The following is a 144,179-nucleotide window of genomic DNA, read 5'->3' as shown; positions in this document are numbered from 1 at the left end:
TATTCCGTTTATCTCATGACGGCCCTTATGGCCGACTTACCCATAACAGTATGATGAGAAAGATATGTTACGTTGGTACTCGGTTGTGTAAGGCACCGGGTGCCCATCGCGGCCCTGCAGTTTGGTCCGTGACAACATAACCACTAACTGAAATAGAGGGAGCAATAAATAGGGGTTCATGACTAATTCTCTCAAAACGACCGGTCGGGTCATTACAAGGTCTTAGTCTGGTCGTTTATAATTCATCACAACATGGAGCTTAAACTCATTACCAAGAGTTGACAAATTCCATCTTGATCAATCACTAATTCTACATGCATTTAATCATACCCAATATCCTTTCAACTATTGCCCTAGGGCCATAGGTGTTTAGTATCAAAGTACAATAAATAACTTGTCAATTATTATGACGATCTCAGGTCAAAGGAAACTCTTACATCACATTCTTCAAGAGAATATCCTATTGACAGTTTATGGTAATTCTAACCATTAGGAATTATCCAATGAATTAGTTCAATGATCATATCTCTATATGTATCATCTATTTATGTAGTTTAGTTAATGAGATCAACTAATTTTTATCCCATAAAGACGATCACATAAATATTGATCTAACCGGATTACTAATGTCTCAATTAATAATCCTACGATTAAGAACAAAATTTATATTAAATTGTAAGAGACTTTACTCTCATTATCATGATCTCTATCACGATGAGAAGTCTCAAAATTTAATCAAGGACCTTATTCAATTTAATCAAGCAATTAATAATAATGATAAAAGAATATCAAATTCCATATATATTTTATATGAAATAACGTTCACAAGAATATGTTCAAATCATCAAATATGAGATTGAATCTAGGGCATAACTACTATATCCCTAACAATCTCCCACTTGCACTAGAGTCAATCGCTCTTGTACTTCATTCCCAATTTTCACTTGTGCTTGTCAAACTCCTTTGCGCCTAGAGCTTTAGTGAATAGGTCTGTAGCATTTTCCTTTCCATCAACCTTTTTAATCTCGACGTCTCCATGTTCAATGTTCTCTCTTATCAAGTGATACCTTCACAGAACGTGTTTGGATTTTTGGTGTGATCTTGGTTCTTTTGCTTGAGCAATGGCTCTAGTATTGTCACACAACAATGGAACTGCACCTTCTGTTGAAGGAACCACACCAAGTTCAGTTAAGAACGTTTTCATCCATACAACTTCCTTAGCAGCTTCACTAGCTGCTATATATTCTGCTTCAGTCACTGAATCAGCTACTGTAGCTTGTTTGGAACTTTTCCAACTCACTGCACCACCATTTAAGGTGAATACATAACCAGAAATAGATTTGCTATCATCCCTATCTGAAGAGAAACTTGCATTAGTATAACCTTCAAGTTTCAACTCAAAATCTCCAAGCAACTTCTTAGATCTATCTCTATAGATCTTTATTCTTAATATATAAGCTGCTTCTCCCAAGTCTTTCATGGAGAACTGTTCAGATAGCTAAATCTCCGTACTTTGCAATGCTGGTACATCATTTCCGATGAGTAATATCTCATTAACATACAGTATTAAGGTTATAATTGTGCTCCCACTTACCTTTTTGTACGCACAAGGCTCTTCTTCGCATCTAATAAAATTGAACTTTTCAATTGTCTTGTTAAAGCAAATATTCCAACTTCGAGAAGTTTGCTTTAGTCCATAAATGGATCTATGTAACTTGCAAATTTTATTATGATCAGGCAGAGATGTGAAACCTTCTGGTTGTGTCATGTATACATCCTCTTCTAGCTCACCATCAAGGAAAGATGTTATTATATCCATTTACCATATTTCATAATCATAGTATGCTGCTATAGCGAGCAAGATCCGAATTGATTTGAGCATTTCTACGAGAGAGAAAGTCTCATCATAGTTGACTCCTTCTTTCTGACGATACCCCTTGGTAACAAGACGGGCTTTGTAGGTCTCTACCTTTCCGTCTGCTCCAATCTTTTTCTTAAAAACCCATTTATAACCTATAGGTTTTATATCCTTTGAAGGTTCAACTAAAGTCCATACTTTATTTTCCTTCATGGATTCCATTTCGGATTTCATAGCCTTTTGCCATCTCTCATGGTCAGAACTTTGTATAGCCTCTTCATAGGTCTTAGGGTCATCTTCATTATGATCAACCTCATTTGATACATCATCTTGTACCATTAGATTTAATCTAGTTGGTACATGACGTTCTCGTGTAGACCTTCTAAGAGGTGCTTGTACAACTTGCTCACCTTGTGTTGGATTTGGTTGTTGTTCAACTTGGTTTGGAACTGGTTCATTAACCTTTTCTTGAACTACATTTATTTCTTGAACTTCAACCGTTGAAGATGGCAACTTCCTTGTCAACTTCTAAACATCCAATAAAGGTTCTTCAACTTGTGTCTCATGATCTTGATATTGTGTTGATTCATTGGCTTCTTGAACTTCATAAAGTTATATTTCTCCACTATAATTTCCTTCTAAAAGAAATTCCCTTTCCAAAAAGGCTGCTCTTCTAGCCACAAACACTTTATGGTCAGAATGGTGATAGAAATAATATCCCATTATTTCTTTGGGATACCCAATGAACCTACACTTATCAGATCTTGAGTCAAGTTTATCAAGTTACAGTTTTTTAACATAAGCTGGACAACCTCAAATTTTAATATACTTAAGATTAGGCTTACGTCATTTTCCATATCTCATATGGTGCTGTAGAGACTGACTTAGTGGGAATTTTATTAAGTAAGTATGTTGCTGCTTCCAAAGCATATTCCTATAAATTTATTGGAAGATCAGTGAACCCCATCATAGAACTCACCATATCTAATAAGGTTCGATTTCTTCTTTCAGACACACCATTATGTTGTGGTATTCCTGGAGGTGTCCACTGTGAGAGAATCTCATTCTCTTTGAGATACCTAGTAAAATCTTCACTAATATACTCTCCACCTCTATCAGACCTTAGTACCTTGATACTTTTACCCGTCTATTTCTCAACTTTACTACGAAACTTTTTGAACATTTCAAAAGATTCAGATTTGTGTTTCATAAGATACACAAATCCATATCTTGACATATCATCAGTGAAAGTGATGAAGTAAGAATATCCACCTCTAGCTTGAATTTTTATGGGCCCACAAATATCTTTATGAATTAATCCCAATAATTCAGAAGCTCTTTCTCCACTTCCAGTAAATGAAGATTTGGTCCTTTTTCCTTTGAGACAAGATTCATAAGTTGGATATGATTCAAAATCATACTTGTCAAGGTACCCTTCCTTGTACAACTTGTTAATTCTTTTCTCTCCAATATGATCAAGCCTACAATGCCAAAGGTATGTATGATTTACTTGATCATCTCTTTTCCTCTTAAGACTTGGGGTGTGTTTGGTATAACAGAAAATATTTTCCGTAGATTTTCTTGGAAAACAAGTCGTAGAAGTATTGAAAATTAAAATTTAAAATTACAAAAAAAAGTAAAAATATAAAAAACTTTTTTTTTGTGCGAGGTAAACTTCAAAACACATAAATCTCCGAACTCATAACTTTAAAACTTGTAAAATTTTATACATGTAAACCGAAAGATGAAAAATATTTTTTTGTGCGAGGTGGGGCCGTAGGGTGGGGCGTGGGTGATGCGGAAAAATAAAAAAATAAAAATTTAAAATTACAAATTTTTCTTTTGCGGAGGGAGTTATAGGGTGGGTGGTGACGGAAAAAAACTGAAATTTGAAAAATAAAAGCCTTTTTGGAGAGAGGGGGTGGGGTTAGGTGGGTGGGTGTGGGATGGTTGGGTGGGTGGGTGAGGGTGGGGAAGGTTGAGAAGGAGTTTTGGAAAATATTTTCCCTTCTCTTGAGAAGAAAAATATTTTTCTCCAATTGGAGGAAAATAAGTTCATAAGGAAAATGTTTTCCAAAACATTTAAGCCAACCAAACATGGAAAAATTAGAAAATATTTTTCTTCATACCAAACACACCCTATGATCAAGCCTACAATGCCAAAGGTATGTATGATTTACTTGATCATCTCTTTTCCTCTTAAGACTTGAAACATGCATAATCAAATTAACATTCACATTAGGTAAGACATAAACATCATGTTGGAGATAGCCATTCACATATAAATTATCACCATAATAAATAGAGAAAATACCTTACCTATAATAATGTGAAAACCATGTTTGTCTAACATAGAAGCTGAAATTATATTCGAAACAAATTTAGGAACGTAATAACAATCATCCAACATAAGTACTTTGCCCGTATGCATTATTAAAGAAATTGATCCTATAGCTACGGCCGCAACTTTTGCACTATTTTCAACTTGTAGATTAACTTCTCCTTTGTTCAACCTTCAACTTATCTGGAACCCCTGCAACATATTGCAGATGTTATAACCACTGCCAGTATCTAATACCCACAATGAAGTATCAGTAGTAGTTAAAGAAATCTTGAAAAGATTTTTTATTAGAGTCTTACCTTGTTTCTTGTCCTTTAGAGTTGCAAGATACTCCTTGCAGTTTCTCTTCCAATGTCATATCTTCTTACAGTGGAAACATTCAGCATCAACTTTGTAACACCCCAAATTTTTACTAATATTTGCATTTTTGATTGAGCATCTTTATAATGAGGAGATATTTTTTACTTCGCACTTCCTAAACGTGAAATTGACAATACATGAAAATTCCTTACTTTAAGTTGTGTTAATATTGACAAAGAAGTTCCATGGTGTTACTATGTGTAACACTTAATATTATTTTGATGAATTGTTGTTAAATACATCATAATTAAGGTTTTGGGCTACCACCCTTTTGTATTTATCTAAAGATATTTAGTAGGTTGGGCAACCACATTTTTCATATTTATCCAAAGTTTTTATATTACTTTTGTGACATATTTTTCATAATCTCATCTCATTTTCAGTCCTTAATGCCAAAGAAAACCCCATCTCTCTCTCTCCTTCTTATCACCCGAAAAACTCCATGAAAACCATTATAAATTTTCAGTAAACCAACCAGCAAAACTCGTTCTTGGTGAAGCTTAAGTTGCTCCTCTCTTTTGTGGTAAGTTACTAAACCCGTTTTTACACTAGACAGTTATTAGTATTTTCTTCATATATTTTTGTATAGAGCTCCATTTTAAGTGATCTTAGACTTTCTGGAAAATTATTTTATAGATCTATAACTCTTATTCAGGAATCAAAATTTAGTTTTGCTAGTATTTACCCAAAAAGGGATCATAAAGTACAAGGCAGGTGCTGCCCAGATTTTCAGTTTAAAAAATACTTCCTGTACTACTGTTAGTAATTTTAGCATAACTTTTTGTACGAAACTGGTATTGGGGTGATTCAAGATGTTCTAAAACGATAATACATATATATATATATAACTGTAATCAAGACCATACGGTCTAGTTAGTTTTTTTTCATCTTCAAAACTGAGTCATAACACAAGACAGTGATACTGTCCAGAATTTCTGTTTCAAACATTTTGGATAATTTTCACCAATATCATGTTTATTTTGACATGTTAAATCACTGAAATTATATAGATATTTGATTATGTATTTAAGGTATATATACCCTTGTAAAATCTAAGGGGAAGTGTTTGAGAAAATGGACGGATTTGGTTTGTCTATGGCATAGACGATTCGAACGTCCTCAAGTTGTGGTTGAACTGTTTTGTGGTAAAACACCAAGGTTTGTGTATAAACTTTGTACTCTTTTTACTTGCTGAAATATTTTGAAATAACCTGATATTTTTTTTTCTTGTCTTCAATTTATATCGTTATATTCGTGTTATATCAAGTATTGTAAGATATTCGCTAAATCGCCCACTCGTACGAATTGCTTGATCGTTTTGCATTCTTGTTGGGACTTTATCCTTCTTGTGGTAGTGACTTTATCACTCATCTTGGCATGCCTCTTGATTCGGATGATTTGCCATCTTGACTTTGAATTTGTAGTTCGTCTTAAATTATGGGACTTGTCCATGTTAAGTACGAACTAGAAAGCCATTTTTAATATTGTTCTTGATTCTTTTGACTATTGGGTTTTGACCCTACTTGATTTGGGGATTCGGTCCATCTTGATATCTGATTATGCTTAGTATGATGGCATGACATACATATTGGGTGAAAAATAGATATTTGGCAAGCTCTCTTGGATTGATAGTATACGCTTTCTCGACTCTTGAACATTGTTATTGATATTTGGAAACACTTCAAAGTTTGATATTTGATTTTTTTGATATATTTATTCACTTGTTTTAAATTATATTAAATTTGAGCTACCTATGACTGAAAAGGAGAAATGGAGAATTTAGTGGCTCCAAGCCCCAAGTTTATACGCCACTAAGATTTTATGCTTAGCGATAGTTATTTTCTATCGTAGGTAATGTACGGGATGAAATTTGAAGACGGCCTTATGAAGTAGTCTTTTTGGGAGCACTTGTTTTAAATTATATTAAATTTGAGCTACCTATGACTGAAAAGGAGAAATGGAGAATTTAGTGGCTCCAAGCCCCAAGTTTATACGCCACTAAGATTTTATGCTTAGCGATAGTTATTTTCTATCGTAGGTAATGTACGGGATGAAATTTGAAGACGGCCTTATGAAGTAGTCTTTTTGGGAGCACTTATGGAGATCACATTTGCATATGCACCATGATTTTGTATAGTTTTGGGATATGTACATGATATATATGTCATACTTATGTATGTTATTTGGAGGCTTGTTGGATGTTAAGACCAAAATCTTGTAACTTGAATTTGGTAACTTATTTTGCTATTTTAGGGTGTGTTAATAACTCAAGTCTTGTAATATGTTGAATTTATACTTTGTCTTATAAATATGTACAAAGGAGAAAACTAATTTTTCTTTTTATACCCGATAGTTTGAAATTTATGTACAATACAAATTTTCAGTGATGTTGATTATTCAAGAAGGGGTATATCACCTTATGTTGATATTTTGACATTGTATTCATTTTTTAAAAATAAAATAAAATTATGAAAAGTATTTTCAAAAAATAAAAATATTGCACTTTGGACCTCATCGTATGGGCCTATTTTCACTACTAAATTATTCTGAATATTTTTTTTAATTAATATCTTCTTAATGTTGTAAGTAGTAAATTAGATTTGTTTCGTAAGTAGCACCCTCCCAAAGGGGTTGCTACAAGTTTTGGTATCAGAGCCTAGGTTTGTGATTCTAGGATTTTTGTTGTGATCGTACCTAATATCTTTTGTTATTTTCTTTCTTGAAAATGACTTGGAGATTATAAATTTTTGCATACTTGTTTGATGTAATTTGATGTATTCCTTATGCATATGCATCATGTACATGTCCCTAATGCAATGTGATATTATCTTTTCTAGGAATTTTAATATGACCTCTTTTTCGAATAGAGCTATTGAATCCGTTGATGAAAGTCAGACGCATTATAATGCTCCACCTCATCTCCAAGAAGGAGATGAGGTACCCTTGCCAAACCTAAATCATCATCGTGTTAGTGAAAATGAAGTGGACAATAATCCAAGAGCAATGGGTCATAATACTCCTATTATGACTCCTCCATTTCAGCAGATGGCTGAGTTATTTCGTCACTTGGCTAGGACAATGTCAGAACCAAGTGAAATAAATTTTGAGAAGATGAGAAAAATGGGTGGAGTTGAATATGAAGTAACTACTGATCCCACGGTAGCTGAACAATGGCTCGAGCGCATGGAGAGAGTCTATGAACAACTAGAGTGTACTAATGCTGCCAAATTTAAGTATGTTATCTCTCTTTTACTAAAAAATGCCTATGATTGGTGGGTAAGTGTGCCAAATGCAAAAGCAAAACCTCCGGTACTGACTTGGGATGACTTTGTGAAAGTATTTCGTGCGAAATATGTCCTCCCTGTCTATTGTGATGCAAAGAAAAAAGTATTTCTGAATTTAAAACAAGGGAGTATGTCTATTGCAGAGTATCAACAAAAATTTCTCAGGCTTTCTCGCTATGCTGGAGGCATTATTGATGGTGAAAGAGACAAGTTCAGAAGATTTGAAAAAGGTTTGAATGATTACATTCGAAAGTCTGTGGCAATCTTGCAACTTGAGGATTTTTCCAAGCTAATTTCAGTTGCTCTTACTTGGGAAAGAATTGACAAGGAAGAAGCTAGTAGGAGAGAAAACAGGTTTAGGAAGGGTAATGCAGATTATGACGGTCCATCTAAGAAGGGAAAGTTTGACTATTCTAAGACTGAAAGTGCACATAAGTCATCATATCATAAGCAGAATAAGCCAAATTTCTCTACTGCTAGTACTCCAAGTTATGTCCAAGGCAAAACTTATACACCTACTTGTGCACAGTGTGAGAAGAATCACTATGGTGCCTGTAGAAGAGCTTCTGGTGCTTGTTTTAATTGTGGAAGTCTAGATCATAAAATGAAGGATTGTCCTAATCTTAATCCTCTTTCTTATACACTTACAGAGGGCTCAGTTCAAAAGCCTGTCACTACTCATTCTCAAGCTAATAGCGGTGCAAGACCTATAAATGTGCAAGCAACGAGTTTGGGTAGAGCTAATTAGGCTAGTGGGTCGAGATCTACTGAACGAGTCTATGCTATGAGACAGAGGAATGACCAAGATGGCCCGGACGTGGTTGTTGGTAAATTTCACTTATTTGGCATATCTGTTGTTACATTATTTGATCCTAGATCTTCGCACTCTTATGTTTGCTCATCACTTGCATTTCCTGATACTGTTAAATTTGTGAAACTTGACTTTGATGTGCTGGTCACGAATCCATTAGGTCATCAGGCTGTATTAACAAGATTTACCGAGATTGTCCATTCATGATTCAAAATCTGGTCTTCCTTGCAGACTTGCTTAAAATGCCCTTCCAAGACTATGATGTTATTGTTGGTATGGATTGGCTCCATAGGTACCATGCATTGGTTGATTTTAGGTGGAAGCAAGTGATTTTTGAAAAATCCTTCATATTCACACATAGTAGTTCAAGGAGAAAGATCATTGGCATCTAATGTTATTTCTGCAGTCTTGGCATGATTTGTCAAGGTTGTGATGCCTATCTTGCTCATATTGACCATGCATTGGTTGATTTTAGGTACCATGCATTGGTTGAATTTAGGTGGAAGCAAGTGATTTTTGAAAAATCCTTCATATTCACACATAGTAGTTCAAGGAGAAAGATCATTGGCATCTAATGTTATTTCTGCAGTCTTGGCAAGGAAGATGATTTGTCAAGGTTGTGATGCCTATCTTGCTCATATAGTCGATACACGATTGGGGAGTCCAAGTCTTAAGGACATACCCACCGTGTGCGAATTTCCTGATGATCTTCCTGGGTTAACTCCAGAAAGGGAGATTGAATTTCCTATAGAGCTTGTCTCTGGAACTACTCCTATTTCTATCGCTTCTTATAGAATGGCTCCAGCTGAATTAAAAGAGTTGAAGGCTCAATTGCAAGAACTTGTTGAGAAATATTTTATCCGTTCCAGTATATCGCCTTGGGGAGCTCCTGTTTTATTTGTGAAAAAGAAAGGTGGCACTCTTAGGCTTTGCATTGATTACAGACAGCTAAACAAGGTAACAATCAAGAACAAATACCCACTGCCTAGAATCGATGACTTGTTTGACCAGCTGAAGGGTGCCAGCTTGTTCTCAAAAATTGACTTGAGGTCTGGATATTATTAGTTACGTGTGAGGGAGCAAGATGTTCCTAAAACTGCTTTTAGGACCAGGTATGACCATTATGAATTTTTGGTATTTCCATTTGGTTTGACAAATGCCCCTGTTGCATTTATGGATCTAATGAACCGTGTATTCAAGCCTTATCTTGATCAATTTATGGTGGTGTTTATTGATGACATTTTAGTCTATTCCAAGAATAGAGATGATCATGATAAGGATCTCCGGATTGTCATACAAATTCTGAAAGGGAGGCAACTCTATGCAAAGCTTTCCAAATGTGAATTTTGGCTAAGTGAAGTGGTGTTTTTGGGGCATATTGTATCAGCTAAAGTTGAGAAGGTTGATCCTAGTAAGATTCAAACTATTGTTGATTGGAAACCTCCTAAAACTTCAACTGAGATAAGAAGTTTCTTGTGTTTAGCAGGATACTATAGGAGGTTCATGAAGGGCTTCTCTATTGTAGCTTCTCCTTTGACCAAACTTTTGGGTAAAGACACCAAGTTTGTGTGGGATGACATGTGTCAAGAGAGCTTTGAAAAGCTCAAATCCTTGTTGACACAAGCTCCAATACTTTCTTTGCCAACTAAAGGGAAAGATTATGATATACAGTTATGCATCTCACCGTGGCTTGGGCTTGTGTTTTGATGCAAGAAGGGAAAGTAATTGCTTACTCCTCTCGAAAGTTGAAATCACATTGTTACAACCCAAATTCGCATACCATAGATCACGCCGTAAGTTAGTCGACGTAAATCCAAGAAGAGATTATCTTTGAGATGATAAGAAGTTAATCCTATTGGTCTTAAACGATACAAGGGTGTATAAGAGTGGTTAACAAGTATTTGAAGTTAAACGAATCAAGGATGTTGTAACCCGTATTTTCGGGTAACACTAGAGGTGATTAATTGTCCCAAGAGGTCTTGTTTTAATGTATTTGAATCATATAATATCCGCATCATAAGTCTTGAAGTCAAGCGAGTTATGAAACAAAAGTCGATAAAAGTTGTCGCAACTTAGGTTTATAATTTTACTTAAACTTTAGGTCAAATGTTACTGCATTTTTCTCCCAATGTGCTTGGAATTATGGGGTGATATACCTATCAAATTGAAGATCTATGAGTCTAGTTTCCATCGCATTAAACCGTTTGTCGATACGATCTCGGAATAGAGAGATATTCGCGTCTTCGCGAGAGTGCGCCAAGCTGCTCTCTATGGGGCCCACAAAGGCGGTTTAAGACATATGGACATATATAAGATACCTCAACCCCGTTTTAAGTCATTATTTTTCAGTATATTCAGACCTTATAACCCTAAAAACAGTCTCTCAAGGTTCTCTCATGATCCAAGACCCAAACAAAGGGCAAACAACACAAATCAAATGTCGGGAATCCCGTGGCGCTAGTAAGTTTCTTGTTCTTCTTGTTGTTGCTGATTTTTGTGTTGTTCCAGCTCGTGTGGGAGGTTGTTTTAAGTGTTTTATGTCCTGTAAATACACCTTCAAGTTTTTAATATCAACCCTAGGTGATTTCAAGTCTTCTAAAGTAATTCTAGTGCCGAAAAACCCGAATTAATTGCTAGTTTCGCTTCCTTGTTCTTGTGGCAGAATTGAAGGGATATTTCGTGGAAAATTAAGGTCAAATTGGAGTTGTTCTTTCTGTTTAAAGGTAAGGAACCTCTTACTCTATATATATTTAAGATTATCCAAGTTGCAGCTAAGTCGTTGAAGCTAGAACTTGTGAAATATATATCGAAAGGCTTGGTAGTAATGTTGTTGGTTGGTGGACTGTTTTGGAGGCTCAATATGATTATTAATGATGTTGTTTGGGCTGTTTGGTGATTGTATTGACTTGTGGGAAGTCATATAAATAGGGGAGGTGCTGTCCGTTTCATCGTAAAATAGGTTGTGGTCGATACATAATAGTTACGACGCTTAAACGATAATGATAGTGTCATTTGTCTTATTGTAGACTAAGGAGTCGTGACATTTGCATAGCTTGAGGTTGGGCAGTATATACAAGGTATGTGAGGCTATCCCCTTCATTCTTTTGCACGACTCCGATTGTACATAATGTAATGAACGAGCTCCCAAAGATACTCTACTCTTAGAAGCTAGCAGTACTTACATTGCTGCCCTTCTTATGAAACGATTGATATTGATGTTACTTCTCTTATTCTTATATTATCAATGTTGTTGGTAGTTCCTGATTCTTATAAGATTCTTGATGAAGAGTTAATCCTAATAACATGTACGAAGGATACCGACCTTACGTCACTCCGAAAGGTTCAAAATGTGATTCCAATGAGTCCAGCATGCATCATATATATGTATCTATTTTACTCTACCGAGCCGCGCTATAGTCGGCCGGGTATGGCACCTATTGTGCAACCACTGATCAGTTGGGTTTTACCGAGCTCCACGTGGCCGGGTACGATTCTACCGAGCCCTATGATGGCCGGGTACGTTTTACCGAGCCTATTATGGCCGGGTACGATATGATGATGGTGATGCCCACAAAGGCGTATGTTTTAAAAGTTTATGTATATATATGTATGTATCATGTATTTCATGTCAGTAGCCCTCAGAGGTACCCAGATGTCACAGGTTGTATATTCTCTATCCCTGTTTACATTACTGTTCTTACTTATGCTTTCTTGCCTCACATACTCAGTACTTTATTCGTACTGACGTCCTTTTTATTTGTGGACGCTGCATGTCGTGCTGCAGGTCCTGATAGACAGGTAGACGTAGCTCCCCCACCACAGTAGGCTGTCCAGTTCAGCGGTTATTGGCGAGATCCCTTCTCCGGACTTGCCGTGGTCTTGGTATGCATTTTTGTTATAGACATTATGGGTATGTCGGGGCCCTGTTCCGGCAATGTTGTAGCACTTATGTTCCTTTAGAGGCTCATAGACAGGTGTCGACTTATGTATGGTTTAGAATGCCTTTTCGGCTGATTTTTGTTGTATAGTCTTTCATGGCATCATGATAGCTCGTACCTTATATATAGTTTCTTGACAGTCTTGTCGTCCCATGTTATGTATGTTCATGACATTATCTTTCATTGTTGGATGTTCATGATCCATGTCTACTATTTATATTGATCTTGTCGGCCCTTAAAGATAATAAGGAAGGTTAGATAAAATGTACGTTGGTGCTCGGCAAGTATGGCCCGGGTGCTAGTCATGACCCTCCAGTTGGGTCGTGACAAACTTGGTATCAGAGCAAGTCTGTCCTAGGGGATGTCTATGAGCCGTGTCTAGTAGAGTTTTGATTATGGATGTGTAGCGCGCCACATTTATAATCAGGAGGCTACGTGACATCTAGGGTTGTTACCTTCTTCCTGAATCTAGATCGTGCGTAGAGTTGAGTAGTAAGTGTTCATATCTAATATTCACCTTGTTTTCTTTCAGCGATGCCTTCGACTAGGAAGCAAGCAATTAGTAAACGGCTTGATACAGCTGTGGGAGAGGGTAACATTCAGGTGCCTCCAGCCAGAGTAGGCCAAAGTAAGGCTCAGAGTGAGATGCCGTCTCATACCTCTCCGTCTCCTCCAGAGGATATTAGGAGGCACCCAGTATATCCAGTTCCTCCATCTAGAACTACATACCACGATATGCGCAGTGCGGTGCAATTGTTGACTAGCTTGGTAGCTGCTCAGGCTCAGAGGCAGAATACCGGTGCTGCTGATAAACCGGTTAGTGCGAGAGTTCGTGATTTTATTAATCTAGACCCTCCAGTGTTTACCGGATCAGACCCCAAGGAGGACCCACAAACATTTATTGATCAGATTCATCGTACATTGCGGGTTATGCATGCTAGTGATACGGAGGCAGTAGAGTTGGCTTCTTATCGGTTACAGGATTTAGCGGTTTTCTGGTATGATAGTTGGGAGAGATCTAGGGGTCCGAACGCTCCTCCAGCCGTGTGGAAGGAATTTTCTGAGGCCTTTCTTCGTCACTACTTGCCAGTTGAGATACGACGAGCTAGAGCTGATAAGTTCTTGAACCTTCGACAGGGTAATATGAGTGTACGAGAGTACAGTATACAGTTTGATTCTTTAGCAAGGTATGCTCCCCATATGGTGGCCGAGATTAGTGATAGGGTGCATCTGTTCGTGAACGGGTTGGGACTACATCTGATAAATGAGTGCACAATAGCCTCCTTGGTAGAGGGCATGGATATTTCCCGTATTCAGGCTTATGCCCAGAACCTAGAGGATCGTAAGCGCCAGCAAAGGGCAGATAGGGAGCAGGATAGGGGCCAGCATAAGAGGGCGAGATTTGCAGGGTATTCTGATGAGTTCAGAGGCAGTATCAGGCCCCAATCTTCGAGGAGTTCGGCGCCACCTGTAGCTAGTGCTCCTCCAAAGTTTCAGAGGCCTCGGTATGATCGATTTACCTATTCTGGTTCAGGTCAGAGTTTGAGGGCATCAGGCTCACAATTTCATAGAGATACTAGTCAGACGAGACCCCCAACACCTCGTTGTGATCAGTGTGGCAAGGCCCACTTTGGACTGTGCCGTCGAGGTTCCGATGCGTGCTATTCTTGCGGACAGCGTGGCCATATGATGCGGGATTGTCCTAACAGAGGAGGTGGTGGTATGGCTCAACCGACTGGATCTGTGTCTGGTTCTTCCTCATCAGTTCGACCTCCAGCACAAGGTTTTCAACAGTCGACAGGTCGTGGTAGAGGTAGAGGTTCAGTGCCGAGTTCGAGTGGTGCTCAAAATCGAACCTATGCTCTAGTAGGTCGACAAGATCTCGAGTCATCTCCGGATGTTGTTACAGGTATATTGTCTGTATTTTCTTATGATGTATATGCGCTAATTGATCCAGGATCTACCTTATCATATGTTACACCCTTTGTGGTTAATAAGTTTGGCATTGAACCTGAATTGATAAGTAAACCACTTGCGGTATCCACTCCGATAGGAGATTCTGTGATTGCTAGAAGGGTATATAAAGGTTGCACTGTGATGATTTGTAGTCGTCAAACCTCGGCAAATTTATTTGAGTTAGAAATGGTTGATTTCGATGTGATAATGGGAATGGACTGGTTGGCCTCATGCTATGCAAATGTTGACTATCGTACGAAGATGGTTAGGTTTCAGTTTCCTTGTGAACCCGCCATTGAATGGAAGGGGAACATTGCTACGCCGAAAGGTAGGTTTATTTCCTATCTTAAGGCAAGGAAGATGATCTCAAAAGGTTACATTTATCATTCTTGTTCGCGTTAGGGATGCGGAGGCGAAGCCGCCTACTCTACAATTAATCCCCGTGGTCAATGAATTTCCAGATGTTTTCCCAGATGAACTCCCAGGCCTTCCTCCTGAAAGGGAGATTGAGTTTAGCATTGATGCATTGCCTGACACTCAACCGATCTCTATCCCTCCATATAGGATGGCCCCGGCAGAGTTGCGAGAGTTGAAGGCACAGTTGAAGGACTTGCTGGATAAGGGTTTCATTAGGCCTAGCACTTCACCTTGGGGTGCGCCAGTCTTGTTCGTGCGGAAGAAAGATGGGTCGTTAAGGATGTGTATCGATTATCGACAGTTGAATAAGTTTACAATAAAGAACAAGTATCCACTTCCAAGAATTGATGACCTGTTTGACCAACTCCAGGGTGCCAAGTATTTCTCCAAGATTGACTTGCGTTCAGGGTATCATCAGGTGAGGGTTAAGGAGAAGGATATTCCAAAGACGGCCTTCCGGACAAGATATGGGCATTTTGAGTTCTTGGTGATGTCGTTCGGGCTAACAAATGCCCCAGCAGCTTTTATGGATCTCATGAATAGTGTATTCAGGCCCTATCTTGATGTGTTCGTGATCGTATTCATTGATGACATTCTGGTGTATTCTCGTTCGGAGGCGGAACATGCGGGCCACTTGCGGATAGTATTACAGACCCTTCAGGATCATAAGTTATATGCTAAGCTCTCTAAATGTGAATTCTGGCTGAACTCAGTAGCATTCCTTGGCCATGTGATATCTGATGAGGGTATTAGTGTCGACACTCAGAAGATCGATGCAGTGAAGAATTGGCCGAGACCTACAACACCGTCAGAAGTCCGCAGCTTCCTGGGGCTAGCAGGATATTATAGGCGGTTTGTAGAAGGGTTTTCCTCTATATCAGCACCATTGACTAAGTTAACACAGAAAGCTACCAAGTTCCAGTGGTCTGATGCTTGTGAACATAGTTTTCAGGAGCTAAAGAATCGATTGACATCCGCGCCAGTGCTCACTCTCCCAGAAGGAACAGAAGGTTATGTGGTATATTGTGATGCCTCAGGTATAGGTTTGGGGTGCGTATTGATGCAACGTGGGAAGGTGATTGCTTATGCATCAAGACAATTGAAGAAGCATGAAAAGAATTACCCGACTCATGATTTGGAATTGGCTGCAGTAATATATGCTTTGAAGATATGGCGGCACTACTTATACGGCGTCCATGTTGACATCTACACAGATCACAAGAGTTTACAATACATCTTCAAGCAGAAGGAGTTGAATTTGAGGCAGCGTAGGTGGCTTGAATTACTGAAAGACTACGATGTCGAGATATTGTACCATCCCGGTAAAGCTAATGTTGTGGCAGACGCTCTCAGCCGTAAGTCAATGGGAAGCTTAATACATATTGAGGCAGGTAGACAAGGGTTGACCAAAGAGCTTCACCAGCTGGCCAATATGAGAATCAGATTGTTGGACTCTGATGACGGAGGTGTTACTGTACAGAATACAGCAGAATCATCTTTGGTAGCCGAGGTAAAAGCACGGCAATATGAAGATCCTACCTTAGTAAGATTGAGAGAGGGAATTCAGCAGTGTAAGATTACAGCTTTCAAGATCGGAGGAGATGGGACACTGAGATACCAGGGCCGATTATGTGTACCTAGTGTGGCAGGGTTGCGAGAGAAGATTATGATTGAGATTCACCAGTCCCGATATTCTATCCATCCTGGCTCGACAAAGATGTATCATGACGTTAAGGAGCAGTATTGGTGGGATAACATGAAGAAGTCTATTGCAGAATTTGTAGCCCAGTGTCCTAATTGTCAACAAGTAAAGATCGAGCATCAGAAACCTAGTGGATTGATTCAGAATATAGAGATTCCGACCTGGAAATGGGAGGTGATTAATATGGACTTCATTATTGGATTACCTCGCTCTTATCATAAGTTTGACTCCATCTGGGTGATAGTTGATCGACTTACAAAATCTGCCCATTTTCTGCCAGTTAAGACAACTTACACGGCTGAAGATTATGCGAAGTTGTATATCAAGGAGATTGTTAGGCTTCATGGTGTGCCGGTATCTATTATATCAGACCGAGGAGCTCAATTTACGGCTAACTTTTGGAGGTCTTTTCAGAAGGGTTTAGGCACACAAGTAAATCTCAGCACTGCATTCCATCCGCAGACTGACGGACAGGCTGAACGTACCATCCAGACGCTTGAAGATATGCTACGAGCATGTGTTCTAGATTTCAAGGGGAATTGGGATGACCATCTGGCACTTATAGAATTTGCCTACAATAATAGCTACCATTCCAGTATTAAAATGGCCCCGTATGAGGCACTGTACGGGAGGAGATGTAGATCACCAGTTGGATGGTTCGAAGTCGGTGAGACAGAATTATATGGGCCAGATTTGATTCACCAAGCCATTGAGAAGGTGAAAGTGATACAAGAGCGACTGAGGACGGCACAAAGCAGGCAAAAGTCTTATTCCGACGTCCGACGTCGTGATCTGGAATTTGAGGTTGGTGATTGGGTTTTCCTGAAGATCTCGCCGATGAAGGGTGTTATGCGTTTTGGGAAGAAGGGTAAGTTGAGTCCGCGGTATATTGGGCCGTACAAAATTCTTCGACGAATTGGACAGGTTGCTTACGAGTTAGAATTGCCATCTGAATTGGAATTTGTCCACCCGGTATTCCATGTATCTATGTTGAGGAAATGTATTGGAGACCCTTCTCGGGTCGTCCCTATCAAAGATGTACAAGTTACAAAGGATCTATCATATGATGAAGTGCCAGTGGCTATATTAGATCGACAAGTCCGCAAGCTGAGAACAAAGGATGTAGCTTCCGTGAAAGTATTATGGAGGAACAAGAATATAGAAGAAATGACATGGGAAGCAGAAGAGGAGATGAAGTCTAAATACCCTTACCTATTCCAGAGTGAAGATAACGAGGATGCCGGGGGAAAGAAGGACGCATTATAAGGTGAAACGGCTCTATGAGGTAAGCAATAGCTTGTGAATACTCTTTTTTTTAATACAAAATGGTAATATGCAGATAATGTACATATCCATAATGCTTTGTATAGTCTTGTAAGGCCATAGGTAAGGTTTAACTGCTTGCAAGTTTGGCTAGTGTCCATTTTATAGGGGAAACTCAGCCGAAAATCTCCGTCGGAATCCACAATGAGTTAGACACCCCATAAACCCTTACATTTGAGGACGAATGTTCCTAAGGGGGAGAGGGTGTTACAACCAAAATTCGCATACCATAGATCACGCCGTAAGTTAGTCGACGTAAATCCAAGAAAAGATTATCTTTGAGATGATAAGAAGTTAATCCTATTGGTCTTAAACGATACAAGGGTGTATAAGAGTGGTTAACAAGTATTTGAAGTTAAACGAATCAAGGATGTTGTAACCCGTATTTTCGGGTAACACTAGAGGTGATTAATTGTCCCAAGAGGTCTTGTTTTAATGTATTTGAATCATATAATATCCGCATCATAAGTCTTGAAGTCAAGCGAGTTATGAAACAAAAGTCGATAAAAGTTGTCGCAACTTAGGTTTATAATTTTACTTAAACTTTAGGTCAAATGTTACTGCATTTTTCTCCCAATGTGCTTGGAATTATGGGGTGATCTACCTATCAAATTGAAGATCTATGAGTCTAGTTTCCAACGCATTAAACCGTTCGTCGATACGATCTCGGAATAGAGAGATATTCACATTTTCGCGAGAGTGCGCCAAGCTGCTCTCTATGGGGCCCACAAAGGCGGTTTAAGACATATGGACATATATAAGATACCTCAACCCCGTTTTAAGTCATTATTTTTCAGTATATTCAGACCTTATAACCCTAAAAACAGTCTCTCAAGGTTCTCTCATGATCCAAGACCCAAACAAAGGGCAAACAACACAAATCAAATGTCGGGAATCCCGTGGCGCTAGTAAGTTTCTTGTTCTTCTTGTTGTTGCTGATTTTTGTGTTGTTCCAGCTCGTGTGGGAGGTTGTTTTAAGTGTTTTATGTCCTGTAAATACACCTTCAAGTTTTTAATATCAACCCTAGGTGATTTCAAGTCTTCTAAAGTAATTCTAGTGCCGAAAAACCCGAATTAATTGCTAGTTTTGCTTCCTTGTTCTTGTGGCAGAATTGAAGGGATATTTCGTGGAAAATTAAGGTCAAATTGGAGTTGTTCTTTCTGTTTAAAGGTAAGGAACCTCTTACTCTATATATATTTAAGATTATCCAAGTTGCAGCTAAGTCGTTGAAGCTAGAACTTGTGAAATATATATCGAAAGGCTTGGTAGTAATGTTGTTGGTTGGTGGACTGTTTTGGAGGCTCAATATGATTATTAATGATGTTGTTTGGGCTGTTTGGTGATTGTATTTACTTGTGGGAAGTCATATAAATAGGGGAGGTGCTGTCCGTTTCATCGTAAAATAGGTTGTGGTCGATACATAATAGTTACGACGCTTAAACAATAATCATAGTGTCATTTGTCTTATTGTAGACTAAGGAGTCTTGACATTTGCATAGCTTGAGGTTGGGCAGTATATACAAGGTATGTGAGGCTATCCCCTTCATTCTTTTGCACGACTCCGATTGTACATAATGTAATGAACGAGCTCCCAAAGATACTCTACTCTTAGAAGCTAGCAGTACTTACATTGCTGCCCTTCTTATGAAACGATTGATATTGATGTTACTTCTCTTATTCTTATATTATCAATGTTGTTGGTAGTTCCTGATTCTTATAAGATTCTTGATGAAGAGTTAATCCTAATAACATGTACGAAGGATACCGACCTTACGTCACTCCGAAAGGTTCAAAATGTGATTCCAATGAGTCCAGCATGCATCATATATATGTATCTATTTTACTCTACCGAGCCGCGCTATAGTCGGCCGGGTATGGCACCTATTGTGCAACCACTGATCAGTTGGGTTTTACCGAGCTCCACGTGGCCGGGTACGATTCTACCGAGCCCTATGATGGCCGGGTACGTTTTACCGAGCCTATTATGGCCGGGTACGATATGATGATGGTGATGCCCACAAAGGCGTATGTTTTAAAAGTTTATGTATATATATGTATGTATCATGTATTTCATGTCAGTAGCCCTCAGAGGTACCCAGATGTCACAGGTTGTATATTCTCTATCCCTGTTTACATTACTGTTCTTACTTATGCTTTCTTGCCTCACATACTCAGTACTTTATTCGTACTGACGTCCTTTTTATTTGTGGACGCTGCATGTCATGCTGCAGGTCCTGATAGACAGGTAGACGTAGCTCCTCCACCACAGTAGGCTGTCCAGTTCAGCGGTTATTGGCGAGATCCCTTCTCCGGACTTGCCGTGGTCTTGGTATGCATTTTTGTTATAGACATTATGGGTATGTCGGGGCCCTGTTCCGGCAATGTTGTAGCACTTATGTTCCTTTAGAGGCTCATAGACAGGTGTCGACTTATGTATGGTTTAGAATGCCTTTTCGGCTGATTTTTGTTGTATAGTCTTTCATGGCATCATGATAGCTCGTACCTTATATATAGTTTCTTGACAGTCTTGTTCGTCCCATGTTATGTATGTTCATGACATTATCTTTCATTGTTGGATGTTCATGATCCATGTCTACTATTTATATTGATCTTGTCTGCCCTTAAAGATAATAAGGAAGGTTAGATAAAATGTACGTTGGTGCTCGGCAAGTATGGCCCGGGTGCTAGTCATGACCCTCCAGTTGGGTCGTGACACACATGAGTTGAATTATCCCACTCACGATCTTGAACTTGCTGCCATTGTTTTTGCCTTAAAGATTTGGAGGCATTACTTATACGGGGAGAAGTGTCACATATTTACTGATCACAAGAGTTTGAAGTACTTGGGTACATAAAATGAGTTAAACTTGAGACAACATAGATGGCTTGAACTCATCAAAGATTATGATTGCACGATTTATTATCATCTTGGTATGGACTTTAAACGTAAAAATCCATTCTAAATTAGATTTGATTTATAAGTCTTTCATCAATATTTTACATACATACCTTATATACGTAAATATATATATATATATATATATATATATATATATATATATATATATATTTTTTTTTTTCAATCAAGAGATATATTTTAATTTTCCATTTCAATAGAAAACTTCAATTTGTCCACAATATTAATTATATTCCTTGTGCTAGTAGAGAATATAATAATATTTCATTTAGACTAATAACTAATTTATTTGACTAATTAAATTCTTTAATTTAATTATCAAATAATAAAGTAATTAATCCTTTAGCAAAAACTAGAACACTCGTTAGTGTGCGACCCCATAGGTTCAATACTAAACCGGTAGTAAATTGATCACATCAATATACTAATCAAGGGTGGCGTCTAGCAACACTCCTTAACGACCGGATAGAATGAAGTATACAATTTATTCTCAAGAACTAGTAGAGGAATAAAGTAATATTTTCTTCTATCCTTATAGCTCTGAGTCACCCTAGGATATGGTTCAACCGTTAAATCCTAATAGGCGACCAACTATGTGTTTATGTAAAATATAATCGACCATTGAATGACCTAAGAAACTCTTTTCTTCTTTCATTCAATCGCCCTCGCCAAGGTGTTAGTCTGGTTGTTTATAATTCATGACAACATGGAGCTTAAACTCATTACCTAATGTGTTGACAAATTCCATCTTGATCAATCACTAGTTCTACAAGTATTTAATCATACCCAATTTCCTTTCAACTATCGCCCTAGGGCCACAGGTGTCTAGTATCAAATCACAATAAATAACTTATCAATTACTATCACGATCTCAGGTCAAAGGAAACTTTTATCACATTCTTCACGAGAATATCCTATTGACAGTTTATGGTAATTCTAACCGTTAGGAATTATCCAATGAGTCGGTTCAATGATCATATCTCTATATACATCATTTATCTATGTAATTTAGTTAATGAGATCAACTAATCTTTATCTCATAAAGACGATCACATAAATATTGATCTAACCGGATTACTAATGTCCAAATTAATAACCCTACGATCAAGAACAAAATTTAGATTAAATTGTAAGAAACTTTACCCTTATTATCATGATCTATGAGAAGTCTCCAAATTTAATTAAGGACCTTATTCAAATTAATTAAGTAATTAATATTAATAATAATAATAAAAGAATAATAAATTCCATATATATTTTATATGAAATAACGTTGAGATCGGATATAGGGCATATTTAACTATCCCTAACGACGAGGTACTTTCAGCATTACGACGCAGATGTCATTCACAGTTCAGATTCCTATGGCGTTGGGTTTACTGGCGATTCCATATTGCCAGTGACTGCGAGTGGAGACGACATGCTCAAGATTAGTGATGAAGACTTAGAAACTGAGGTGTTTGAGGAATATCCTCTAAATGACATCAGTGGATCGATAGAAGATTCAAATTCCTTAACCGTCGATAACTCTGAAATCATATCAGCACATTCCGAAGTGCAAAACGGCGTGGAGGAAGGTGAAATCATCGTTCCTCATTCTCTATATACTTTCTTCTGAATCTGAAACCTTCTCGATCATAGAGCATGAGCATTACGAAGTCAAGGTGGTCAATGAGTGCTCTACGCAGAATTGTGTGATTTGCTTTCTCTTTTGACAGCTACTGGCTATTCGGAATATTTGGGCAGTAGTGCAGGCCAAGTGTTCGATAATTGTTCTCACCGAGTTATGCCCACTTCTCAAGATATAGATGGTAGGGACAGTACAACTTTCTTTGCTCTTGATTGTCGAGGATGCCTTGTGCCATCAGAGAATAATTACATAGCTTTCAATAGCAAGCCAAAGAAAGAATTAAAAGAGGATGGTTACTTGAAGAAGCAAAGTGAGGATAGTTCCAGATTCATCCAACTTCAGGTAAAGGTATCTTCCTTAGACTTCACTGAGAATGTTGGGTTTACCATCAGACCTCACTCATTCAATATTACTCTATTTTACACTCACGTGTGCGATTGGTTAGACACAGGGCAGAGATTAGAAGGTGAATTTAGTTATGTCTCTTCTTCTCATGGAACCTCATTACATCCAATTAGTTTGGATATTTTTAATGAAAGAGGATATAGCTGGACTTCTGCGGAAAGTGAGCACCCACATCTTGGTCAAGAACTTTCATCCTCAGGCTTTTTGCTGCTCACATTAGATGCATATATACTGTTGGAGAAAATTGCTACAATTTCAAATTTATATGTCAGTGATAGAGTGGGAATTTGTGTTAGAAGCAAGGGTAATTTCGGGTTGGTTCTGTCAAATCTGATAAGAAATGTGGTTAAGTTGGGTATGCATGTAATGGCAGTTTTACGTGGTATGGATACACTATGCGAGATGACTGATAATTTTTACCTGGTTTTGGATGAAATACCAATAAGATATACCGTATGTTGGATTGGAAGGATAAAGACGTTCGAATGGGCCGGAAACACCGAAGGAGCACTTAGTTTTTTCTACAATATACAACTTGGATTTGTTATTTTTGATGGACTTCCTATTGACATTTACAGTGCTAAATTATTCATTAATATGAATTCCATTTATGATAGTAGTTCTGCTATGGTCAACTTAGTCAAATTTATTCTCATGCTGTAGTTTGCTCTCGATAGCAAGTCTTTTTTGTTTGGAGGTGTGTGTCGTTCGGTTGAGGTGATTATTAGAAGATTTGATGGTCTTAAGGTTCTCAAAGTGTTTTATAGAGTAGAAGGTGTCACAAAGGGAACCAAATTGTTTAGTACTGTAATTTTGAAGATGTTTATCACCTTAAATGCAGCATATCAAGGTCATAACCACATTGTGACATCATTGTTAGGTGATTGCAGCAATGGTTCCCTGCAGGTTAATGCTTTATGAGTTCTTTGGCAACTTGTATATCAACCTCCTAATATCCCATCTGCCCTAAATCATCTTGTGGCTTTATCATGGGAGAATGTCAACTATTCTCTCCAGCTCCATCGTCTCTTAAGTTCTAGTATGGTGGGATTTGTCCAATTGCTCTTAATTTTTAACACAATAGGATACTTGGTTGAGGATTTTGCTTCGTACCTAGAGGGGCGAATTGTTGGACAAACAGAGCAAAATCTTGTTCTATCACTTAAACAAGTGGATAGACCTTCAACCTCGGAAGATGTTCCATGGTGGTGTTGCTTGCAGTGCTACTGGTTGGTGTGGCTGCTGGCCACTCTAAGATAGCAGACGAGACCCTGAAAAAATAATCACTCCTCGTGCTCTAGTAAACTTCATAGTAGGTGGATTTCTCTTTCTGACTCTTGAGATGAAATTGAATGGTGGCATTGTTGCTAGATCATTTCATGGGTTTGGTAATGGGGTTGATGTGCTGGTGTTTACTTCTGCTAATGCTTATCTTGGTAGTGATGGTTTTGATAAAAATATTCTGCTAGAGTATTGTCCAAGCGTATTGCAAAGGCAATATGGTATTAGTATCACTGGTTGTTGCTGGAATATGTTAGATTATGGCTTTAAAGGAAAAATATCTACTTCCAGATGGATAGGCTCAGTTTATGGTGCCGCAGCAGCATTAGACAAGAAAGATGGTAAGGGGTATACTTTTACTACTTTTGATCCTGGAGGTGTTTCTTTTGTGGCATCAGTGTGGGAAAGGAGAGGAACATTCTCAACTTTGACCGTGAAGGAGGAACCTTAAGAACAATGAAGCATCTGCAAATTTGTTATCACTGGTTTGATCCCTTTAAAACCTTGACGACAAGGTTATTTAAAAGGGGATGGAATGTAGCATTTGGTGGTAGAAGCAGCTTTTCATATTTTATGCTTTTGGGTCCTAAGTTTAGTTATTATTGATTGAGGCCTTTTTATTTATTTTTCAGTCCCTAAAGGTGTCACTACTGTTGGTCGACACGTGTCTAGTTTGTTATGCTGCTTTCTAGTTAAATATCGTGTAGTTCTCTTTTGTAGTCTATGTTTAATGAAAACTGAATCTTTTTTTGCTGTATTTTTCTTTCTTCTTCTTTATTATTTTTCTTAGCTTCTTCAATGGCTTTTCCCACTGGGGAATCGCTACAAATTCTTACTGCAACAATTTTTCGCTTACTTTTTTTTTTTTGAGTAATAACTGTGAATATTACCATTAACAACAAACTTTTTACACCTAGAGAGCACCTAGTATCTGCTAGACCTCAAGAGATCTCTTCTAATTACATATCCGAGCTCTACCTGAATTTCTCATGCTATGTAGTCTAATCTTAACTTCTTGTTGTATCTTTGCTATTGTAAACTTTTGTATTTACAGTTATATTCGTAAAGATTCTCTAATTCCTAGCTTGCCATGTATGGTATATCATAGCACCCCACACGGCTGCGACCATCTCTCTTTGAGCTTGTTTCCAATTCCTTCTTTGTATCCAATGTAGGCTCTCTCAGATGCCCTTTTCCTGGAGCTGTATTCCTAGCCATATAGACACTCCATTCCTGACTGCTGTAATCCATGCTTATTCAGCAAATATATGTGCCTGAGTTTCTAGTCTTCCTTGATCACATAAGCTGCATGATCCATTTGCCACTGGGATTTACATCCTGAGAAGCCTTTCCTTTCTTAGCAGCCTATCTTGATTGGCTAACCAGATGATAAACCTTTGCTTGGGTTGCATCATTGTTGTCCTTACTAAGCTGGATTCTTGCATTCTCACCTGCTCCCCTAGTAGCATGTTGTAGCTCTTTGTCATTGAATAAGCACCATTAGGAGTTCGTGTGTATACCCCATTCTGATACCAACTCTCCATAAGGCCTTTGAGAGAATTTAGCTTCTTCCAATACCAACTGCAGTCAGCTGGAGCTTTATGTTGCCAAATATTACTTCCAGTCCTCATATATACTCCATGGACCCACCTAGCCCATAAAATGTCCTCCTTCTTTGCTAGCTGCCATAGTAGTTTCCCTACTGCAGCAATATTCCACAGCCTACAGTTCTTTATGTTGAGACCTCCATACTTTTTTGGAACACACATTTTCTCCCCTGCAACTAGAGCCAACTTCCTATGTTCTTCTGAACCCCCCCAGAGATAATTCCTACACTTTTGATCCACCTCTTTAAGCACACTCCGAGGTAAAATGAAAACAGCCCCCCAAAAGTTATATAAAGAGAACAACACAACATTTATAATCTGTAATCTCCCCGCATAGGACATCTTCCTTGAGTATGCATTTGTTATCCTATGTGTGATTTTACCAATTAGTTGATGGCAATGCATTTTGCTCCATTTCTTTGATGACAGTGGCAAGCCAAGGTACCTGATAGGTAAAGTACCTACAGAGAATCCTGTACTTTCTAGTATAAGTTCCTGAGTTGCTTCATCTATTCCAGCCAAGAAAATATTAGATTTGTCCACATTGGCCACTAGTCCAGTAACTCTACTGAAATGCTCTAGTGTTTCCATTACCCTTGCTATTGATCTAGTGTCACCTTTGCGGAAGATCATTAAGTCGTCCGCAAATATTAGGTGAGTGAGCTTAAGGGACTTGCACATAGGGTGGTATTTGAAATCTGGGAGTTTACTCATCTTATTTAATGCCCTTGAGAGGTACTCCATTACGAGCACAAACAGAAGAGGTGACATGGGGTCTCCCTGCCTCAGTCCTCTTTTACTTTCAAAGTATCCATAACCTTGTCCATTGATTTTCACATAGAATTTTGTTGAGGTAATAGATGCCATAACCAATTGAGTGTGAGTGATTGGAAACCCATAGCTTGTTAGTGCTTCTTCTATGAACTCCCAGCTCACCATATCATATGCTTTCCTCAAATCTATTTTCATTAGACATCTAGGTGTCGTTTTCCTGTTATAATGTCTCATGAGATCATGACAAATTAGCACATTGTGTACTGGAGATCTACCGGTCACAAAGGCTGCCTAATTTTCTGCCACCAAGTGAGTCAGAGCTTGTTTCAATCTTTCACATAGGACTTTAGGGATGCATTTGTACAGGGTATTACAACAGGATATTGGTCTGAATTGGCTTGCATATTTAGGATTAGAAACTTTTGGAACCAGAGTGATATTTGTTGCATTGATCTGCTTCAACATCCTTCCGTTGTTTAAGAATTGCAGAACAACAATAGTGACATCTCTCCCTACAATGCTCCAAGACTTCTTGAAAAAATCACTCCCATATCCATCTGGCCCAGGGCTCTTTTTGCTATCTATGCTAAACATAGCCTTCTTCACATCCTTGTCAGAGTATGGTTGAAGTACCTCCATCTTCTGTTCAAATGTCAATACATGCCCATTGCTCAAAAAACTCTTAAAAGCTTTAGTTCTAGTTGCTCCTTTGTTGCCCAGTAATTCTTGATAAAACTCCACAAACAGTCTAGCTATGTCTTCTGGCTCTGTGTGTATTACATCTGAAGTATCTTTCAGTTGTGTAATACACTGTTGTAATCTCCTATGTTTAATAACAGAGAAGTACTTAGAATTATCATCTCCAAGCTGAATCCATGTTGCTTTGCTTCTCTGTTGCAAGAAGCCTTCTGCTAGATATGATGATCTTTTAAACTTCTGATATTGTTCCTTCTCCTGAACTTGCAAATTTTGATCCCTGGGAGTAGACTGCAGTGCTTTATGTATTCGCTCTAGTTTCGTTCTATCCTCCTCAGCTTCAGTTAGAATGTTTCTGAAATACTGCTTGTTGAGCTCCTTCAGATTCCTCTTTAATGATTTCAGCTTCTTAACTACTTGTAGCATAGCACATCCTGCCTCTATATTCTGCCAAGTTGTTGTCACTACCTCCAAAAACTTAGGGTGAGTTACCCAGATATTACAATACTTGAAAGGTTTGCTAATCCTTCCAGGTGCATTAAGTAGTTCCACCTTGATTGGAGAGTGGTCACTAATGCATGCTGGCATGTAGTTGGCTATATATGCAGGCATCTGGAGCAGCCATTCATTATTGATAAAGGCCCAATCTATCTTAGAGATCACCCTTTGTCCCTCATGCCTGTCACTCCATGTGTATCCGCTTCCTTTGGGAGGCAATTCCAACAATCCACAAGACTGTGACTGGGTTGCCCCCAATCCTGTCATCCATATTAAGCACTGCATTAAAATCTCCCATAGTGATCCATGGTCCATTGCAGGTTCTACTTATATCATTAAGATAGTGCCACAATACTCTCCTATCCTCTTTGGCATCATGTGCATATACCACTGTTAGTGTAACAGTTATATTCCTGCTTGTCACCCTACAAATTATTGCTTGTGCATTACTTGAGATTTGGTTAACCTGAAAGAGATCTGGCCTCCAAGTTAACCAAATCCTTCCATTATAATGATGCTCAAGATTGGTGATATACTTCCAACCTCCAAACAGTTTGCCTGCCACCTGCTCAATCCTATTTTTTTTATTTTTGGTTCTACCAAACCTACCAGTCCTACTTCCTCTTTCCTGCAAAGGAGTTGTACATCTCTTTGCTTATTTGGGCCATTTATGCCCCTTACATTCCAACATAACACGCTATACATGTCCTGAGAGAGGTATAGAACTCCCTCCCTCATTTCTAACTTTACTGGCTCCATGTCTTCTATTGCTGTTTTCTGCACATTCCAGTACTTGGAATGCATTTTTGTTCTGATCTTTTGCTCCATGATTTGATTGTTGCTTGCTTGGGTTCAGGGGAGTAATCCATGCACCTTTACCAGGTTGTGGATTGATTCCTTGAGTTTTATCAACCCCTTTACTTGTTCCAGTTTCCTTTGAAACCTCAGTTGCTTTCAAGTTCTCATTTACTGCTAGTGTTCATCCTTGTGTCTTTGGTTCTTCTGCTACATTGTGCCTCTCTTCTTCTAGCTTCTTTGGAGACTCTTGCTGTGATTTTTTCTTCTTCCTACAGTTTTCGTCCACATGTCCAAACTTCTAGCAATATTTGCATATAGTAGGTTTCCAATCATAGTGTACTCTCTGTTCTACCAGGCTTCCCTTCTCATTCCTGAATTACACCTTCTCAGGTAGGTTCGTATCAATATCTACTTCAATTAGTAATATAGCAAAGTTGAGGCCCATCTTTTTCTCAGTGTTTTGGTCCACCATCAGCGGCTTCCCAATCAAATTCCCAATTTTGCTCAATCCCTTAGGGCTCCAATATTTGAAGTCCAAACCTGGCAATTTCACCCATATTGGTACTGTGCATAGCTCTTCTCTAATGAATTTCATATCCGGACTCCAAGCCTTCACAATGAATGTCTTGTTGTCAAAATGATATATACCTCCTTGGATTACCTCATTTTTACCCAATTCTGTGTCAAATCGTACTAATACAATACCATTTTTCAGCATCACTACTTTATTAATGCCATACTTTGCCCACTGCCTTTGTATATATCCATTCAATACCGTGAATGGAGGATGTGCCCCCAATACATAGCATACCACTGCATTTTTTCAGCATGTTATTTCAGTGCTTATGTCCTCTATGTCAATTTCACAAACAGGTAACTCACCATGCTTTTCTGGTTCAATAAAATCAAGTTTGAACCCTGCGTTTGAGACCTTGGTAATGTCGAAATTATCCCAAATTGAGCTCTTCGTTGCCATCTCAACTGATGCTTCCACCTCTTCTGCCCATGTCATCCTTCGATTACTACTCACACTTTGATTTGGGGTTAATTTCTCAGCACTCTGTAATCTACTTTTCCATTGCTTTGGTCCGTGATTCCTTCAATTACTGCTTCGCTCGACACTTGCATGTTGTCCTTTGTTCCTTTTGGCTGAGATCCTTTCTTCCTTTGGTGATTTCCTCCATATGATGTAGCTTCCCGGGCCATTAATGCCTTTTGCGAGGGAATTCACACTCTCTTTTCCATTGATGGCACAGGTTAAGCTAACATGCGCCGAGAGAGAAATATATCCCGCCCGCCCTTACTTTATTTTGTATAATCAATATTAGACTTTTTAAAACCATGTTAATCATCTCAATTTTTCTTGGATATCAGTACGGTTCGGTTAATTTTCAACATAACTGATTAAGATGATTTCTTGCCTCCATTAAATGGTGTCAATTCCCAACAGAAGTTTGATTCTGAAATTGATTGTGCAATTCTTTCAACCTAACAATTTGAGTAACACTTCTTTATTATTTTACTAATGAACCAATCGGGTGCACTCTTTTAGTTACTCTATGCACGTGCATCAGATTAAGTAAAACCCCTGTATATTAATCCTACCCTATAAATTAAAGTAATCGTATATCTTGCTGCCTCCTAAGGTTTCACATCATATACATTAGGGTTTTCACATTATATCCACTTCTCCATAGCTGAGGGTGCATTAATACACGTTGGCGTGGTAACACAAAGTCCGGTAAGTGGAGAAAAACCAATTTGCTACAAGATTTCTTTCTAAATAATGTCTTTCTATTGTTTTTTGTGACCCTTTTAAGTGAGATTTTCATGTTTAAGATTCCATAATTTTTTTCTTTGTTTTTCTTTTTACGGATAAGGGTCTGATTCGCCCTTCTACTATCATAAATATGCCTTATTTATCCTCGATTTAATTTTTTTTATCAAATATGTCCCTACCGCTATACATTAGGTGCATATATATCCCTTACACGTTAAAAACATCCTCTCAACTTTTAAAAGCCATGTGACATCTCCTTATTGGACCAACTGATGGACTGCTAGATGCAAAATTATAACCCCTTAAAACTTACAGACCCTTGGTCATAATACGACCTCCAATTTACCATCAAATTAAACAAAAAAGAAACAGTTTAATTATACTGTCATAATGCAGTAACTACAAGCCCAAAACAAACAACAAAAAAACTTCAACTACCACACATCATTTGTTTCTCTTCCTTGGCATCAACTTCTCAATTCTTTGCCTACTTTGCATTTCCAATTGTCTTCCAGTAATAGCAACTTTTCCCTTCCATGCGAGGCTGCCTAGTGAGTAAGGAAGATTTGATGGAATACTTAAACCATTATGATCACCTTTGAATGCAATTATCCTTGATCCTGAAGGTTGTGATGGCTGTTGTCTCTGTTGAAGCCTTATTTTTTCCTCTGATACAACCATAGGCCTTATAGCTGGTTTTATTTCGGGTTCTGGATGCTCAAAAGAAGGAAATGAACTGCTTGAAGTCTCACTATAGACGCTCGGTGTAAGCATGAAAACAAACTCTGGGCCTTGACTTGCTTGACTATATTGTGCAGTAAGGTAGATATCTTCGTGTGGATGTTGCCCCACTTCTTCATCTTCATCATGCAGTTTTTGCCTTTTGTCCTTATTGGTGGCTATTAAACAAGTTAGAGAAGTTAGATAAATTTATTAGTGAGTGAATGAAATTACTAAATTAATTATATCAGTAAATCCTAGATTTTGGTCTCTTTATGTTAGAGATAGAGAGAGGAGATAGTGAGATGAAAAGAAAGGTTTTTTTTTTTACCGATGGGTGTAGTTTAAGAGGTTGGATCGGGTGAGTTTGAAATAAAAAATGGGGCGGGTCAGTTGGTCCAATAAGGAGATGCCACGTGGCTTTTAAAAGTTGGGAGGGTGTTTTTAACGTGTAAGGGATATATATGCACCTAATGTATAACGGTAGGGACATATTTGATAAAAAATTTAAACAGAGGATAAATAAGGCATATTTATGATAGTAAAAGGGCAAATCAGATCCTTATCCGTGCTTTTTAACAGAGAAGGGCTATATTTTCAAGTGTGAGGTGTTAAAACACCATCGTGTCGGAGCCAAAAATTTTACCGAGAGATATCAAAATATAATCAAACTATGTTCACTGAGATGAAACGATCAAGAGAAGCAGCTGCAATAGTGAAGGAGAAAAGACCAGACTTAATAGATTCTAAATATGTAGTGCTCAGTGTGATCAAAAGTAAAAAGAATTTTGGAATCACCAAATATGATGTGAAAAAAGAGATATCAAACATCCCACCAACTCTTGTGGACAAAACCCTAACTTCACTTGTCAAAAAGAAGTTGATAAAAACTGTTGTGAACATCCAAAACAAGTCCAAGAAAAATCAAATTTACATGGCTGTTGAGTTTGAACCTTCAGAAGAACTAACTGGTGGTGCATGGTGAAATTCAATGTTGGTGGCAGAATCTTTGAAACTACGGCCACAACCTTAGCAGGTGATGGTAGGAATTCATTCTTTGGAGCCATGTTTGATGAGAATTGGAACCTGCATTCTAACGCCACAACCAATGAACACTTCATTGATAGAGACCCTGATTATTTTGCCGTCATTCTTAACTTACTCAGAACAGGTGAGCTTTATATTCCTCGGAAGATCGATAAGAAATTCCTATACAGAGAGGCTCTTGTTGGTAATCTGTGTTCAAAATCATAAAAAACATGTAAAGTAAAAGAGAAACAGAAATGCATAGGAAGAACAAAATTAAATCCGAGCCCACTGAATTCACAGTGTGTCCTTAAGAAATTTAATCCCCTCACTGTTGCCCAAGGTATACGGATTAATTTCTCCTAAGATAGAACGGAATAACTATTCTGTGATAGCGGCACTTCAAATCACAGAACTTCAACGAACTCAACAAACGGAGCAAATCACACTTGACACTTATGTTTATTTAGAAAATAATGCAACAATGTAGGAAAGAGGGGAGAAGATTTCAGATTTTCCATATCTAAAAATGAGGCCAAGCCTCTAAATTTAAAGACAAAGGAAGGGTGAGATGGAGATGTGCAATCCAAAATGTGCCTCTTCCATTTCCCATTCATACCATTTAAAGAAAAAACGTAACAATCCCCCACATGAATGGGGAATGGACAAATGTGGAAAAACATGCATGAAAATACTGTGTGATTCGCAAATAAGGATTAATTGCATCTGGATAAGTAGGTTTCCCTTTAAACTTTCCGTAGTGAACTTATGTCGGATATACTCGGTCAATCGGTAGATTTGATAACTTTGAACCGTCAAACTTTGGTGTATACCTAGACAACCATAAGTCACACAATCAATCCTTAACCGTCTTTGATTCTCATGGTTGTGTTCGTTTCAGCCATGAACACCGCCTAGTTTCATGAGTGCTTAGAGAATGGGCCTTTACTTTTATTCCCCTTAAAGCGGCCTATACTTCACACTCACATAGGTGATTTCTAAACGTGTAATCCTATAAACACACTATCTGGTCATATCCTGCCAGACTTAGCAAATCATTAAAAAGTTTTAAGCTTTATTGGCTCATCAAAAAACCTTAATGCTTTACTTTGATTTCTGAACATTGTCTTCATCACGAGAATGGGTTGAGTTATTTGACAATATTGAACCGTCATTCATAACTTTGTTTGATCTCTTTGAACCTAGCTCTTGGGATCTCCAGTCTGCTAGGTAGAGTTACCGCCATGATGACTTGTCCTAGGCCTTAGCCCCATTCCCTTCGATGATCTTTCAACTGCCTCTCTAGATAGGCCTTTTGTAAGTGGATCCGACACGTTATCTCTTGACTTTACGTAGTCAATCGTGATAACACCACTAGAGAGTAGTTGAACGGTATTATGTCTCCATCGAATGTGACGAGATTTTTCGTTATACATAATGCTCCCTGCCCTGCCTATTGCCGCTTGACTATTACAATGTATACATATAAGTGCCAAAGGTTTGGGCCAAAATGGAATATCTTCCAAGAAATACCGAAGCCATTCAGCTTCTTCACCGGCCTTGTCTAAGGCTATAAACTCAGCCTCCACTGTAGAGCGGTCAATGCACAGTTATTTGGACGATTTTCAAGACATCGCTCCTCTACCGACTATTTAGAATCGGTTGAATCGGTGATCTAATTTGCATCACTATACCCCTCTATTATCGTGGGGTACTTATTGTAGTGCAAAGCATAATTTGGAGTATATTTCAGATACCTCAAAACTCGTTTCATTGGTATGAAAGTTCAATGCAAACTTTCTTATGTCGTAGACTAATACGTCTCGACTTTCGATTGCATATCAGATTATTGACTACACTTAATGTAGTAATAGTATATTATAATAACAACCGGAATGATTGGCATCAGTTGTGGCCACAACCTTTTAATATATAACGCATTTATTAATCACTCCGCTATTTTCAAGCATTTGTATGTTATTTATTCATACGCCTATATGATATGCAAATTATAACACCTCCATTCATGAAACAAATCCAACTTACAATGGATTTTGGTCATATTCATCGGTTGGTTCACCTCATTATAGACCAACATATTAATACATTTGTTCATGAACGGATATGTTTATAAAAAATATGTAAATGCACTTTTCATGAAAAGTTGTAGAGTTCTAGGTGACACCCTTTCATAAAAGAGCTAAACATTATAAATGTTCAAGAAAGAACAAATCATTTCTGGAAAGGCACGTAAACAAATTTTGAATTTGTAGTATCATCACTAGTCATCACTAAGACTGAGCAAGCAATGAATTCACCGACTATCATATCAATATCTACTAAGGATTGGTGGGGTTTAAAAAATTATATCATTTAGACATTACGTCTAACATTGGCTTTTGTCATGCATAAGCTAAAAGCCCCCACATTTTAAATACTTCATCAACATATCATCCACATATAATCAAATAATGACTATATGATTTGAAATATTCTTAACGCAAATACATTTGTTTACACTCATTAATTTTAAAATCATTTGACAATATTATTTGGTCAAATCTCGCATGTCATTGTTTGGGTGCTTATTTTAGTCCGTGAAGTGACTTAACAAGTCGACACACCTTATTTTCTTTTCCAGAAACCACGAACTCTTCAGGTTGTTCCATTTAAATTTCTTCCTCCAAATCTCCATTTAAGAAGGTTGTCTTTAAGTCCATCTGATGGATTTCAAGGCCATACACAGTAGCTAACGCTATTATCATCCAAATAGATATAATTCGCGTTACCGGTGAGTATGTGTCAAAGTAATCAATACCTTCTCGTTGTCTTAATCCTTTGACAATTAATCTTGCCTTATATTTGTCAATAGTACCATCAACTTTCATTTTCCTTCTGAAAATCAACTTAGAACCCAAAGGTTTATTTTCTGGAGGAAGATCAACCAATTACCAAGTACGGTTACTTAATATGGATAATATCTCACTATTGACTATCTCTTTCTAACATTGTGCTTTCGAGCAAGACATTGCTTCTTTAAATGTTTGAGGCTCACTTTCCAACAAGAATGTCAGAAAATCTAGTCCAAAGAAAGTAGTTGTCCTTTAACGTTTACTATGTTTTGGATTCATCTCATTAGGTGTACTTTCCTTTTCTTCTTCCCGAGGTCGCTTAGATATTTCACTAGACAACTCACATTCCTTTTTATACGGATAAATATTCTCAAAGAATTCAGCATTATCTGATTCGATTACCGTATTAATATGAATATCAGAATTTTCTAATTTATGAACCAGAAAATGATATGCCTTACTATTTGTTGCATATCTTATGAAAATGGAATCAACGGTTCTCGATCCGATTTTTATCCTTTTGGGTTTAAGAACTTGCACTTTACCCAAATACACCCCACACTTGGAAATATTTCAAGTTGGGTTTTCTTCCTTTCCATTTTTCATATGGAATGGATTGTGTCTTGCTATGGGGAACACGAATGAGTATTCTGTTAGCTGTAAGTATAGCTTACCCCCACAAGTTTTGGCTAAACCAGAACTTATCAACTAGGCATTCATCGTCTCCTTTGACGTTCTATTCTTTCTTTCCGTAATTCCATTATATTGCGGTGACTAAGGGGCTGTCGTTTGGTGAATAATTCCATATTCCAACCATATTTCTTCAAAAGGAGATTCATATTCGCCGCCCCTATTACGTTGTAGAGTCAACCACAAGAACTGTTGTTTGTGTCACGACGGTGCCAGAATTAATAAATGGTGAAGTTTTTAATCTTCAAACCAATCTGACACATTCAAAATTAATAAACGGTGAAGTTTTTAATCTTCAAACCGAGTAACATCTAATACAACTAGATCTAATAAACGGTGAATTTTTTTTAATCTTCAAACCGAGTATATGTGACACAATCAAATTTAATAAACGTTGAAGTTTTTAATCTTCAAATCGAATAATAAATCAGAGTAGAAAATCACTAAAATTTTAATCTCGAAGCAAGAATAGAAAATCACAAAGATTTTATTTTCCATAACATGAATAGAAAATCATAAGGATTTTATTCTCCAAAATAGGAGTCGAAAATCACAAATATTTTAAATTTTCTTTCAAATGGCTTCCCAACTAAACCATTATAACACTTAAATATTTTGATCTCTTACTCTGATCAAGCAAATATACGTACATTCCTACATATTATATTCCAAACCATGTATATGGAATTTCTCCAGACCTTGTCTCAGGGATGAAATTAGTGAAATGCCAATGGCCATTACCAGAAACCAATTAAAATTCATGGCAGATTATTTCATTCACAATTCGCAAGGCCATGTCTCTGGAGCAGACAAGTAATAAAAATCTTTACCAAACCATTGGGTATATGTGTGGTCCTCCCCGACGGAAGCATTGGAATATTAAGAAACACCATGAAATGGAAACTGCACTCACATAAGTTATCCAACTTCATGCCTATGGCTACAATCGATAAGGAAGAATTGATCATTCAATCTTTCTTTTCTCATATTCTCAAGTTTTAACAATTGAAATATATCAAATTCAATTCTGTAACCAAACCGCAAAGCACATGGCAATATCTTAGTACGAATAGTACCAAGACATATTCTTGTAGATAAATATAACAGATAGCTCAACTTCTCTGAACAATTGAACATGTTTCTGCTATAACAAGTAAGCACCACTTGATTATCATTTTCTTATGTCTTTCCAATAACATAATCATTAAAACATACCATGATGATACTAATCATAAGAATGGCAGTAACCTACTGCCTTTGTATTTCTGAGTTCAAAGCCAGACATAGAAATACTTTGTATCAAGTAATCAAACCAGTAAGACCACATGCCACATAAGTTTAAAAATTGTTTATCTATGAATGTTCAATTAAATGTACCCACAACATGAAAGGCATAGAAAGAGAAGAAGAATGGGTTTACGGTGGCCTCTTCATGAGCGAATGCACAATTCTCTCTTTAAATGGAGAACAATATTATTCAAAGTGAGTGGATTCCAGAATACTTGGAATGGATTTTCAAACTGGCCAACCTTTGCAAATAATTTCATGAATTAATGATTTAATGTAGAAACAAGTTTGGCAGTGTTTGTTTTCATCAAAGTGACGCAGCACTTGCCTCACCGCCTACCTTCAAAAGACATTAATTAACTTTCGCAATAGTGACACTGAGCCAACAGACGCATCGTCTAGGCAAAAAGAGGTCATTTTGAAATCGAGTCACTTCTATTAAAAGATGAACACAAAAAAGTATTAAATTCCTTAACATTGTTGGTAATCTGTGTTCAAAATCATAAAAAACATGTAAAGTAAAAGAGAAACAGAAATGCATAGGAAGAACAAAATTAAATCCGAGCCCATTTAATTCACAGTGTGTCCTTAAGGAATTTAATCCCCTCACTGTTGCCCAAGGTATACGGATTAATTCTTCCCAAGATAGAACGGAATAACTATTCTGTGATAGCGGCACTTCAAATCGAACTTCAACGAACTCAACAAACGGAGCAAATCACACTTGACACTTATGTTTATTTAGAAAATAATGCAACAATATAGGAAAGAGGGGAGAAGATTTCAGATTTTTCATATCTAAAAATGAGGCCAAGCCTCTAAATTTATAGATAAAGGAAGAGTGAGATGGAGAGGTGCAATCCAAAAGGTGCCTCTTCCATTTCCCATTCATACCATTTAAAGAAAAAACGTAACAGCTCTATATTATGGCCTTTTGGATCATGTTCGGTCAGCTGAGTGCGCTCCATTTGATGGCAATAGGCTTCGGTTGGCACAGTCTATGACAGGCCGGTCAGTAGGGGATGATGCGGGCACTACTCAGGCCATTCGAGCTAGCTCGAGTGGCTGGTGTTGTGTGGCTCAGGGTAGCGTGGTTCGCGTGTACGATTGGATGCTTGAAGAGCACCCCGCAATCAATCTTGATTACCATAAGGTGAATGATGTTTGTTGGGTTGATTCTGAAAATATTGTGGCTAGTTTTGATAGAAAATTAGCTAGTGGAAGCATAGGGTTATTCAACTAAAAGTTGTTGAATGTACAAGTCAACAAATTGGTGAAATTTTGAAGTCTATGGTTTTGGACAATGTTATTAAAGAGCCGAAGAACAATGGGTTGGGAGAGTATCGTTCTATTCCTGTTGGAACAGTTTGTTATCGAGTAACTCTATCAACCAATGGTTCGAAAAATGCCAACTAGGAAAAATAGGTTCAATTCCTTGTGGTGCTTGTCCTATGATTAGTCAGTGTATACCAGATGGAATTATATCACCACAAACCTGTGTCTACTATACTAACTGGTTGAACTTAGAATTTTGATGTACCTGTCCATAATATTTCAATAGGATTCAACCTAAGTTAATATTTTACTTATTCAATCTTTGACTCATAATATGGGAAAAAATATCGAAATTCAAATCAACGGTCCAGTTATAAGTTAATATTTTACTTATTCAATCTTTGACTCCGAATATGGGGAAAAATATCGAAATTCAAATCAATGGTCCAGTTACAAGTTAATATTTTATTTATTCAATCTTTGACTCATAATATGGGGAAAAATATCGAAATTCAAATCAATGATCCAATTACAAATTAATATTTTACTTATTCAATATTTGACTCATAATATGGGGAAAAATATCGAAATTCAAATCAATGGTTCAATTACAAGTTAATATTTTATTTATTCAATCTTTGACTCATAATATGAGGGAAAATATCAAATTTCAAATCAATGGTCCAATTACAAGTTAAGTAATTAAGCATAGGTGAATAACTGCATAAAAAATAATGTTTCTTTATCAATACATATTGAAATCTGAAATCAGTAAAAACTTACTCATGTTTATATCAAGCCAACAAATGCATGATATATTCATACACATATTTTTATTTATCAATTTTAAATTAAATTATTTGATTTGACGTATGAGTAAATATTCACATCAGAGCTGATTTCTGTAAAAACTGTCAGTATATATTGAAATTATTGCTATTGCACATATTCTACTTCTTTTGGACGATAAAACAATGTTTTTAGTTCGTTTTCTCTCTTACAGACCCATTATCCACAGATTAATCTTTCAATCTCCACTATATTTTCCACATTCATGTCCATTTTCATCATTCCAAATACAAAATTTTGATGAAGTCAACCTTATATACTACAAAGATTTGTTAAGCCCAAATGAGGTCATCAAAATTTTCCAAAATCTCAAAGACCCAAATTCAGCTCTAAATGTACTTAATCAAATCTCAAAACGAAAAGATTACAAACCCATTGAAGCCATTTATAGTGTAGTTGTCAAAAACCTAGCAATGGCTAAGTATTTTGATGCAATTGACACCCTTATGGAAACGATCAAATTTGAAAGGAAGTGTAGACTTTCTGATGATTTTTTCTATGATGTTATTAAGATTTATGGGCATTTAGCTGGTAGAATTAATAGAGCAATTGAGACCCTTTTTGATATGCCTAATTATAAGTGCTGGCCAAGTGTGAGAACTTTCAATTTTGTTCTGAATTTGTTAGTGAATACTAAACAATTTGATGTTGTTCATAAGGTGTATATTCGTGCTTCCGAATTGGGTGTGGAGATTGATGCCTGTTGTTTGAATATTATTGTCTATGTCTCTGGGACTCTCCAAAAATGTCGCTGGATGCGTGTTGGATCCTGCAAAAGTAGTGTATTTTTGGAGGATCCGACACGGGTGCGGTACCATTTTAGAGAGTCTACGCAACATAGATTATCGTTAAGGGGTTGTGTCATTGCGGGGAGCTCGATGCTGCATATAAGGTGTTCGATGAATTTCCTAAGCAGGATTGTCAACCCAATGTGAGGACTTTTTCGACTATAATGCATGCTTTATGTGAGCGCGGTCACGTTGATGAGGCTTTGGGCTTGTTAGAGAGGATGGAAAAGGAGAATGTTGAACCGGATGCTATCGTGTTTAACACGTTGATTTCGGGGCTTAGGAAGCAACGTAGAGTTGACGAGGGGATTGAGATGTTCAAGAAAGTAATGCTGAAAGGTTGTGATCCGAATCCAGGGACATATCAGGAGGTGTTGTATGCTTTGCTTGATGCTAAGAGGTATTTAGAGGCTAAAGATTTTATGGATGTCATGATTGATAAGAGGGTGAATCCAAGTTTTGAGTCTTATAAGCTGTTGATACATGACCTTTGTAATGGGAAGCTTCTTGGCGATTTAGACTGGGCGTTGAGGCAGATGGTGAGACACGGATTTGTGCCGAGGATGGGTATGTGGAGGCAGATTCTTGGTTGCTTGTTTCCTCATGATGGAGATTGTTGTACTGCCTAGTCATATGAAGAAATTCTTGCGGACTAATCTACGAGGTTTAGAAAATTAACTGAATGGTATTACAGATCCCATTACATGCTGTTAGAAGTATCACATTGGTTGCATGAATGGAATTTAGTCTATTTCTTTACATGGTATTAGACCCATGCGCCAGTTGGCAGGGTCTGGGCGTGCCGTAAAGGGGTGGGGGTGGGGTTGGTATTAGAATTCCCACATTAGCTGTGAGATAGGAATTTGGTCGCAAAAGGGGAGGGGAGTGTGGGTGCCACCAAAACTTAAAGGTAAGTTTAACAGAGTGATGCTCAGGCCAACGATGTTGTATGGGGCTGAGTGTTGGCCAGGCAATATCGCTCATGTCCAGAAGATGAAGGTAGCAGAGATGAGGATGTTGAGATGGATGTGCGAGCACACCAAGTTAAATAGGATCAGAAATGAGGTTATTCGCGACAAGGTGAGTGTGGCCCCCTATTGAGGACAAGATGCGGGAAGCGCGACTTAGGTGATTTGGTCATGTGAAGAGGAGGAGCACAGACGCCCCGGTGAGGAGGTGTGAGAGATTGACATTGGAAGGCCTACGGAGAGGTAGACGTAGGCCAAAGAAGAGGTGGGGAGGGGTGATTAGGTAAGACATGGCGCAACTTCAGCTGATCGAGGACTTGACCCTTGATAGGAAGGCATGGAGGTCGAGGATTAGGGTAGTAGAGTAGGTAGTCTAGAGTGTTAATAACATTAGTATTGGCACGCAGTCTCGCTTTCTGTTGGTAATAGATTTTTATGACTAACCGTTGTTTTCTTTTATTGTTGATCACCTTACTATCTTGTTGTCTTTATTCTGATTTTTTATGGCTTTTTGGTACTGTCCCTTCTTGTCTATATTTTCATTAATGTGGTGCTCATGTTTTCCTGAGCCGAAGGTCTATTGGAAACAACCTCTCTATCCTCACATGGTAGGGGTAAGGCCTGCGTACACACTACCTTCCCTTGACCCCAGGGTGTGGGATAATACTGGGTATGTTGTTGTTGTTGTATAGGAATTTGGTCTCCTTATGTTTGTTTTAGGCATCCCTTATCTCATGAAATAGTTTTTGGGATTGATAGATCCAATATCCATTTCTTATCACTCCTACAGCTTCTGAATTCAAAATTTTCATTCCAAGTGAAAGGACAAGATGACGCACTACCACCATGGTCGTTTAGCACCACCACTATCACCACCATAAGTTGCCTTCTGGATATGAAACTTTTCAAGGATTTGCCAACTATATATCCTCTTCCATCGGCTTTAGGGTTCCTTCAGCTTGGCAATGCGAAACCTTCGACCAGTGTCAAGTATTCCTCCAACTCATCGCTCTTAGAAACATCATGCTAATAATTTCTTTAACTTGATCGTGATAACTAGCACAATGAAAGTTTAAATTCGCATCGCAATATCGCATAGGCTCATTATTTAAAATAACAATACAATATAGTATATTTGTAACAACTATCTAAACAAGTTCTAAAGGATGAAGCTCTCCTTACTAGGGGTTTTTCCATTTCTAGGGCTCGAACTCGAGATATCTGGTTAATGTTGGAGGGATCTCATTCGTCGCACCACACCCCGTTGTGGTCATTACTCCTCATGTTGAATTTGAGCGAATAATCTTTTTTAAAAGTATAAAATATTACGGAAGAGACTCTTTAATTTATTTATTCAATTCTTACATTCTGCATGAATCTTTAAGTACGTAAATTGATGGTGAGATTTGAACTCATCATCTCCAAATGCTTTGATCCGCTTCATCTAAAAATTTAAACTCTTGAAAAAGAGACACCTATATTCATTTGAGTATATATTAATTACATCGATCTCACAATGAACAATAGTAATACTGTTTGGAAGTCGAAACACTAAATCCTCTGACTATAATTTTTGAATTATTTTTTCATATGAATTATTTATAATTTTTGTCACTTTCTATTAATTTATGATTCCAATATTTTTTTTTTTCAAAGTTAAGAAATCATGCTAGAAGAAACAATTAGATGGATCCACCCTATACATACTCCGAAGATCATGCCTTTTGGGGATATATGAAGGTCGCCTTAATTCCGAGTCTTGTTGTAAATGTTATTCTACTTATGTTTGACCTATTATTATTGTAAGAAAATCAAGTATGACACCCAACTTACATCCTAGAGTTAATATTGTTGGTTTTTTTTAAAGCTTAAATGTAGTTTAAAAGAGGGTGAATGGGAAATGGAGGGAAATTGAAAATATTTGAGTTTCCCTCCTTGACAAAGGGACATTGTCCCATATTGGAAGAGGAAAAAGTTTTGATGGGTATATACACAATTGCACTTCTTCTAGCTCTTAAAGAGTTAAGAAGAAGGCAAGTCTCGCGCCGTCATCGTTGTCACTCGCTCGGCTTGGCTACGGCTACGGCTACGGATTTGGTTAAATGATCGATTAATTGATTAATTTTTTGGACCAAATTTATTTGTTAATAGTAAATATTAACATATCCGTTTTTTTAAACGAAAAATTAATATTAAATCCAACGGAATAGTATATGCCCTTTGTTTTTTTGTAAAAGCTATTTAACTTATGGCCGTTTTACACAAACAACCCTTCTGAAGAGTTGCACCTCTTCAGTTTTGAAGAGTTGTACCTCTTCACTTTGAGCTCAACATTGGCTATAAATACTAGTCCATTCTCTCAGATTTTCCATACAAACTTCTGACTTCTCCTCCTTTCTTCTACATTGTTTTAACTACAAAGAAAGCAGCAGTAAGTGTGATTTGCTACCGATCTTTATGTTCGCTGAAACACTGAGGTTTGAAGTATCGCTATACCAGTGTGTAATTCGTTCTATCATGGGAGAAAATAATCCATAACCTTGGATACTTGGAGGGGATTAAATTCCTTAAGGAAACACTGTGAATTCAGTGGGCTCGGATTAAATTCGGTTTCTTTAACATTTCTATTTATATGTTATTTTATCTTCTCCAGAATTATTTTACAAATACAGAATAATAACAAGCTTAAGGAATTTAATATTTTCTGTATTTGTGTTATATTCACTGTTTCTGGAAACTAAAATCTGTGTGGTTTTCTACTCCAGTGGAGATTAAAATCTACGTGATTTTAATGTTTGTTTGTGTCATTCTTTTACAAAAATGACGAATGACAACGGGAACCAGACTGTTCCTATGGTGAGTGTCAATGCATCGACAAGCCGAACAACACCGGCATTGGCACCAACAGAAAAATCCGAAAAAATTTTCGGGATTGATTTCAATCGGTGGCAGTAGAAGATGTTCTTCTACTTGACGACTTTAAGTCTGCTGAAGTTCATTAAGGAAGATGTTCATGTTCTGCCCGACGAAACTCCAGAAAATGAATGCTTTCTCGTGACTAAGTCGCGGAAGCATTCTGATTTTCTATGCAAGAATTACATTCTTAGCGGACTAAAGGACGATCTGTATAACGTCTATAGTAATATGGAGACGTCAAAACAACTGTGGATAGCGTTTGAAAGAAAATACAAAACAGAAATTCGTTGCCGCTAAACTTTTGGACTATAAAATGGTAGATAGCAAGTCTGTTATTACCCAAGTCCAGGAATTGCAAGTGATTATTCACGATCTCCTTGCTGAAGGTATAAGTCAAATTAATACTAATATTGAAAGTATTAATTATATTATTTCTACTAACAGAATTTTCATTGAAGGTCTTGTCATCAATGAAGTATTCCAAGTTGCAGCAATGATTGAGAAGTTGCCTCATTTGTGGAAGGACTTCAAAAACTACTTGAAACATAAACAGAAGGAGATGTCCCTTGAAGATCTCATTGTTCGGTTGAGAATCGAAGAGAACAACAAAGCTGCTGAAAAGAAAGGCCGTGGAAACTCAACAATAATGGGAGCAAACATTGTTGAGGATAGAAAGAGGAAGAAGGCCTATGGACCGAAAAGCAACCCAAGCAAGAAGCGGTTCAACGGAAATTTCTACAACTATGAAAAAAACTGGACATAGATCTACAGATTGTTATGCTCCAAAGAAAGATAAGAAGAAGGGTCAAGCAAACATGGTTGAAAAGCACGAAGATGTTGATGACTTGTGTGCTATGCTTTCTGAATGCAACCTGGTGGGAAATCCTAAGAGTGGTGGATTGATTCTGGAGCCACTCGCCATGTTTGTGTTGTTAGAGAAGCGTTTGCTATATATACTCTTGTTGGACCCGAAGAGACACTTTCTATGGGAAATTCTGCAATGGACAAAATTGAAGGATATGGGAAGATATTTATGAAAATGACTTCTAGTAAGGTGGTTTCGGAAACAGCCTCTCTACTCCTTTGGGGTAAGGGTAGGGTCTGCGTACACACTACCCTCCTCAGACCCCATTAGTGGGATTTTACTGGGTTGTTGTTGTTATTGTACTTCTAGTAAGGTGGTGACTTTGAACAACGTCCTTCATGTTCCCGAGATTAGAAAGAACTTAGTCTCTGCTGGACTTCTTGTTAAGAATGGGTTTAATTGTATTTTTGTATCCGATAAGTTTATAATAAGTAAGAATGAGATGTTTGTAGAAAAAGGTTACCTCACTGAGGGCCTTTTCAAGCTGAATGTAATGGTTGTTGAGAATAATAATAAAATTTCAGCTTCTTCTTACTTACTTGAGTCAAATGAATTATGGCATATACGTTTGATTCATGTCAATTATAAAACCTTACGGAAAAAAATTAATTTGGAAGTATTGCCTATGTTTGAATGCGACAAATTAAAATGTCAAATATGTGTGGAATCTAAATATGTTAAACATCCTTATAAGTCAGTTGAAAGGAATTTAAATCCTTTAGACTTAATTCACGCAGATATTTGCGACATGAAGTCAATACCATCTCGCGGTGGAAAGAAGTATTTCATAACTTTTATTGATGACAATACTCGATATTGCTAGATGAAGCAATAGACGCATTCAGGCAATACAAAAATGAAGTTGAAACGCAACTTAATAAGAAAATCAAAATGATAAGAAGTGATAGGGGTGGTGAATATGAATCTTCTTTTGAAGGAATATATTTAGAATATGGAATTATTCATCAAAAAACGTTCTCTTACACGCCCCAATCCAATGGGATTGCGGAAAGAAAGAATCGTTCATTAAAAGAGATGATGAACGCATTGTTGATAAGTTCTGGTTTGCCACAGAAATTGTGGGGGGAAGTTGTTCTTATGGCTAACCGGATACTAAATCGAGTACCCCATAGCAAAACACATCCATTCCATATGAAAAATGAAAAGGAAGGAAGCCCAACTTGAATTATTTTAAAGTGTGGGGGTGTTTGGCAAAAGTACAAGTTCCTAAACCCAAAAGATTAAAAATAGGACTGAAAACCATTGATTGTGTTTTCATAGGATATGCGACCAATAGTAAAGCATATCGATTTCTGGTTCATAAATCAGAAAATTCCGACATTCATAATAATACGGTTATAGAATCAGATAATGCTGAGTTTTTTGAAAATATATACCCGTATAAAAAGAAATGTGAGTCGATTGGTGAAGGATCTAAACGACCTCGGGAAGAAACAAAAGAAAGTACATTTAATCAGGAGGATCCAAGACGTAGTAAACACCAAAGAATGTCTACTTTATTTGGACCAGATTTTATGACTTTCTTATTGGAAAATGAGCCTCGAACATTTAAAGGAGTTGTGTCTTCTTCGGAATCATTATTTTGGAAAGAGCCAGTCAATAGTGAAATAGAATCCATATTGAACAACTATACATAGGAATTGGTTGATTATCCTCCTGGAAATAAACCTTTGGGTTCTAAATAGATTTTTAAGAAGAAAATGAAAAATGATGACACTATTGATAAATATAAGGCAAGACTTGTAGTCAAAGGGTATAGATAGCGAGAAGATCTTGATTATTTTGATACATACTCTCCAGTTACAAGAATTACGTCCATACGAATGTTAGTAGCATTGGCTGCAGTTTATGGTCTTGAAATTCATCAAATGGACGTTAAGACGACCTTCTTAAATGGAGATTTGGGGGAAAAAATCTACATGGAATAACCTAAAGGGTTTGTGATTCCAGGTAAAGAAAAGAAGGTATGTAGACTTGTTAAGTCTCTTTATGGACTAAAATAAGCACCCAAACAATGGCATGCAAAATTTCACCAAACAATGTTGTCAAATGGTTTTAAGATAAATGAATGTGATAAATGTGTATACATTAAAAATATTCCAAATCACATAGTCATTGTTTGCTTATATGTGGATGATATGCTGATAATGAGTAATGACATTGCCAACATAAATGTGACTAAGCGTATGCTAACTAGTAAGTTTGATATGAAGGACTTGGGGGTTGCTGATTTAATTCTGGGGATTAAAATCCATAAGACTTCTCAAGGTCTGACATTGTCACAATCTCATTATATTAAGACAGTACTTGGAAAATTGAAGCACTTGGGGTTTAAAGTTGCAAAGACTCCAATTGACGTAAATCTTACATTAGCAAAGAATAAAGGCCAAAGCATATCACAATTGGATTATGCTCGCGTGTTGGGATGCTTAATGTATTTCATGAATTGTACATGACCAGATATAGCTTGTGCTATAAGTAAATTGAGTCGATACACGAGCAATCCAGATCAATCTCATTGGATGGCAATGAAACGAGTTTTGGGATATTTAGAACATACCCAGGACTTTGCTTTGCACTACAGTAAATATCCTGCGATGAATGATGAATACTGTGATGCAAATTGGATCACCGATTTAACTGATTCTAAGTCCACAAGTGGATATGTATTCACTATTGGTGGAGGAGCAGTATTTTGGAAGTTGTCCAAGCAAGCTTGTATTGCCCGCTCTACAATGAAGGCTGAGTTCATAGCCTTAGATAAAGCCGGTAAAGAAGCTGAATGACTCCGAAATTTCTTGGAAGACATTCCATTTTGGCCCAAACCGTTGGCACCAATATGCATACATTGCGATAGTCAAGCGGCAATTGGAAGGGCTGTGAGCGTGATGTATAACGGTAAATCTCTTCATATACGACGAAGACATAAAACATTAGGCAATTACTCTCTAGAGGAATTATCACGATTGACTATGTAAAGTCAAGCGATAATGTATCGGATCCACTTAAAAAGGCCTAACTAGAGAGGTAGTTGAGAAATTATCGAGGGAAATGAGACTATGGCCGAGAACAAGCCATTGTGGCAGTAACTCTACCTAGAAGACTGGAGATCCCAACATCTAGGTTCAACGAGATCAAACAAAGTCATTAATGACGGTTTAACATTGTCAACTAAAAGTTTGGTCCATTCTCGTGATGAGACAATGTTCAGTACCAAGGATAAAGCATTAAGGCTTTTTAATGATTTCTAAATTTGATACGGGGTATATCAAATAGTGTATCTACGGGATGACACGTTTAGGAATCACCTATGTAAGCGTGAAGTGTTAGCCGCTTCAAGGAGAATTTTGTAAGGCCAATTCTCTACACACTTATAAAACCAAGCGGTGTTCATGGCTGAAACGAACACAACAATGAGAGCCAAAGACGGTTAAGGGTTGGTTGTGTGACTTATGGTTGTCTAGGTATACACCAAAGTTTGACGGTTCAAAGATATCAAATCTATCGATTGACCGAGTATATCCGACATAAGTTCACTACGGAAAGTTCAAAGGGAAACCTACTTATCCAGATGCAATTAATCCTTGCTTGCGAATCACACAGTTTTTCATGCATATTTCCGTGATATAGCCATTCTCCATTCATGTGGGGGATTGTTGGATTTTTTTTAAGCTTAAATGTAGCTTAAAAGAGGGTAAATGGAAAATGGAGGGAAATTAAAAATATTTGAGTTTTCCTCCTTGACAAAGGGACATTGTTTTATATTGGAAGAGAAAAATATTTTGATGGATATATATACAATAACACTTCTTCTAGCTCTTAAAGAGTCAAGAAGAAGGCAAGCCTCACGCCGTCGTCGTCGTCGCTCGCTCGGCTCGGCTTTGGCTTCGGCTTCGGATTCGAATTTGGTCAAATGATCGATGAATTGGTTAATTTTTTGGACCAAATTTATTTGTTAATAGTGAATATTAACATATCCGTTTTTTTAAATGAAAAATTAATATTAAATCTAACGGAATAGTATATGCCCTTTGTTTTTTGTAAAAGCCATTTAACTTATGGCCGTTTTACACAAACATCCCTTCTGAAGAGTTGCACCTCTTCAGTTTTGAAGAGTTGTACCTCTTCAGTTTGAGCTCAACATTGGCTATAAATACCAGTCCATTCTCTCAGCTTTTCCATACGAATTTCTGACTTCTCCTCCTTTCTTCTGCATTGTTTTAACTATAAAGAAAATAACAGTAAGTGTGATTTGCTATCGATCTTTGTGTTCGTTGAAACACTGGGGTTTGAAGTATCGCTACACCAGTGTGTAGTTCGTTCTATCCTGGGAGGAAATAATCCATAACCTTGGGTACTAGGAGGGGATTAAATTTCTTAAGGAAACACTGTAAATTCAGTGGGCACGGATTAAATTCTGTTTTTTTTACATTTCTGTTTATATGTTATTTTATTTTCTTCAAAATTATTTTACAAATACAGAATAATAACAAATACACAGTTCTTGTAGTATATGACGCGTTATGGCATTCCATTCTCTTTTAACTTGCGCTTAATCAAGAACATGCGACACGTCACCATTCTCTTTTAAGCGTTATACATACTTGAAGTTATCATATAGTTCAAATAAATAAGATAAATACTTTGGGAAGCAAATCATAAAAAAAAAATGTAAATTAAAAAATTTAAGAGGATACTTTAAATTGCCACGTGGTCTCCCCTCAATCATACATTGGTTTACTAATGACAGTACATTCGCATATACCATAAAGTCAACAGAGACTTGTTGATTGTATGCTCAAACCAAATTGACGGCATTCCCCAATACAACTTCAAAATTGACAATGTTATATATTATTAATAGTATCTAATGAATATGATCATTGCTTTGCCTCATCAATTCTTGTTTAATAGCTATGGGCAGAAGTTGCAATCTTCTCTTTGGTCTTGCTGTTTTCATTCTGCTTCATTACCATACTTCACTGGCTATTGTTCCCAATATTAGCACCGACGAAGATGCACTTCTTGCCTTGAAATCTCACATTTCTTCTTCTGATCCTAATGATATCATAGCAAGCAACTGGTCGTCCTCCAGCTCGGTTTGCAGCTGGATTGGCATCACTTGTAGCTCGCTCCACAATAGAATCACAGCTTTAGACATTTCTAGCATGCAACTTTATGGTACCGTTCCTCCACACGTTGGAAACCTCTCATTTCTTGTTTCCCTTGATATTAGTAACAACAATTTCCACGGAGAGTTGCCAGAAGAGTTGTCTCATTTGCAGAGGTTGAAATTGATTATTGTCGAAAGCAATAACTTTACTGGTGTCTTTCCATCATTCTTAAGTCTGTTACCAAACCTTCGCATCCTGCGCCTTTCGAGCAACCAATTTTATGGGAAAATTCCACCTTCCCTTTCCAATCTAACAAAACTACAAGGATTGGGCGTGGAGCGCAATTTTCTTGAAGGAGAGATCCCTCAAGAACTCGGTAATCTTCGTTACATGACTATCCTAGACCTACAACTAAACCAGCTTACTGGCTCTATACCACCATCAATCTTTAACATTACAACAATGCGAATCATTACTCTTTTCAGAAACAATCTTGCTGGTAATCTTCCAACAACTATATGTGAAAATCTTCCAAACTTGGAAGTTCTTCACATCCCAGTTAACAACCTAGACGATGTTATTCCACCAAACCTAGGAAAGTGCAGAAAGCTTCGAATCTTGTCATTGTCTGGCAATAAGTTCACTGGAACTGTACCAAGAGAGTTAGCCAACTTAAAAGCTCTTACAGAATTATATCTTGGATATCAGCACTTGCAAGGTAGTGTAATAGTACTACTTTTTACAAGAAATATAATTAAATTATTCTTCCTGCCCATTGGTACTCATATAGTATTTCCCCCACTTGACAGGAGAGATACCAGTGGAGCTAGGTAATCTTAAGAAACTACGGTTGCTGGGATTATCCAAGAATGTATTTACGGGTTCTATCCCTACAAACATTTTCAACATGTCAGCAATGCAGATCTTAGATCTTTCTGGAAACAGGCTTTCAGGTGGTCTACCATCCGATTTTGGCCGTGGAATTCCCAGCTTAGAAGAATTTTCTTGCGGATCGAATAATCTGAGTGGTTCTATCTCTGCTTCAATCTCAAATTCTTCAAGACTCAGAACACTTGATCTCTCGTACAACAGTTTCACAGGTCTAGGAAAATCCCAGTTTCTGCATCCGTTAACTAATTCAATGAACATCATAAAATTTAGAACCATAAATTGACTTCATGAATGATTTACTAGTACTACTATTTTAGGTCCAACTGTTCCTATTAAAGTGTTTATGTAGCTTATGGATAAAGTCTGCTTTCACAAGAAGAAACTTTGTAAGGAAGAAAAAATCTACTGTTTTGTCTAGTCTATTCTTGTATTATTAATAACCATTATAGGGATTATAGTACTTATATGAGTTACTTAGGTGAAAAGACAAGACGCATTCTATTCCACTTTCACTTTCTTTATATTGATTTTATAGAAGATTACCTTACTAGCAATCTTACTAGTAAGGTAGAAAGATATTTCCTTACAAGAATCTGAATTATCTTCCGCCAAATTGGTACTAATATAGTATTTCCCCCACATGACAGGAGAGATACCGGCGGAGCTAGGTAATCTTAAGAATCTACAGTATCTGGATTTAACTGTAAACGAGTTTACTAGTTCTGTCCCTGCAAGCATTTTGAACATATCAGCACTGAGGATCCTTGGACTTGGAGTAAATAGGCTTTCAGGTACTCTACCTTCAGATTTAGGCCGTAAAATGCCCAGCCTAGAAGAACTTCTTTGTGGTGGTAATAATCTGAGTGGTTTTATCTCTGCTACTATCTCAAATTCGTCAAGACTCAGAAAACTTGATCTCACGCTCAACAGATCCACAGGTCCAATTCCTGAATCACTTGGTAACTTAGAATATCTTGAGGTTTTGTCCTTGGGGGGGAATAATTTTTTCAGGGATTCAACATTGAGCTTCCTAACACCTTTGACAAATTGTAGGAAACTGAGAGATCTCAGGTTCTCTGACAATCCGTTTGATGGTGTTTTACCTCAATCAGTTGGGAATTTCTCTAACTCCTTGCAGATTTTTGATGGACAAAGTTGTAAACTGAAGGGCTTCATTCCTGAAGAAATTGGTAATGTTACTGGAATGGCAAGGATGAGTCTATTTAACAATGAGTCGAGTGGATATATTCCAAAAACTATCGAACGCATGCTGAAACTTCAAGAAATTTACCTATATAAAAACAAGATAGGAGGAACCATACCTGATGTTATCTGTAATTTACAGAATCTTGGAGAATTAGACCTATCGGAAAATCAGATTATAGGTTCAGTGCCACCATGCTTAGGGACCATTACCAGTTTAAGGAAACTTAATCTGGCTTATAACAGGCTGAATTCGAGATTACCTGCAAGCTTGGGAAGCCTTCGAGATATCATAGAATTCAATGTTTCGTCCAATTTATTAAGTGGGCAAATTCCTCTGGAGATTGGAAATTTAAAGGCTGCCACACTCATTGAACTGTCAAAAAATAATTTCTCTGGTAATATCCCTAGCTCTATAGGAGGTCTAGATAGATTGACCTATCTTTTTTTAGAACATAATAAATTAGATGGGCCTATTCCAGATTCATTAGGGAAAATGCTTGCCTTGGAATTCTTGGATTTGTCTTTTAACAATCTTAGTGGTGAGATTCCAAAGTCATTAGAAGCTCTTGTGTATATTAAATACCTGAACATCTCATTTAATAAACTTAGTGGTGAAATTCCCACCGGTGGACCTTTTGCAAATATCACAAGCCAATCCTTCCTGTCCAATGATGCACTCTGTGGTGACTCCCGATTTAACGTAAAACCATGTCCTCCAAAATATACAAAGAAGTCAAGAAGAAAAAGAGTGCTTATAGGTTTATATACTTTGTTAGGGATAGTATCACTCTTTGCATTGGTCGTTGGATATGCGGTGTTAAGATTGAGAAAGTTAAAAAAGAATGCAGATCAAGCTGATGTGTCGCTCGTTAAAAAGCATGAAAGAATTTCTTATTATGAACTTGAACAAGCAACAGAAGGATTCAGTGAAAGCAACTTGCTTGGTAATGGGAGTTTCAGCAAGGTCTACAAAGGAATACTTAAGGATGGTACCTTTTTCGCAGCAAAGGTATTCGATGTGCAATTGGAGGGTGCATTCAAAAGTTTTGATACAGAATGTGAGATGCTGCGCAACCTCCGCCATCGAAATCTTACTAAAGTCATCACCAGTTGCTCCAACCTTGAATTCAAAGCCTTAGTATTGGAATACATGCCGAATGGAACACTTGAAAAATGGCTATATTCTCATAACTTTTTCTTAGACATGATGCATAGATTAGATATAATGATAGATGTTGCATCTGCGATGGACTATCTCCACAATGGCTATTCAACACCTGTGGTGCATTGCGACTTAAAACCAAGCAATGTCTTGCTAGATCAAGAAATGGTTGGCCATGTCAGTGATTTTGGCATTGCAAAATTGTTGGATGCAGGGGAGGATTTTGTTCAAACACGTACAATTGCAACCCTAGGATATATTGCTCCAGGTATCAGAACTTTTTACTTACATCTTTAAAACAACCTAAATAGTGCTTAGCATATTCCTTGATCATTTTTTACCATGCATGATTGTAGAGTATGGACAAGATGGTATAGTATCCACGAGCTGCGATGTTTATAGTTTTGGCATCCTGATGATGGAGACGTTTACAAGAATGAGACCAAGTGATGATATATTTATCGGAGAATTGAGCATAAGAAGTTGGGTTAGCGATTCTTTTCCAGGTGCAATTCATAAGGTGGTGGATGCTAATTTGGTACATCCAGGGGATGAACAAAGCGATGCAAAGATGCAGTGTCTGCTATCTATCATGGAATTAGCTTTGAGTTGCACTGTGATGATATCTGATGCAAGAATTAGTATGGAAGAGGCTCTTTCAACACTTACAAAGATTAGGCTCCACTTTGTCAGTAGTTGCTGCTAGGTGGAATCAGCGATCAACTCTCCATTGTTGCTTCATTACCTATATATTATGGTTGTGTTAAGCTTTCAATTATCCACTAGGACTTAAGTTCATCATAGCGATGTACGTAATTTTGTAAGTAATGATCTGGTATGCAAGGCGACTTTTTCCATAGTGCATGACCTTATTTACTGGTTATTGTTATTGCTTTTCATCTATTTTCTGGTTCTTATGATGCTGTTATTATTTCTATGGTTTACTTTGATGGTACTGATATATTGTCTCTTTTCGTCTTCTTGAGCCGAGGGTCTATCGGAAACAACTTCTCTACTCCCTCAGGGTAGGGGAAAGGTTTGCGTACACACTACCCTCCCTAGACTCCACTTGTGGGATTTTACTGGTTTGTTGTTATTGTTGTTGATTTGTTATGCAAGGCTTTTAGACTCTTGTGGTTACATCTTTAATATTCTAAAACTCTTCTAGTAAGCATTAGTTTCTAGTTGGTATCATATTTTCAACCTTTATTATTGGTTTCTATTTTTTTGCTCGATATGCTTGGATGAGGAGATATTTAAATCTTTTGTAATGTTTTATTTCTTGATTTTAGGTCTATCTATTTCTAATATTTTGTAATTAATCCAAATTCCAAGTAATCTATGCTATTACGTAGAAGTGTCAATGCTATTCAAGTCAGTTCGGCCGATTATTTTAGAAAATTTGTATTGTGCCAATTTTTCGAGTACTTTATTTTGTATAATCAATAATAGACTTTTTGAAACCGTCCCAATCATCTCAATTTTTCTTGGATATCGGTACGGTTCGATAAATTTTGAGTAATATTGATTAAGATGATTTCTTGCCTCCATTAAATGGTGTCAATTCCCAACAGAAGTTTGATTCTGAAATTGATTGTGCCATTCTTTCAACCTAACTATTTGAGTAACACCTCGTAATGTAATGTAGTTGTGTTTTACTATTACTAAAATTACGCTGCAAACAGGATAATAAATGATGATGCAAACAGGATTTTCATTAGATCTGTCAATACGGGCTGGCCCAACCCGGCCTAGCCCAGCCCACACGAGCTTTGGCATTTGACGGATTGGACTGGGTCAGCCCACTATTTTGATGGGCCTTAAAATGGTCAGCCCAACCCAGCCATATGTGGGTCACGAGTTGGCCCGGCATTTTTAAAAAGAGTAATTTATGCAAAATACCCATTGAACTTAAAATAATTATCCTTTCCTACCCATTCGAAAATTATTTACAATATATACCTACCAAATTAAAACTAATTACCCCTACCTACCCAGCCATCCCAACTTTTTTTTTACCCATTTGGCTTAGATTAGCTTTGATTTGGCTTGGCTTTATTTGTCTTCGCTTGACTTGGCTTGAATTGACTTGGTTTATAGAATCTTAGTTTGACTTCATTTGACTGAGTATTAAAAAAATGAATAGGGGAAAAAAAGTGGGTAGGGGGGGGGGGGGGGGTAAATACTTTCCTCCCCATGCATACTTGCTAAACTTCCCCTTTTTAAAATTATTTTTCATATTCTTAAAAATATAAGTTTTAACCTAAAATGCAATATTAACAAAGATGTCTTAACATTTTCATTTTTATATAAATATATAATTATATAAAATGTTAATTAGTTAAACATTAAGAAATAACTAAAATTTTAAGAACAAAAAATATTTATATTCACATAAAAAATATTACTAATTTGAGATTACACTACTCTTCTTGTTATTTTAGTTTCCTATATATATATATATATATATATATATATATATTTAATTAAATACGTTATTAAGAGCATGGACCGGCCTCATGGGCTACGGGTTTACTTGGGCGGCGCTTAAAAGCCTCATTTTTAAATGAACTCCAAAAATCTTAACCCGGCTAGCCGGCCTCATGGGCTAGGGCTTACTTGGGCCGCGCTTAAAAGCCTCGTTTTTAAATGGGCTCCAAAAATCTTAGCCAAACTCTATTAAATCACAGGCTGGATTGGGCCGGCCTAACGGGCCTAGCCCATATTGACGGCTCTAATTTTCATAGAAGAAAATGACAATGAAAGTGTCAGTATCCAACTTCAAAACTGATAAACTGATAACAAATGTTAATCTCCAGGCATATTCAAGACTATAGATACATTAATAGAGGCTCTGGGCAATAATAGTAATCCCTGAGTAGCAGCTGCTCCTTGTGTTGAACAACCATCACTGCATTGAATTTCTAGCTTCTCCAACATACAAGCATTCTTTATCATATGAGTTACAAGTCTGATTTCACGCTCTTTTCCAGTAAACCCTCTAATCCTCACCAGTCTCAGATGATGAGTAAAACTATCTGCCAACTCTTTCATTTCCCAAAACCAGTACTCCAGACGAAAAGCGGATTCATAATCTAGAGTCTTCCCAACCTGCATCATTGTGGGGGGGGGGGATATAAGTTTCACAAGTATTCTCAAATAAACTCCAGAATCTCTCCTTGAGCGGAGAATCTATCGGAAACAACCTTTCTACCTTCGTAAGGTAAGGGTAAGGTCTGCATACACACTACCCTCCTCAGACCTCACTTTGTGAGATTACACTGGGTTTTTTGTTGTTATTATTGTAGAAAATCCAGAATCTAAAGTGGATTCACAACTAGTGTGATCTTAATAATTGTATATCTATACCAATTATATGTCATCAGTCAAGTCAAAACTAATAGTAGGTTTTATTGAACCAACAGAACCCGCCATATCCGTCTACATTAGTCTATAATATATTATCAAGTCCTTGGAAATAAATATACTAACCTGATTAGTGATATCAAGCGTTTGAAGATGGCTCCACACCCTGAAGATGTAGTTAAGCACAATATTGTCATTCATGTTGTTCAAGTCTAAGCTGGTGCATAACACACGCACCTCGGTCAAAGGGATTCCGTACTTATAGCGTTCATAATCTCGACACTAGATCCAATAAACAAATGAATATATACATGTCTATTATCAAGTTTCAACGAATATTGAATAACAAAGAAATTGTTAAGCAATATACTCAAAAAAAAAAAAACTTACCGGCCTCAAACCAGTGCACCATTCGAGCAGCTCTTTGCTGTTGGTCCGGAGAACCCGAAGGTTGGGACAGGCAATATGAGATTTTTTGGAAGAGTAACAGAAATTAGGTTCAAACACCAACTCAGTCAGGCTTTCAGATACTAAAGTAAATTTCATTATATCAATATCTCTAATCTCTATTATCTTGAGTTTCTTGTGGTGAATGATGTCAATATTAAGCTTGCTACAATCATTAAGGCTCAGATTCTCCAAGGAGGTACAATTACGAACGATGTCGTTTAGGGTTTTATCCTTTAAATGGATAGCAATGAGTTTTAGGGTTTTAACATTGACGCAACCTTCAAAGGGGGAAGCATCAGTCAGCACATATTCTTTTAGCTCCACCACTTGAAGAAATCTACCATGGAAGATGCTTCTTGGTAAAAACGATCGGTAATTGTTTTTATCACAATAAAGTGAAATCCCTTGGAGTCTTTTTTTGTTTTTAAGGTGGTTTATCCATCGTTTCATGTTGTTATTTGAAGTACTCCAATCTTGTGGGAGATGATTCATGTGAAAAAGTTCGATATTCTTTCCAACTTGTGATGAAAGAATCCTGTCCACAAGTACTTGATCTTGTGGCAGATTCAACGAAAGGCGAGATAAGGACTTCCATAGGAATTTCCAATATTTTGAAAATATGCTTGTTGCTATGGCTTCTTTTGTGGGAAGATATGAGATTATTGAACATAAGAGGTGTTCAGGAAGTTTGTTAATCAAGTCAGGAGAAGCCTCTACTACTTCCATTATTTCCAACTTTTTGAAAGAAAGAATCGGCAGAAAATACCTATACGGCTATATATTGAGTTTAAATTGAGTGTAAGAAGTATTTGTACAAAAATAATTTGACACTTAAATCCAGAATATATTTGGTTTTGGTCTTAGAAAAGGTAGTCTTTTTGTTTTCCTCTAGGACTAGGAGACTACTTTCATGTGTTTAGGAAGACCTAAAAAAATTTTGATTCTCTAATTATTCACTTTCTATAGTTATACTTGAACTAGGACTGTTATTTTTAGATAGACATAGTATCTTTTCAGTAAAAGAAATTGTAATTCAAAAATAAGATTTTATTCCAGCTGAAGGAATCGTTTATACTTTAGTGAAAAGGGAAAAAATAGTCAAATAGCTACTGATAGACTTACAAGAAGACTTTGTTAATTACATTATTTTAAGGAAAAAAACTCGTTAACTATTCTTTACTCCTCTTTCATTTAAGTATTCTCTCTAATTAATCTCATATAACTTCCGTCCCAAGAAAGAAGGTTTTTCATATATATATATATATATATATATATATATATATATATATATATATATATATATATATATACTATATTAAAAGCACGAAGGCCCTTAGCATAAAGTTGTTCGTCTTTTTTACCCTTATAAAATAGAGTTCGTACTATACAAAATAGTCATTTGATTATTTTTCTAATATTTATGACAGTCAATTAATAATTTTCCTAATATTTAGGACTTATATATCAACTAAGTTTTCTCTATTAAAGTTTTTTCTTATTTTAATTATGTAGTATACCATATTTGCAACCCAAAAAAAAAGTAATAACACGTAATACATAAAAACCACATATAATACATGAAAACCACATTTTTAGGTTTAGAAGCTTTAGAAAATATTGCAAATACACCTTAGTTAGGAGAAAAGAAATTTAAAAGAATTACAAGTAGAGAAAAAAAGATTGATTAAAAAGGGGATGTTTCATAACTAACAAACTTAACAGCTTGTGTGGATGGCTGTTATGTATCGTTTCATAATGTATCGTATAGTACTGTATCGTTTTGATGTATACAATGTTTAGATAAATTGTATTGTTTTCCGTCATTTTATGATATCATGCACCAACAATATAAAGAATAAAGTTACAATATTATAGAGAAAAGTAAGGTACGAGGTAGAATTATTATATAAAAAGATAGGGTAAAGGATAAAATAAAATTATTTAATAATATGGAAGGGAAAGATGAGAGAAAAAACTAAGAGAATGACGCGACCAAACCAAATCGGTTGTTCCATAAAGTAACATTTTTCGTCATTACGTAACGACGGATTTAACAATACGGTACAATAAAATTTAAATAACAACCAAAAAAATTATATTTAAAGTAATAATACGATACAATATAACAGGTAACAACCATCCAAACAAGATTTAAGAGTCTATTCGTTCTGTTAACTTTTTTGTAAAGATTGATTCTTTGGAAATTCAGTCTTTCAGAAAAAGTTAACAATTACATAATGCAATTTGGCATTATGTTCTAATAAGCTACTAAAAAATTAACATATACTCCAGTATTCTAATTTATTATTAAAAAATATTAATGAATATAATTATTTGTAAGTTGTTAATCACTAACATTAATTATTAAGTAATAAGTTTCATAATGCACATATATGAAAATATTGTTATCAAACAAAATAATGTAATAAACAAGATTTGAAGAGAGCCTCGAAGAGGAGTCGAACCTCCACGCTATTTAGCACGAGATTTTGAGCCCCGCGTGCATTAAAAATAGAAGAATTTTCATATAAAATATTTTATCGAATCCACTTTCATGACACGATGTTAGTGTTCTCAATTTCTAGAATATAATTAATGAATAGACTTTTTTGACGAGTCATGTGGTAAATAATGAATTTTTATGATCTTTAACGTTTTACACATGATTACACAAGAATTGTGGGACGAGCTCGTGCTTAAGGCAGTGGGCCCATAACAAGTGTTCGTCCGCACGCTTGAGGCATAAGCTTGCAAAGATAAGAGCCCACACATAAATTCAAGAATATCTTACGAGTGTCTCCAATTTTGCCTACCCTTTATTTGGCAAGTGCAAACAAAAGTGATTAGTAAAAGCCAAATAGAAAGATTCAAAACTGATATATTCATTAATTTTTTACCTTTTGAATCCTTCATTGAATAGTTTTGGAAGTCTTGATATTATAAATTTAAAAGCAATCGAGATTTTAATTTATATAAATGATTTTTTATTTGAATATTATAACATTATCACAATTCTTTTTATATTATAACATGACTATAATTCATTCGATATTATCTTTGAACTCTTTAATTATCTGCTCAAATAATACTTTTTACTTCATTAGTTTTTTGTATAATTTTTTAAAATGATACTTAATAATCAAAATAAATAACAAACAAATAATTAAGAACATAGAAGATAAAGATAGAGGGAGGCAAAGAGAAAGAAATAAGATAATCGGATAAGTCATATTTTTTCATTTATCGAAACAACTAAATAGGATAAATATTCATCATTTTTCAGGAATTTATATTTTCTAATTTTATTTTATAATGCAAACATGTTATGTAATATTTAGACAATTTCTTAATAAGTTCTACACTCATTATATGAATTCACGCGCAAAGCACGTACCCTAAGACTAGTACTATATTAAAAGCACGAAGGTCCTTAGCGAAATGTCGTTCGCCTTTTTTGCCCTTTAAAAAATAAATTTCACACTAGACAAAATAGTCATTTAATTATTTTCCTAAAATTCAGGACTTTGAAATCAATTAAAATTTTACATATTATATCTTTCCTTATTTGAAATTATATTTAATTAGTCCTAACTCACGCATCCTATGGCTCAAAAAAGGATATTGTTTTTGGAGAAAAGAACTTAAGTTTTAAAAGATAGCAATTTCCTTTGTTGACCAATAAAAGATATCATCATTTAATTATTTCCTAATTTTAATAGAAAATATATTCAACTTTAGACAAAATCAATTGTAAACAAAATGTCATTAAGTTTTTCTCCAATTATTCCAACAAATGACAACTTTCTACATTTTTGCTATAAATTTAACTATTTATTATAAAATATTAAATCAACATTAGTCATTTATAGACTTTACATTGTCATTTATCATTTTTTTATAAGCTATAAGACAACATCTTCATTCCCAGGAGACTAAAAGAATTAATTTGTCAATTTATTTTATATAACTGTAACGACTCGGCTGGTCGTTTTGAGAATTTAAGTCCCATTCGGCGGCATAAGGCCCCAAGCAGCTTCGTATTATGTGTATTGACTTGCGTGCGTGGTTGAATTCAGTTACCGGATGATTCGGGGTAATTTGGGACACTTAGTCCCTAAAACAGAAGCTTAAATTTTAGGATTTTGATCGTACTCGAAACTGTGTGAAGACGACTCCAGAATGGAGTTTCGTCGGCTCTGTTAGCTCCGTTGGGTGATTTTGGACTTAGGGGCATGTCCGGATTGTGTTTTGGAGGTCTGTAACTCATTTAGGCTTCAAATGGCGAAAGTCAAATTTTTAGAGATTTTGACCGACAGTGGACTTTTTGATATCGGGGTCGGAATCTGATTTCCGAAGTTGGAGTAGGTCCGAAATATTGAATATGACTTGTGTGCAAAATTTGAGGTCATTCGGACGTGGTTTGATAGGTTTCGGCATCGGTTGTAGGAATGTGAAGTTTCAAGTTCTTTAAGTTTGAAGTTTGAATTGGAGGGTGATTCGTGATTTTAGCGTTAGTTTATGTGATTTGAGAGCTCGACTAAGTTCGTATGGTGTTTTAGGATTGGTTGGTATGTTTGGTTGAGGTCCCGGGGGCCTCGGGTGAGTTTCGGGTGCTTAACGGATTAAAAGTTGGATTTGTGTTGCTGCTGAAGTCTTCAGGCATCTGGTATTTTCGCACCTGTGGTGGAGAGACTGTAGGTGCGGGATCGCACGTGCGAAGAGGCAAGCGCAGAAGCGGAAAAGTGAAGGAGTGCCAAGGGTCGCAGGTGCGAGGTAAATTCCGCAGATGCGATGGAGCAATCGCAGGAGCGGTGAAGGACCGCAGAAGCGGATGCTGAGTTTTGAGTGGAATCCGCACCTGCGATGGGAATTCCGCATGTGCGAAGACCGGTCCGCAGATGCGGTTTAACTGGCAGAAAAGGGGCCAAATCGAGGGTTTGATTCATTTCTTCATTTTTGGACTTGGGAGCTCGGGAATTGGCGATTTTTCGAGGGATTTTCAGAGAGAGCTTTGGGGTAACGATTTCTAACTCGTTTTTTGTTGTATTTCATTAATCTATAGTTGTTTTCTTCAATAAATTTCGGGTTTGGATTGAAAATTTAGGAAAAATGGGAAGAATTTCTTCAACTAAGATTTCTGAGTTTTGATTGGGATTTAAACATCGGATTTGGATAATTTTGGTACGAGTGAACTCGTGAGTGAATGGGTGTTCGTATTTTGTGACTTTTATCCGATTCCGAGACGTGGGTCCGGGCCGACTTTTTAGGATGGATTTCGAAATTTTCTACTAAAATCTTGATTTTATTAATTTGATTAGCCTAATATAGTTGTATTTATGATATGTAATTGTTTTGGCTAGATTTGGGCCATTCGGAGTCGGATATTCGTGGGAAAGGCATTGTGACTGATTGTTTGAGCTTGGTTCGAGGTAAGTATTGTTAGTTTACAGCATGTATATAGTGTAGTATTGTCCCATATTGGTAGAGGAGTAGTATGTCCTTGTATAGTATAACTATAAATAAGGACCTCTTGTATTGTATTGTTCATCCAATATTAATAACATATTTTCTCCCGTGCCTTCTCACATGGTATCAGAGCAATTGTGAGAGACTTATCGCTGTACATAAATTCCAGCGATTCCGGGAAAGAGAAATCAGTACTTTTTTAAGGCTGTTTTCTATCTGCTTCATTTCTGTCAGTGTTGTGCAAAATCCAACACTACCACAAGAGTCGTCACTGTCCGGCGACAAAACCCCAGTGAAAAGCTCCGGCAGCAGCCTCCTCACACGCCTCCACGCGCCACCAGAAGCTCACGCGCGTGAGCTCACGCGCCGGCGTGTACGACCACTTCCGGCCATTTTTTGAAAATCTTCCTTCAGAACAGTTAGGTCGTCTGGTAATTCCGATCCTACCCCTATTGTTTTTATTTCATTCCGACAACTTTGAGTTTTTTTTCCGGCAACTACAGTACTATTCCGACAGCTACAGTAGATTCCGGCAGCTACAGTATTTCAGTATTTTGCTTCTGTGTTTCCGTACACTGTTTCAGTGGATTACAGTTGATTCTTTCTCTTATTTAGTAATAATTTGCAACAATGTCTTTGGGATTTGATGCTTTTGGGTCTAGAAACATGAGTTCTAGAAGCTCTAGTGCTATTATTACCGCGAAACCTTTAATAGGAGGTTCAAACTACTTAGCTTGGGCTTCATCTGTCGAGTTATGGTGTAGAGGTCAAGGTGTTCAAGATCATCTAATCAAACAGTCTAGCAATGGAGATGAAAAGGCAATAGCACTTTGGGCAAAAATCGATGCTCAGTTATGTAGCATATTGTGGCGATCTATTGATTCCAAGTTGATGCCCTTGTTTCGTCCATTCCAGACATGTTATTTGGTTTGGGCAAAGGCACGCACCTTATACACTAATGACATATCTCGCTTCTATGATGTGATATCGCGGATGACAAACTTAAAGAAGCAGGAATTGGATATGTCTACTTACTTGGGTCAAGTACAGGCAGTCATGGAGGAATTTGAGAAGTTGATGCTAGTTTCTGCTAGTGTGGAAAAACAACAAGAGCAGCGATAGAAGATGTTTCTCGTTCTTACCCTCGCTGGACTTCCTAATGATCTTGATTTAGTACGCGACCAGATTTTGGCTAGTCCGTCTGTCCCGACAGTTGATGAATTATTCTCTTGATTACTCCGCCTTTCTACAGCACCAAGTCCACCAGTGATCTCATCACAGATACTTAATTCCTCTGTTCTTGCATCCCAGACAATGGATGTTCGGGCATCTCAAACTATGGAGCATAGACGAGGAGGAGGTCGTTTTGGAAGATCTAGACCCAAGTGTTCTTATTGTCACAAACTTGGACACACTCGTGAAATGTGTTATTCCTTACATGGTCGTCCACCCAAAAATGCTTACATTGCTCAGACCGAGACTCCAGGTAACCAAGGATTTTCTTTATCTAAAGAAGAATATAATGAGCTCCTTCAGTATCGAGCAAGTAAGCAGACATCTCCACAAGTAGCCTCAGTTGCTCAGACTGATACTTCTGTTACTGGTAATTCTTTTGCTTGTGTTTCCCAGTCTAGCACTCTTGGCCCATGGGTCATGGACTCCGGCGCTTCTGATCACATCTCTGGTAATATATCACTTTTGTCAAATATTGTATATTCACAGTCTCTTCCCACTGTTACTTTAGCCAATGGATGTCAAACTAAGGCAAAAGGAGTTGGACAAGCTAATCCCTTGTCTTCTATCATCCTAGATTCCGTTCTTTATGTCCCTGGCTGTCCTTTTAGTCTTGCATCTGTTAGTCGTTTGACTCGTGCCCTCCATTGTGGTATATATTTTATTGACGATTCTTTTATTATGCAGGATCGCAGTACGGGACAGACAATTGGTACAGGACGTGAATCAGAAGGCCCTTACTACTTTAACTCACTCAGTCCTTCCACAACATGTCTAGTTACAGATCCTCCAGATCTAATCCACAAACGTTTAGGACATCCGAATTTATCCAAACTTCAGAAGATGGTGCCTAGTTTATCTAGTTTGTCTACATTAGATTGTAAGTAATGTCAACTTGGGAAACATACCCGAGCCTCCTTTTCGCGTAGTGTTGAGAGTCATGCAGAGTCTGTCTTCTCCTTAGTTCATTCTGATATATGGGGTCCTAGTAGAGTCAGTTCATCCTTAGGATTTCGTTATTTTGTCGGTTTCATTGATGATTATTCAAGATGTACTTGGCTTTTCTTAATGAAAGATCATTCTGAGTTATTTTCTATATTCCAGAGTTTCTGTGCTGAAATCAAAAACCAATTTGGTGTTTCTATTCGCATTTTTCGCAGTGATAATACCTTAGAATATTTATCTTCTCACTTTCAGCAGTTTATGACTTCTCAAGGAATTATTCATCAGACATCCTGTCCTTATACCCCTCAGCAAAATGGGGTTGCTGAGAGAAAGAATAGGCACCTTATTGAGACTGCTCGCACACTTCTAATTGAATCTCGTGTTCCGTTGCGTTTTTGGGGCGATGCAGTTCTCACAGCTTGTTATTTGATTAATCGGATGCCTTCATCTCCCATCAAGAATCAGATTCCGCATTCAGTATTGTTTCCCCAGTCACCCTTATACTCTCTTCCACTTCGTGTTTTTGGAAGCATGTGTTTTGTTCAAAACTTAGCCCCTGGGAAAGATAAGTTAGCTCCTCGTGCTCTCATGTGTGTCTTCCTTGGTTATTCTCGTGTACACTCTGTGTTTTATCGGCACTCTGCTTCAAGTCTCTGTATTTATCTGGTAGTCTATGTTGATGATATTGTTATTACTGGTAATGATCAGGATGGTATTACCAATCTGAAGCAGCATCACTTCCAAACTAAGGATCTAGGCAGATTGAAGTACTTTCTAGGTATTGAGGTTGCCCAGTCTAGCTCAGGTATTGTTATTTCTCAAAGAAAATATGCTTTAGACATTCTTGAGGAGGCGGGGATGATAGGTTGCAGACCTGTTGACATTCCGATGGATCCGAATTCTAAACTTATGCTAGGACAGGGGGAGCCGCTTAGCGATCCTGCAAGCTATAGGCGGCTGGTTGGAAAATTAAATTATCTCACAGTGACTAGACCCGACATTTCTTATCCTGTGAGTGTTGTAAGTCAGTTTATGAATTCTCCCTGTGATAGTCATTGGGATGCAGTTGTCCACATTATTCGATATATAAAATCGGCTCCAAGCAAAGGGTTACTCTTAGAGGATCGAGGTCATGAGCAGATCATTGGATACTCAGATGCTGATTGGAGGAAATTTGGTGTCCTGGAAGAGCAAGAAACAGAATGTAGTTGCTCGGTCTAGTGCAGAAACAGAATATCGAGCAATGGTTATGGCAACATGTGAGCTAGTCTGGACCAAACAATTGCTCAAGGAGTTGAAATTTGGTGAAATCAGTCGGATGGAACTTGTGTGCGATAATCAAGCTGCCCTTCATATTGCATCAAATCCGGTGTTCCATGAGAGAACTAAACACATTGAGATTGATTGTCACTTCGTCAGAGAAAAGATACTTTCAGGAGAGATTGCTACAAAGTTTGTGAGGTCGAATGATCAACTTGCAGATATTTTCACCAAGTCTCTCACTGGTCCTCGTATTGGTTATATATGTAACAAGCTCGGTACATATGATTTGTATGCACCGGCTTGAGGGGGAGTGTTAGTTTACAGCATGTATATAGTGTAGTATTGTCCCACATTGGTAGAGGAGTAGTATGTCCTTGTATAGTATAGCTATAAATAAGGACCTCTTGTATTGTATTATTCATCCAATATTAATAACATATTTTCTCCTGTGCCTTCTCACAAGTATCTTACCTAACCTTGTGTGGGGGATTTTCTCCTTAGGATTTGAGTCTTCTATGTCGATTGTAGTCCATGTACGCGAGGTGACGAGTGCGTGCTCAGACTTATTTGTGAAAAGCTGGCCTTTTAGGATTTTTAGGTCCTTATATTCACTGAGTATGAAGTTGTTCTTGATATGATTAAGTTCCTATTTACTAGTTTCACCTCTACATGCTTTAATTAGAATTAATTGTTTTCAGGATTCACTCTTATTGCCTATTTGACTCTTATTTGACTTAACTGAAGATTTTACCTCCTCTATTGCCATGCTATCTTTTCATAACTGCTTATCTTTATTTGGAATTATTCTTATCTCATCCTATAATTTGTTCAGTCTTAATTGAGGTTATGATTATCTTTCCGCTGCTTATCCTTAATTGAATTGTTGAATATCCTTCAAAATTTCCTCAACCTTAAAAGAAGTTTTAGATATCTCACATCTTAGTCGACTTGTTTTATTTGAATTTATTTGACTCATGTTAGCTTCCCTGTTGTTGAAATGTATATTGCGGGACCGTTGCTACATATTAGTTTTTCCCTTGTTGAGTTGATCTCTTTACGCCTAACATTCTTTACTGTGGTTATTCCTTGCGAATTGGTTCTACCGTTTCTTGTAAATTAAAGTTCTTGAGTTGATTTACTTGTCGTGCTTTGTATTATTGCCGTTGTTGCTGTTGTACTTGTTGTGGTGATGCACGAGGTTTCTGTCGTGCGGTTGTTATTATTGTGATGCACGAGGTTTCTGCCGTGTGGTTATTGTATGGGGTTGCATGAGGTTTCTGTGGTGCTATTGTTACTATTGATATTTGCACATGCGGCGTGACAAGGCGGGATATGTATATATATATATATATATATATATATATATATATATATATATATGTGTGTGTGGGTTGCGCATGTGGCGAGACAAGGTGGGAACATTGTTATGCACGTGTGGCGAGACAAGGCGGGCACTTACTTTATTACTGCACACGTGGCGAGACAAGGTGGGCTGTGTCAAGAATTGAATTGTGATGATTTGTGGCCTGGGGGCATTCTTGTTGTTGATATTTGTGTAGTGGTATACGTACCTGTGTGAGCCTTATCTTGTGAAAGTTGTGATAAAATATTCTACGTGCTGTCCGTTCTTTTTCCTTATGTTTATTTGCTGACATGGACTATGGTAGGACATTTGCACAAGCATACACGTAGTTAAGCACTCTTATCGGATAAGAGGTGTTCTTGATATTGTGGAGCATAGATGCTCACCCTTGTTTACTTTACTCTATGTGAGAATGGCTCTATTGGCACGTGAGCCGTCAGTGCGGTTATGAGGTGTTATGAGGGCACATGATGCCAAGTGTTAGGGTTCAGGTATTGAGACCCGTGAGTTGTGATTTGTCCGAGGTTCGGTACCTCGTGAAGTTGTTTGACTAAAACCTGATGTAAAAGCAGTTGTAGTCGCTGAGTTATTACTTGTCCTTGTTGTATTTGTGATTCCGGATTTAGGTTGTGCTCCATTCACTTTGTCTGTGTCATTTTCATGATATTACGTTGATACTTGTTGTTTCCTTCTTGGTTGTCATTACTGTATTGTGAGCCATATTGCATAGTCTTTATGTAGACATCATATTTCTGTTGTTCATATACTTATACCTGTTCAGTTTATTAGACCAGAGGGTGTCTTGACTGTTCCTCGTCACTACTCCACCGAGGTTAGTCTTGATACTTACTGGGCACCGCTGTGGTGTGCTCATTCTACACTTCTGCACATTTTTATGCAAATCCAAGTACTTGTTCGTTAGCTAGCTGTGTGGACTGTTGCTGTGGAGACTCGAGGTAAACCTGTTGTTGCGTTCGCAGGCCTTGGAGTCACCTTTAAGTTTTCGTTTTGCACTGTTTATTCCTATTTCTGGACAGTTGTATTTAGAGGTTTTCTAGCAAACACTCTGTAAAGCTTATGACTTGTACTGCCGTTTTTGGGAATTGTAAGAGATTTCTATTTAAATTGATAGATGTTATTTAAATAATGTTGTTGTTTTAATAAGTGTTAGGCTTACCTAGTCCCTAAGACTAGGTGCCATCACGATACCAAACGGAGGGAAAATTGGGTCGTGACAATAACAAATCTTAATAAAATTATTTTTATGTTAGTGGTTATATATATATCATAAAAGAACAATAATTTTTATAAGATATTTCCATATAAGTACGCATAATTCACAATAAGGTATCTGAGTAATTCTATGATCAAAATTTCCTTCGCTTGCTGGGATCATCCGTCGTCTTTTATCAAACTTAGAGAAAACTCAAATATTTTTAAACAAAAATATTCTATTTGTAAAGGAAATTCTAACTTTTGTTATGGGAAACTTTAGTTGATTACCAAACGAAATTAGGAATTGTTTTATACCCTTTTTATCTATATTTTGAATTGTAAAAATGTTATGCTTTTACTTTGAACACAATTTAATTTCTTCTTAAAAAGTTCCAAGTTTATTTTTAATTTCATATAAGAAAAGAACAATTCTTACTTCTTTATCAAATTATTTTTAATGTGAATTTATCAACGAAACTAAGAATATTATAATTCAAACAACTATTTATGGATGTCCATATTATTTTAACGTTGACATTTTCTCTTAAGTCTTACCCCTTCAATCATGTACTATTTTTTTAAAACAATATACATATATAATACTAAAATTATTTTACAGTGAATGGAGTAATAGGTAAAACTAAAGTATATTCTTAGTTTGACAATTAAAGTTAAGCTGAAAAAGGTATTTGAAAACTATATTTAGACTTACCTTTTAAAGTTGTTTCCTAAAAAAAGTTTAAGAGTTATAGACAAAATGAAATGTTGTTGTAAGCATTGTTAATACAAATTAATACATTATACCTACTCTGTTTGGACTTCTAAACTAAAAATAAAATTCATGTATCATAATTACTATAAGGCATATGAGGACTTATGTAGCATAATGTCTATTTCTTTATAGAATTAGCTAAATAGAATTAATATTTATTATTTTTCGAAAATTTTATTATTTCATTTAATCTTTTTTATAATTCAAGACACTTTTCTTAATACTCATTTATGTGATTTTCTAAAAACAAATACTCATGACACGGGATACACGCGCAAAACGCGTACACTAAGACTAGTATATACTTCCTAGAAGGTGGTTAAATTCTCTAAAATGCTTCTCATATAACTTCCGTCCCAAGAAAGAAGGTTATATATATATATATATATATATATATATATATATATATACTAGTTTTAGGATACGCGCGTTGCGCGTGAATTCTATATCAATGAATATAAAGTATTTAAAATCACGTAAATATTATGAGCTATAAAATAAAATTTTACGGAAAGCACAAGGTCTAAAAAATGATGGATATTGATCTTATTTAAACAATATAATAAAGGCAAAGAGTATGTCACACAAAAGTATTCTAATGCCATACCATAAATTTGATATATTTATATATTTGCTTTAGTAACTCAGATAGAGTAAAATAATATGTTGATTTAAACTCAAATATCATGCAACAATATGTTCATCTTGACCTTAAAAAATAAAGTCTATTTGCTCAGGTACCTAATTTAGTAATATAAATTTCATCTTATTACTATTGGAACTCAAATTAAAAAATACGAAAAACAACATGAGACTCCATATTGTTAGGTTTAGTTATCGTATTACGAATTTAAGGGTAGTATTTAACCGAATTAATTAATTTACATTTAGAAAAAAAATGATTGTCATAAAAATGCAGGTAGAATATTAATATTTATTATATTATTATTTTATTCAACATGAAGTGTATCATAATGAAATATTATTCGCAAAAAGTATAAAAATCTATTAACTTTCATATACATTTTGTGTGTATATATATAGAAAATTACAATAGTGTTTAAGATTTATTTCCATACGCATTTTAAGATTTTTTTGTGTTAAAAAAATTTACTGTTTACTAATTAAAAGTTATTCGTTGATAATATTTTAGTGATATGGTACTTGAGTATTGATTGAATGTTAGTTCACTTAGTTCACGAATGATGTTGTTAAGATATGTTGTCTTTTATCATTTAGATAACTTTTAATTATAATATTAAAATTATAATACAATTAATATTTAACTAAATTATTAGCATAGAAGGTAAAATTTTAAGATTTTAAATCCTAAGTATTAGAACTTTCTTCCAAAAAGCAAAAGGCTTTATATTTACAGTTTGCCTAAGTATTTCATGCTACAAAATTCTGTGGAATTTGGTTGCGTTTTCTATATCTGTTTTTGTTATTTTAAATAATTCAAATAAGGAAGAACTTATTAATGAGAACTTACATAGTTGTCAACATGTATTTCGTGATTAAAGAAATTGATAAAGGGGTATTAATTAAGTAAAAGGAGTTCATATAAGGTAAAATTTTAATTAATTTGTTTTTAAAGTGCAATAGTCAAATAAGGAACAATTAAGTAAGCAAAATTTTAGTTGATTTTAAAGTTCTAAATATTAGAAAAAAAAACTTAAGTTAAATGACTATTTTATCTAATGTGAAACCTATTTTTAAAGGGTAAAAAAGGCGAACGACATTTCGCTAAGGGCCTTCGTGCTTTTAATATAGTATAGATATGTACTAGTCCTTCTTAGAAGGTGGTTAAATTCTCTAAAGTGATCTCTAGGTGTAAATATTTGGTTTGTTTATGATAATACTTCACTGTTTTTACCAAAAACAATAATAATGTATATACTAGTCGTAGGGCGCATTGCGTGTGTACCCCTATCAATGAGTATAATTTTCTTTAAGAATAATATAAATATTACTTATTAAATAGTGTATTTGAAATATAAATATCTAACTAACTTCGCAAAGGAAGAAATCATACCTTACAAAAAGTCCTCAAATTATTGTATGGTTGAAAAGGGGGGGAACTTTCGCGATCTCCTAAAACCTTGTATGGTTGAAAAGGAGCTGCTGTCAAAGGAAAGAAGCAAATGTCAGGTTTTCTCCAACTCTATGAAACTTCAAGTTGCAGTTGCTGTAGTTGGAATTCGGAATATTTGGTTCTTACACTCTCAAACCTCGCATTGCCATGCACCCCAGGTGAAGCAAAGCTCCATGTAACCATACAACAGGCACTAAAAATATTCCGTCCACAAATATTTCTGCGGTCCGCATTTTCTTCTGCAGGCCTCATTTTTGCTCTTCTTTGTTCCTTGAGTCCAAATTCTTCAATTTTTGCGTTCTTTTGAGCATTTTCTTCATCTTTATTCGTCCTCCTTGTTCGCAAAATAATCCCTGAAAATAATCCTTGTATAAAAAACTGTCAAAAGGAAAAGGCAAGATGACGGAAGGCGAGGCTGCTCATGGGGTGACTAGGTCGGGAAGATGTTATGTTCCCGAGGACATGAACAGGGGAGCCCGAAGAAGAGAAAGTAACCCTAGCAGAAATGTAACTGAATTATGAGCTAGAGTTATGTATTGACAAAGATGGGAGTCATAGCTGCTATGAGCTAGTCTAACTATGAATTATATAGAACCTATGCTTTCAATCATTTCCCTGCAACTTTAACATACTAAAAAGAATGTATTTAGGAACTCCATTACGTTTCTAAGTCTAGTCGATTAATTTGCAAGAATTTTTTCATAAGAACAGGTAGTACAACAATCTCCATCAGGAAACAAGCAACCAAGAATCTCCCTCCACAGGCCCATCCTCGGCACAAATCCGTGTCTCACCATCTGCCTCAACACCCTGTCTAAATCACCAAGAAGCTTCCCATTACAAAGGCCATGTATCAACAGCTTATAAGACTCAAAACTTGGATTCACCCTCTTATCAATCATGACATCCATAAAATCTTTAGCCTCTAAATACCTCTTAGCATCAAGCATAGCATACAACACCTCCTGATATGTCCCTGGATTCGGATCACAACCTTTCAGCATTACTTTCTTGAACACCTCAATCCCCTCGTCAACTCTACGTCGCTTCCTAAGCCCCGAAATCAACGTGTTAAACACTATAGCATCCGGTTCAACATTCTCCTTTTCCATCCTCTCTAACAAGCCCAAAGCCTCATCAACGCGACCGCGCTCACATAAAGCATGCATAATAGTCGAAAAAGTCCTCACATTGGGTTGACAATTCTGCTTAGGAAATTCATCGAACACCTTATATGCAGCATCGAGCTCCCCGCAATGACACAACCCCTTAACGATAATATTCAAACAACAGGCATCAATCTCCACACCCAATTCGGAAGCACGAATATACACCTTATGAACAACATCAAATTGTTTAGTATTCACTAACAAATTCAAAACAAAATTGAAAGTTCTCACACTTGGCCAGCACTTATAATTAGGCATATCAAAAAGGGTCTCAATTGCTCTATTAATTCTACCAGCCAAATGCCCATAAATCTTAATAACATCATAGAAAAAATCATCAGAAAGTCTACACTTCCTTTCAAATTTGATCTTTTCCATAAGGGTGTCAATTGCATCAAAATTCCTAGTCATTGCTAGGTTTTTGACAACTACACTATAAATGGCTTCATTGGGTTTATAATCTTTTCGTTTTGAGATTTGATTGAGTAAATTTAGAGCTGAATTTGGGTCTTTGAGATTTTGGAAAATTTTGATGACCTCATTTGGGCTTAACCAATCTTTGTAGTGTATAAGGTTGACTTCATCAAAATTTTGTATTTGAAATGATGAAAATGGACATGAATGTGGAAAATATAGTGGAGATTGAAAGATTAATCTGTGGATAATGGGTCTGTAAGAGACAAAACGAACTAAAAACATTGTTTTATTGTCCAAGCAAAAAGCCGTAGAATATGTATATATAAAGAAATCCTAAGCTCTGATGTGAATATTTACTTATATTTGGGGTCTACGTCAAATCAAACAATTAAATCTTAAAAGTTAAAAGTTAAAATAGATATCACTTAACTATGATTAAGAAACATTATTTTTTATGCAGTTATCAACCTCTGCTTAACAACTTAACTTGTAATTGGACCATTAATTTGAATTTCGATATTTTTTTCCCCATATTATGAGTCAAAGATTGAATAAGTAAAATATTAACTTGTAATTGGACCATTGATTTGAATTTCGATATTTTTTCTCATATTATGATTCAAAGATTGAATAAGTAAAATATTAACTTGTAATTGGACCATTGATTTGAATTTTGATTTTTTCCTCATATTATGAGTCAAAGATTGAATAAGTAAAATATTAACTTGTAATTGGACCACTGATTTGAATTTCGATATTTTTCTCCATATTATGAGTCAAAGATTAAATAAGTAAAATACTAACATGTAATTGGACCATTGATTTGAATTTCGATATTTTTTCCCATATTATGAGTCAAAGATTGAATAAGTAAAATATTAATTCATGTAGTTTAGCCTTAATATTAATCTTAAATTCCCAAACGAATTGTAGGCTAAATTTTATTTTATTTTTTTAAAGAAAAAGAAACCTTGATTATGTCTAATATCTTTTTGTAATCAAACATCATCATTTGCTTATATTTCTTTTTATTTATCTTAATGTCTAATATCCTTTAGCAGATACTTTTCAGCACCAGCAAGAGAGTGGGAAAGCAACAAGATATACTTAAAATGAGATTTTTACACAATATAACCGCTAACAAAAATAACAGACAAATGTATAGTATACATATTTTATATTTTTTTTTTTTCTGTTTGACTAGCGGCTGTATATATTTGGCCAATGGACAAATGTGTTAAAAGCCTTGCATACTAGCAGTCGCATTTCACTTTTGGAATGGCTTAACTTCAGCTGTGGTTCCAGAGTCTAAAAGCCTTGCATAACAGATCATCCCACAAGTGAGGTTTGGGGAGGGTAGTGTGCACGCAGACCTTATCCCTACCCCGAGGGAGTAGAGAGGTTGTTTCCGATAGACCCTCGGCTCAAGAAGACGAAAAGAGACAATATATCAGTACCATCAAAAATCGCCTTGCATACCAGATCATTACTTACAAAATTACATACACTGCTATGATGAACTTAAGTCCTAGCGCATAATTGAAAGCTTAACACAACCATAATATATAGGTAATGAAGCAGCAATCGAGAGTCGATCGCTGATTCCACCTAGCAGCAACTACTGACAAAGTAGAGCCTAATCTTTGTAAGTGTTGAAAGAGCCTCTTCCATACTAATTCTTGCATCAGGTATCATCACAGTGCAACTCAAAGCTAATTCCATGATAGATAGCAGACACTGCATCTTTGCATCGCTTTGTTCATCCCCTGGATGTACCAAATTAGCATCCACCACCTTATGAATTGCACCTGGAAAAGAATCGCTAACCCAACTTCTTATGCTCAATTCTCCGATAAATATATCATCACTTGGTCTCATTCTTGTAAACGTCTCCATCATCAGGATGCCAAAACTATAAACATCGCAGCTCGTGGATACTATACCATTTTGTCCATACTCTACAATCATGCATGGTAAAAAATGATCAAGGAATATGCTAAGCACTATTTAGGTTATTTTAAAGATGCAAGTAAAAAGTTCTGATACCTGGAGCAATATATCCTAGGGTTGCAATTGTACATGTTAGAACAAAATCCTCCCCTGCATCCAACAATTTTGCAATGCCAAAATCACTGACATGGCCAACCATTTCTTGATCTAGCAAGACATTGCTTGGTTTTAAGTCGCAATGCACCACAGGTGTTGAATAGCCATTGTGGAGATAGTCCATCGCAGATGCAACATCTATCATTATATCTAATCTATGCATCATGTCTAAGAAAAAGTTATGAGAATATAGCCATTTTTCAAGTGTTCCATTCGGCATGTATTCCAATACTAAGGCTTTGAATTCAAGGTTGGAGCAACTGGTGATCACTTTAGTAAGATTTTGATGGCGGAGGTTGCGCAGCATCTCATATTTTGTATCAAAACTTTTGAATGCACCCTCCAATTGCACATCGAATACCTTTGCTGCGAAAAACGTACCATCCTTAAGTATCCTTTTGTAGACCTTGCTGAAACTCCCATTACCAAGCAAGTTGCTTTCACTGAATCCTTTTGTTGCTTGTTCAAGTTCATAATAAGAAATTCTTTCATGCTCTTTAACGAGCGACACATCAGCTTGATCTATATTCTTTTTTATCTTTCTCAATATTAACACCGCATATCCAACGACCAATGCAAAGAGTGATCCTATCCCTAACAAAGTATATAAACCTATAAGCACTCTTTTTCTTCTTGACTTCTTTGTATATTTTGGAGGACATGGTTTTACGTTAAATCGGGAGTCACCACAGAGTGCATCATTGGACAGGAAGGATTGGCTCGTGATATTTGCAAAAGGTCCACCGGTGGGAATTTCACCACTAAGTTTATTAAATGAGATGTTCAGGTATTTAATACACACAAGAGCTTCTAATGACTTTGGAATCTCACCACTAAGATTGTTAAAGGACAAATCCAAGAATTCCAAGGCAAGCATTTTCCCTAATGAATCTGGAATAGGCCCATCTAATTTATTATGTTCTAAAAAAAGATAGGTCAATCTATCTAGACCTCCTATAGAGCTAGGGATATTACCAGAGACATTATTTTTTGACAGTTTAATGAGTGTGGCAGCCTTTAAATTTCCAATCTCCAGAGGAATTTGCCCACTTAATAAATTGGACGAAACATTGAATTCTATGATATCTCGAAGGCTTCCCAAGCTTGCAGGTAATCTCGAATTCAGCCTGTTATAAGCCAGATTAAGTTTCCTTAAACTGGTAATGGTCCCTAAGCATGGTGGCACTGAACCGGTAATCTGATTTCCCGATAGGTCTAATTCTCCAAGATTCTGTAAATTACAGATAACATAAGGTATGGTTCCTGCTATCTTGTTTTTAAATAGGTAAATCTCTTGAAGTTTCAGCATGCGTTCGATAATTTTTGGAATATATCCACTCAACTCATTGTTAAATAGACTCATCCTTGCCATTCCAGTAACATTACCAATTTCTTCAGGAATGAAGCCCTTCAGTTTACAACTTTGTCCATCAAAAATCTGCAGAGAGTTAGAGAAATTCCCAACTGATGGAGGTAAAACACCATCAAACGGATTGTCAGAGAACCTGAGATCTCTCAGTTTCCTACAATTTGTCAAAGGTGTTAGGAAGCTCAATATTGAATCGCTGAAAAAATTATTCCCCCCAAGGACAAAACCTCAAGATATTCTAAGTTACCAAGTGATTCAGGAATTGGACCTGTGAATCTGTTGAGCGTGAGATCAAGTTTTCTGAGTCTTGACGAATTTGAGATAGTAGCAGAGATAAAACCACTCAGATTATTACCACCACAAAGAAGTTCTTCTAGGCTGGGCATTTTACGGCCTAAATCTGAAGGTAGAGTACCTGAAAGCCTATTTACTCCAAGTCCAAGGATACTCAGTGCTGATATGTTCAAAATACTTGCCGGGACAGAACTAGTAAACTCGTTTACAGTTAAATCCAGATACTGTAGATTCTTAAGATTACCTAGCTCCGCCGGTATCTCTCCTGTCATGTGGGGGAAATACTATATTAGTACCAATTTGGCGGAAGATAATTTAGATTCTTGTAAGGAAATATCTTTCTACCTTACTAGTAAGATTGCTAGTAAGGTAATCTTCTATAAAATCAATATAAAGAAAGTGAAAGTGGAATAGAATGCGTCTTGTCTTTTCACCTAAGTAACTCATATAAGTACTATAATCCCTATAATGGTTATTAATAATACAAGAATAGAAATAGTAGGTTTTTTCTTCCTTACAAAGTTTCTTCTTGTGAAAGCAGACTTTACACATAAGCTACATAAACACTTTAATAGGAACAATTGGACCTAAAATAGTAGTACTAGTAAATCATTCATGAAGTCAATTTATGGTTCTAAATTTTATGATGTTCATTGAATTAGTTAACGGATGCAGAAACTAGGATTTTCCTAGACCTGTGAAACTGTTGTACGAGAGATCAAGTGTTCTGAGTCTTGAAGAATTTGAGATTGAAGCAGAGATAGAACCACTCAGATTATTCGATCCGCAAGAAAATTCTTCTAAGCTGGGAATTCCACGGCCAAAATCGGATGGTAGACGACCTGAAAGCCTGTTTACAGAAAGATCTAAGATCTGCAGTGCTGACATGTTGAAAATATTTGTAGGGATAGAACCCGTAAACTCATTCTTGGATAATCCCAGCAACCGTAGTTTCTTAAGATTACCTAGCTCCACTGGTATCTCTCCTGTCAAGTGGGGGAAATACTATATGAATACCAATTCGGCAGGAAGAATATTTTAATTAGATTTCTCGTAAAAAGTAGTACTATTACACTACCTTGCAAGTGCTGATATCCAAGATATAATTCTGTAAGAGCTTTTAAGTTGGCTAACTCTCTTGGTACAGTTCCAGTGAACTTATTGCCAGACAATGACAAGATTCGAAGCTTTCTGCACTTTCCTAGGTTTGGTGGAATAACACCGTCTAGGTTGTTAACTGGGATGTGAAGAACTTCCAAGTTTGGAAGATTTTCACATATAGTTGTTGGAAGATTACCAGCAAGATTGTTTCTGAAAAGAGTAATGATTCGCATTGTTGTAATGTTAAAGATTGATGGTGGTATAGAGCCAGTAAGTTTTAGGTGGAATTTTCCCATAAAATTGGTGTCTCGAAAGGCGCAAGATGCGAAGGTTTGGTAACAGACCTAAGAATGATGGAATGACACCAGTAAAGTTATTGCTTTCGACAATAATCAATTTCAACCTCTGCAAATGAGACAACTCTTCTGGCAACTCTCCGTGGAAATTGTTGTTACTGATGTCAAGGGAAACAAGAAATGAGAGGTTTCCAACGTGTGGAGGAACGGTACCATAAAGTTGCATGCTAGAAATGTCTAAAGCTGTGATTCTATTGTGGCGCGAGCTACAAGTGATGCCAATCCAGCTGCAAACCGAGCTGGAGAACGACCAGTTGCTTGCTATGATATCATTAGGATCAGAAGAAGAAATGTGAGATTTTAAGGCAAGAAGTGCATCTTTATCAGTGCTAATATTGGGAACAATAGCCAGTGAAGTATGGTAATGAAGCAGAATGAAAACAGCAAGACCAAAGAGAAGATTGCAACTTCTGCCCATAGCTAATAAACAAGAATTGATGAGGCAAAGCAATGATCATATTCATTTGACACTAGTAATATATACTGTCGTTATTCTATGGTTTTTTGGTTAAGATTGTCAATTTGAAGTTGTATTGGACTATTGGGGAATGCCGGCCAATTTGGTTTGAGCATACAATCAACAAGTCTCTGTTGACTTTGTGGTATCAAATTCATTGGATGCAAATATACTGTCATTAGTCTTTGGAGTGTTTTTTGTCAATTATTTGGACTACAAGTTTTATTAGTCAAACTCGACGAACAGGATTTCTTTTTCTCTTTTTTATCTTATTGGTTTTGTGTGAGGATTGGGTGCAGGAGAGTGAAAACCGATGTATGATTGAGGGAGACCAGCATTTTATTATAAAAGACATTCTAAAAATAGGTGCTGACTTGGCTATCTACGTGGCAATTTAATTGAGGGTCTGATGCCACAGTAAAAACGTGTGGGCTGAGGGCAATTTTGCACAATTTATTAACGGTAAGGGTGGATTTAAACTAAAAATATAACGAAGGATAAATATAAATTATATACTACAGTACATGGGTGAATCCGGACTTTTTCCCTTTTTTCTTTCGCTAGTTTCTAATCCTCGCCCCAACTCTTCTTTTTTGTTTCTTGATTCTTGAGACACATGGTTTTTATTTTCTTTTTATCTTATTGGTTTAGAGAGTTTATGTTGCAGTCTTAACGTATCCTCTTAAATTTTTCAATTTACATTCTTTTTTATGATTTGCTTCCCAAAGTATTTATCTTATTTATTTGAACTATATGATAACTTCAAGTATGTATAACGCTTAAAAGAGAACGGTGACGTGTCGCATGTTCTTGATTAAGCGCAAGTTAAAAGAGAATGGAATGGAACAACGCGTCATATACTACAAGAACTATATATTAACTCCAGGATGTAAGTTAGGTGTCATACTTTCTTGATTTTCTTACTATAATAATAAGATCAAACATAAGTAGAATAATATTTACAACAGGACTCGGAATTAAGGCGAACTTCATATATCTATGGGTGGACGTTCGGGAAGTTCGGATTGGATATGAAAATTTTAGTTTGAGTTTTTGATTTTCGGATTGAAAAAATAACAATCCAAATAAGCTCGGACTGGATCAGATTTTTTAAGTTCGGTTTCGGATTAGTCGGTTTGGATATTTTGGATTTTCGATTTTGAGCTTATAAATTGAGATGTTTCTTCTTTTTATAAAAATGAATATCCAAATGAAATACTCATGTTAAATTGTCTGAAAAGTTCCTCATGCTTACCGTAATTATCCAAATAAAGTATTCAAGTAATGAAATTATTATCAAGGAAATACAATAGAGACATATGACCGATAAGAAGTAGCAATAGTAAAATCATGTCCAAATAGAAAGTATTCTGACGATAACTATTAATACTGAATATATGAGATAATATCTAATAGGTAGGGTATTGAACTTATCACAACTAAATATAAAGTATAAAAATTTCGGATTTTCGGATATCCAAAAATTCGAAGTACCAAATCCAATATCCAATCCAAAATTCAAAATTTTTAAAAATTAAATCCGAAATTCAATCCGTAATCCGAAAATCCAAACCAAAAATTCAAAGCTTCGGATGTTGGTTTGGATTTCGGATTTGCCCAAACTATGCCCATCCCAACCCAAATGGCATGATCCTTCGGAGTATGTATAGGGTGGATCCATCTAATTGTTTCTTCTAGCATGATTTCTTAATTTTGGAAAGAAAAAATAAATAGGAATCATAAATTAATAGAAAGTAATAAAAATTAAAAATAATTCTTATGGAAAAATAGTTCAAAAATTATAGTCAGACAATTTAGTGTTTCAACTTCCAAACAGTATTACTATTGTTCATTGTGAGATCGATGTAATTAATATATACTCAAATGAATATAGGTGTCTCTTTTCCAAGAGTTTAAGTTTTTAGATGAAGCGGATCAAAGCAGCTGGAGATGATGATCAGTTCAAATCTCACCATCAATTCGCAGTGTCGGGACCAGAATTTTCACCAAGGGATGCCAAAATATAATCAACCTGTGTTCACAAAGATGAATCGATCAAGAGAAGCAGCCACAATAGTGAAGGAGAAAAGACCAGACTTATTATATTCTGAACATGTAGTGCTCAGTGTGATCAAAAGTAAAAAGAATCTTGGAATCACCAAATCTTATGTGAAAAGAGAGATATCAAACATCCCACCAACTCTTGTGGACAAAACCCTAACTTCACTTGTCAAAAAGACGATAAAAACTGTTGTGAACATCCAAAACAAGTCCAAGAAAAATCCATGCAGCATGTAAGAATTGAATAAATAAATTAAAGAGTCTCTTCCGATGTTCGCTCAAATTCAACATGAGGAGTAATGACCACAACGGGATGTGGTGCGATGAATGAGATCCCTCTAACCTTAACTAGATATCTCGAGTTCGAACCCTAGAAATGGAGAAACCCCTAGTAAGGAGAGATTCATCTTTTAGAATTTGTTTAGATAGTTGTTACCAATATACTATATTGTATTGTTATTTTAAATAATGAGCCTATGCGATATTGCGATGCGAATTTGAATTTTCATTGTGCTAGTTATCACGATCAAGTTAAAGAAATTATTAGCATGATGTTTCTCAGAGCGACGAGTTGGAGGAATACCTGACACTGCTTCATATTCAGTCGAAGGTTTCGCATTGCCAAGCTGAAGGAACCCTAAAGCCAGTGGAAGAGGATATATAGTTGGAAAATCCTTGAAAAGTTTCATAGCCAGGAGGCAGCTTATGGTGGTGATAGTGGTGATTATGGTGGTGGTGGTGACGACCATGGTGGTAGTGCATCATCTTGTCCTTTCACTTGGAATGAAAATTTTGAATTCAGAAGCTGTAGGAGTGATAAGAAATGGATATTGGATCTATCAATTCCAAAAACTATCTCATGAGGTAAGAGTTGCCCAAAACAAACATAAGGAGACCAAATTCCTATCTCACAGCTAATGTGGGACTTCTAATACCACCCCCACCCCCCACCCCACCCCTTTGCGGCACGCCCAGACCATGCCAACTGGAGCATGGGTCTGATACCATGTACAGAAATAGACATAAATTCTAATCCAACCCCAAAAACTAGCTCATGAGATAAGGATTGCCAAAAGCTATATAAGAAGACTAAATTCCCATCCTGCAATCAATGTGATACTTCTAACAGCATGTAATGGGACTTGTAATACCATTCAGTTAATTTTCTAAACCTCGTAGATTAGTCCGCAAGAATTTCTTCATCTGAATAGGCAGTACAACAATCGCCATCAGGAGGAAACAAGCAACCAAGAATGTGCCTCCACATACCCATCCTCGGCACAAATCCGTGTCTCACCATCTGCCTCAACACCCAGTCTAAATCGGCAAGAAGCTTCCCATTACAAAGGCCATGTATCAACAGCTTATAAGACTCAAAACTTGGATTCACCCTCTTATCAATCATAACAGCCATAAAATCTTTTGCCTCCAAATACCTCTTGGCATCAAGCAAAGCGTACAACACCTCTTGATATGTCCCTGGATTCGGATCACAACCTTTCAGCATTACTTTCTTGAACATCTCAATCCCCTCGTCAGCTCTTCCTTGCTTTCTGAGCCCCGAAATCAGCGTGTTAAACACGATAGCATCTGGTTCAACATCCTCCTTTTCCATCCTCTCTAACAATCCCAACGCCTCATTAACACGACCACGCTCGCACAAAGCATGCATTATAGTCGAAAAAGTCCTCACATTGGGTTGACATTTCTGCTTAGGAAATTCATCGAACACCTTATATGCAGCATCGAGCTCCCCGCAATGACACAACCCCTTAACGATAATATTCAAACAACAAGCATCAATCTCCACACCCAAATCAGAAGCACGAATATACACCTTATGAACAACATCAAATTGTTTAGTATTCACTAACAAATTCAGTACAAAATTGAAAGTTTTCACACTTGGCCAGCACTTATAATTAGGCATATCGAAAAGGGTCTCAATTGCTCTATTAATTCTACCAGCTAAATGCCCATAAATCTTAATAACATTATAGAAAAACTCATCAGAAAGTCTACACTTTCTTTCAAATTTGATTTTCTCCATAAGTGTCTCAATTGCATCAAAATTCTTAGCAATTGCTAGGTTTTTGACAACTACATTATAAATGGCTTCATTGGGTTTGTAATCTTTACGTTTTGAGATTTGATTAAGTACTGTCAAAGCTGAATTTGGGTTTTTGAGATTTTGGAAAATTTTGATGACCTCATTTGGGCTTAACCAATCTTTGTAGTTAACAAGGTTGATTTCATCAGAATTTTGTATTTGAGATGATGAAAATGGACGTGAAGGAGAAAAACAGAGTGGAGATTGAAAGATTAATCTGTGGATAATGGGTCTGTAAGAGACAAAACGAACTAAAAACATTGTTTTATATGGGTTTATGAGATTTTGCATGTTTGGTTTTTCTAGAGAAGAATTATAAGGGGGCACGCAGGATACTTAAACAATTGGAGCGCTGCTTATAATTGCAATACCAAAGTAAGAAATCTTAAGCTTTGATGGTAAATACATATCAACATCGGATGCAGGAGATTGCAATAATCTTTAATGTTAAAATTTAAAATGACAATACATATCACTTAACAATAGAGATTGCAATAGTCTTTAATGCTGGAGCACCCCCTAGAATACAAAATGTTGTCCACATATTTAATAGGGGTTTAGAAATAAGAATTGTGAAATTTCGGATATGAATACAATTTTGAGCTGTTTTTGAATTTATGGGAAAGCTTTGAAGTGAAAATTTTTAAAAATAGTTTTTTTGGAGTTTTTCAAATTCCAAAAAAATATGAAATTCAATTTCAAGTGAAATTTGAAATTTGAAATTTTCATGGCCAATCATGATTTCGAAAAAAAGTGAAAAATATTTTAGGAAAAAAGAATCTTTTTTTATGGCCAAACGGGCCCTTAAATTCTAAATTTAGCTCAGTGTTTGGGTTGATTTTTTATAATGAGATAACATGTTGCAGCCGTGTTATGGTTCTTGTACATATCTTACTTTGGTGTTTAATACAAAAAATTTAGTTACCAAAAAAAAATTGTAAAAGTGTGTAAAAAAGACAAAATGTCATGCATTTGCTAAATTGGTATAAACGTCATGTGCAAGTAATTTTTTACCGAATTTCAATATATATTGATAAAGAAATCTTATCTTCTTTTTTGCAGTTATCAACCTATGCTCAGAGGTTATTGAGGTTAGTCAAGGCGCGAGAAAGGAAGGCGCGTGAGTTGGACCAAGTGAAGTGCATCAAGGACGAAGAAGGTAGAGTTTGGTTGGATGAAGGGCTCATCTGTCGGAGATGGCAGACCTACTTCCATAGTCTCTTGAACGAGGAGGGGACAAGAGCATTGTACTAGGTGATTTGAAACTCTCCGGGAGTTGTTGTGACTTAGGGTATTGTAGGCGGATTAGAGTTATGAAGTTGAGGTGGCTATGTGTAAGATGAGCAGGGGCAAAGCGACCGGGCCAGATGAAATCCCTGTGGAATTTTGGAAGAGGGTGCGCAAGACAGGCTTGGAGTGGCTCACTAGGTTATTTAATGTCATTTTTAGAACGAATAAGATGCCCGAAGAGTGGAGGTGGAGCACGATGGTTCCTGTATACAAGAACAAGGGTGATATCCAAAATTGCAATAATTATCAGGGTATCAAGCTGCTTAGCTATACTATGAAAGTCTATGAGAGAGTGATAGAGCTAAGGGTGAGAAGGAGTGTGACTATTTCCGAGAATCAATTTGGGTTTGTTCCGGGGCGTTCGACTATAGAAGACATCCACCTTGTTAGGAGATTGATGGAACAGTATAGGGAAAGAAAGAAGGACTTGCATATGGCGTTCATCGACTTAGAAAAGGCATACGATAAAGTTCCGAGAAAGGTTTTGTGCAGATGTTTGGAGGTTAGAAGTGTACCTGTTGCCTACGTTAGATTGATTAAGGACATGGACCATTTTTCGGTTATGATGGAGTTGCATCAGGGGTCGGCACTCAACCCGTTCTTGGAAGCAATGGGAGGTGCCGTGGTGCATGCTATTTGCAGATGATATTGTATTGATTGACGAGACGCGAGACGTGTGAACGCGCAATTAGAGATATAGAGGCAGACCCTGGAATCTAAAGGTTTCAAGTTGAATATGACCAAAACAGAATACTTGGAGTGTAAGTTCAGTCGTGGGACTCTAAGAGGGGAAGGGGATGTGAGGCTGGACTCGCAGGTCATCCTTAGGAGAGGGAGTTTTAAGTACCTCGGGTCTATTATTCAGGGGGATGGGGAGATTGATGAAGATGTCGCACATCGTATTGGGGAGGGATGGATGAAATGGAGACTCGCTTCCGGTGTTTTGTATGACAAGAAGGTGCCACCGATACTTAAGGGTAAGTTCTACAGAGTGGTGGTCAGACCAACGATATTGTATGAGGCTGATTGTTGGCCGGTCAACATTGCTCATGTCCAGAAGATGAAGGTAGCAGATATGGGTATGTTGAGATGGATGTGCAGTCACACCAGGTTAGATAGGATCAGAAATGAGGTTATTCGCGATAAGGTGGATGTGACCTCTATTGAGGACAAGATGCGGGAAGCGCGGCTTAGGTGGTTTGGTCATGTGAGGAGGAGGAGCACAGATTCCCCGGTAAGCAGGTGTGAGAGGTTGACATTGGAGGGTTTACGGAGAGGTAGAGGTAGGCCAAATAAGAGGTGGGGAGAGGTTATTAGGCAAGACATGGCACAACTTCAACTGACCGAGGACATGACCCTTGATAGCAAGGTATGGAGGTCGAGGATTAGGGTAGTAGAGTAGGTAGTGTAGAGTGTTCATAATAATAGTATTGGCACACTGTCTCGCTTTCTGTTGGTAGTAGGTTTTTATGACTAACCGTTGTTTTCTTTCATTATTGATCACCTTACTGTCTTATTATTTTATTCTGCTTTTATATAGCTTTTTGGTACTGTCCCTTCTTGCCTATATTTTCATTAATGTGATACTTATACTATCCTGAGCCGAGGGTCTATTGGAAACAACCTCTCTATCCTCACAAGGTACGGGTAAGGTCTGCGTATTAAGGGTGGGCATAAAATCCGAAAAATTGAATTCCGAATCGGACCGAATTAATTCGGTATTTCGGTATCGGTTTATTCGGTATTTCGGTCCTACTTCGGTATAAGATTTTTGATTTTTCGGTATTTTGGTACGGGCCTCGGTATTGAAGTTTGGATATTTCGGTATACCGAAATACCGAATTATTTAAGTACACCTTCCTTCACTGCCAGCCCAAGTTATCAATTTTCAGCCCAACATTTGTAACTTGTTAGTTCTTACCCTTAGCCTGTAACCCACCGAGACTAAGCCCAACTCCCCAACCTAACATTAGAAATTATTAGAAAAGTAAAGGAACTTCTCACATCTGTTGCTGTTATGCTCATTTATCACTTTATTAGAAATTTTCTAATGATGTGATTTCTAGTATAAATTATTAGAAGTAAAGAAATTAAGAAACTACTCACATTCTACTGTTATGCTCATGTATTGATTTCTATTGATTTCTATTAGAAATTATTAGAAGAAGTGAAGGTACTGCTCACATTTTGTTATTGTTATACTCATTATCACGTAATTAGAAATTTTTAATGAATTATCTTAGCACTGTTTAGTTAACAAAGATATGGTACGATACCGAACCGTACCGAAACCGTACCGAACCAAACAAGAAAATACCGAATCGTACCGAATTATTTTGGTACGATATTTGGTATTCACAATTGATATACCGAAATACCAAACCGAAATTTTCAAATACCGTACCGAAATACCGAACGTTCACCCCTACTGCATATACACTACCCTCTTCAGACTCCCACGGTGTTGGATAATATTGAGTATGTTATTGTTGTAACCTATGCTTGGAATAAGTACGAGTTTAAAAGCTTTGTTTGCTAACAAGAACATATAATTGTTTTACACTGTTAAGGTTAAATTAACAAATAATAACATGTGACTCTTCATAACAAATTTGATACGTACGTAATTTGGAAAGTAGGGTAATAATCTGCTATAAGAGGTGAAATTGTACTTATAGTATCAAAATTCGTTGGACATGATTCACAATTTTTGTAATTGAAATTTAACATCCGAGGTAGCTTTGCTACAATATACAGAAGAAAAATGGAAGTAAAAAAAGAAAAAAAATGGAAGAGTATTAGCTGCAATGAATATTTAGAGAGAATGAGAAATGGAATTATGACAATGTTTTCTGTCAATGCATATCAGCCTACATATACGCAAAAAGTTTTAAGTTTAATACATCTTTCTTTTCAATGACAGGTGTATATAACTTAAATTCGTACGGAAATATAGCAACAATTTGATCCTACCACATGAGTAAATTTCTTGAGTGATCATTCAGTTTTGTGTTCATGATCCAAAAGTTATTTTGTTAACTCAACATATAGCTAACAAAAGATATAAAGCGTTGAAGATTTATAACGCTGTGTCCGTTAGACCCTCGTCTCATGTATTATATATCAAAAAATGAGAATTTACAAGAAGTGTGGCTTTGCTACACCATTACATAAATATGATTTGTAACACTATTCATAAAGCATAGATTCACATGTTTCTTCCCAAAAGGAAGTGTGTTGACCATGGTCCTCCATTAACATAACTCTATCATACATTTGAGAAAAATCTCTCGTGTCTATAAATTCCATCTCTGAATCAGTCCATTCAAATTCAAAATCAAATGATGTTGAACCACTCTCCTCTTCACTAGAAATATCACACAATTGGAAATCCTTCGATTCGTGACAATCTGGTTCTACATGCTTTAACGAATTAAAATCACTGATCAGGACAGGAGAAATCTCTGCTTCCAAAGACTGGATCACACTTCTGATCTGTTCTTCATTGCTTTCTTCAATCTCTGATTCTTCGAGAAATGACATGAGAATATCAATATCGACTTTTGAGAATTCAACATCACTGAATTCGTCATAACTAGTGTCTGAGGTTGACATGTTGTGTAAAGGAGAAATGGAAGTAGAAAAGAATGGTAGAAACTTAGAAGCAATTGGAATTTAGAGATGGAAATGTATGTGAATGACAATGTGTTATCGATTGACATAGTTATATAGTCCAATAAATAGTCATATCATTATAATAAAAGGCAACAACTTGATCCTACCACATGTGCAGATCGGTTGATGATCCAACAAATCATGTGCAATCTTAGATTCTAAAATTGATACATGACATGTTTTCATAATATTGATTTACTAGTCAATATTTGGACGTGTGATGCTGAGTTGTCCGTGGAGTACTGAATAAACAAAGTTATATAATATGTTCATCTTAGGGAACATAACAAGTGAAGAAGATTCATCTACACAACATATTGTCTGTCTTAATCCTCTGGTTTAATAATTTTGTTTCGTTTTGATAACAACATACCAACTAAAAAGGCAGTCCGGTGCATTAAACTACTACTATGCACGAATTAGGGGAAGAGCCGGATTACAAGGGTCTATTATACGCAGTCTTACCCTGCATTTCTGCAAAAGGTTATTTCCACGGTCCGAACCCGTGACCTTCTGGTCACATAGCAGCAACTTCACCGATTACGCCAAGGCTCCCCTTCCACAAAAAGACCAACTGCTTGGTGATTTAATTGGAAGGATCATCAGAAATCAAACTTCAAGCTGATTTAACACCCTTTTTTTATTTCTATACTTTCCTTGTAACCATGGCATCAGACAAGCAACATGTGCAAGATCTATGATAATAATGATCAGGGCCATTACAGAAGAAGGAAGCTTCGAAGAAATGAATCTTAATAGTACAAAAACAAATCAATTTTGTGTAAGGTTCAAACCAAGTAGACAGCAGAGAGAGTGTAAAAAAGCAGCCCAGTGCACAAGGTATCCTGCGTTCACGCAAGTTCGGAGGAAGGGTCGCACCCTAAGGGATGTGATGTAAACAACCTACCCTAATGCAAGCATTAATGGCTGGAACAACAGAGATACAATATCTGTAAGTTTTGGAAGTAGCCACTACTGCCTGCATTAGGGCATCATACCCCTTGGGGTGAAGCCCTTCCTCCGATCCTGCATGCATGAACGCGGGATATCTTGTGCACCGAACTGCCTTTTTACATTAATTAATAACCAAATAAAAATATTAATAATTAACTTGTTACAACAGATTAAATTACAAGTTAAATTATTTTTGACACCAAAGTAATGAGCTAGATGCTTAATTAAAGGCTAGAATACTAAAGCAACGCGAAGTATGATAACAGTGGATGGAAGAAGATCTTGTTAGCTTTAGAAGTTATGTCAATAGAATTGGATGGTACTGTATATATTGGAGTAATAGTAGTGGTGAGGTGATATGAACAAATAATAAACCATGTGATGTGATCCCCTTTACTTCAACAAGTTGCTTTATATATACCTAAATAGACTCCACCGTCATATAGATTCGCATTAAAAGAGAAGAAAAAAGAATGGGAAAATGTGATCATTATTTATATCCATTCAAATGGACAATTGAAGCCAAATTAACCGGCCAATAGTACTCTATCTTTCTCATTTAATGTGAAGGTATTTGACGGATTTTAAGTTTGAAAAAAAGAATAACTTTTAGAATTTGTGGTATTGAATATATTATGACATTTATGCAGGTAGAATTTTTAAAAATGAAAAAAGGTGTTATTTTTTTATGAGAAGGAACAGAAGAAGATTTATTGCTTTTCATTTGATTTGATGAAAGTTTTTTTTTTCCCATTTAAACCTAAGAAAGTAAGTTTGAGACTAGAAGATACTCCCTCCGTTCACTTTTATTTGTCCATAATGGACTTTGCATACCCCTTAAAAATAATAGATGACGTGAATATTTTACAATAGTACCCATGATAATAGAAAAGTGAACCTTACACTTGGTACAAAGTGAAACTAAGATCCTACACTTCAGTGGCGGATGCAAGTTTAACGAAGCGGTCTCACACGATACCGCTTCGCATAAAATTTTACTAAATATAAGTATTAATACTATGAGAAAACAGATAAGTAAGAAAAAATGACATCACTTAACATAAATTGTCTTTTGGCATGTTCCTTATGAGCTTGCTTTGGCTTTAAGAGGCTAGAGGTTCAAACCTCAACTAACACTTTATTTTTTGTAAATATTTGAGAGAGCCTTTGTAGTTAAAAATTGTGATGAAGCATTAAACTTATATATGGGTAAAATCGAGCTCATGGCACACCCCAACTTCTGATAGGGTAAACAAAGGTCGAGACATGATGACGAGGCACCGGAATCGAGGCAAGGGTCTCACCGAGTTAGAGTCTGGGGGGCATGACGTCTGCCCTCGAGAATATCGGGGTCATAATTTGGGATCGGTCCACATCCCAAAAGACTTCGGAGAGCATTGTCAGGCAACCAAACATGACCAACAGAGGGCCATAATATCCGCGACCGGCCGGATATCACGACATGGATCTCGACACGTATCGATAGAGAACCAACAATCAGTTAAACAAAATATTTTTTACCTTTTACAGAATGGTGCCTAGAGTAGGATTCTCCTACTATATAAAGAGGGTCTGACTATTCATTAGACACTTTGTAACATGCATCCCAAAGCAATACATTATTACTTTCAGTGTTATTCATAGCTCTTCTTCTTGTTCATCTGTATCGGCTATTGTGAGCCCGGATCGAGGGTGAATATTTCACTAAGGCTGGAATCATCCTCCTCACAGTATATCTTTATTTGTTCAATCTAACTCAATTTATCGTTTTGTATCAAACTAATCTGTGTATCCTTAAAACCATTTACAAATTTAATTGTTATCCGATTTTGAGGGTAAACAGTTTGGCGCCCACCGTGGGGCTAAGGATAATAGTGGCAATTTCTTTGAAAGGTCTTTAATTTCAGGTCAAAGTTCAAAATGTCGAACTCCAGTCTGTACCTCTAAATGTGGACGCTGAGTCCGGTCACCACGGCGAGAACAACAATATGGTACCCAGTGGTGTGGCGCCATATGTCGATCCCATCTGAATTTTGGTCGCGAACCCAATTGTCGCTAACTCACATGTGGCCATCAATGCGAATCTGCCTACCGATCCTGAGAACATTATCTGCAGTGGAGTCCGATAGACAACCCAAAATACACACGACATTGGAGGAGATGGGATCAACTTGCGAGTGATCTTCGAAATGCTACATGCTCAACATGCAGCGATAGCCCAGCTGCAGAACCAAAGCCATGCTCCCAGTAGAATTGAGCCCGCGTCGTCCCAAGAAATCACTCATAAAAACGAACCAATCACGGAGAGGCCGAGTGAAGCTGAAGCCGGGACTACACCAAAATCATAAAAATGCTCGAGGAACAGACAAAACGGGTAGAATCGGGAGAAAAGAAAATCTAAGTCAATGACAAAAAGATGGAAACTTACAATTCCAGGGTCAACCAGATCTCAGGAGTGCTACCGATATTAAAGGTCCTGGATTCCAAGAAGTTTGTTTAGAAACCTTTCCCTCCGAGCGCAGCTCCGAAGCCAATCCCAAAGAAGTTCCGCATGCCCAAAATTACTAAGTACAACGGAATAACCTACCAAAATGAGCATGTGACCTCCTACACATGCGCCATTAAAGGGAACGACTTGGAGGATGATGATATCGAGTCTGTCCTTTTGAAAAAATTCGGGGAAGCTTTGTCAAAGGGAGCTATGATATGGTATCACAACTTACCCCTTAATTCTATTGACTCGTTTGCTATGCTTGCAGACTCCTTCGTGAAAGCACACGCTGGGGCCATCAAGGTCGAAACCATAAAGTCGAACCTTTTCAAAGTGAAATACGGAGATAATTAGATGCTCAAGGAATTCGTGTCACGATTTCAAATGGAACGAATGGACTTGCCTCCGGTCACGGATGATTGGGTCGTTCAGGCCTTCACCCAGGGACTCAATACTCGAAGCTCGTTGGCTTCACAACAGTTGAAGAAAAATATGATAGAATATCCTATCGTAACTTGGGTCGACGTACATAACCAGTATCAATCAAAAATTAGGATCGAAGATGATCAGCTTGGGGCCCCTTCGGGGTACGTTTATCCCATCAGAGTTATCGACAGATCCAAGGGATACATCGATCATGAACCAAGATCGAATTGGGATCGGTATCAACCATACAATGGAGACCGAAGAGGTAATGGGTCCGGGCGGAACCCCATGAGATACGAAAGAAGGAGTGATCGAGGTCAAAATAACTGGATACTCATGAGCAAAAACGGTTTCGGCAGGCCCGTCGGGCCCAAAGATGCGCCAAGGTTATCGGAGTACAACTTCAACATCGATATTGCTGTCATCGTATCTGCCATCGAACACATCAAAGATACCAAGTGGCCTCGACCTCTACAGTATAATCTAGTCCAAAGGGACCCCTACCTAATGCGTAAATACCATGGCACTCACGGTCACAGGACTGAAGACTGCTGGCAATTGAGAGAGGAAGTAGCCTGGTTATTCAACAACGGACATCTCCGAGAATTTCTTAACGATCGAGCCAAAAACCATTTCAGGAACAGGGACTCTAGTAAGCAGATCAAGCAAGAGAAACCTCAGCACGTCATCAACATGATCATAGGTGGGGTCGACGTCCCCCAGGGACCGATGTTTAAACATACCAAAGTATCCACTAAATCGTGCCTGTAGTCCGAGTTCTAAACAGATTCAACATGGCATGCGAGATCACTAAAGGAGAGATGACATTACCGGTGAACACCACCAGAACCTTTCAGGAAACAAAGTTCTACGTGATCGAAGGAGATATGAGGTACAATGCTCTGTTCGGGAGGCCATAGATTCATAACATGAGGTCAATGCCCTCGACGCTGCACCAGGTATTGAAATTCCCAACGCGGTGAGGGATTAAAATAATTTACGGAGAACAACCGACCGCAAAAGAGATGTTCACGGTCGATGAGGTGGTCCCGATATCCGCACTTTCAACACCAAAGGATCTGGTTTGGTCACCAAAGGAGAAACAAAATAGCAATTACCGACACCGGCCCTGCCTCAATCGGAGAAGCAGGGGATGGGTGAGGATGACGAATACGGAGTTCTCAGGTCCTTCATAGCCCCCGATGATTCTGATGCAACCAAATCAATGGTCGAAGAATTGGAGCAAGTCAAATTGATCGAGCATCTACCCGATCATAAGGTATACCTAGGCACGAGGTTAAGTCCCGAGCTCAAGAAAACACTCATTAAACTCCTTATAGCTAACATAGATTGTTTTGTTTGGTCCCACCTTGACATGACAGGGATTCCGCCGGAGATAACTACTCATAAGCTGAGCCTGGACCCGAAGTTCCACCCAGTCAAACAGAAAAGGAGGCCCCAGTCCGAATTCAAGCATGAATTTATCAAAGACGAGGTATCTAAACTCCTTAAAATAGGGTCCATCCAGGAGGTTAAGTACCTGGATTGGTTAGTAAACATAGTGGTAGTCCCTAAAAAGGGGAATAAATTAATAATGTGTGTAGATTACAAAGACTTGAATAAGGCATGCCCAAGGACTTTTCCCTCTGCCAAACATCGATCGCATGATCGATGCCACGATCGGCCATGAGATCCTCAGCTTTCTCGATACCTACTTCAGGTACAACCAAATTCGGATGGAACCGGGAAACTGGGAAAAAACATCCTTCAACACTAAGTACGACACCTACTACTATAACATAATGCCATTCAGACTAAAAACGCCGGTGCCACTTACCAATGCCTAATAAATCGGATGTTCGAAGAACATATAGGAAAATCAATGGAGGTTTACATTGATGATATCAAGGCCATTCAAAGGTTAACCGGGCGTATAGCTGTGTTAGGCCGATTCATTTCAAGGTCCTCCGACAAGAAACATCAGTTCTTCTCGTTATTGAAGAAGAGGAATAATTTCTCGTGGACCCCGGAGTGTCAACAAGCCTTGGAAGAACTTAAGCGGTTCCTTTCAAGCCCTCCTTTGCACCATACTCTGAACGCAGATGAACAGTTGTACCTGTACCTGGTGGTATCCGAGATAGTTGTAAGGGGAGTCCTAGTATGGGAAGAGGAAGGTACACAATTTCCTATCTACTATGTTAGCAGCACTCTAGGTGAGGCCAAAACTAGGTATCCTCACCTGGAGAAATTGGCGCTCGTTTTTCTAAGCGCCTCTAGGAAGTTAAAACCATATTTTCAATGCCATCCCATATGTGTCGTGACTACTTACCCATTGAGGAACATAATGCACAAGCCCGAACTCTAAGGACGATTGGCCAAATGGGTCATGGAAATCAACGGGTACGATATCGAATATCGACCCCGAACCGCCATCAAATCTCAAATTTTGGCGGACTTTGTGGCCGACTTCACGCCGGCCCTAATTTTTGAGGTCGAGAAGGAGTTGTTGTTTAACCCGGGGACCTCCTCCAGAATCTGGACCCTCTTTACGGACGGTGTCGACAACGCAAAGGGGTCTGGGCTTGGCATCGTGTTGAAGCCACCGATGAGTAATGTGGTTAGACAATCTATTAGAACTATAAAATTGACTAACAACGAGGCCGAGTATGAGGCCATGATTGCAGGTCTTGAACTGGCTAAAAGTCCGGGGGCTGACTGGGTCAATGGAATATTCGAAGTCAAAGAAGAATGGATGCGAAGGTACTTGGATAAGCTACAAGTGACGTTACATCAGTTCAAGGAATGGACATTGCAGCATGTACCTCGGGATCAAAACAGTGAGGTCGATGCTCTTGCTAACTTAGGATCGTCGATCGACGACGATGAATTCAGCTGAGGGGATGGTCATACAACTCATGTAATCGGTAGTGGAAGAAGGCCATGCCGAGAAAAATTCGGCAAGCTTAACCAAGCACTGGAGAAACAAATATATATATTACCTAAAGACCAGAAAATTGCCCTCGGAACATAAAGAATCGAGACCTCTACGTACAAAGGCATCCCGATTCATCTTGTTCGAAGACCATACCCTATTCAGGAGAACATTCGATGGCACACTCCCCATATGTCTAGGATCAGGAGATACCGAGTATGTTTTAAGGGAAGTCCATGAAGGCACCCGTGGAAATTATTCGGGAGCCTAATCGTTGGTTTGGAAGTTAATCATAGTTGGTTACTACTGGATCGACATGGAAAAAGATGCGAAGGAGTTTGTGCGAAATTGCGATGGATGTCAGAGGCATGCTCCGATGATTCGTTAGCCCTGGGAGCTGCTGCATTCAGTCTTGTCACCCTGGCCTTTCATGAAATGGGGAATGACATCGTTGGCCCCCTGCCATGGGCACCCGATAAGGCTCAATTTATATTAGTTATGACTGACTATTTTTCTAAATGGTTGGAAGCCCAAGCATTTGAAAAGGTCAGGGATAAGGAAGTTATTGATTTCATTTGGGACCACATAATATGCCGGTTAGGAATGCCGACCGAGATTGGGTGCGATAATGGGAAGCAGTTCATCGACAGCAAAGTGAGCACATATTTTGAGGACCATGAGATCAAAAGGGTCCTATCAACACCCTATCACCCTAGTGGGAACGGGCAAGCGGAGTCCACGAACAAAACCATACTCCAAAACCTCAAAAAGAGGTTGATCGATGCCAAAGGAAAATGGAAGGAAATTTTGCCCGAAGTCCTATGGGCATATCGTACAACCTCAAAATCCAGCACTAGGGCTACCCCGTTCTCATTGGTCTACGGTGCCAAAGCCCTAATACTGGTCGAAGTAGGAAAACCGAGTCTTAAGTTCCGATATGAGAACGAAGGGTCAAACGACGAGGCCATGAGTACGAGCCTAGAACTGTTAGACGAGAGGCGAGAGGCCACCCTCGTCCGGTTGGTCGCCCAAAAATAACGGATCGAGAGGTATTACAATCGAAGAGCCAACCTCTGATATTTCAATGTCGGGGACTTGGTTTTGAGGAAGGTGAGACTGAATACCCGGAACCTGAACGAAGGGAAGCTGGGACCGAATTGGGAAGGACCATATTGAATTATCGAGATCACCGGCAAAGGATCATACAAACTCGAAGCAATGAACGGTGAGCGACTACCAAACAACTGGAACGTAACCCACTTAAAACGATACTACTTCTAAGGTACGACCCCATTCGTTTCTTTTCTTTACATAGATTATGGATTGGACTAACACTTGCAGGTAACAGTCAGAGAATGATGCAACTTTTAGGTATGAAAGCACGCATTGCACTCTTTTTCCCTTGAACCGGTTTTGTCCCAAATGGGTTTTCCGGTAAGGTTTTTAACAAGGCAATAGTGAACCGTGTTAACTTAGAATTGAAGACCGACTATGGACCGGAGTTGAGGATTACATCTACAGTATCTGAGTCTTCTCTATAATCGACCTCGAATACTGGGGACCATCACCCTCGGATAATGATTTAGCAAGGAAAGAAACTTTGTGCTTGAAAAATCTGGGCTCGGTGGATAGGATTTATTGTAAGGTTCAAATGATCAAATGAACCGTGCCCACATCTACCACTCAAGCCATAACACGAAGGTTGTACATACTTTCAACCTTGTATGTTATGCACAAACATGAAAGAAAATTTCTACCTTGCAGATAAATATTTTGTCTCTTAAAAACTACTACATTTCTGTTCCTTAAAGACATCGATCCCAAGGGCCACCCCTATTCGGATCCAATATATCACCCTCACTCGGGGACTATCGTCCAAGGCAAGCTCAGACGACTCGGGCTATCGAAGCCCAGGGGCACAAAACCTATTAGGCAGGGCCCGAACTTTAAAGGCTACGGCCATCCCTATTCAGGGATTGTCGTCCTGGGCAAGACCAGATGGATCGCGTATCGAAGCCCAGGGTAATAAGACCATTGGGCAACACTCAAATTTAAAATGCTACGATCGTCCTAGAACGGGTCGGAGACGTCTGAGATCCGTTACCAAAACATAAGGCCTTCAAAATTTCTAAATTGATTGAAAGACTACCCACGACAAAATTATAAGCTAAAACAATTCTAAGTAAGCACTACTGGGAAAGCTTCCGATCATGCCAATCCCCTGCGAGCCTTGTTCGAACCTCCAAACAAGACCTTATTATTGCGTGCTAAGGCATTCAAGATCTTTGCCATCGTAAAGAAAAAGCAAAAACTGAACAAACTTGAAAATTGTCGAAGGGAAAAAAGAGCCTTGTCTATATACATAAAACTTTACAAAGGCCAAGCGACCTTGACAAAAAATACAAAAGTACAAAAATGAAGAAAAATCTACAAGGCACTGTCGCCCCCTATTTTCCCGCGAAAGCGAACTTCGACGTGTGACAACTCTTTCAAATGAGGTATTGAAAGAGAAGAGTCGCCACCTAACATTTTTTGAGGTGCGTTAGGGCACCTATTTCCAAATAACTCTATTTAACTAGTCAATGACACCAAAGATCGGGTAAGGCCTCAAATTAACTCAAAGAGAAGGTGTTAGGCACTCTTTGAGGTCAACAACTTTGGGTCCTGACCAAACTCTAAACTATGTGGATCTTGTAATTAGGCTAGGTGATCAAATAAATGAAGAGAAATTTAGAAGTAGAAAAAAATCTTATTATAGCACATAAGAATTGGTACAAACTTTAATGACTGCAAGGATATAACCCTATTGATCTATATTAAATGACTAAGTATAATTTACAAATATGTAAAGAGGGGGCCGGGGTCCTAAGTTTTTTAGCCTAAAGGATCATCTCGTGCAACATAAATAATACTTCGTAATTCCCTTAAGGTGGGGGTTGCTCATATTATTCAGCGGGCACAGACTATCATCTCCTGCTACCCGATTACTATATTGAAGCTGTTTACCTAAAGGTGCTCTAATTTATTTCTAGGTCGTACTCTACGCGTGCACTACCCGTCCCATGCCTATGGTCTAGGAGGCTTCAGACCTCTATTTGGATGGTTCTAGACTCTTCTTAGGATGCTCAAAATGATAAAACTAGCGCACATTCAAAAAAAACATGTAGGACTGCACATAAATACAAGGAAAGGCTCAAGTTAGCCCCCCCTCCCACACGTAAGTAGCAAATTGCACGCATGCAGGTTCAACAGTAGGCAACTTTTAGACGCATTAGGATCATTAAGTCCTATAGGCATGATTTCTATGTGATTCCGATTTCCAGTATTGTACAAGCGATACTGCTACTTTAGACTAGCTCATGGGCAAATTAGAAGCGTTGCAAGTCCTATAGGCATGCTTTCTAATTGTTTGCGCGATAAGGCAGTGAAACGATCTCAGAATTCCAAATTACCAGTGCTGATTTTATAGACATACTTCTTACGCAGGTGATAGTATCCTATAGACAGGATTTCTAGTAGTCGGCAATTGGAATTGATTTTATACACTTTATCCATATAGGCATGTCGTCTAAACGTGGCAATGCGACGGAGTAACAAAGTAATTGAATAGTTGATTAAGATCCTATAGTCATGATATCTTAAGGAGCAGTCTACTAAGAGCAATAAATGTGACATTTAGCATGATTCATGAAAACATAGGCATTTTAGAAGCAAGAATGACAAAATTGATTAACCAAGGAATAGGAACTAGGAGAATCAGTAAATTTAATTTCAACATGGTAAGTTTGACATGGTAAAATAATAACAGGGTAAAATTATTAAGCAGGTGAGAGCATGCTGAAGACATAACATCATGAGAGTTGAGGAAATATGTCATTTATAGTTAACAGGGTAAGCACACACAAGATGCACATGTTGAGCCTTCTGGAGTGGGTCTAGGGTAGGGCATGGTTCAGAATTAGTCTAAAAGGGATTTTAAAACTATAAACCCAAGTTAGGAAGGTCTGATAGAGCCATAGTTAGAGGATGACAATTACACATAGTAAACAAGAAGACATGCATGATCTATAGCAGCTAATAAGAATCTCAATTGTGCTGAGTATGATACAAAGGTTCCCAAGTTCAAAATATCATAGTAGAAGACATTACCAACTTAAGGTTAAACAGAGCACACATATTTCGGAACTTAAACCTGTCAACCATGCACAATACAGGGAAACTAAGTGTAGTAAGATTCAACTGGGTACCTAGGTAATACTCAAGAATACAGAGTTGGCTAAACACTACATTGAAATTATTAAAGCCACGCGTTTGGTTAAAGCATAGGATTCATAAGGACAATTATAGGGCCTACATAAAGGATTCATAAATTTATTAAGACAAATTCCGGACAGGCATTAATTCTCTAGAGTTTCAGGGCAAGCGTTCAAATTAGGACATAAAGACACAGTATTAAATAGTCAATGTGAGAGATTAGGCATTCATAAACACAAAAACTTCGAACAAGTGTCATGGCCCAAAAAATCTTCTAATCATGCTAACTTACACAATCCAAAAAATCAAACAAATGTCGGCATAATATCATATTGGCTTTGAAAAGCCCACATAATAGGGATGTTCAGAAGCATGAATACAAATTGGGAAGAAACATAACTGAGAGATCTTGTGCACTTACCAGTTTGCAAATTTAACAGTAAATATAGAAGAATCACCAAAGTCAGTAGCAAAATAGGAACAACAACAAGAATTCCACACCTGTAGTGCATTAGAGTTCATAGGAGCTTTGAACGAGCCCCGAGAAGTGCTCGCACTAGAGGGGTAATTAGAGACAATTCTGGTGGCTTTGACTTTCAGCCGGCCACAACCAAGAGTGCAGAAAGTAAAGAAGAATGAGAGTAGAGAGGATAATAGTAGTGGTAACAGTAGTTGTAGCAATAGTTATTTTTTCTCAGGGAATGAGGAAGGGGGTTTATATAGTAGTAAAATTGAACGACCAAACAAGGAAACATAATTGATCAAACACAAAATAAGGAAAGAAAAGAATGCAAAAATCAATTCAAAATCAATTTGGGAGAAAAAATTGGGTTAACCCTAGTTCAAGAAGGAGAACACAAATAGTTAGAGATCTCACTGAATCAAACCCATATAGCCTAGTAATGAGTGTATGCAGACGAAATATCATCTGGATCTAAAGAGAATGGAGCTTGATTCCCTTTATTCGGAGCTTGGCACTTGCCAAAAATAGGAGAGTACTATGTGATACCAAAATCGTGTAAGAAACAACGAGACAAAGCATAAATGGGAAGGGAATCATGGGGTTATTCCATATTGAGGTCAGAGTTAGAGAGGATAAGGGAGGAGGAAGGGAATCATAGGGTTATTCCATATTGAGGTCAGAGTTAGAGAGGATAAGGGAGGAGGCGGTTAAGGTTTCTTCAAGGGAGAAGAAGTGGATAAGGGTGCATAAGGGCGGCGGTCTATAGGAAAATGGGGATTAGGGTTTGGGGTTGGGTAATTAAAAGTGGTAGGGTAGTTGTGGGTCATTGATCTTGAGAGATCAACAACCAAGATTAAAAATCGAGCGGAGCAGGTTGGTTTAACGGGTCGTGACCGGGTTGGATTAAAAGGGTCATTTGGTTTGGGCTAAAGGGATTGGGCCATGGATTTGGGTCTGTTTGGTCCGAAAATTAGCCCTTCATTGGGCTACAAAATTAAATATACTAAATTTATGAAAAACATAATTTATAAATGTGATTAATAAATAATAAAATACTATTTATGCAGTAAAATGCTGTAAAGTAATAGCTTAACATTAAAAAAATATATAAAAATGATATTTTAATATAAATAATATAATAAATATAATTATGTATAGAATGTAGGCTATTATTGTAAAATATTGTGTAAATAGATAAAGATACAAATGTAATTATATGCAATTAAGTAAAATGTTATAAAATATATATGTGGGTGTAAATGATAAATTTGGATGATTAAGTCATCACAAAATAATTTAAAAGGATAATTAATAAATATTCAAGTAAATTAAATGCAAACAAATCAGTTTTTAAAGCTTTAAAAATTATGAAAAATTATAAAAAATACTCGTATGACTCTTTGAATTGGTAATGATGCAAAAATTATATTTGGAAAGTATATATGCTATTTGAAAAATATGAGGGCAAAATTGGGTATCAACAGTTATCCCTCTTTACCCGGGAATGATGAAAGAGTTATCGGGTAAAGAAAGTGATGACCGATTTTGTTCGAAGTGAGTGAGGAATGATGTATTTTGAAAACATTGGGGGTCGAACTCTAGTTCTTAAGTTGCCTACATATCCCTGGTGTTACGGGAATCAGGCCGTGTGTAGTTCTGGATCCAACGACGAACGAAATCGATGAAGTTATTACAAGATTGGTCGTGTGTTTCAAAAAGATCTTTGGGGTAGGATAGTGTCATAGGTAATGGATAATTTTAGGTGGAGATATGAATGCAAATTTGAACGTTACGGATGTATAAGGAAAATATTTGAACGGTTATAGAACAAAAGGAAATCAATTGTTGATCATCGATTACGTTTGAGGTAGTCAAAGGATGTGAATGTTGTGAATGTAAACCAGAGTGAAGATTGCTCTTGTTTGTAGAACGATTACCTCCCGAGTTACTTGCAAAACTTAAAACACGATGTACGCGAATATATGGGGTTATTGCGTAAATTTAAACATGATGCAGATTACCTTCGGACCATAAGAGTTGTCTTTCGAATGATGAGGATGATGTCCTTAGACCATGACATCTTGGGCTATGAAGCATATGATAAGGGATTCGTAGGCCATGGAATGGTGTCCTCAGGCCATGGGGATGGTGCCTCCGGACTATGACGCCTTTGAATAATGATATGCAATTTCGAGAGATCCTTAGGCCATGACAAGGTGTCTTCAGGCTTATGAGGATGGTGCCTTTGAACTATGGTGCCTTCGGACAGTGAGGCGATGTTTCAGACCATGAAATGCAAGTATGTGTTAAAAATAGATCGCTTGGTAAAGGAAATAGGTGATGCTTAGTCATATGCGAGAACGCTACGATACACTACTTAGTCTTGTACGCGATGATGGCAATGCTTAGCCCGATGTAAAGAAAGGCAGCGTTTAGCTTTATGCAATGGTGAGGCAGTGATTGGCCTTATGCAGTGTGGAGGAAGTGCTTATCCTCATGCAGAGAATGAAGGTGGTGCTTAGTCTCATTCGAGGAAAGGCAGTGCTTAGCCTTATGCAATATGGAGGCAGTGCTTAGCCTCCTGCGAGGAATAGAGACAATGCTTAATCTCATGCAAAGAAAGGCAATGCTTAGCCTTTTGCAATAATGGAGGCAATGTTTAGCTTCATGCAAGGAATGGAGACAATGCTTAGTCTCATGCAAAAAAAGGCAGTGCTTAGCCTTATGCAATAATGGAGGCAGTGCTTAGCCTCATGCAAGGAGTAGAGACAATGTTTAGTCTCATACAAAGGAAGGAAGTGCTTAGCCTTATGCGATAATGGATGCAGTGTTTAGCCTCATGCAAGTAATGGAGATAATGCTTACTCTCATGCAAGGAAAGACAATGCTTAGCCTTATGCAAGGAGTAGAGACAATGTTTAGTCTCATGCAAAAGAAGACAGTGCTTAGCCTTATGCAATGATGATTGCAATGTTTAGCCCTATGCTAGAAAAGCAATGGCTAAATGCGAAAGGATGAATCATTTCTTAGCTTGATGTGTTTGCGTTTGGCGACTTTTGTCGGTGTGAAGATAGTGATCTTGCTGTGTGTATGCATTTGAGGACGTTCCTGCTATGTTCATTATGTCTGCATCCAAAGAAAAATCGTGAGTTTTGCGGGGGAAAGGTTGGTTCGTGCTCTCGATTCCTTGCCTTACCTTTGCTCTTGTCTGGAGGTCCTACTTGAGTCACCCTGGGTAACGTCTGGCTGCTATATAAAAAATAAATTTCCGAAAAACAGGCATTTGATGAATTGTTTATAAAAAATGTAGTTGTTTGAAATATGTGATAAGGCATGAGAGCAAATAATATGTTGAATTGATAACTCTGACATGCTTTTGAGACATTGCAACCTCCTTGACTCAGAATTTTAAGGATCCTCCTCAAAATTCTACCCGAGTTTAAGTGCATACTTCTGGTGATACATTCCTTGGTGATTCTAAACATGATGAGATTGGGCAAACTCGAGCTCTTGCCCCAATTTCTGACCATAGGGGGAACGAAGATTTTATTCTTATGTGATTGAACCCATAGGGCTGCCTACGTATCCCCTCTTAAACGGGAATCAGGTCAAGCATAGTTCAGTTACATTAAATAGAATGTGAAAACATAATCTTAAACATAGTATCTCTTGACTGCGTCCAAATTGATGGGTTTGGGCCAAATCTCTCCATCCATTTTTGCAAGTATAAGTGCTCCTCCTGTTAATACTCCGTGAACCATGTAAGGGCCTTGCCAGTTGGGTGAGAACTTCCCCTTTGCTTCATCCTGATGTAGGAAGATTCGTTTTAGTACCAATTGCCCTGGTATGAATTGCCTTGACCTAACCTTTTTGTTTAAAGCTCTTGCCATTCTATTATGGTAGAGTTGACCGTCACAAACTGCGTTCATTCTTTTTCCATCAATGAGAGATAGTTGTTCATACCGGTTCCGTACCTACTTTGCGTCACTGAGTTCAGCTTCCTGTATGATTCTTAAGGAAGGGATCCACATTGTTTGTCGATTTGGAGTACCTGAATCAATCATTACTGAAAATGCCGCCAATCTCAACAATGACTTGATGAAAGCTATGTGTGAAACATTCAAGATCAAGTACCAGAATTCTATAGCATACAGGACGCAAATGAATGGAGTGGTAGAAGCCGCCAACAAGAACATCAAGAAGATATTACAGAAAATGGTGGACAACTACAAGCAATGGCACAAAAAGCTACCATTAGCTTTACTCGGGTATCGAACCACAGTTCGCACCTCAACCGGGGAAATTCCCTATCTACTGGTTTACAGTATTGAAGTCGTTATTCCCACCGAAGTGGACAAAATCTTCTACGACCTTCTTGGTTACCACCTTATGGGATGCAACTTCAACCCATTTTGTGAAGTAGTCTTTATCCACCAGAATGAACCTATGTCTGTTTAAAGCAGCGAGTTCGATTGGTCCGATGACATCCATGCCCCAAGCAGAGAAAGGCCAGGGCGAACTGGTTACATTGAGTTTGTTGGGCGACACTCATATCATATCAGCATGTATCTGGCACTGGTGACACTTTTGAACATATTTTATGCAATATGTTTCCATAATCATCCAGAAATACCCTGCCCTTAATATCTTCTTGGCCAAAACGAAACCATTCATGTGGGGTCCACAAGTTCCGGCATGTATTTCCTCGAGCAATCTAGACGCCTCCTTGGCATCAAGACATCGCAATAATCCCAGGTCTGGAGTTCTTCTATATAGAATTCCTCCGCTTTGAAAGAAATGATTGGCCAATTATCGGAGCGTGCGCTTCTGAGTGTGGGTAGCATTCTCTGGATATTCTCATTTTTCAAGTATTCCTTGATATCGTGGAACCATGGATTTCTGTCAAACTTTTCTTCAACATGAGCACAATAAGTTGGCTACTTATGAATTCCTATTGGGATCGGATCGATGAAATTCTTGTCCGAATGTTGTATCATGAAAGACAAGGTGGCTAATGCATCTGCAAACTCATTCTGAATCCTTGGAACATGTTTGAATTCTATCTTTGTGAATATCTTGATCAGCTCCTGTACACAATGCAAGTATGGTAATATTTTGGTGTTCCTAGTAGCCCATTCTCCTAGAACCTGGTGCACCAATAGGTAAGAATCTCCGATTACCAGCAACGCCTAAATATTCATGTCGACGACCAACCTGAGTCCAAAGATGCAGGCCTCATATTCTGCCATATTGTTGGTGCACGGGAACCTGAGTTTTGCGGATATATGGTAGTGTTGACTAGTTTCTGATACTAGAATAATTATGATACCCACTCCTTTGAAGTTTTCTGCTCCGTTGAAGAACATCCTCCAACCGTCATATGCTTCGGTATTATCCTCCCCTATAAATGATACCTCTTCGTCGGGAAAATACATTTTCAATGGTTCGTATTCTGTCTACGGGATTTTCTGCCAAGTGATCTACCAATGCTTGCCCTTTGACTGCCTTCTGAGTTACATAGATGATGTCGAACTCACTCAGCAATATCTTCCACTTTGCTAACTTACCCGTAGGCATGTGTTTCAGAAAGATATATTTTAGCGGATCCATCCTTGATATGAGATATGTAGTGCACTCACAGAAATAATGTCTCAACTTCTTGGCTATCCATGTCAAAGCACAGTAGGTGCGTTCCGACAAAGAGTACCGGGCTTTGTAAGGCATGAAATTCTTGCTCAGATAATATATCGCCCGCTCCTTCCTTTCAGTTTTATCATGTTGTCATAGAACACAACCAAAGGCTCCATCCAACACAGACAGATAAAGAAGCAGAGTTCTTCCTGGTTCTATTGGGACCAACACAGGCGGTTTAGATAAATACTCCTTGATTTTGTCGAAGTCTTTTTGGCATTCTTCAGTCCAGCTTGTTGCAGCATCTTTCCTCCGCATTCTGAAGATTGGCTCATATATCACCATTAATTGCACTATAAAGAGGCTGATATAATTGAGGTGCCCTAGAAAACTCATCATATATTTCTTTTCCTTTGGAGGTGGCAAGTCCTGGATAGCTTTGATTTTTGACGAATCCAGCTCAATACCTCGGCGGCTGACGATGAAACCTAACAGTTTTCCAGCGGGGACTCCAAAGGCACATTTTGCAGGATTAGCTTCAAATTGTATTTTCGAAGCTGGTTGAAACATTTCTTCAAGTCTGCTATGTGATCCGAACTCCTTTTAGATTTGATGATAACATCATCCACGTACACCTCTATTTCCTTATGTATCATGTTGTGGAAGATAGTGGTCATGGCCCTCATGTAGGTAGCCCCAGCATTCTTCAAACCAAACAACAATATTTTGTAACAATATATTCCCCATGGTGTGATAAAGGCGATCTTTTTGGCATCCTCTTCATCCATCTGAATCTGATGGTATCCTGCGAAGCAATCCACAAAGGATTGGACTTCATGCTTAGCGTAATTGTCAATCAGTATGTGTATGTTAGGCAGCGGAAAATCATCCTTAGGACTCTTTCTGTTTAGATCTCAGTAATCGACACACACTCTAACTTTTCCATCTTTCTTCTGAACTAGCATAATGTTGGCTAACCAGGTCGCTCGAAGAAACTTGTCCTTGATTTGCTTAGTGACCTTCTATTTTATCTTCAAACTCATATCTGGCTTGAACTTTCTGAGCTTCTGCTTTACCGGTGGACACATGGGATTGATGGGTAGCTTGTGAGCTACTATGGATGTGCTCAAACCAGTCATATTGTCGTAGAACCATGCGAAGATATCCTCATACTCTTTTAGGAACCTGACATACTCTTCTTTATCTGACGGTGATATATGAATTCTTATGCGAGTTTTCCTTGACCGTCTCAGAATCCTCTAAGTTAACGACCTCAGTTTCCTCCAAATTAGATTTTGGTTTGTTTTCAAAATTCTCTACTTCTTTGACAATTTCTCCAGGTATCACATCGTCTTTCGGATCTTCCGAATCACTGTCCTTAAGTTGCATTGTCTCATTACATGTCACAGGCATAGGTTCATTAGGATATGTAATAATCATGCTGAAAAGAATGTAGAAAGATAATAATAAATATGAAAAAAAGTAATGCATTAAAAACTTTGAAATGTCAACAAGTACGACTCGATAGCTCGACTCAAAACAATTTGGAAATAAATCATGCTAATTTGCCAGGCTACCTAGGAACTCGGTGCGCTCGAGATGGTGCAGTGGTCCCGTTCTTGAGAACAACTCCCTTTTCCATTGTCTGAATGGTAAGGTCTTCCTCCTCCTCAACAATTGCACTGCAGTCCACATCTTCTTTATCTAGAAACAACTTCCTCATACCGTCCAAAACCTCATCTTCTTCAGTTCCCCATATCATGTTGGCTTGACGGAATGTCTAGTGCAACGGTGGTACGGGTTGTTCCAGTGGATAATAAGGGGCGCGCCATGGCGGTATCCAATCCTGATGCTCTTGTACGGTGTATTCATATCCGAGTCCAAAGGCCGTGCCATGGTACTGTGGTTGTACATGTTTAGTGATCCCTTGAAGCTTTTTGCCAAGACCTTTGCCTGGTTCATATACCGTCTACAACAATATGCTTTCTATTTTCTTGCTCCACCATCGATCCTTTTTAATTGCAATCACCCGTTCATTGCGGTGATACATTTCTCCACCCAAGTTCCTCTTATTTTTGATAACTTGAACGGTCTGATTGGTGTAGATGGGGTTGCTTCCATCTCCATGAATGATCACCACCTGATGACTCCATTCGAACTTCACAGCTTGATGCAGAGTAGAAGTCACTGCCCTAGCTGCATGTATCCATGGTTGTCCCAAAAATAGATTATAAGTAGCAGATATGTCTAGCACTTGGAACTCAACATCAAACCAAGTTGGACCCATTTGTAGATCAAGATTGATTTCCCCGATAGTGGATCTCTGAGATCCATCGAACGCCTTCACATTCATGTTTCCCATTTGTATCTCGTGTAGGCCTTTACCTAATATCTTTAGAGTGGTTAGTGGATATGTGTTCAGGCTTTAAACTCCATCTATCAAGACCCTAGCAATGAACTTGTCCTCGAATTGCACTGTGATATGCAACGCCTTGTTGTGACTCAGTCCTTCTGGTGGTAACTTATCTTCATGGAAAGTGCTTTCCAATACTTGTCCAACCATGTTAGCCATATCTCTAGTAGTGATGATGGCGGGTACATAAGCTTCACTTAGCACCTTCATCAAAGCATTCTTGTGCGCATATGAGTTTTGCAACAGTGATAAGATGGATATTTGGGCAGGAGTCTTGTTCAGATGATCAACAATAGAGTATTCTTTGCTTGTATCTTCCTCCAAAGATCGTCGGTGTTGGTCTCAACATTAGGCGGTTTGAATGCAGCTTCCTTGCTTGTTCCTCCCAGATTCTCAGGTGTGTAAACTCTGCCATTTCTAGTCATACCTTGTACGGCACCTGTTTCCTTCCATTTTGGCTTTTCATTTCTTTCTTGTTTCCGCAACATAATCCCACAGGATGACATCAGGCAAGTAAGGTGGTATGGGAGCTACTACTACAGTGAAGGGTGTAGCTACCTCGACTTCAAATAGCGCTTGGGTTTGTACCACAACTGGCGTGAGGGTGACTCGAGATGTTTTAGGAGCGTCTCCCTCTCGAATGAGTCTAATGGACCCTTTCTGATCTCACTCCTCATCAGTTTTTATCACGTTCACTCTCTCACCTATGTGATCCGGGAGAGGGTTGTTACGGATGTTCGGTGCATCTTCTGTTACTTGTATAACCTTAGTGTCGATCAGCGTCTGAATCTTGTCTTTCAACGAGCGACATTCCTCAATGGTATGACCATTTATGCATGAATGATAAGCACACGTTTTGTTGGGGTTGATCCATTGGGAGGGATTTTCTACAACAACAGCAGGAATAGAGGTGACATAACCAGCGGCCTTTAGTCTCTCGTACTGTTGGGCTATGGGTTCAGCAAATGGGGTGTATTGTCTAGGGGGTCTGCGGTGGAAATTTGGACGTGGATTTGGGTAATTTAGGCAGACAGGTGGAGGTGAATGCTAATACGCTGATTGAGTGTTGTAGGTATGGTAGGTGGCGGCAGGGTATTGGTATTTTGGGGGTAAGGGTTGATATGTGGGTGAAGGTGTTAGGTATGCGAGGGGAGACTTAGGGCCCTAGGCTATCATCACGATACCTACTTCCTTTTCCTTTGAAATACCTCCTGATTGCAAAGCTTTATTCGTGTCCTGCCGCACTTCGAAATTAGTTACCATCCCACTCTTGATTCATTCTTCTATTCTTTCCCCTAACTTGATGATGTCTGAGAACTTGTGATTTTTGATGACCATCAATCATTCATAATATTGCGGATCTTATGCTCTAACAAAGAACTTGTTCATTTGTTCTTCTTCAAGTGCTGGACTTACCTTTGCGGCCTCTGATCTCCAATGAGTAGCATACTCGCAGGAGGTTTCTGTCGGCTTCTTCTTGAGGTTTTGAATGTAGAAAACATCTGGCGTATTTTCTGTGTTGAACCTGAATCTGTCTATAAAATCTGATGCCATACTTACCTAATTAACCCACTTCTTTGGATTTTGACTGATATACCAAGACAAAGCGTCTCCTGTAAAGCTACACATGAACAGTTTCATGCGGATTTGTTTATTTTTACCCACTCCTACAAGCTTGTCGTAGTATGTTCTCAGATGTACATTCGGATCGCTAATACCATCGAACATTTCAAACTTGGGAGGTTTGTAACCCTCTGACAGTTCCACATCCGGCTGAATGAATAGATCTTCATAGTTTAGACCTTCAACACCTTTCCCACATTCAACACTCTGGACTCTTCCTGTAAGCTTCTTGAGTTCCTCCGCCATGTTTCTAACAAACAGGTCCTTCTCAGTTAGTTCGGGTATGTATTGGATTTGCTGCAAGGTGTGAGGTAAGGTTTCCACATATATCAGATTTCTTTGATGAGTTCCTGGAACTTGGGTATATGGGTGGTCGTTGGTCGATTTTTGGGGATCGGGAGTAGGTTGTGGTGTATTTTCGGGAGTGTGATAAGTTGTAGTTTGCGGGTATTGAGTTGGATGATGGTGGTGTTGTAGAGTCGTTGGCATTGGTGGCGGGTTAAGGTTCTGGGGAGGTGCGGGATTATGATACTGGTGTTGTGCGGGAGGATTTAGAACTATGGATGGTGGATTCTGATTTTGTGCGTTTTGTAGTGGTGTTTGGTTTTGGGTAGCCGGGTTTTGCTGGTTGATGTCGGGAACATTGAGAGTAAGGGAAAGGTTTGCCAGATTTTGGACCTGCTCAAGCTCGCCCTGTAGTTCCAGGATTTTCTGTTCCAAACATAAGACCAACTCATTCTGCCCCAGAGTACTTCTACCATTTGAAGTTTCAACATTTTCTGCCACAACAACATAGTCTTTCCTGATACTTAAATCATCTATCTTCCTCTTTCCATTACTTTTGCTTTTAGGGTCGCTAGGTAGAGGAGGAGGTGGAGGACCTCTAGATCTAGTGTGGTATGTTGATGATGCCAGTATGCATGAACTAACCTTTGGGAATGGGAATAATCAAAAAAAGAAAGAAAAAGCAAAAGATAACCAAGTCAGTAAGGTGAAATAAAAGAGTGTTTGCAATAATTAAACATGTTTCACAAAGTCATGCAATAATTTGGGGACCTCATTGTGCCCGAGGTAGTCCTAAGCGACACATAGACTTGGAGAAAATTGGTGCCAATGTTTGCTTCATTTCATTAATGCAAAAATGAGCCAAAATAATATTTTACTAAATCAACAATAATATAATAAAGTTACTAATGGCATTTAGCCTTATTACATAGAAATCTAATCTAAGCTAGAAAGCAGTAAAGAACATCATCTCCCAATCTACTTGGTCCCTGAAGGACCTTCTCTATGCTTGGCTCTCTTGACTCCATCAATCATGTTTTCCAAATCGCGCATATCCAGCAATAAGTAAGCTTTTGCCAGCTTTCCACCTTCATCGTCGTCCGTGCCTTGAAAATCCGAAAGTCTCTTTCTCGTCTTCCCTTCTAGATCCATCATTCTTTTTCCAAGTATTCCAATCTGTCCATTGACTTAGTGGTAATCTCCTTCCATTCCCTTATCGCCTCCATTTTCCCTTTGTGCTTCTCCAGATGTTTAGCTTCGGACTCGAACACCCTTTTGTGTAGTATCTTGTACTTCACCTGTGCCTCAGCCACTTCATCTATGACCCTACCCTTCAGATTTACTCCTGGTTTGACATCCCCAACTACGTCATCTTCTAGCCATGATAGATAGTAATACATATGACCGGCGTGATACCTGTCTAGTTCAATAGTTTCTCCTTCCACAATGGTCTTTTGGTTCCACATGTGTTGTGCTTCGAACTTGAACAGGATGACATCTCCCTTAAAATTTGCCTTGTACTGGACCATGTTGGAAACCTGAGGTATGACTTGTTTTCTTCCAGCTTGTCTCATTACCCTTATAGGAGCATAAGGGTATATGCCTCGCAGCCCGATCAGTACCAAGTGAGTAGTTCCTTTTGATCTAATGATGAACTCATTACTAGGAAACCATTCAAACATCCAATGCACTTGCTCGTCTGTCAGATTGCTGAAGAAACACACCCAACTTATAGCATTTCCAGGCTTTGCAAACCTGTTTGGAATGAACGTCATTTTCTTTGGGTGATGGTTGGCTTTGTAGTCATTTAGTGGCCTTCGCAGAAGTTATTGGCAATACTCACCCCTCTGAAAGTGTTCCAGCATCCAGACTTGTAGCAATAGATTGCAATCCTCGAAGTGTCCAAACCCATGCTTGCACTAATCTAAATCAATGTACATCTCAGCTAAGATCATTGGGATGATAGTATAAATTTGTCCTTCGATACCATCCATTAAGGTCCTGTGACCATGGCTAAGTGAGTATGAATTCTTCCCCCTTTCATTGGAAAAATCAACAAACCCAGGAAGCAGACAATGAAAACAAAAACTCGGCGATGCACCCATCCCAAATAAGTAATGGCTAGTTCATCAATATGAAGATGATATGACTTGCTATGCCGATAGCGCTCGTAAAGAAACTCAAAAATGATGTATGATTTCTTTAGACAGGGTAGTTTATCATTCTTCTTAAAGCCTAACATTTTCAGAAAACCGCGGGGAGTGCGATGCTCTGGTACTAGCAGTCCCGAACTATCCCAAGGTAACTTGGCAAAACCCCTTATTTCTTCTAAGAGAGGATTCATTTCTATATTACCAAACCGAAAAATAGCTCGTTTCTCATCCTAGAATATGGTAGCGTCATCGATCAATTCCCTATTTTGTTGAACGTTCAGTAAAGATGGTAGATTACTAAGTACCCTCCTCACATGATTCTTGTCACAAGGAGCAAGGTCTTTCCACCAGTCAAGTAACAAAGGCGGGATATTCTGGACCATACCGAACCTGGGATTTCGTGCTTCATTTTCTGCAAACAAATCAGAGTTAGCCCTTTCCCCCTCTAGATTCGACTACTTACGCAATAATGATCAACATGTTGGCACATTTTCTCCAAGTAATGCACATAAAATGATAGTGTCCTTTGGGATTATGGAAATCCCGTTGGACTTTGGACAAGGTTTATCTAAGCGGGTTGTTACGTTAATAACGCTTCAACCCATACCAGGTTTAGCATGATGCATGTACATTTCAAGTCAGAGTGTGGTTTCTAGAAAGATCTAGACTGGTACTCTTAAGTGGACAACTTGAAAGAGAAAGGCACAGGACAGTCGACTGCACCGCTGATCGACTAGTCTTCCGCAAATAAGCCTTTCCGATTTAAAAGGATAATTTCAGGAAAGCGCGAACACTCATCAAGCACCGCTATGTTTATAATTGGCATGAGTGGAATATGATGCAGAGCATGCTTTATGCAAAAATAATAACACATTGCCAAGTATTTGCATGATAAAAGTACGTAAAACAGTAAATAAAGTAGCAAAGGTGAACATGAAAAAAAAAGAAAGGAAAAGAAAGACAAAAGAGAAGTCAGTTTAGCTCATAAAAATGTAAGAGAACATAATGAAACAAGTAGGGATGGAATAGAGAGAGTTCATACATGTCATAGAAAATAAAGGAAAATAAGGGAAGGGATGTGCATGTAATAGCAGTTTAAAACATATGAAGAATAAAATAAAGGAAGTAATCCACACAAGTTAAGTTCGTCATGGTAAGAGCCTAAGTATATACCCAATAGAGTCGCCATGCTGTCGCGCCCCGTTTTCTCGCGAAAGCGAACTTCGACGTGTGACAACTCTTTTAAATGAGGTATTGAAAGAGAAGAGTCGTCACCTAATGATTTTTGAGGTGCGTTATGACACCCATTTCCAAATAACTTTGTTTAACTAGTCAACGCCACTAAAGATCGGGTAAGGGCTCAAATTACCTCAAAGAGAAGGTGTTAAGCACTCATCGAGCTCCACAACTGTGGGTCCCCACCAAACTTTAAACTATGTGGATCATGTAATTAGGCTAGGTGATCAAATAAATAAAGAGAAATTTAGAAGTAAAAAAAAATCTTATTATAGCACATGAGAATTGGTACAAACTTTAATGACTACAAGGATATAGCCATATTGATCTATATTAAATGACTAAGTGTAAATAACAAACATGTAAAGGGGGGGGGGGGTCCTAAGTCTTTTAGCCTAAATGATCACCCCGTGCAACATAAATAATACTTCGCAATTCCCTTAAGGTGGGGGTTGCTCATATTATTCAGCGGGCACAAACTATCATCTCCTGCTACCTGATTACTATATTGAAGTTGTTTACCTAAAGGCGCTCTAATTCATTTCTAGGTCGTACCCTACGCGTGCACTACCCATCCCATGCCTATGGTCCAGGAGGCTTTGGACATCTATTTGGATGGTTCTAGACTCTTCTTAGGATGCTCAAATTGTTAAAACTAGCGCACATTCAAATTGCACGCATGCAGGTTCAGCAGTAGGTAGTTTTTAGACGCATTAGGATAATTAAGTCATATAGGCATGATTTCTATGTGATTCCGGTTTACAGTATTGTACAAGTGATAGTGCTGCTTTAGACTAGCTCATGGGCAGATTTGAAGCGTTGCAAGTCTTATAGGAATGCTTTCTAATTGTTTGCGCAATAAGGCAGTGAAACGATCTTAGAATTCCGAATTACCAGTGTTGATTTTATAGACATACTTCTTAGGCAGGTGACTGTATCTTATAGACAGGATTTCTAGTAGTCAGCAATTGGAATTTATTTTATATACTTTATCCCTATAGGCATGTCCTCTAAACGTGGCAATACAATGAAGTAACAAAGTAATTGATTAGTTGATTAAGATACTATAGTCATGATATCTAAAGGAGCAGCGTACCAAGAGCAATAGAAACAGTTGTTTGATTGATTAATTTAACCTTATAGACATGATCTCTAGATGGACATTAGCAAAAGATGTGTTATTGTATCCTATAGGCATGCTATCTAAAAGGGTATAGAAGTGGAGCATGTGAACCAGTGAAGCACTTAGATTCTTATAGGCATGTTTTCTAGTAGTGCACAGGAATAGAACATGTGGAGCAAGTGAAGCATTTGGGTTCTTATAGGCATGCTTTCTATCAGTGTACAGAAATAGAGCATGTTAATCAAGATAACAAATAAAACATTTAGACCCTATAGGCATGTTTTCTACCCTTTCATGCGAGAATAGAGTATACCTGTTTCCCCAATTTTCATTAACACCCTAATTGTTTGTTTATAAATTATTACAGGACCAAAGATAAAAGGGGAAACAGATGCAAATATTACAGAATCGAGATGATTACATGCCCCAACAAATAGAGCAGACCCAAGAAGAGCTAACCCAACATTGTTTGGGCCTTCAACAGACTCTTTCACTCAAATAGCAGGTCGAGACCCAAACACTTCACAAAACAGGAGAGTATGTCCATTTGCACAACCCAAAGCAACATACAGACTCATATCCAACCCAACAATTACAATATTAACCACTTTACCGAATAAATTAATGGACCACACATGGAAATCAACTAAACAGTTCTAAAGCAACACCTCATAGAGACAATATTATGTGACATTTAGCAGGATTCATGAACACATGGGAATTTCATAAGCAAGAATGACAGATTTGATTAAGCAAGGACTAGGAACTAGGAGAATCAGTAAACTTAATTTCAACATGGTAAGTTTGACATGGTAAAATAATAACATGGTTAAATCATTAAGCAGGTGAGAACATGCTGAAGACATAACATCATGAGAGTTGAGGAAACATGTCATTTATAGTTAACAGGGTAAGAACACACAAGATGCACATGTTGAGCCTTCTGGAGTGGGTCTAGGGTAGGGCATGGTTCAGAATTAGTCTAAAAGGGATTTTAAAACTATAAACCTAAGTAGGAAGGTTTGATAGAGCCATAGTTAGAGGATGACAATTACACATAGTAAACAAGAAGACATGTATGATCTATAACAGCTAATAAGAATCTCAATTGTGTTGACTATGATACAAAGGTTCCCCAGTTCAAAATATCATAGTAGAAGGCATTGCCAACTTAAGGTTAAACAGAGCAGACATATTTCAGAACTTAAACCTGTCAACCATAAACAACACAGGGAAACAAAGTGTAGTAAGATTCAACTGGGAAGCTAGGTAATACTCAAGAGTACAGAGTTGGCTAGACACCGCATTGCAATTCTTGAAGCCACAAGTTTTGTTAAAGCATAGGATTCATAAGGACAAGAGTAGGGCCTACATAAAGGATTCATAAACTTATTAAGACAAATTTCGGACATGCAGTAATTCTCTAGAGTTTCAGGGCAAGCGTTCAAATTCGGACATAAAGACACAATATTAAACAGTCAATGTGAGAGATTAGGCATTCATAAACACAACAACTTCGAACAAGTATCACGACCCAGAAATCTTCTAATCATGCTAACTTACACAATCCAAAAACATCAAACAAATGTCGACATAATATCATATTGGCTTTGAAACGCCCACATAATAGGGATGTTCAAAAGCGTGAACACAAATTGGGAAGAAACATAACTGAGAGAGCTTGTGCACCTACCAGTTTGCAAATTTAACAGCAAATAGAGAAGAATCACTAAAGGAAGTAGCAAAATAGGAACAACAAGAGGAATTCCACATCCGTAGTGCGTTAGAGTTTACAGAAGCTTCGAACAAGCCCCGAGCAGTACTCGCACTAGAGGGGTAATTAGAGATAATTCTGGTGGCCTTGGATTTCAGCCGGCCACAACCAAGAGTGCATAAAGTAAAGAAGAATGAGAGTAGAGAGGATAATAATAATGGTAACAATAGTTGTAGCAGTAGTCATTGTTTGTCAGGGAACGAGGAAGGGGAGTTTATATAGTAGTAAAATTGAACGAACAAACAAGGAAACATAATTGATCAAACACAAAATAAGGAAAGAAAATTATGCAAAAATCAATTCAAAATCAATTCAGGAGAAAAAAATATGGTAAACCCTAGTTCAAGAAGGAGAACACAAATAGTCAGAGATCTCACTGAATCTGACCCATATATCCTGGTAATGAGTGTATATAGACGAAATATCGTCTGGATCTAAATAGAATGGAGCTTGATTCCCTTGATTCGGAGCCTGGCACTTACCAAAAATAGGCGAGTACTATGTGATACCAAAACCGTGTAAGAAACAACGAGACAGGGCATAAATGGAAAGGGAATCATGGAGTGATTCCATGTTGAGTTCGGAGTTAGAGAGGATAAGGGAGGAGGAGGCTAGGGTTTCTTCAAGGGAGAAGAAGAGGATAAAGGTGCATAAGGGCGGCGGTCTTTAGGAAAATAGGGATTAGGGTTTGGGGTTGGGTAACTAAAAGTGGTAGGGTAGTTGTGGGCCGTTGATCTTGAGAGATCAACGGCCAAGGTTAAAAATCGAGCCGGACGGGTTGGTTTAACGGTTTGCGATCGGGTTGGATTAAAAGGGTCGTTTGGTTTGGGCTAATGGGATTGGGCCATGGATTTGGGTCTGTTTGGTCCAAAAATTTGCCCTTTATTAGGCTACAAAATTAAATATACAAAATTTATGAAAATAATAATTTATAAATATGATTAATAAATAATAAAATACTATTTATGAGGTAAAATACTGGAAAATAATAGCTTAACATTATAACAAATATAAAAATGCTATTATAACATAAATAATATAATAAATATAATTATGTATAAAATGTAGGTTATTATTGCAAAAAGTTGTGTAATAATAAATACCAATGTAATCATATGCAATTAAGTAAAATGTTATAAAATATATATGTGGGTGTAAATGATAAATTGTGATGATTAGGTCATCACAAAATAATTTGAAAGGATAATTAATAAATATTCAAGTAATTTAAATGCAAGAAAATCAGTTTTTAAAGCTTTAAGAATTATGAAAAATTATAGAAAATACTTGTATGACTCTTTGAATTGGTAATGATGAAAAAATAATATTTTGAAAGTATATATGCTATTTGAAAATATGAGGGTAAAATTGGTTATCAACAGGCATATAAGAAGCCTGATCTTCGCCGAAACCCGCCTCTTCACCGGGGCCATCGGGGTCTTCTCTGTCCTCGGATCCTCCCGAACCCTCGGAGTCTTACTCGTCCTCGGGATACGCCAACTTTTTGGCCTCGGCCTCGAGCCTCTTAGCATTTTCGATCTCGGCCGATAAATCAAATCCCAGGCATGAGCTTCCTTGGGAGCCTCCCTTCGGGACTGGCACTTCACATATATGACGACTGTCCTAGGTTGCCTTAGCGTCAGCTTTGTACTGGGCCACTATCTCTTCAGCATCGACCCTGGTTATTTCCTCCACTAACATGGCTGCTTCAAGCTCCTTGGCAAGGGTATCCTACACAACAACGGCCGAGCCCAATTGAGACTGGAGTGCTTCGATGTTTTGGGACCGGGCTTCAGCTTTCTCCCTCACCACTCAAAATTGGGCCTCCACAGAGGCCAGTTTCTCCCGAGAAGTATCCTTTTTCCGAAGCCAATCGGTCCATTTTGCCCTTCCACTCTTCGGCCAAGGCCTTGACCTCATCCATCTCGGCTCGAAGCTGGTCGACCCGATCAACCTTCTGTTGGACCTTTGGATTCTGACCGTTAGTCACCGTGTATAGCCTCTCATCACTAACTTCAAATATTTTTACCTGTTCCACCATGTTGGCGTGTTCTTCCTGAGTCGCGTTCAACTCGGCTCGAAGGCTCTTGACTTCTTCTTCACGTTGCTCGTTGAGAAGCTTATCCATGCCTGTCTTCTCAGCAAGCTCTTTGACTTCGACCTCGAGTTGGCTCAGCTCATCCCGGTACCGGAGGAAGGTTTCATGGTGGAGCACCAAAGCGTGCAAATATGAGAAGAGATATTAGAATCATCAAGAACTAAAGTTGAAATATAAAAACGTTTGGTAACACCTTACCCGATTTAGCGCCTGTTGTGCTTTGTTGAACAAATATGGTGCATCTACCTCGTTCATTTTTGCATGGTCCTCATCGGTTACCAGGCACCGGAGGTAGCTAGCTACCCCGAAGGGGGCAGAAATAACCGAAGAATCCTCCAGGATAGTGATAATGATTGATCTCTTCCGGCCAGGATCTAGGCTTGGAGTAAAAAACCGGTTGATCAACCTTGGGCTCAAGTTCGTCCTGCTGACCTCCGAGGATGGACTGTTTCTTGGCATCTCTAAGTCACCCAATTCGGTGAACTCCTCCAGGGCGGATGAGCCTACACCATCAAAGAAGCCTCAGAGAGGATCATCCGCTCCATGGACCCCCTCATTAGATCGCTCCTTCGTCGATCGGGCTTCATCAAACATTGATTCTGTGAATATAGGCGATCCCGAAATATCTATAACGTCGAGCGGGGCAAAGACGACGTCTCTATAGTTCTCGGCCCTCACTTCAGCATCAGCCTCACGAACCTGAGGAGGATTAGCTTCTGTCGTTTCCCCCTCAGCTTCTATCCGTTCCTCGAGGACAGGCGGATCATGGGCTACAACGATTTCATCCTTCTCGGGCTCGTCCCTGAGCTGGAGGAGTGAGCCCGAGTCAAGCACTCGGGAGCTGGAGGTTTTCTTTGGCTTACGAACCAGCCTCCTTCTTGGTTTCTTTTTCTTCGAGCTCGGGGAACTCAGGGCCCTCTTCCTTTTCTTCTCCCCTGTTGTGGCTCCGGGATGCCCTGAAGTAGAGGGATCAGCGGGCTAATCCTCGCCCCTCACCAAGGGCCTGAGCTCGATGGTCTTGGGCAAGCCTGCAAAGAGAGTAGAGTCAATGAGGACATAAGTGCTAGAAAAGACGTCTAGAACTACTTATTCGGAGAGAAAGATCATACCATGAGAACGGGCTTCCCAGCGACCCTTCGAGAGCTCGCGCCATGAGCGTTCTGCATAAGGCATCTGCGAACAAATACCATTGATCCACTCTTTGAGCCGAGGGATGGCGTCTGAAACTCGAGCAAGGGATGCACCACAGCAAACACCGGCTAGAAAAGGGAAGATAAAACATAAAATAGACGTTAGGAAGGAGGTATACTTATGTGATACGTTCCACTTCTCGGGAAACGGCCTCCACTCAGTGGGTATCAGATCGGCGGTCTTTACCCGGACAAAGCGTCCTTGCCAACCCCGATCCTGGTCCTCGTCGATGCTTGAGAATGGGGCTTTGCTGGCCTGACGTACAAGCTTTATCAGTCCCCCCATAGGTTATATCTTGTCTAAAAGTACGACAATTAAGTTATTATTCCCTTAATTCTATAAATTTCTATATCGCTTACAAAATTTTCTGCATACGGCCTTGCTACACTTGGTACAAAGTGAAACTACAACCATTAATCGGTAACTCCACTAGTAGACTTCTTGTAGCCGAGAATTCCAATTAGTTTCCATTTTTAGTTTTTTATTTCTTTCTATATGAAGTTAGTTTTAGTGTTAGGTATATTTAGTTAATAATTACATACGTAAAAAGATCAGAAACTTTCTGCGAGTTTAATAAGTCAAATATGTAGAATAAAAACACACGTCAAAAATACCTTAAAAACCATATTCCCAATGGCAAATCAATGGCAATTAGGCCAACAGTTAAGAGAAACAGTATAATTAGCAGTTACTTAGTACCTTTCATCCATTCATTAATTCTTAAATTATGCAAACTGTTACCTTCTTTTTCTCCTTAACAATTGAGTGTAATATCACTTTCCTTTGTAGCTTTATAAGTAAGGAAATGTAACATTCTGCCTCGTCAATTATCCTTATTTCTGCCTTTCGAAATTTCACTTTTTAAAAAAACACGAAACCTTTTCACTTTTGACTCTGAGCTTCGAATAAAACAATGGACACTACCAAGAAAAAAGAGAAGAAGAAGGAAGTGATTCGATTAGAACGAGAATCTGTTATTCCAGTTCTTAAATCCAGGCTAATTATGACATTAGCCAATTTAATTGAACATGATTCAGATCGCGATGAATTTCTCAAGCTGTGCAAAAGAGTTGAGTACACAATTCGCGCGTGGTACCTTATACAATTCGAAGATTTAATGCAATTATACGCGTTATTTGATCCTGTCCACGGTGCTCAAAATCTCGAGCAACAAAAATTATCAGATGAGGATATCGACGTACTTGAACAAAATTTCTTGAGATATTTATTCCAAATTATGGACAAGAGCAACTTCAAAATCGCCACAGATGAAGAGCTAGAAATTGCGAATTCAGGGCAATATTTGTTAAATCTACCAATAACGGTTGATGAATCTAAGCTTGATAGTAAGTTATTGTCTAAGTATTTTGCTAATCATCATCGCGATGAAAAACTCCCTGAGTTTGCTGATAAATATGTCATTTTTCGTCGTGGCATTGGAATTGATAGGACGACAGATTGGTTTATTATGGAAAAAATTGACATGATAATTACGCGTACGTGGAAATGGCTATTGAAAAAAACAGGTGGTGATAAGTATTTTCGAAGAAAAATTAATAAGAAAAAGAAGCCTCTGAAAAAAAGAATCCCTTCTGAAGAAGAACAAGATTTTTACGTTGAACGAATTCGAATCCAGAATATGGAACTTACTGTCCCTAATGTATTGGGAAAAATTACAATTCAAGAACCAACGTTTGAAAGGATAATTGTGGTGTACAGACGAGCTAGTGAAGACGAAGAAAAACCCGATAGAGGAATTTATGTGAAGCATTTGAAAAATATTCCAATGGCTGATTTAGAAATTGTTTTACCTGAGAAAAAGAATCCAAGTTTAACACCAATGGATTGGGTTCAATTTATTGCATCTGCAATTGTTGGTCTTTTTGCAGTTGTGACCTCTCTTGACATGCCAGAAGCTGATTTATGGGTTCTTTTTGCAATTTTATCCACAATAATTGGCTATTGCGCGAAAATTTACTTCACTTTTCAACAGAATATGGCTCAGTATCAGAATTTGATCACACAATCAATGTATGATAAACAATTAGACAGTGGACGTGGTACACTTTTGCATTTGTGTGATGACGTCATACAACAAGAAGTTAAAGAAGTAATTATTTCGTATTTTATATTAATGGAACAAGGGAAAGCTACATTATTGGATCTTGATCAAAGATGTGAGGAATTAATTAAAGAAAGATTTGGAATAAGCTGTAATTTTGATGTAGATGATGCAGTTCAGAAGCTAGAGAAATTAGGAATTGTTTCAAAGGATGAAATTGGAAGGTATTTTTGTATTGGTCTTAAAAGGGCTAATGAGATTATTGGGACAACTACTGAAGAGCTTGTTCTTAAAGCAAGACAAGGTCAAGGTCAACCTGCAATTACTGAATAGGGACGTTCTTGTATTAATCGCTATGGCGTATATGTTAAATAGTTATTTTATGCGTCCGGTTATCATTCAGGAGCAGTCGTGTAGATTTCCCAGAGATTGTTGTGAGTTCTACGTCAAATTAGATGAATTTTTTTAACCTATGTTTTGTAATTTTGTTTCTTACTTTTTTATTTTGGTTTTGTGAGAATAATTTGGAAATGACTCGATGAGGAAAGTTAAAAGGTAACAGAATCATCCTCAACGAGTATAGCAGATGGAGTAATATCCAGAATTTTTCCTGTAATTTTTATTAATGCACATCTTAATTTTGGTGTCAATTTGGTAGCCAAAAAGAATAAATGGAGTTGGATATTCTTTAATTGTTATTATGTTATATTTTGTAGAATTTTTTATACTATATATCGTTTACCCGAAAAATCGGATAACGTTAAATTTAGATATGGTTCTAAGGGTATGCAAATTTCTTTGATACAAAATGATAATACATGTGTTTTTTGCTATGAAATGGGAAATGATAGACGGGAAGACTAAAAAATATTAGAAGAACAAGCACAATGAAATCTTAATGTGTCTTGGAGGCCTCTCTCTATTGCAGTCTATCTCCCTTTTTATAGTAGAGGGTCACTACTTTATCTATAACAACATAAAATAGTACATATAGTGGAGAACCCATAATGGTTTGTCTCTCCCTTGATTCTCGCCAAGATTTTCTCTCTTGGTGCGGTTGTAACGGCTCTTATCTGCGAGCTTGGCACTGACTCGAGCTTGGTGCTAGATCGAATCTCCAGTCTTAGTTCGAGCTCGATTCTGCCTTGGAGCATCGATATTAGGGGCCTGTGTTGATCGGCGTTACCCCGTAGTCCGATTCGGACACGGGCTCGATAATGATATCGAGTTTTGCCATTGATTGGTCTTATAGCTCGAAACTCGACGTCTCTACTTCGGAATTCGTCCGAACTCGCCATGCGGATACCCTTCGATTGAAATGTTATTATCTCGACCGGTCTTTATGACTGAGAATCGGTTTTGACCGTACACAGATAGTCCCCTCATTTCTCAGAAAGGATGTGGCGAGGAACGATATGATTTCCCTACGGCTCGATCAAATTTATGCCGACGTTTCTATCGAACCCGATCTCGACGTATGTGATAGCTGTCCCATCAGCTCGGTTTTACCGAGGTATTTAATGTGTGTCAGATGGTGGTCGGCCACCGCTGATACCGAACCGTCAGGCCTTAGTCTATAAATAGTCTTTCCACACAACTTTTACCATTTTTGCGCCTTCTCTTCTTCCAAACTTTCCTATTTATCCTCTCTACTTCGCTGTTACGGGGCCGTCCATACTAGAATTTTGGTGTTGTCTATTTCTTCCTTTGCACTCTTTCCTTTCATATCAATGGCGAAAACTTCCAAAATCGTATCTCAGAAGGAAAAAGCCTCTTCCCCATGGCCGTCTGATGATAAGGCGCCGGCGGAGCCGTCAGTTCATGACTATGTTCTTGGCCCGTGCATTTTGAAAACTGATTTTAAGGTGGAGAACCCTTCCTCCGTTCCGGGTCGATGCGAATACGTATCGATGTATACATGCTCTATAACGGAGGATGACCTCGAGGCCGTCCGAAAAGACTACAACTGGGGTTCCGAGGTCGTGTTGCAAATTCCGTCTTCCGATGAGTATGTTACCACTTACATGAAGGGGTTTTTAAGTGTTTACACTTATCCCTTCACACTAGGACCTGTCGACCCGGTGATTATTGATTTCTGCAAAAGGTATCAAGTCACCCTTGGCCAAATCCATCCCTCTTTATGGCGTATAGTGATCTTATTGCGCTTCTTCTCTATCAAAGCCGGGGGGTTGGATTTTTCTCTGAACCACCTCATACGACTGTATCGGCCTCAGATATTTCGAGGGCTAATCAGACTTCATCGTCGGGCATCGAAGGCATTGATGTCGAGCATCGATGAAGACAAGGATCGAGGTTGGATGGGTCATTATATCCGAGTGAGGACCCGTGATCTCATTCCGTAGGAGAAGATGTCTTTCCCTGAAGAATGGAATTTTGACCGTAAGTGATTTTTGTTCACTTTTCAGGTGCTTTTCCGATTTTTTCTGATGTCCTTCCCTGATGTTCAGCTGCCCCTTGGATGCCACAAGCGGTGCCCGACCTCGAGGACTGGGTTCGGAAGTTGGCCTCGACCTCCTCTTACGCCGAGCGCGCTTGGCATGATTTGGCAAAAGGCAAATGGGAGGCCAAGAACCATGGTGAGGTTTGCTTCTTGTTTCCTTCGAAGTATTCTTTGCGTTCTATTCGTTACCGATTTCCTCTTGTGCAGGCGTAACCAGGGATACTGCTTTGAGGCCTTCGAGCGGCAAAGAAGGAAACAAGTCCCTGGTCCCTAAACAGGGGGAAGATAAGAAGCGAAAAGCTTCCTCTCGGTCAGAGGACCACAAGCCCAAAACTCGCAGGGTGAAGAGAAAAACAATTGCCCTTTCGATTGACTCGGTCCAACGACTGAGAGAAGAAGAAGAAGAAAATAGCTCCTCGGCTTTGGTAGTCCGGTCTACGGAGGCCATCGAGGTTGCCGGAGCTCCCGAGCTGATGGCGGTTGTGCCTGTTGGGGTTGTTTCCGAAGACCAGAATCTCGACCGGAGTACTCCGAGCAATTTGCTCGGGCTATGACAATGGGTGATTCGCCTTCTCTTCCATCTTTTTCTGAGGAGGCGCTGAAGGAAGCTCGAGAATTGAAGACTCCCGATATCGGCGCAGGCTCTGGTGCAGGGGATCCTTTCAGGGATTGTTTTACTGGAGTCGACGATGGTTCCTATGTCGGTGATACTTCTCTTTTATTAGATGAGGCTCAGCGTTTCATTACTCGGGTAATGATTCTTCCATACTTCGTTTATTTGTTATTTTCCATACTTGACTCGTGTTTCTTACTGTGCAGGCCATTAGTAGGTTTCGAGTCGATCTTAGCCAGTGTGAGGCCGAGCTCCGGAAGTTCTCAGGTGAGAGAGATGCCTTACGGCTTCTTTGCAGCCAAAAGGATGAGGCTATAAAGGACCTCCAAGTGGATTTGGCTAAATTCCGTGAAGAAGGGGTCGAGCTCGATAAGCAGGTGAGCCTCGTTCTGTTAAAGTATGGGTCTGACACAACCGTGGAAGTTAACCTTTCGTTGTCTCAGTTACAGCAAAAGATCGAAAAGATCGGGTTACTTCGAGAAGAAGTCGATCAAATCCGAGCTGAATGCAATCGGTGGAAGGAGACCCTTGACCGCCTGGCAGCGGAAAAAGAGACCATCTTAACAAAATTATTATCGGCCGACATTCAACTTCGAAGTGTCAAGCAAAAGGGGTCGGTTCAAGCTAAGAAGATTGAGGAGCTTGAAACACGACTTGCTGAGGCTAAGGTGGAGGTTGAGTCGTCGAAAGTCTTGGCAGATAAGTCCATTGCTGTATATCGGGCTGATGCTGAGGCTGCTCACATGGAGGCCCGGGCAGCGGTGAAGGTCGCTGATACTCGAGCTCATTGGGTTGCAGAACTTGCTAAGTGTAGGTCTTGGAGGGAGACCCTCGAGGAGATACACGCTCGAGGTTTCAACCTTACCGAAGAGGTAAAAAAGGCAAAACAGCTCGAAGCGGAAGCTGAAGCCTTGGCTTCTGATGATGATGATGATGATGATGATGGTAGCGAAAGCGGATCCGAGGACGGGGAAGAGCTCGACCAGGAAGCTTAGTTTCGAATTCTTCATGTTTTTACATTAATCTCGTAGGTAATTTTCGTATATATATGTATAATCAGGTCGACTTGTTTTTGTTCTGTGAAGACTTTTAATCGAATGTTGACCTTGTAGTCTCTTTGATCAATCAGATTTGTAGCCCCTGGGTTTGCTTGTTGAGTCGATGATTCAAACTTTGAAGGAACATAATCCGTAGATGTAAAAAGTAGCTTATTAGCTGTCGAGTGAATGTTTGGAACTTGAAATATTATAGCCCGTAGGTGTAATGGTCGAGTGCGTGCTTGCTCAAACTTGAGATAAAGGTAGCCCGTAGGCTTAATATTCGAGTGATTATTTCGAACTCGGAATGTAAGTAGCTCGTAGGCTTAATGGTCGAGTGAGTGCTTTCTCGAACTCGGAATATCAGTAGCCCGTAGGCTTTAATAGTCGAGTGAATGTTTTGAACTCGAAATGTAAGTAGCCCGTAGGCATTGTAGAGTGAGTGCTCTGTTCGAACTCGGAATAACAGTAGCCCGTAGGCTTAATAGTTGAGTGAATGTTTCAAACTCGAAATTTAAGTAGCCCGTAGGCTTAAATGGTAGAGTGAGTGCTTTGCTCGAACTTAGAATAACAGTAGCCCGTAGGCTTAATAGTTGAGTGAATGTTTCGAACTCGAAATTTAAGTAGCCCGTAGGCTTAAATGGTAGAGTGAGTACTTTGCTCGAACTCGGAATAACAGTAGCCAATAGGCTTAATAGTTGAGTGAATGTTTCGAACTCGAAATGTAAGTAGCCCATAGGCATTTTAGAGTGAGTGCTCTGTTCGAACTCGGAATAATAGTAGCCCGTAGGCTTAATAGTCGAGTGAATATTTCGAACTCGAAATTTAAGTAGCACGTAAGCTTAAATGGTAGAGTGAGTGCTTTGCTCGAACTCGGAATAACAGTAGCCCGTAGGCTTAATAGTCGAGTAAATATTTCGAACTCGAAATGTAAGTAGCCCATAGGCATTGTAGAGTGAGTACTCTGTTTGAACTCGGAATAATAGTAGCCCGTAGGCTTAATAGTCGAGTGAATGTTTCGAACTCGAAATTTAATTAGCCCGTAGGCTTAAATGGTAGAGTGAGTGCTTTGCTCGAACTCAGAATAACAATAGCCCGTAGGCTTAATAGTTGAGTGAATCTTAATTCTAGTTCCACAATAAATCTCAAGTCATTGCACATGTGTTTATGTTTGGGCCGATCTATACGAGCATGGTTCATTTTGACCATTTGGCTCTTACAATGTTTCCTGTTGGAACCTTGTTGTGAGATGACTTTCTTGCATCTGAACTCGATGTATTTGAGGGCCCTGATGCTCCCCCGGTATTCGAGGTCCATCGGAAAGAGGCCTCGGATATTGTTGAAAGTGCAGCATGATCGATGGTTGCCTCATTAAAAACCTTGCCGAAAAACCCATTTGGGAGAAAACCGGTCTAAGGGAAAAAGAGTGCAACGCGTGCTCTTGATCGAAAGATCTTCTTCAGCTCTTGTTCGGACTTCTGCATGGGTTAGTTAGATGAATATGGAAAGGTCGTACCTTAGCAGTAGTACCGTTTTAGATGTGATACATTCCAACTGCTTGATAGTTGTTTGCCGTTTATGATGCCTAGCCTGTATGATCCTTTTCCAACGTTCTCGAGCACCTGGTATGGTCCTTCCCAATTTGGTCCTAATTTTTCTTCATTTGGATTCCGAGTATTGATGGTGACTTTTCTTAACACTAAGTCCCCGGGCTTGAAATGGCGGAGTTTAGTTCTTCGATTATAGTACCTTTTGATTCGTTGCTTTTGGGCGGCCAATCAGATGAGGGCAGCTTCTCGTCCTTCGTCCGATAATTCAAGGCTGGTGTTTATAGCCTCGTTATTTGATTCTTCCGTCATGAATTGAAATCTGGGACTAGGTTCACCGACTTCGACTGGTATCAATGCTTCGAAACCATATACTAAGGAGAATGGGGTCGCCCCCGTACTGGATTTTGACGTTGTTCGGTATGCCCAAAGGACTTCGGGCAGGATTTCTCTCCATTTTCCCTTCGCGTCGTTCAATATCTTCTTCAGGTTTTGAAGAATAGTCTTGTTCGTTGATTCGGCTTGACCGTTATCACTGGGGTGGTATGGTGTTGATAATATCCTTCTTATTTTGTAATTTTCAAGGAATTTTGTGATTTTGCTTCCAACGAATTGCTTCCTATTGTCGCATACTATTTCGGCGGGTATCCCGAATCGGCATATGATATGATCCCAAATAAAGTCTATGACTTTTTTCTCTCTTATTTTCTCGAACGCCTGCGCTTCAACCCACTTAGAAAAATAGTCAGTCATAAATAAAATAAATTTGGCTTTACCTGGGGTCGACGACAGAGGGGCGACAATGTCCATCCCCCATTTCATGAATGGCCACGGGGATAGGACCGAGTGAAGTTGCTCCCCGGCTTGATGGATCATTAGCGCAAACCTCTGACATTTATCACATTTACGAATAAATTCTTTCGCATCTTTGCCCATATCGATCCAATAATACCCCGCTCTGATCGCTTTTCGGACTAATGTGTCGGCACCGTAGTGATTGCCGTAAGTGCCCCCGTGTACTTCCCAGTGGATGTAATTGGTATCTCCCGGACCTACGCATACCGCCATCGGTCCATCGAATGTTCTTCGATATAGTGTTCCATCCGCAGCCAACGTAAATCGAGCAGCTTTAGTCCGTAGGGCCCTGGAATATTTAGGGTCTGAAGGGAGCTTTCCATTTTTTAAGTATTCAATATACTTGTTTCTCCAATCCCAGGTTAAGATAGTAGAATTTATTTCGGCGTGCCCATCTTCGATTACCGATCTTGAAAGTTGGACGACAGTCTCCGAGCTCAAATCACCTACCTCGACCAACGATCACAAATTTGCGAGAGCATCGGTCTCATTATTCCGTTCTCGTGGAACATGCCGTAAGGTCCATTGTTTGAAATGGTGTAAGGTGATAAGCAGTTTGTCCAGATACCTTTGCATCCTACCTTCTCGGACTTCGAAGGTTTAGTTTACTTGACTCACCACCAGCAAAGAGTCACAGTGCGCCTCAATGACTTCTGCTCCTAAGTTTCTGGCTAGTTCGAGACCTGCAATCATGGCTTCATACTCGGCCTCGTTGTTCTTTAACCTGATAGTTTTAATAGCTTACCTAATAATATTACCCGTGGGGGGTTTCAAAACTATGCCTAACCCGGACCCCTTTATATTCGAAGCACCGTACGTAAAAAGGAGCCATACTCCGGATGATATACCTGATTTCAAAAGGACTTCCCTTTCGACTTCGGGTATGAGGGTTGGCGTGAAGTCGGCCACGAAGTCTGCCAAAATTTGAGACTTGATGGCCGTGCGGGGTTGATATTCGATATCGTACCCACTGAGTTTGATGTCCCATTTGGCCAATCGGCCTGATAGTTCGGGCCTATGTAAAATATTTCGGAGTGGGTAGGTGGTTAATACGCTTATGGGGTGACATTGGAAGTACGGCCTTAACTTTCTAGGTGCGCTTACCAGGGCAAGTGCCAATTTTTCTAAGTGCGGATACCTAGTTTCCGATTCTCCTAAGGTCCGACTTACGTAATAAACGGGAAATTGCGTACCTTGCTCTTCTCGAACTAGGACGCTGCTTACGGCGACTTCCGATACCGCCAAGTACAGGTAAAGTTGCTCGTCAGCTTTCGGAGTATGAAGCAGTGGCGGGCTCGAGAGGTATCGTTTCAATTCCTGTAATGCTTGTTGGCATTCTGGTGTCCAGGCGAAGTTGTTCTTCTTTTTGAGTAGGGAAAAAAATTTGTGACTTCGATTCGATGATCTTGAAATGAACCGGCCAAAGGCTGCAATTCTTCCCGTTAATCTTTGTACAACTTTCACGCAGTCCACGATGGTGATGTCTTCGATGGCCTTGATTTTGTCGGGGTTGATCTCAATTCCCCTATTTGAGACCATGAAGCCGAGGAACTTGCCCGAACCGACCCCGAAAATACATTTTTCGGGGTTGAGCTTCATGTTGAATTTCCTCAGAATCTTGAATGTTTCCTGCAAATGGGCCAAATGGTCATCTGCGCACAGGGACTTAACTAGCATGTCATCAATATAGACTTCCATCGTTTTACCTATTTGTTCTTCGAACATTTAGTTTACTAGGCGTTGATAAGTAGCTCCTCGTCCTTTATGAATGCGTGCTTTTCCTCGGACTGGGGCCTTCTTTTTTGCTTCACCGGTATGAACAAAGTGTTCAAGCTTAACTGGTGCGCCGTTATATCCGGCGGGATCCCTGTTATATCTAGATGGGACTAGGCAAAACAGTCGATGTTATTGATAAGAAATTGAATGAGTTTCTTCCTGAGTTTGGGGCTCAAACCCGTTCTGAGGTATACCTTTTGTTCGGTCCAGTGTTCGATCAGTACGATTTGCTCCAGTTCCTCAATTATTGATTTGGTGGCATCGAAATCATCAGGGGTTACGAAGGATCGAGGGATCCATCGATCATCATCGTCTTATTCAACGTTCTGCTTACCTGGTCGGGTCGAAGCCGATGTCTGTGATTGCTATTTGGCGCTCTACTTTGAACCTGATCCTTTTATTGGTGAAGGTGAGGATATTGATTTTGCTTCTTCGACGGAGAACATTTCCTTTGCGGCCGGTTGTTCCCCGTACACTATTTTGACACCTCCCGATGTTGGGAATTTGAGGACCTGGTGTAGGGTCGAGGGTATGGCACTCATGCTGTGGATCCACGGCCTTTCGAAGAGGGCGTTATATCTCATATCACCTTCGATCACATGAAACTTTGTTTGCTGGATGGTTCCGACCACGTTTATCGGTAGGGTAATCTCGCCTTTAGTGGTTTCACATGCCATATTGAATCCGTTTAGAACCAGAGTTGCGGGTACGACCTGATCTTGCAGGCCGAGCTGTTCTACAACCCTCGATATGATGATATTGGCCGAGCTACCTGGATCAATTAACACACGCTTAATCTTAGTTTTATTCATGAGTACGGATATTACCAGTGCATCGTTATGGGATTGGATGATTCCCTCTGTATCTTCATCACTGAAGGATAAAGTCCTTGTGGGTGTATAATCTTGAGTTCGAGATCGCTTCACAATCGACGTTTTAGTGTGTTTAAGCATCGGTCCCTGGGGGGCATCGACGCCGCCGACGATCATGTGAATGACGTGTTGCGGTTCTTCTGGCTCGTTTTGCTTGCCAAATTCCTTGTCTCTAAAATGGTTCTTCGCCTTATCACTCAGAAATTCCTGAAGGTGCCCTTTGTTAAATAAGCGGGCCACTTACTCTCTTAGTTGCCTGCAATCTTCCGTTTTGTGACCATGGGTGCCATGATATTTGCACATTTGATTGGGATTTCTTTGGACAGGATCAGTTTTCATGGGTCGACGCCATCTGGTGTCTTTGATGCGTCCGATGGCCGATACGATGGCGGATGTACCAATGTTGAAGTTATACTCCGATAGTCGAGGGATTTCTATAGGATCTGTATATTTATCAAAGCCGCTCTTGCTCATAAGTCCCCGAGAATTTTTCCCCCGATCAATCCTTCGGTTGTTCCGAACCGTATCACGTGCTGAATCATTGTTCATCCGATCTGTGTCGTACGGTTGGTATCGATCTCTATTTGACCTTTGTTCTCTATTAGTTTCCCTTTGATTTTTAGTGGTTGTGTGGTTCTGACGTACGGGCCCATACGGAGCTCCCAATTGATCATCTTCGACCCTGATTTTTGATTAGTACCGGTTATGTACATCCGCCCAAGTTATTGCTCGGTACTCGATCAAATTTTGTTTCAGCCGACGTGATGCTGTCGAACTTAGCCCATTCAGTCCTTGGGTGAAAGCTTGTATGGCCCAATTGTCTGTGACCGGTGGCAAGTCCATACGCTCTATTTGAAATCGGGATACGAATTCCCTCAGCATCTCGTTACCCCTTTGCTTTACTTTGAAGAGGTCCGATTTCCTTGTTGCAACCTTTATGGCACCAGCATGTGCTTTTACAAACGAGTCTGCTAATATGGCAAAAGAATCAATGGCATTTGGTGGTAAGTTGTGATACCAGATCATCGCTCCCTTTGCGAGGGTCTCTCCGAACTTTTTCAACAACACAGATTCGATCTCATCATCCTCCAAATCATTGCCTTTGATGGCGCATGTGTAGGAGGTGACGTGTTCGTTAGGATCAGTCGTACCATTATATTTGGGAATTTCGGGCATACAGAATGTTTTGGGGCCGCGCTCGAGGGAAAAGGCTTTTGTATGAATTTTTTCGAATCGAGCCCTTTTATCATTGGCGGAGCCCCTAGAATTTGATCGACCCTAGCGTTATACGTTTCCACTTTTTTGTCGTTGGCTTCGACTCGCTTTGTGAGTTCCTCGAGTAATTTAGCAATTTCAGGAGCGGTCCCCGATTCCTGCTCGTTTGATTTCACTACGGTGGGTTCCGTTCTGGGGGTGACTTCTCGAAGAAGCGGATTGGAGTTCGGCCCGCTTTGCATATGTGTTCGGCTCTGCAATTGAGCTGTCGCTACTTGTTGGCCTTGTAACATTTCGAAAATCATACGCACGCTGACCCCGATTTCCCCTGTGTTGTAGGTGTCTCGGGCTATGGATCGACCACCGCCCTGAATGCTTCTCTCCGGTTCAGAACGCTGATTCGCTTCTAGAGCTATTTGCAAATTGATATTCAGTGGTACTTCGGCTCGAATTTTGGGTTCTTCGATTCGAGCCTCGTTGCCATTGTCAGGTAGCCTTCCGGCCCTGGGCACCAAGTTATTGGTTTCATCTTGAAGGCCGGCTTCGAGGTCGATAGGTAGAGCCATGGCTGATTCGAAGTTGTAAGCTGGAGTGTACTGTAGATTTATATCAAACAACCACCGTTACCCTTAGCCCCACGGTGGGCGCCAAACTGTTTACCCGAAAAATTGGATAACATTAAATTTAGATATGGTTCTAAGGGTATGCAAATTTCTTTGATACAAAATGATAATACATGTATTTGTTGCTATGAAATGGGAAATGATAGACGGGAAAACTAAAAAATATTAGAAGAACAAGCACAATGAAATCTTAATGTGTCTTGGAGGCCTCTCTCTATTGCAGTCTATCTCCCTTTTTATAGTAGAGGGTCACTACTTTATCTATAACAACATAAAATAGTACATATAGTGGAGAACCCATGATGGTTTGTCTCTCCCTTGATTCTCGCCAAGATTCTCTCCCTTGGTGCGGTTGTAACAGCTCTTATCTGCGAGCTTGGCACTGACTCGAGCTTGGTGCTAGATCGAATTCCCAGTCTTAGTTCGAGCTCGATTCTGCCTTGGAGCATCGATATTCGGGGCCTGTGTCGATCGGCGTTACCCCGTAGTCCGATTCGGACACGGGCTCGATAATGGTATTGAGTTTTGCCGTTGATTGGTCTTATAGCTCGAAGCTCGACGTCTCTACTTCGGAATTCGTCCGAGCTCGCCATGCGGATACCCTTCGATTGAAAGGTACTTAGCCATTCTTTAATTAAAGGATACGTCAATGTTTTGTTAAAAGGTGTTACTAAATCATTAAAATTAAAGTACATGATAGAAGATCTTAGACCGAACAGATCATCGGCTCCGAAGGCCTGCAATTGTGACTTTAGTTCCAGTGGTTCACTTTGCTGTCGGAGTGCAACAATATTTTGTGACACTTCGAATAGAGTGGTCCGTACACTCCTCCCCCTGCCAGACCTGAAGAAAAGAGCAACTTGGATACCTCTTTGTTAACTATATTCTTGCTCTGCATTCTAAAAGGGTATGTTAGTTATTAATTGAATCTCTATAAATACCTAACCAATTTTGTTGAAATTCTATACCAAAAATCTAGATCCTTTGGATCTTTATCATTTCACTCCTCCAAAAGTATGTTTGTCCTTAATTCTGAATTCTTACAAAAACTCTTCAATTTGAGTGCACATGAGTAGATTCTTGAGTAATTCGTTGTATTCTAGGAGTAGGACGCCACTTTGCTATTTGCATATGTATACGGGTAAAAAAAAATTCCTTAATTTTTATTAATGCACATCTTAATTTTGTGTCAATTTTGTAGCAAAAAAGAATAAATGGAGTCGAATAATCTCAAATTGTCAGTATGCTATATTTTATAGAATTTCTTATACTATCTCTTGATCACGCCCAACTATGCCTCCTAAGAGGTCTAGCAGTCGTTGCAAATATAATCCGATTTACAAGTCCGGAGTCGAATCCCACAAGGAAATAACGTGCCAATTACAACTAATAGTTTTGCCTGAATTCAAGTAATCAATTTTCAGAAAGATTATATAACAATTTGAGAGCTTACTAACTAAGATCAAAGTAATTTAAAATGCAGTAATTTGTAACTAACAAGGCAAATATTGTAGACAAGATTTGGAAAAGCCTAAGGTTATGATTTTTTCTATTGTCGGAATCTTCCCCGCTACCTTTCCTATAAATTTGCCTAAATATTCTCTACCAATCGTGAGTACTTTGATTGTCGTACCTCTCTCTCGAGCAACTACCAAAATTTACTAGACGTATTCTCTCGAACTACGCTAGCTGGCACTAGTTTACCGCTCACTACGATTGCACCAAGACTTCGTTATCTCTAATCCTGCCTTTAAACCCTCCGTATCGATCACTCAACTATGTTAGGAATAGTGTTGTTCAACAACTACCTAAATGTGTACTCTCTCTCGAGCAATATACATACTAAATAGGCAGAGTTAATTGAGAGCTATTCAATTAACAACAATAAAAATATAGTTGAACAAGTAGAGAAAAATCAAAGACAAATCTATATTAAACGCAGTAGAAAATCATCCTCCAATAGGTTCCATCAAACCTTAAATAAGAGAGTTTAGCTACTCATAAATACAACAACAATCAACATAATATTTAAAGACATGAAACTACAAAGTAAAGAGATAAAGGAAGAAAAAACTCGTTTGATTCTTGCTCCACAGTGCTTGGCAACCTTTTTCTTCTCTAAAATCATGACCAACCCTATAATAACTCGTTTGGGGAGTATTTATGTCAATCCCCAGTCCAAATCCGGGTTGGGGTCCTTTTAATCTGCGACTTTTAATTACCATGCTATAGACCTCGCGAAGCCTGGTCTATAGCGCGGTCGAAACCTCGCGAAGCCTGGTCTATAGCACGGTCGAAACCTCGCGAAGCCTGGTCTATTGCGCGGTTAACCTAACTATAGACCTCGCGAAGCCTAGTTTATAGCGCGGTCGACCTGGCTATAGACCTTGCAAAGTCTGGTCTATAGCACAGTCAACCTGGCTATAGACCTTGCACAACTTGGTATGTGGCACAGTTTGAATACTTGATGCTTTTGTGCTCTTTTCTTGTATTTTTGTCCTCTTTTTGTGCAACTTTTGTGAGCACCTAATTTTTGACTATATTTGAATTTTTATCACCTTCTACTATGTAAATATTTTTAGAAATTTAATATATATATTTTTAGATTTGTTATATTTTTTTAATATAGGGTAAGAATAAAAAATAAATTAAAAGGTCAAATTATTACTATTAGTATTATTTTTATTTTTTTATCTTTATTTTATAATAAAATAAATTAAAAAATCGAAAACATTAAATATTTTTTTTAATTTTTGGATGGAAATACAATAATAGGAAAGTTAAAAGTATGGAATAAAAAAATTAAAAGTAAAGTAGGTGGAAATTATTATTTTTTTTAAAGTAAAAAAAGTGGAAATTGTTTTAAAATAAAAGTAAAAGAATGTGGAAATTTAAAAAAATAAAAAGTAAAAGAAAGATAAATTAAAAAATAAAAGTAAAGGTAGCTGAAAATTATTTTAAAAAAAGTAAAAGAAAGTGGAAATTTTAAAAAAGAAAAGTAAAATAATTGAAAATTAATAAAAGAAAAGTAAAATAAGTGAAAAATAAAATAAAGTAAAGTAAAAAAAGTGAGAAATTAAAAAATAAAAGTAAAGAAAAGTGGAAAATTATTTTTTTTTAAAAAGAAAAATGGGAAGTGGGAATTCTTTTTAATTAAAAATAATAATAATAATAATAATAATAATAATAATAATAATAATAATAATAATAATAATAATAATAATAATAATAATAATAATAATAATAATTAAAAAGAAATCTGAAAAATATTTCGAATTTTTTCCCTCTAAATAGAAGAGAAATGTGAGGAGAAAGGGGGGAGAAAGAGAAGAAAAAAAAGAGAGGAGGGAATTGAGAGAATTTTGTTTTCTTCTTCTACGCTAAGAGAATTTTTACTCGTGTCATTCTTTCTTCGTCTCTTCTTTTCGAAACATCTAGCTATTCATCAACCAAAACCCAACAAAAATACTTCATAACATCCCTTTTTACACGCCAAAAAGTGAAGTCAATAGTCGAGGTCGAGGATTACGTTGGAGCTCCGTTCACTAACTTTGATGTTCTTCTTCGCTTATGCTTGTTCGACGTTCGTCTGAGTTACTGCACCTGTTCTTGGAAACTCATTTAATTGGAAGTTTTTCGTTAAAGGTTTATTCTTTCCTCTATTCTTTTAATCTTATTTCATGTGATTTTATTTATTTGCCTTTAAACTTTATAAATAATAATGTAAATTAGTCCTTAAATGCTATATACTTAATCATGTTTCTGAAAATATGGTATTCAAACTTGCTTTAAAGTTGGGAAGATTAGGACCCTAATAAGTTTGGGCTTTAATTGTTGGATTGTAGGGTATTGGTATATGACGGTTTATTTATTCAAATATCTAAAATCATACACTTCTTCTACAAGTAATTTCATAATTCATGACCTTACAATAATCTCAAATATATAGAAAGAATAATGAACACTGATAGAGTGCTTTAGGCACTTCTTTAATTAGTTTATCGCGATTATGTATATGTTCGCGTGGCATAATTGTGATTTCCAAAAATAAAACTGAAGTATGTGTTAACTATGGCTAAAACAGTCTTAATAGTAAAATTCTATTAATTGTGTACACGTACGCGTGACAAGATTTTGGCATAATAAACAAAACGGATTCACACACGTGATTCGTTTCAAAGATAATTTTATATTTTAATAATTAAAAGCGGATAGATAAAACATAAAAACCAATAAATCACAGTTTATCCAAAATTAATTCAAGCCAAGTTGTGGTCAATAAAGCGACCGTGCTGGAACCACGGGATTTGGGGAATGCTTTACACCTTCTCCCCGGTCAACAGAATTCCTTACTCAGACATTGTTTTTGCAGACCAATAACAAAAGAGTCAAATCTTCCTTTGAATAGGGATTCAAATAAAAGGTGACTTGGAACACCCAAAAAATCAATTCCAAGTAGCGGCTCTGTAAATAAAATAATCCCTACTCAAATTTATTGGAAAAACTCTTTAACTCACAACAATCTATACATATATCTTTTGTGGGGTAAAAGGGGGTGTGACAGCTCTGGCGACTCTGCTGGGGAAAAGAACCCAGAACTTCTAGTTCAGGGTTCAGAATTCGAGCTTGTAATTCGAGCTTGTAATATGATCTAATTGCCGCTCATTTATCGCTTTGATATTATTTAAACTATATAAACTGCCTTCTTACGCTTCCCTTCTGAGTCTTCTGAATTTATGGTGCACACGTGTGTGTGGCCCACTTTTCTATTAGAGGTCATACCAAATAGAACGAGGCTGGATCTGTAACTAGGCCGGGTAGACTTTCGTGCTCCCGGTACGTTGCCCGCACCTCGGCTCGAGCTGTCCGCTTGGGTAAGCCAGGTCTAAAATACTCCCCCAGGATTTTAAACCTAGAATAGCATAGCCTCATGCCGGATCCCTAGTAGGAACGTTTTTTTGCATCACGTGCATTTGACTTTGAGGACTCAACACAGGGGTTGGGTCCGTCTAGGGCCGGTGTAACCGATAATTACAAGACCATCCTGATGCATCTTATGTGCTACATGTACATTATGTTTGATTCGGTTTGTGCATGTTGACCGGCTTCTAAAACATAAAAATAAGAATTGAGAGAAAACCAGAAGGAAGAAAATAGGAGAGAGAAAATTCATTCGGTTTTTAAAAATCCCGGTATTTGAAAAATCTAGAAACTCTGCCGAAATTTTGAAAATAAAAAGAGAAAAATAAAAGTCATTTCAAAATGAGTCAAAAAAATCATGTTTTCCCTGTTGTGTCAAAACCGACCGAACTACGCGAGTCTGATTCTCACCGGATGTGAGATACGTAGGCAAACCTCATCGGTTCCGGCCCCAATTTTCAAAAAAAGAAAAATTCAAAAATAGTTTCCCTTTCCTTGATTCCCTCTCTAGAATTCTTTCCTTAGAAAATCCAAAAAAAAAAATTAAATCCAAAAATATTTTCCTTCTTTTCCGAAGTCTTTCATTCGAAAAAAAAAGAACAAAAATAATTTTTAAATCAAAATCCAAAATATTTTCTTCCTTCTTTAGAATTCCTTTTTTTTATAAAAAAATTCAAAATTCCATAAAAAGAAAAAAAAACTCAAAAACATATATTTAAAAGTCTTTATATATAAAAAAGAAAAAGAAAAATAATGGGTCAGTCTATTCCCGATCTCCCTGAACTACGTAATGATCTGATTCATGCAGTGTCATGATACGTAGGCAATCCCCCATCGGATTCGATCATAGCCATAAACAAATTGAATGAAAAAATAAACCGAAAATAAAGAAGAAATAAATTGAGTGAAAAAGAAAGAAAAGAGTGACAAAAAAAAAATAACAAAGAAAAATAAAGAGCGAAAAACAACAAAAAGAGAAAGAAAAAAGAAATCAAGGTATGAAAAAAAAACATTAAAAAAAATTGAAAAAAAAAGAGAGCCTCCCGAGAAGAAATCAGTTCACCCCTGTTGGTGAATCATACTCGAGCTTGTTCCAAATAGCTAGTCAGGCTAGGTCTACTGCAGCCAGTAGCCCCGAACCGACGCACCGGGTTAATGCTAGATGTGAATACCACTCTGGAGCAGTGGGATATGATACATAAGACTGTTGGATTCTTAAGAGAACAGTGGAAGACCTCATCGAGGTCAAGGCAATAGTGCTTAGGGATGAAAGGCCCCTAATATGATGAACAATCCTCTGCCTACTCACACCAATGGGCCAGTAGTCGGAATGATCTGTGAAGATGAGGAATTTGATCCAGCACTGAAAGCCACAATAGCCATTTCCGCGACAGAAGAGAAACCTAAAAACGGGCGCCAAACCTGAAAAGTTCTCTGTCAGATGGGAGTCTCGGTAGCCGGTCTTGCTATCTTTTCTGCGTCCGGATAATTTCAGGGTGTAATGTGGACGTTTTACTTTTATTGTCTTACTTTGTGATGTAAAACCTTCTATCTTTAATTTTTTTTTTTTTAAAAAAAAAAACAAAAAAATCAAATCAAATGAAATTAATATTTCATTGAATGTCTGTTTTCTTAATCTTGTCACCTTTCTTATTCTCTTTTCAGTACTGTTAATGCAGATTTTAATGACATGACATGCTTGCGGACTTCATGCCTAGATCCTAAAATGTTGTCAGACCTCGAAATAATGAATCAAGAAGCAGAATGTATTGAAGATAAGGCTTGTGAGAAAATAAACAAAGAATTGGAACAGTAGGCCTAGGCCAAGTCCGAATAAAATCAGAAGAAGTTGAAATTCCCTCTCTTCGGATCATTGTTGAAGCTGAGATTGAGGATAAAAATTGGGTCACGAATCGATTGGAATAATTGACACTAATTGATGAAAAGCGATTGGCCGCAGTTTGTCACGGGCAGTTGTACCAACAAAGAATGGCTAGTGCCTACAATAAGAAAGTGCGGCCCAGAAAATTTGAAGTGGGGCAACTCGTTCTGAGATGTATCTTCCCGCATCATGAAGAAGCTAAAGGAAATTGGCTCCAAATTGATGCAGTCAAAAAGGTACTATGTTTGACCCTTCACGCACCTTTAATGCTCTTTGATTGGGATGACGAAGGTTTTCATTCTCGCTACCCAAACACCATTGACCTTTTTTGCCAACCCTTTGAGCCGGTTATCTTTCTTTGATTACCCTCTTTGGAACCTGAAGGAGTTATTGAAAAGAAAAAGAAAACAAGAAAAAAAAAGAAAAAAAATAAAAAAGGAAAAGGAAATAGAAAGAAAACAAAACAGACAAAAAGATAAAAGAAAAACAAATAGTTCATGTTACCTTGAACTACGTTTGACTTGATTCCGAAAGGATACGTAGGCAGCCTCTCTCTAGGTTCAGTCACACCAAAATAAAAATCCACATTTCCAAAAAAAATAAAATAAATGAAACTGGGGCAGATGTTACAATGGTTCGGCGATAGTTTAGCCTTAAAGGTTCAAAAGTTGTAATTCAATCCAAATCCTTTTTACCCAAATCATTTTCAAGTCCTTCCGATCAATCAACGAGAATGTTCAAAATTGGAGGATAGAGTCACTTGGACCTGGTGCAACCAAAATGAGAGAGTCTTATTGGTGAAAACCCTCATAGGCGCCGTAAGGAAATGGTGAGTAAATAAACTAAAATGAGAGAGTCTTTTTTAGTGAAAACTCGCAATGAGCACTATAAGGCGATGGTGAGAAGAGAGAGGTCAACTGGTGAAAACCCACAAAGGGCGCCACTAATCGAAAAGAGAATCATCATAGCCATTGGCATCGACACAGTCCTGGGCAAGGTTTCTCGATTTCGAGGCAAAAGTTGTGAGGAATTTCTAAGAGTCGGACAGTTTACACAGATCGGGCATCCAGTCCAAAAGACATGTCATGTTTATTGAAGTCTGCATATACTCCAGATAAGTCCTTCTTTCCTTTCCCCGAAAGGGATACCTCTTGTCTAAATTCATTGTCCATTCCATTGTTTGTTGTTCTTTGAATCCCTTTCGGTCTAACTTTGTTCCAAAAGTAAGGCGAAGAAGGGATGTCAAGACTGATTTACCAGGCTTTTGTTTGATACAAGCTAAAATTCAAGAGGCACCCAGCCTCAGCAAGGGCATCAAGTCAACCCCGATTTTCCATGGTAGTTGATGCTTTGAAATCAAAAACTCTTGAAAGGAGGAAATCAAATTGAAAGTACTTACAAGGCAAAATGAATTTGAATAGGTTAAGTACCAAGTGGCTAACCGTTTTGGCAAAGTTTGAAAAGCCAAAGGTTCCCCAATGCTCTGAAATTGAAAGTTTTGGAGGAAAGAAGTCGAAAGTGAATTAACACAAAGACAAAATAAAGTTGAAAAGGTTATGTCTCACACAACCAACCGTCATGTAAAAGTTTGAAAAGGCAAAGGCTCTCCGGGGCTAGAAATGCAAGTGGTATTCACGAAACATCTAGTGGCAGGTTGAAATCATCATCAAAAGAAGATGGGCACAAAGCCAAGCTGCCAAAGACATCAAGGCCACAAACCGACCACCACTTTTAAAATTCACATTTTTTCTTTGTTTGGAGCAGGAATAAAGGAGTGCAGAATGGCGATTCCTAAAGGACGAATGTCACCAAAGGTAAGTTTCCTCAAAATCTCCACTTTCTTTTATTTTTAGCATTCATCACTAATGTTCATACCTCTCATTTTCGTAGCTTAACTCAGGTAGAACCTTTTCACCTAGGGGGATCCAGCTCATAGTTCTGGGTAGAAATACTCTTCGCCCAGGCTTGTTTTCCCTAGATTAACCCAGGTAGAACCTTTTCGCCTAGGGGGATCTAGCTCATAGTTTTCGGGTAGAAGTACTCTTCGCTCAGGCTTGTTTTTCGTAGCTTAACCCAGGCAGAACCTTTTCTCCTAGGGGGATCCAGCACATAGTTCCGGGTAGAAGTACTCTTCGCTCAGGTTGTTTTACTTAGCTTAACCCAAGTAGAACATTTTCGCCTAGGGGGATCCAACTCATAGTTCCGGATAGAAGTACTCTTCGCTCAGGTTATTTTTTGTAGCTTAACCCAAGTAGAACCTTTTCGCCTAGGGGGATCCAGTTCATAGTTCCGGGTAGAAGTACTCTTTGCTCAGGTTGTTTTTCGTTGCTTAACCCAGGTAGAACCTTTTCGCCTAGGGGGATCCAACTCATAGTTCCGGGTAGAAGTACTCTTCGCCCAGGATATTTTGCGTAACTTAACCCAGGTAGAACCTTTTCGCCTAGGGGGATCCAGCTCATAGTTCCGGGTAGAAGTACTTTTCGCCCAGGTTGTTTTACAGTAGCTTAACCTAGGTAGAACCTTTTTGCCTAGGGAGATCCAGCTCATAATTCCGTGTAGAAGTACTCTTTGCCCAGGTTGTTTTACGTAGCTCAACCCAGGTAGAACCTTTACGCTTAGGGGGATCCAGCTCAAAGTTCCGGGTAGAATACTCTTTGCTCAGGCAATTATTCGTAGTTTAACCCAGGTAGAACCTTTTCGCCTAGGGTGATTCAGCTCATAGTTCCGGGTAGAAGTACTCTTTGCCTAGGCTTATTTTTCGTAGCTTAACCCAGATAGAACCTTTTCGCCTAGGGGGATCCAGCTCATAATTCCGGGTAGAAGTACTTTTCGTCCAGGCTTGTTTTTCGTAGGTAGAACCTTTTCGCCTAGGGGGATTCAACTCATAGTTTCGGGTAGAAGTACTTTTCGCCCAGGCTGTTTTTTGTAGCTTAACCTATGTAGAACATTTTCGCCTAGGGGGATCCAGCTCATAGTTCCGAGTAGAAGTACTCTTTGCCCAGGCTGTTTTTCATAGCTTAACCCAGGCAGAACCTTTTTTCCTAGGGGGATCCAGCTCATAGTTTTCGGGTAGAAGTACTCTTCGCTCAGGTTGTTTTACGTAGCTTAACCCCAGGTAGAACCTTTTCGCCTAGGGGGATCCAGCTCATAGTTCCGGATAGAAGTACTCTTCGCCCAGGTTGTTTTACATAGCTTAACCTAGGTAGAACCTTTTTGCCAAGGGGGATCCATCTCATAGTTTCGGGTTGAAGTACTCTTCGCCCAGGCTTATTTTTCGTAGCTTAACCCAGGTAGAACCTTTTTGCCTAGGGGGATCCAGCTCATATTTCTGGGTAGAAGTACTCTTCGCCCGGGCTTATTTTTCGTAGCTTAACCCAGGTAGAACCTTTTCACCTAGGGGGATCCAGCTCATAGTTTTTGGGTAGAAGTATTCTTCGCCTAGGCTGTTTTTTGTAGTTTAACCCAGGTAGAACTTTTTCGCCTTGGGGGATCCAGCTCATAGTTTTCGGGTGGAAATACTCTTCACTCAGGATATTTACGTAGCTTAACCCAGGTAGAACCTTTACGCCTAGGGGGATCCAGCTCATAAGTCCGGGTAGAAGTACTCTTCGCCCAGGCTTGTTTTTCATTGCTTAACCCAGGTAGAACCTTTTCGCCTAGGGGGATCCAGCTCATAGTTTCGGGTAGAAGTACTCTTCGCCCAGGCTTGTTTTTCTTAGCTTAACCTAGGTAGAACCTTTTTGCCTAATGGGATCCAACTCATATTTCCGGGTAGAAATACTCTTCGCCCAGGCTATTTTTCATAGCTTAACCCAGGTAGAACTTTTTTGCCTAGGGGGATCCAGCTCATAGTTTTCGGGTAGAAGTACTCTTAGCCCGGGCTATTTTTAGTAGCTTAACCCAGGTAGAACCTTTTCGCCTAGGAGGATCTAGCTCATAGTTTCCGGGTAGAAGTACTCTTCTCTCAGGATGTTTACGTAGTTTAACCCAGGTAGAACCTTTTCGCCTAGGGGGATCTAGCTCATAGTTCCGGGTAGAAGTACTCTTCGCTCAAGTTGTTTTAAGTAGCTTAACCATGGAAGAACCTTTTCATCTAGGGGGATCCAGCTCATAGTTCCGGGTAGAAGTACTCTTCGCTCAGGTTGTTTTATGTAGTTTAACCCAGATAGAAACTTTTCGCCTAGGGGGATCCAGCTCATAATCCGGGTAGAAGTACTCTTCGCCCATGCTCGCTTTTCGCAGTTTAACCCAGGTAGAACCTTTTCGCCCAGTGATTCATTTTCATTTCAGTAATACAGGGCACCAACCCCTGGTTACATTTCTTTTCCGTAATACAGGGTGCCATCCCCTGGTTACATTTTCTTTCAGTAATACAAGACGCCATCCCATGATTACATTCTTTTCAATAATACAGGGTACCGACCTCTGATTATATTCTTTTTCCATATTACAGGGTACCAACCCCTGGTTATATTTCCTTACCAGTATCAAGGTACACCATTCCCTAGTATCTTTTCCAACATAGGGTCCCCACTCCCTAGTTGCTTTTCCAACATAGGGTCTCCACTCCCTAGTTGATTTTTATTTCATACATAGGGTCTACACTCCCTAGTCTCTTTTCTAACATAGGGTCTCCACTCCCTAATTTCTTTCATTTTAGACATAGGGTCTCCATTCTCTGGTCTCTGCTTTTTCGGGGTACACCATTCCCGACCTTTTATTGCTTTCAATAAAGAAGTAGTTTAAAATTTTGTTACAATAACTCACAAAATTTTCCTAGTGCAAACTGGGGCAGAAAAATTTCGTTTGTTTGTTTTTTTGGTGTCTGAGTAGGTTTTACCTCGAGGAATAGGGTTCGAGATGACCAAAAGAAGAAGCCTCAATTCAGAATAAAAGAAAAGAAAAAAAATAGGTGAATCCAAAATGCAAAAGCAGTTGAAAAGATGTGGAATGCTCAAGACATGACTGAAGCCACGAGTATTGGAGTCATGTTTTGATTAGAAGAAGCTATAGAACAATGAACTAGCACCTATACCTAGCGAGCATCAAGGTTTAGATCAGAGTCTGCATGAAGAACCAATCAAGACTCAAGATCAAGTTTCAGAAGACTCATAGATAGGAATCTTGTAACTCATAGCTGATAGGTTTGTTTAGTTTTATTTTTATAATAGCAAGATCGTGGACCGGAGCCTCGACAAAACCTCACTCGACTCCTCAACTCATCATTCCACCATTCTCCTTGAACTACAAGTGACCTAATTTCCCTATAACCCGGGATATGTAGGCTGTCCAAAATCAGGACTCGGTTGCACCCTATCTCTTATTTATTTTCCTTTTGAATAATGATTTGGTCAAAAATTAGTCACATGACTCACCTAGTCTTTGCGTGAAAACTCTTCATGTTTCCAAGCAAAGAGGGGCAGCTGTGAGCACATAATATTTGACTATATTTGAATTTTTATCACCTTCTACTATGTAAATATTTTTAGAAATTTAATATATATATTTTTAGATTTGTTACAATTTTTAATATAGGGTAGGAATTAAAAATAAATTAAAAGGTCAAATTATTACTATTAGTATTATTTTTATTTTTTATCTTTATTTTATAATAAAATAAATTTAAAAAACGAAAATTATAAATATTTTTTTAAATTTTCGGATGAAATAAAATAATAGGAAAATTAAA

General features: G+C 38.2%; 10 protein-coding genes, 1 long non-coding RNA gene and 1 pseudogene across 12 annotated transcripts; 5 read left to right on the top strand and 7 right to left on the bottom strand.

Moving 5' to 3' along the window:
* The first annotated feature begins 7,406 nt into the window (after positions 1-7,406).
* Positions 7,407-10,361, top strand: LOC117280152 (uncharacterized). Its single transcript, XM_033659838.2, has 3 exons — positions 7,407-8,577; positions 9,244-9,611; positions 9,720-10,361. The coding sequence occupies exons 1-3, from the start codon at positions 7,407-7,409 to the stop codon at positions 10,359-10,361; spliced, it is 2,181 nt and encodes a 726-aa protein (XP_033515729.2).
* An 18,417-nt stretch (positions 10,362-28,778) lies between these two features.
* On the bottom strand, positions 28,779-29,609 carry LOC138896827 (uncharacterized). The gene is made up of 3 exons (XM_070182179.1): positions 29,480-29,609; positions 28,980-29,410; positions 28,779-28,895 (listed from the first exon to the last, which is right to left on the bottom strand). The coding sequence occupies exons 1-3, from the start codon at positions 29,607-29,609 to the stop codon at positions 28,779-28,781; spliced, it is 678 nt and encodes a 225-aa protein (XP_070038280.1).
* A 2,173-nt stretch (positions 29,610-31,782) lies between these two features.
* On the top strand, positions 31,783-38,487 carry LOC117273928 (uncharacterized; annotated as a pseudogene).
* A 1,002-nt stretch (positions 38,488-39,489) lies between these two features.
* Positions 39,490-41,317, top strand: LOC104085118 (pentatricopeptide repeat-containing protein At3g14580, mitochondrial-like). Its single transcript, XM_070182178.1, has 2 exons — positions 39,490-39,858; positions 39,918-41,317. Exons 1-2 carry the CDS (start codon positions 39,490-39,492, stop codon positions 40,491-40,493), a joined length of 945 nt encoding a protein of 314 aa, XP_070038279.1. The 3' UTR covers positions 40,494-41,317.
* Positions 41,318-49,431: 8,114 nt separating this feature from the next.
* Positions 49,432-53,924, top strand: LOC104085121 (probable LRR receptor-like serine/threonine-protein kinase At3g47570). The gene is made up of 4 exons (XM_070181966.1): positions 49,432-50,466; positions 50,558-50,848; positions 51,287-53,275; positions 53,364-53,924. Exons 1-4 carry the CDS (start codon positions 49,551-49,553, stop codon positions 53,711-53,713), a joined length of 3,546 nt encoding a protein of 1,181 aa, XP_070038067.1. The 5' UTR covers positions 49,432-49,550; the 3' UTR covers positions 53,714-53,924.
* A 1,849-nt stretch (positions 53,925-55,773) lies between these two features.
* LOC104085122 (F-box/LRR-repeat protein At3g26922-like) lies at positions 55,774-58,086 on the bottom strand. Its single transcript, XM_009589079.4, has 3 exons — positions 56,764-58,086; positions 56,500-56,655; positions 55,774-56,118 (listed from the first exon to the last, which is right to left on the bottom strand). Exons 1-3 carry the CDS (start codon positions 57,547-57,549, stop codon positions 55,816-55,818), a joined length of 1,245 nt encoding a protein of 414 aa, XP_009587374.1. The 5' UTR covers positions 57,550-58,086; the 3' UTR covers positions 55,774-55,815.
* Positions 58,087-71,672: 13,586 nt separating this feature from the next.
* LOC104116674 (pentatricopeptide repeat-containing protein At3g14580, mitochondrial-like) lies at positions 71,673-73,050 on the bottom strand. Its single transcript, XM_033661423.2, has one exon. The coding sequence runs from the start codon at positions 73,041-73,043 to the stop codon at positions 71,856-71,858; it is 1,188 nt and encodes a 395-aa protein (XP_033517314.1). The 5' UTR covers positions 73,044-73,050; the 3' UTR covers positions 71,673-71,855.
* A 1,177-nt stretch (positions 73,051-74,227) lies between these two features.
* Positions 74,228-78,641, bottom strand: LOC104116675 (probable LRR receptor-like serine/threonine-protein kinase At3g47570). 2 transcript variants are annotated; one of them, XM_070181963.1, is made up of 3 exons: positions 77,609-78,641; positions 77,226-77,516; positions 74,228-76,795 (listed from the first exon to the last, which is right to left on the bottom strand). In XM_070181963.1, exon 3 carries the CDS (start codon positions 76,237-76,239, stop codon positions 74,779-74,781), a length of 1,461 nt encoding a protein of 486 aa, XP_070038064.1. In that variant the 5' UTR covers positions 76,240-76,795; positions 77,226-77,516; positions 77,609-78,641; the 3' UTR covers positions 74,228-74,778. The 2 variants fall into 2 exon arrangements, with proteins under 2 accessions (XP_070038064.1, XP_070038065.1); XM_070181964.1 differs by having other exon boundaries at positions 74,875-76,795; positions 77,609-78,497.
* A 1,547-nt stretch (positions 78,642-80,188) lies between these two features.
* LOC104116670 (uncharacterized) lies at positions 80,189-81,285 on the bottom strand. Its single transcript, XR_011410166.1, has 2 exons — positions 81,089-81,285; positions 80,189-80,476 (listed from the first exon to the last, which is right to left on the bottom strand). It is a non-coding gene; the product is annotated as an uncharacterized lncRNA (long non-coding RNA).
* A 286-nt stretch (positions 81,286-81,571) lies between these two features.
* LOC138891341 (pentatricopeptide repeat-containing protein At3g14580, mitochondrial-like) lies at positions 81,572-83,039 on the bottom strand. The gene has a single exon (XM_070181962.1). The coding sequence runs from the start codon at positions 82,904-82,906 to the stop codon at positions 81,686-81,688; it is 1,221 nt and encodes a 406-aa protein (XP_070038063.1). The 5' UTR covers positions 82,907-83,039; the 3' UTR covers positions 81,572-81,685.
* Positions 83,040-104,881: 21,842 nt separating this feature from the next.
* On the bottom strand, positions 104,882-105,301 carry LOC138896824 (uncharacterized mitochondrial protein AtMg00860-like). The gene has a single exon (XM_070182168.1). The coding sequence runs from the start codon at positions 105,299-105,301 to the stop codon at positions 104,882-104,884; it is 420 nt and encodes a 139-aa protein (XP_070038269.1).
* A 14,141-nt stretch (positions 105,302-119,442) lies between these two features.
* LOC104116672 (uncharacterized) lies at positions 119,443-121,381 on the top strand. The gene has a single exon (XM_009627576.4). It carries the CDS (start codon positions 119,541-119,543, stop codon positions 121,020-121,022), a length of 1,482 nt encoding a protein of 493 aa, XP_009625871.1. The 5' UTR covers positions 119,443-119,540; the 3' UTR covers positions 121,023-121,381.
* The last annotated feature ends 22,798 nt before the right edge of the window (positions 121,382-144,179 follow it).

Source organism: Nicotiana tomentosiformis, chromosome 8, assembly GCF_000390325.3.
Source record: "Nicotiana tomentosiformis chromosome 8, ASM39032v3, whole genome shotgun sequence".
Classification (NCBI taxonomy): Eukaryota; Viridiplantae; Streptophyta; class Magnoliopsida; order Solanales; family Solanaceae; genus Nicotiana; species Nicotiana tomentosiformis.
Note: the sequence above shows the minus strand (reverse complement) of the source record. Positions and strands in the feature narration are given on the sequence as shown.

Coding starts and splice junctions, on each gene's coding strand:
- LOC117280152 (XM_033659838.2), top strand. CDS start 7,407: ATGACCTCTTTTTCGAATAGAGCTATTGAATCCGTTGATGAAAGTCAG. Junction 8,578..9,243: donor TGTGCAAGCAACGAGTTTGG/GTAGAGCTAATT, acceptor TTATTTCTGCAG/TCTTGGCAAGGAAGATGATT. Junction 9,612..9,719: donor ATTACAGACAGCTAAACAAG/GTAACAATCAAG, acceptor GGATATTATTAG/TTACGTGTGAGGGAGCAAGA.
- LOC138896827 (XM_070182179.1), bottom strand. CDS start 29,609: ATGACATGGGCAGAAGAGGTGGAAGCATCAGTTGAGATGGCAACGAAG. Junction 29,411..29,479: donor TATTGAACCAGAAAAGCATG/GTGAGTTACCTG, acceptor GAAAAAATGCAG/TGGTATGCTATGTATTGGGG. Junction 28,896..28,979: donor ATACGAACCTACCTGAGAAG/GTGTAATTCAGG, acceptor AAATATTGCTAG/AAGTTTGGACATGTGGACGA.
- LOC104085118 (XM_070182178.1), top strand. CDS start 39,490: ATGGCTAAGTATTTTGATGCAATTGACACCCTTATGGAAACGATCAAA. Junction 39,859..39,917: donor TTGGATCCTGCAAAAGTAGT/GTATTTTTGGAG, acceptor TACGCAACATAG/ATTATCGTTAAGGGGTTGTG.
- LOC104085121 (XM_070181966.1), top strand. CDS start 49,551: ATGGGCAGAAGTTGCAATCTTCTCTTTGGTCTTGCTGTTTTCATTCTG. Junction 50,467..50,557: donor TGGATATCAGCACTTGCAAG/GTAGTGTAATAG, acceptor CCCACTTGACAG/GAGAGATACCAGTGGAGCTA. Junction 53,276..53,363: donor CCTAGGATATATTGCTCCAG/GTATCAGAACTT, acceptor GCATGATTGTAG/AGTATGGACAAGATGGTATA.
- LOC104085122 (XM_009589079.4), bottom strand. CDS start 57,549: ATGGAAGTAGTAGAGGCTTCTCCTGACTTGATTAACAAACTTCCTGAA. Junction 56,656..56,763: donor GGTGCACTGGTTTGAGGCCG/GTAAGTTTTTTT, acceptor TATTGGATCTAG/TGTCGAGATTATGAACGCTA. Junction 56,119..56,499: donor CGCTTGATATCACTAATCAG/GTTAGTATATTT, acceptor ACAATGATGCAG/GTTGGGAAGACTCTAGATTA.
- LOC104116674 (XM_033661423.2), bottom strand. CDS start 73,043: ATGTTTTTAGTTCGTTTTGTCTCTTACAGACCCATTATCCACAGATTA.
- LOC104116675 (XM_070181963.1), bottom strand. CDS start 76,239: ATGGCAAGGATGAGTCTATTTAACAATGAGTTGAGTGGATATATTCCA.
- LOC138891341 (XM_070181962.1), bottom strand. CDS start 82,906: ATGCAAAATCTCATAAACCCATATAAAACAATGTTTTTAGTTCGTTTT.
- LOC138896824 (XM_070182168.1), bottom strand. CDS start 105,301: ATGTTTCAACCAGCTTCGAAAATACAATTTGAAGCTAATCCTGCAAAA.
- LOC104116672 (XM_009627576.4), top strand. CDS start 119,541: ATGGACACTACCAAGAAAAAAGAGAAGAAGAAGGAAGTGATTCGATTA.